This window comes from Ricinus communis, chromosome 7 (assembly GCF_019578655.1).
Source record: "Ricinus communis isolate WT05 ecotype wild-type chromosome 7, ASM1957865v1, whole genome shotgun sequence".
Taxonomy (NCBI): Eukaryota; Viridiplantae; Streptophyta; class Magnoliopsida; order Malpighiales; family Euphorbiaceae; genus Ricinus; species Ricinus communis.
This window is the reverse complement of record NC_063262.1, coordinates 2,841,819-2,982,405: the sequence shown is the minus strand read 5'-3', so window position 1 is coordinate 2,982,405 and position 140,587 is coordinate 2,841,819. Positions and strand designations below refer to the sequence as shown.

General features: G+C 32.4%; 16 protein-coding genes and 1 non-coding gene across 24 annotated transcripts; 12 read left to right on the top strand and 5 right to left on the bottom strand.

Annotated features, from left to right (window-relative positions):
* Positions 1-7,983: 7,983 nt before the first annotated feature.
* LOC8262893 lies at positions 7,984-9,314 on the top strand. Its single transcript, XM_015722029.3, has 2 exons — positions 7,984-8,618; positions 8,847-9,314. Exons 1-2 carry the CDS (start codon positions 8,123-8,125, stop codon positions 8,936-8,938), a joined length of 588 nt encoding a protein of 195 aa, XP_015577515.1. The 5' UTR covers positions 7,984-8,122; the 3' UTR covers positions 8,939-9,314.
* A 22,321-nt stretch (positions 9,315-31,635) lies between these two features.
* Positions 31,636-34,587, top strand: LOC107261610 (heat shock factor protein HSF24). The gene is made up of 2 exons (XM_015722026.3): positions 31,636-32,266; positions 33,624-34,587. The coding sequence occupies exons 1-2, from the start codon at positions 32,063-32,065 to the stop codon at positions 34,275-34,277; spliced, it is 858 nt and encodes a 285-aa protein (XP_015577512.1). The 5' UTR covers positions 31,636-32,062; the 3' UTR covers positions 34,278-34,587.
* Positions 34,588-34,628: 41 nt separating this feature from the next.
* On the top strand, positions 34,629-34,702 carry TRNAV-AAC. Its single transcript has one exon. It is a non-coding gene; the product is annotated as a tRNA-Val (tRNA).
* Positions 34,703-36,753: 2,051 nt separating this feature from the next.
* On the top strand, positions 36,754-38,582 carry LOC8262890 (red chlorophyll catabolite reductase, chloroplastic). Its single transcript, XM_002523530.4, has 2 exons — positions 36,754-37,119; positions 37,844-38,582. The coding sequence occupies exons 1-2, from the start codon at positions 36,790-36,792 to the stop codon at positions 38,453-38,455; spliced, it is 942 nt and encodes a 313-aa protein (XP_002523576.1). The 5' UTR covers positions 36,754-36,789; the 3' UTR covers positions 38,456-38,582.
* A 3,631-nt stretch (positions 38,583-42,213) lies between these two features.
* On the top strand, positions 42,214-46,115 carry LOC8262889 (abscisic acid 8'-hydroxylase 4). The gene is made up of 9 exons (XM_002523529.4): positions 42,214-42,456; positions 42,549-42,870; positions 43,596-43,748; positions 43,884-44,132; positions 44,216-44,305; positions 44,403-44,481; positions 44,865-44,971; positions 45,116-45,234; positions 45,703-46,115. The coding sequence occupies exons 1-9, from the start codon at positions 42,275-42,277 to the stop codon at positions 45,812-45,814; spliced, it is 1,413 nt and encodes a 470-aa protein (XP_002523575.1). The 5' UTR covers positions 42,214-42,274; the 3' UTR covers positions 45,815-46,115.
* Positions 46,116-49,524: 3,409 nt separating this feature from the next.
* On the top strand, positions 49,525-52,482 carry LOC8262887 (caltractin). The gene is made up of 7 exons (XM_002523527.3): positions 49,525-49,677; positions 50,248-50,371; positions 50,442-50,478; positions 50,566-50,593; positions 51,508-51,660; positions 51,734-51,836; positions 52,260-52,482. Exons 1-7 carry the CDS (start codon positions 49,675-49,677, stop codon positions 52,322-52,324), a joined length of 513 nt encoding a protein of 170 aa, XP_002523573.1. The 5' UTR covers positions 49,525-49,674; the 3' UTR covers positions 52,325-52,482.
* A 2,815-nt stretch (positions 52,483-55,297) lies between these two features.
* LOC112535544 (ethylene-responsive transcription factor ERF109) lies at positions 55,298-56,431 on the top strand. The gene has a single exon (XM_025158149.2). It carries the CDS (start codon positions 55,479-55,481, stop codon positions 56,013-56,015), a length of 537 nt encoding a protein of 178 aa, XP_025013917.2. The 5' UTR covers positions 55,298-55,478; the 3' UTR covers positions 56,016-56,431.
* A 3,107-nt stretch (positions 56,432-59,538) lies between these two features.
* LOC8262885 lies at positions 59,539-68,994 on the bottom strand. Its single transcript, XM_048376426.1, has 8 exons — positions 68,831-68,994; positions 63,351-68,634; positions 63,003-63,262; positions 62,779-62,923; positions 62,308-62,506; positions 61,885-62,220; positions 61,086-61,783; positions 59,539-60,667 (listed from the first exon to the last, which is right to left on the bottom strand). Exons 2-8 carry the CDS (start codon positions 68,427-68,429, stop codon positions 60,014-60,016), a joined length of 7,371 nt encoding a protein of 2,456 aa, XP_048232383.1. The 5' UTR covers positions 68,430-68,634; positions 68,831-68,994; the 3' UTR covers positions 59,539-60,013.
* A 6,258-nt stretch (positions 68,995-75,252) lies between these two features.
* LOC8262884 (ATP-dependent RNA helicase eIF4A) lies at positions 75,253-80,169 on the top strand. 3 transcript variants are annotated; one of them, XM_015722041.3, is made up of 7 exons: positions 75,257-75,408; positions 75,526-75,589; positions 75,688-75,825; positions 78,122-78,352; positions 79,260-79,299; positions 79,373-79,470; positions 79,757-80,169. In XM_015722041.3, the coding sequence occupies exons 1-7, from the start codon at positions 75,359-75,361 to the stop codon at positions 79,772-79,774; spliced, it is 639 nt and encodes a 212-aa protein (XP_015577527.1). In that variant the 5' UTR covers positions 75,257-75,358; the 3' UTR covers positions 79,775-80,169. The 3 variants fall into 3 exon arrangements, with proteins under 3 accessions (XP_048232813.1, XP_015577527.1, XP_002523570.1); XM_002523524.4 differs by having other exon boundaries at positions 75,258-75,408; positions 75,526-75,574; XM_048376856.1 differs by lacking the exons at positions 79,260-79,299; positions 79,373-79,470; positions 79,757-80,169 and adding an exon at positions 78,825-79,159 and having other exon boundaries at positions 75,253-75,408.
* A 1,916-nt stretch (positions 80,170-82,085) lies between these two features.
* On the top strand, positions 82,086-85,384 carry LOC8262883 (protein DETOXIFICATION 48). Of its 2 annotated transcripts, none has more exons than XM_002523523.4 (2): positions 82,086-83,613; positions 83,763-85,384. In XM_002523523.4, exons 1-2 carry the CDS (start codon positions 83,467-83,469, stop codon positions 85,176-85,178), a joined length of 1,563 nt encoding a protein of 520 aa, XP_002523569.1. In that variant the 5' UTR covers positions 82,086-83,466; the 3' UTR covers positions 85,179-85,384. The 2 variants fall into 2 exon arrangements, with proteins under 2 accessions (XP_002523569.1, XP_048232812.1); XM_048376855.1 differs by having other exon boundaries at positions 83,476-83,613; positions 83,818-85,384.
* A 1,496-nt stretch (positions 85,385-86,880) lies between these two features.
* Positions 86,881-87,800, top strand: LOC8262882 (calmodulin-like protein 30). Its single transcript, XM_025158145.2, is given in 2 exon segments — positions 86,881-87,141; positions 87,143-87,800. Coding segments are annotated over 2 exon segments (573 nt in total). The 5' UTR covers positions 86,881-87,042; the 3' UTR covers positions 87,617-87,800.
* Positions 87,801-88,340: 540 nt separating this feature from the next.
* Positions 88,341-95,054, bottom strand: LOC8262881 (cell number regulator 1). The gene is made up of 3 exons (XM_015722015.3): positions 94,665-95,054; positions 94,299-94,508; positions 88,341-88,576 (listed from the first exon to the last, which is right to left on the bottom strand). Exons 1-3 carry the CDS (start codon positions 94,888-94,890, stop codon positions 88,500-88,502), a joined length of 513 nt encoding a protein of 170 aa, XP_015577501.1. The 5' UTR covers positions 94,891-95,054; the 3' UTR covers positions 88,341-88,499.
* An 8,242-nt stretch (positions 95,055-103,296) lies between these two features.
* On the top strand, positions 103,297-104,579 carry LOC8262879. 2 transcript variants are annotated; one of them, XM_048376435.1, is made up of 3 exons: positions 103,297-103,685; positions 103,773-104,055; positions 104,207-104,579. In XM_048376435.1, exons 1-3 carry the CDS (start codon positions 103,552-103,554, stop codon positions 104,258-104,260), a joined length of 471 nt encoding a protein of 156 aa, XP_048232392.1. In that variant the 5' UTR covers positions 103,297-103,551; the 3' UTR covers positions 104,261-104,579. The 2 variants fall into 2 exon arrangements, with proteins under 2 accessions (XP_048232392.1, XP_002523565.1); XM_002523519.4 differs by having other exon boundaries at positions 103,297-104,055.
* A 4,167-nt stretch (positions 104,580-108,746) lies between these two features.
* On the bottom strand, positions 108,747-113,761 carry LOC8262877. The gene is made up of 2 exons (XM_015721996.2): positions 112,833-113,761; positions 108,747-109,500 (listed from the first exon to the last, which is right to left on the bottom strand). Exons 1-2 carry the CDS (start codon positions 113,269-113,271, stop codon positions 109,364-109,366), a joined length of 576 nt encoding a protein of 191 aa, XP_015577482.1. The 5' UTR covers positions 113,272-113,761; the 3' UTR covers positions 108,747-109,363.
* A 132-nt stretch (positions 113,762-113,893) lies between these two features.
* On the bottom strand, positions 113,894-119,472 carry LOC8262876 (B3 domain-containing protein Os01g0234100). Of its 3 annotated transcripts, none has more exons than XM_015722039.2 (7): positions 119,198-119,472; positions 118,883-118,948; positions 118,345-118,376; positions 118,074-118,236; positions 117,781-117,987; positions 115,011-115,101; positions 113,894-114,908 (listed from the first exon to the last, which is right to left on the bottom strand). In XM_015722039.2, exons 1-7 carry the CDS (start codon positions 119,360-119,362, stop codon positions 114,145-114,147), a joined length of 1,488 nt encoding a protein of 495 aa, XP_015577525.1. In that variant the 5' UTR covers positions 119,363-119,472; the 3' UTR covers positions 113,894-114,144. The 3 variants fall into 3 exon arrangements, with proteins under 3 accessions (XP_015577525.1, XP_048232532.1, XP_015577526.1); XM_048376575.1 differs by having other exon boundaries at positions 119,282-119,472; XM_015722040.2 differs by having other exon boundaries at positions 113,894-114,899; positions 119,198-119,471.
* Positions 119,473-120,190: 718 nt separating this feature from the next.
* LOC8262875 (uncharacterized membrane protein At3g27390) lies at positions 120,191-128,727 on the top strand. Of its 2 annotated transcripts, none has more exons than XM_002523515.4 (10): positions 120,191-120,460; positions 125,308-125,404; positions 125,521-125,629; positions 125,813-126,008; positions 126,120-126,253; positions 126,577-126,865; positions 126,943-127,049; positions 127,176-127,341; positions 127,599-128,047; positions 128,428-128,727. In XM_002523515.4, the coding sequence occupies exons 2-10, from the start codon at positions 125,314-125,316 to the stop codon at positions 128,582-128,584; spliced, it is 1,698 nt and encodes a 565-aa protein (XP_002523561.3). In that variant the 5' UTR covers positions 120,191-120,460; positions 125,308-125,313; the 3' UTR covers positions 128,585-128,727. The 2 variants fall into 2 exon arrangements, with proteins under 2 accessions (XP_002523561.3, XP_048232531.1); XM_048376574.1 differs by lacking the exon at positions 120,191-120,460 and adding an exon at positions 120,602-120,612.
* A 4,112-nt stretch (positions 128,728-132,839) lies between these two features.
* On the bottom strand, positions 132,840-134,611 carry LOC8262874 (cyclin-dependent kinase inhibitor 7). The gene is made up of 4 exons (XM_002523514.4): positions 134,043-134,611; positions 133,842-133,894; positions 133,466-133,660; positions 132,840-133,302 (listed from the first exon to the last, which is right to left on the bottom strand). Exons 1-4 carry the CDS (start codon positions 134,382-134,384, stop codon positions 133,233-133,235), a joined length of 660 nt encoding a protein of 219 aa, XP_002523560.1. The 5' UTR covers positions 134,385-134,611; the 3' UTR covers positions 132,840-133,232.
* Positions 134,612-140,587: the final 5,976 nt, after the last annotated feature.

Sequence of the window (140,587 nt, the reverse complement as noted above, 5' to 3'; positions counted from 1 at the left end):
TGTTCTGATCTTCTTGGCTTTGGATATGTCAGGTGCTAATATATACATGTACTGGATGCATTATGGAGGAAACTAGAACAGCCTGAGAAAGAAATGCTCTTATAATCTTCCAATTATGCTAATTCCACGAAAGCAAAAGATTTAGAGTCTTGTTTGGTTCGGTTGATCAATGCGGCTGATTCGGTTAATCAGTGCGACTGGTGGCTGATAGTTAATAAATTAAATTATTTAAAAAAAATTATTAGCGGTTGCTATTAGTATATTAAATGACTATTGAGGATATAATTTATCATTAAATATATTATTATTCGATGATCCAAGTTAATAAAATAATTTATAATAATTAAAATATTATAATTAATTTTATTTAGCTCAATTGTATTTATTATTAAAAATTTATAAAGTTTATTTTAAAGTAGAAATTTAAATTTAAATTTAAATTCTACAAATAAATTTTTAATTTCAAATACTATAATTATAAATTTTATAATTATTTAATTATTAAAAATAATTTCAAAATAATATTATCTATATTATAAAATATAAAAATATAATTATATGAGATCAACTTATAGTAAACTATTATTAATAAGTTTTAATAAAGATAACAGTGTCTAAATAAATAAAAAAATCAAATCAGATATCAGCTGATAATAAAAAGCTCTGAGATGGTGCTTGGTTCAGAGATAATAGTTGTTTTTCACTGAACAATTATATTAAAGCATTTGGTAAAGACTTAAAAAAAGCAGCTGATAGTTGATTTAGTGCCAGCTGATGATTGTATCAGCTCTATTTTAAAATTTTTTCTTATCAGCTGGTAGCTGATTTAATTTTTTATTTATTTGAACACTATTATCCTTATTAAAACTTATTAACAATAACTTATTTTAAACTGATTTTATATAATTAAAATTTTATAATTTTAAATAAATAATATTATTTTAAAATTATTCTTAATAATTAATAATTATAATATTTAAAAATAATAGTATTTGGTATTAAAAAAATTTATTAGTAGAATTTAAATTTAAATTTTTACTTTTAAAATAATTTTTTAAAATATTTTTAATAATAAATGTAATTAAGCTAAAAAAAATAATTATAAATTTTTTAATTATTATAAGTTATTTCTATTAATTTGTATCATTAAATAAAATATAATAAAATAAATTATATCTTCAATAGTCATCTAAGATACTAATAACAACTGCTAATAAAATTTTATCAAACGGTTTAATTTATTAGCCACCAGCTACCAATTATCAATCATCAGCTATCAACTGCATTGACCAGTTGAACCAAATACACTCTTAAAATAGAGCTGATACAATCAGTAACTGATTAGAACTAAATTAACTAATAATTAATAATTTTTTTAATTTTTATTAAACGCTTTAACATAAATTTTTAACAAAAATTAGTTATCAGTTAAATGAACCAATCTCCGTTTTAGGAAAGCCCCTTTTTCAGACTGGTTACCAGAGCCAGTATTCGTACAGGGCTAATGGGTACAGAACATCGGCATTGTCTATCAACTTTCTTTACTCAAAACAGAATTAAAAATGAGAATGATGTTTCAACCCGAAAGCAACAGTACTTGGCAGGCAGGGTCAGACAAGGCATCACAGGATAAACCATCAATTTATATCTTTGCTATAAGAAAATAATGCAACATGTTAAGATGGTGGAGCTACGTACTTTACCTATTTTCTTTTCTTCGAAAAAAAAGAAGGATTTGAATGATTTTGTGAAGCACTAGAAATCATGCAATAGAAATCATGAAATCTATGACATACTCACTCCACCAATAAGGCATTGCAAGCTATCCCCAATTAACAAGTGCTTTAATTGCTGTAAATCATGTACAGCACTGACATGATGTTCCAATACGTATGTTAGCAAATTTGTCTAATTGATGTCATCTTTATTGACTTATTTGAGTACCAGTATGCCACAGAGGAAACCATTACAGTCCTCAAAATCCCAAGCTCAAGCTAAAGAAAATAAAAATATATAGGGTGGAACTTCTTGTATAAATTGAAACATGCAGTGCACTTATCCATTTTTTGCCTTTAGTAATGTTAATGATTTATATGGCATGCATGGGATTAACGTTTGATGATGACAATTATATATGTATGATTCATAGATTTATGAAAATACCTGTACAAAGAGAAATCTTATGATCTGCAGCTAATGATATTACTGCACCTAGCAAATTGATTAAGAAGCCTTTATTTATTTATATTTTTGGTTAATATATTGCTGTTCGTTTCACTAGTTGGGTTCTGCCGACTAATATTGAAGATTGAAAGCAAAAAAAAAAAAAAAAGAAATAGTCAAATTTAAATTATTGTCTAAATTGAGAATATATTTATGAAAAAACTAAATTAATTATTACTATTTTTGTGGGTGTTTGAGATTTCTAATTGGAGCAGTATTTGAATATTCCATTCTCATTTATATATTATATGAAAATAAATAGTTTATAAATTTAGATATATAGTTATTTTAATAATATTTTAAAAATTCATATTTTTTGAACATATTATATAATTATTACTTTTTCCTATATCTTAATAATTTCTATAAGTTTAAATGAATTAATTAAATTATAAAATTTGAATATAGTATAATTAACTAAGTATTTTATTAGAAAGCATCTGATGGAAATATTAAATTAGGAGATTTTTATATTATAAAATTAAACAAATTATTTCAATTGAAATGGGAATGAAATTATTCAACTGAAATACGCTAAAACAATCAAAATGTTAAGCAAAACACATTCTAAAACTTAATTTGAAATAAAAACATTTTGAACGATAAGATCTACTGAGTAGGTTATGCATACGTTTTCATCTCAAAAATCAAACCATATTGAAATAGAATTTATGAATTTGATCAATATAAAGTTGTGAAATCAAGTAACATTGAAATTGTTGAATGCGCCAAAGTTCAAAGTTGAAACCATAAAGTCCCATCTTTCTCCAGAACAAGAAAAGGACAAATATGTCAAAAAAGCAACTGGGTCTTCGGTTGAACCCCGAGTCTCAAGTTTCAAACTATAGGCTGATTCCATCCCTCTCCAGCTCTTAATACATAGCTTTCTGCCGGCAATCGCGCATTAAGAAAGTCTACTTCTTCCCCTTCAGCTTTAATATGTCAGCAATTCTTTCTCTTTATTGTTTGTTTGAGGAGGGAGCAATCAAGTTGCCCTTAAATAATGCATTTCCTTCAGGGAAAGGCAGCCGCCAAGCGTATCTTGTAGTAGCAGAATTTGATAAACTAACCTATGAAGTCATGAGCAAACCCATGACACAGTCACCAGTTTATCTTTTTTTCTCTTTTTAATTTTTTCTAATGAGCAAGCAAACAACAATAATGGAGGCCCTTAGTGAGCATCCACATAGTATATGCGCAGCTTGGCAGATGAGGTTTATGACACCCACATGTTTTCTTTTCTTTATTTTAACAACAAATGACACCCAACTTCGTGTATTGAAAGTGATCCCATAGTATAATGACTGGTAGCCTGCCAACCATAAGTTTTGGGGATTATCTTTTTCTTACTGTATGGACAGATTGGTATGAAGACCAAATTTTTCATACACTGCTGGAGTTATATTTCTTAAACCTTATAATTCACCTACTTTTTTGTTATGAAATATCCCCATCATCCAGCAATCCAAATGAATGACGATCCAAAAATAATAAAAAATTATATGAAAATAATATCCAAATTTTGCTTGATAATATACATATTTCAATTATTTAAATCACCCCTTACCCAGACTGACCCAATCCTAATATTTTTGAATCATTTGGAATTATGGGCGAGTTTAGGCCGCAATTTTGAGGTCGGGTCAAAAAGTTGCCCCCTAAACCGTTTCACTAATTTTGTGCTTGGAGTTTGGGATCAAATCCGTGGCTTGAGTTTACATCGAATGCTGAAATATATTCGATTAAATATTATTTTAAGAAGTAAAATAATATTAGATATTTAAATTTTAATGATTTATAAAAATTAAAAATAATATTTATTTTATCAATTTATTGATACAATTTGATCAGATTTAAATTTTGAATCTAATTAATTCTAAAATAATAAGTTAAATTTTAATCTTTTAAGATCAAATAAGATAAATTTTAACTTTCTATAGACTAAATAAATCAAGTTTTAATTTTTTTAATAAATAGGCCTATAATTTATCATTTTTAGATCAATTAAATCTAAATTTTAAAATTTTTCAAATATGCCTTTGTATAAGTAAATTAATAAAATAAATATTATTTTTAAATTTAATATGTTTTACCTTTGCACACAAGTTCAAGGAGATATATGCTGAGAATTTTTAAATTGTGTATATTTGACCATTGAATATAAATTTAAGAAATTATTTACTGAAAAAATTTAAATTTAATATATTTAACTTTTGAATATAAATTCAGGAACAAACTGACCATTTGTCCGAGTAAATTCTTCTAAATTGACCTCACTTATAGGTCTTAGAAAGGCAAATGCTACACAAAAGCCCTTCTATAATTTGGTAAAAAGATGATTGAGTTTCAATGCTTCAATTTATTTCAAATTGGCCATTTACTTGTTTTTCACAAAAATTCAATTCGACGCAATCAATAATACAATAAGTAGCCCTATTAGTATTACGATCCACACGAAATGAATGTATTAAAATTTTTACTTTTCTAAAAAAACTTTAATTATTAACATTACATATTATATTAATCATTCAAAAGATGATATAAATAATAATGGTAATAGTAATAAATCATATCTATTTATCTATCACTCTCTATCAACTTATTCAAATTTTCTCACCCTCAATGACAATTCTCTTAAATAGAACTCAAAGTACTTGCTACAACGACAATCTCAAGAATGGAAACATGGTAAAACTCGGTACGGCGACAACAAAATCAAGTGTGGCAATGGTGAAACGCAGGGATGAAGTGAAGGTTGCGAAAGAAATTATGACGAAAAGGCATACAAGGAATTAAGGAAGGTAAAGAAGATCGCCAGTGGATTGAGAAAGAGGATTACGAAAAAAGAGAAGGGATGTTTGAAGGAAGAGAAAGTAAAATTAAATTTTTGGACTAACAACAGTAAAACACATGCACTGTAAAAATGTTATTAGCATGAAAATTATCGATTAGAAAAGGGCTAGAAAATATATATTTTTATGAAAATAATTAAATTATTTAAAATTTATAAGGATATAAAATTAATCTAATTTACGGGTAGCAAAATATCGTCTCAAGAATTTAAAAATAGTTATATATATAAAATTTGAAATTGAAACTATAATTAAGTTATTTTGTGATTAGCTATTTTTTTTTTTTAAATGAGTGAAATAAGTCATAACTAAATATAGAGCTTGTGGAAGGGTTAATAGAATACAATTGAAGTTCATAGTACAACAAAACAAAATATAGAAATCCAAGTAATTGAAATATTATGTATATTTGTTCTAAGAAAAATAATATTTATATATATATATATATATAATATTTGAATTGCAAGTATGAAGTATATCATAGACAAAATAAAATTCCAATTAATTTATAGTAAGGAAAGTTACTAGAAACTCTAATAGTCTTGTCGATTTGACCATTAGATAAATCAAAATCTCTACCAAATCCACCAGTTTGGAATGTTCTAATTCGAATGCATTCCAACAAATTGCCTATGAAAGTTGCATGTCTGCTGCCTCAATGAAAATAGAATACGAGGAAACTTCTTCATGTTTCGACTTCTCTTTGGGTTGACCATCCATCCCCTACACACGGGAGCTGCGGAATTTGGTTGTTGATTTAAATCTTAATAACAAAAATACACGTGAAAAATTTCACTGCTTTTAATTTAGAAAATTAATTAACTGATCCTTTATTTTTTGTTGGGAAGAACTAATTATCTAATTATTCTATTCTGTATAACATAACTTTATTCATTGGTCTTCTCAAAAAAAAAAAAAGATTCTAATAAAATGATAATGTTTATAAAAACGTTAAGTGGGTCTTAAGACAATAAATATAATTCGTACAAAATAGAATATAATAAATTGTAATTTTACAAGCAAAAACTAATAAACAATTGCAACAAAGCTGAGGAAAACATGAAGTTGTACTATATTCAGAATAAATTTAATTTTGATAATTTCAACATTAATTTGACAACTGAACAGACAATTATAGCAATCAAAGTAAATAATTAACAAGGCAAGAATCAAATTAACTGAAACTATATTTATTTATATATACATTTGGGAGTCTTTAGCGATCTTTGTAGTAAACGGTAATGCTCTCAACTCTCATGAGATAATTAGCTGCAGATATTTCTTGCCCTAAATTTTCTCAACTAACAAAACCAAATTAAACCTATGATTACTGCTGAAGATACCGTCGTCAGAAAAGCCATTAAGAAGCTTGATAATAAAATTGTCCGGTTTCGACGGATGGAGGGAGCTCCGACTAAACCAAAAGAAGCATGTGGATTCTGTTTAACGTTGCCCTTAAGACAAATCAGAGTTGAATTCTGCATTCTGGTACACAGATTTGCTTGGGTCACTGGTGGCGCTCTTAAGGATTACAGTACAGATAGAGTTTTTACACAAGGGCTTGTGTTTGTGTTTGTGCCTTAGAAGCAAAAGTAGAGTATGTTTGTCTAATTACAACAATGCTTGAGTTCCTTGGTTCTTTGGTTTCTGAGATTTCCAACATAATAGAATATCAAATCACTAAATCATTATTTTTTAGTTGGACAATAAATAATAAATGACATATATTTTATAATTTTGTAATTATTTATTGGACACTAGAAGTATATTTTCATATATAACTTTATGATATAAATATTTTATCGTTAAGATAATAATAAGATCTTTAAATCATAATAAACTTATCTACATATTATGAATCATAAAATTTATACCGGTTATTTTAATAATTAATAATAAATAAACTTAATATATTATTAAAAAATCAAAATTCACATATATTGTAATATTATATAATTTAATATAAATAATTGTATACTAATAATTTTATTTTATTTAATTAAAGTCAATTGCAACAAATATTTTTTAGTATGAATTTTTACTTTTTTCTATTTTAAAATTACAAAATTAAATATTTTAATTTTAGTATTTTATTGTATATATTTAAAATACATTTACTCATTATCATAATCTCAGATAAATATAATGAAATAAAAGTTTAAAAATCTAGTTACCAAAAATTTTAAAATGTAAAAGAAACTATTTAATTTATTATTTAAATTTTATTAAAATTTATATATAAGTGATGTTAATCGTTTTAATGCCCAATAATAGAATTATTAACTTACAAAATATAAATACTATATATGATTTATATCATATATTAATATAAAAATATATAATTATATAAAACTCTTATAACATATATACTTCTAAAAAAAAATAGAAATACTTATATATAATTCAAATATATACTTTTGCTGCTAGAGATTACAAAATATAGAATAATCAATTAAAAATTAATAAACAGCTTTTTTCTTTGGGTGAAAGTAAAATTCCTATTGTTGGCTAATATATTCTAATAAATGACTTAATTATATTTTATTTTGATATATATTTTAATTTATCAATAATTAAAATTATAATAAAATTGACTTTAAAAATTAAATTAAATTAATAAATAACTAAATTAATTAAAAGAATAATTTAGTGTTTATCAATCCTCTCTTTCAAACTTATATATGATTTGGTTAAAAAGAACTTGAAAGAGATAAGCAAAATAAATTTAAATCTTGTAAGAAATTGAAAAAAAAAAAAAAAAAAAAGAAGAAGAAAAGAAAACTGCAACTACAAACTTGTAAAGAAAGGAAAGGACAGCTCATCATGACATAGACCAACCAAAACCAAGTCTTCAATATTGACCCCACCACCCACCACCTCACCGCCTTATATTCCTCATTTCCTTTCTTCTCTATTTCTATATCTTTTAACATTTTCTTTCAGCCATTGCGCTCTCTACCCCACTCACCGGCGAGGTCCTCCGACCTCTGCCGCCGCACTCTCCGGCCACAGCCGCCACCACCACCTCCGTGGCTGTGTTGGCGCACATGAGGCCTATATCCATGTCCCTCCTATCCCAATCCCACCCGGCACCACTCCCCCCAACCCCACAAGAACAAGAACAAGATCAAGAATTGCCGTATCAACCGCCTCCGCCTCCACCACCGCGAGCAGCACAACACAAGTTGCTTGCACCATCATTACCGCTGTATAAACAGCATTCTTGGTCACCGGATATTTACAGGGATGAAGCGTGGTTAAGGAGGAAAGGTAACAGCAAGAAAAAGAAAAGCAAGAGTGTCACTGACGAAGATGTTGATGAACTTAAAGCTTGTATTGAGTTAGGTTTTGGGTTTGACTCTCCTGAAATGGATCAACGCTTGTCTGATACTTTGCCAGCTTTGGGACTTTATCATGCTGTTAATAAGCACTATTATGATCATACCTTCTCTAAGCCTGTCATGGCGGCGTCGTCTTCGTCCACGGCCTCCGACTGTGACTCGCCATCTCCTTTGGGCAGCCCCCATGCCATCTTCGGCCCAGGTATATAATCTTTCCTGTTGCCTTAAACATTGTAACTTTATAAGCTCGTGAACACATATTCTTTTTACTTTTATATAATAAACTTCAAATTAATTTCATCGATATTGAAAATCTTTTAAAGAAAATGCCATGCCGCTAAGCTAAATACTGATGAATCTTGAGTTAGTTTAAGTTATTTTTTTTTATGCTGATGTATTTATTTCTTGGGAAATTTCGGTGGTGCTGCAGGCGACAATCCACAAACGGTGAAGACAAGGCTAAGGCAGTGGGCACAGGTGGTTGCTTGTTCGGTGCGGCAATGTTCTTCAAGTTCAAGCTAGCGAGAGTAATCAATTATGATGATGTTATTAATTCCAGCAGTGATGATGGTCAGGGTTAAATCTGAACCCAAACTAGAGTTATATTATATCAAACTTAACCAAACATCAACATCAAGATTTCAATCAACTTGTTTTGTTTGATATGATAATGATTCCCACTCCCACCAACTTTTGTATTATGTTTCGGTTACATTTACATATATTGTGTAAAAGGAGGAGAGGAGGTGAAGAAAAGAGAGGAGGAAGAAGAAAGGCAATGCCAAGAAAAAACCCCACCATTGAAAGCCAGCTACTACTGTTACTGGGCTTGACTATTTCTTTGTTTGTTTTTTTTTCTTTAACTTGCTGTTTAAATTACTTGTTTTTATTTTGTTTATTTATAATGAGTTGAGTTAGCTAGTTAATTAATTAGGTTATATAATAATATATATATATATATATATATATAAATATAAAGTATGAACTCGAATGTAAAAAGATTAATTATCAGAATGTTTTGCCTCTCTGGATTGATTGAGGAATTGCAAAGCTTTGATTTCACTTTAGAAAAGCTAAATTAAGGAAAGAGATATAGCATAAATCAAGCTACTTTCTTTTCAAAAAACTTTCTTTCCATCTTTTTCTTTTATATATGGGAATGGGGATCGGTTCAACTTGATGGATACATCTTGTTTTGCAGCCATTTTCTTTTGCTAAAGGTAAGGTATTTCATATTTGGGAAGAAAAGAGAAAAAGAAAAAGAAGAGAAGTCTACTTGTTATGTTCTAGTTCTATCTTGCAATAGAAATTAGGATTTTGGATGAGTTTACATATAGAATGTTCTTTTTCTTTTTCTCCTTTTTTTGCTTGTGATTTTATTCCTTAGAAATTCAAGATGGATTTCCTTTGCCCCTATCTGCTTCATCATATTGTATTTTCTTATTGCAAAAACAACCACAGGTCTCTACAAACCATTGGGTAATTCTTTGCACTTCTTCTCCTTACTATCATTGACACCATGAAACTAAAACTAAAACTGCATCTGATGCCTCAAAATGGCAGTGAAGTTTTCAATTTTCTGGCGCTAAAATGTGCAAAATGTAATGTGGTGGCCTTACCTTCGAGAAAATAATGAAAAGTGCAATTTCTCAGGCTAAACAAGCAAGTTGATAAGCAATGGCAACTGGCTTCATTTCAATAATCACCACTAAATTTGGTCTCCTTCTTTTCCTAATGCTATAATATCACAAAACCAAAATGCTAATAAATAGCTTTTTTGCTTAGCTCTGTTACCATGAAGTAATTCATTTCACTTGAAATAAAAATATGAGAAAAAATAAATAAAAATAAATAAATAATATAGTTAAAAGAAATATAATTTCTGTCATAGTTAAATAATATAGCTATAATTAATTTTACAAGTTTATATAATTTTAAATTAATTCTTATTGTATTTAAGATATCATAAAATTTAAATTTATAAATAATTTTTATAAATTTCACAGAGATTTTAAATAAATCGATTCATCACTTCACAAATTCATCTCCAAAACACATGTAATGAAACGGACCCCAGCTTGTCTCTTCTTTATTATATATCTATTATATATATATTTTGGGTACTGCTAACTATGACTGGGCTACAGTTACTTCATATATGACCAAATATGGACCCATTTGAATTTCCTTCACAAATGGGCCAGATTATGACCTTTAAAGCTAAATCATTGAGCCCACTAACCAGGGTTTACTGTTCAGCACTATGTTCCACATCCTAAATACTGATTACATTTTACTTTATTTTTTGTTATATGGTAGGCCAATTATTATGAAAATTGATTGGATATTCAAGATCTTGGGTTTTCTCATCTAGATTTTGTTGGATATATGCTCTTTTTATGAATAATCAAGTCAATGGGCTCAATCTTCATCTGCGTTTTAAATTTTTTGGTCATATTCTTTTCTACTGCCTCCTGTTTCTTTATGTATTTGATTATTTTTATCATTTGCGGCTAAAAAACGTTTTTCACATATTCTTGATTTCTTATTTAGATACTAAAATTGGTATTTTAGTCATTTTTCTTTTTGTTGATGGGCTTTATGCTCAAGTAATGCTTTAAATTGTTGGTGAATTAGTCTCAATTGGTTGGTTTTTTCTTTTGCCTTTTTGGAGTTCGCTTGAAAATATGAAACTTCAGTGTGGAGATTTCAGATTTGTAGTGCAACATATCTTCTTTTTCCCATAGGAGGAATTCAATTCCAAAGGTATGGGATCGGTTGATGCTACTGAAAATTGATATTTTGTGATTTTATTCTACTTTTTTTTTTCGAGAAATTATTATCTAGGCTTGATGTATATATTACGATTAATAAAATAATCACACATATGTATAAGTATTTTATATCTTAGTATTAGATGATTGAGACATAATTTATTATATATGTCAATCATTTATCGGTTTATTATATAGGTATGACATATACTACGCCTAATTTTTTATATTGCTGTGAAGCTCCCCTAATTTATATAATATGAAACTAATGTTTACATGTAATTGTTGTGAACGTTGCTTACTTCTTTTTTTGGTAATGTAGAGAGGGCAAAGGCCTCAGACAACAGACAAACTAAATAACAGCATTTCTAAGTCTACCAACACCAAGAGCATCGCCCAATAACAACTGAAGCAAATCTGCAGGCAGACAATCAAGTATATTGACTTCCAAAGTAGAATCATGAGCAAGTTCCGCTGACCAATCTGCACACACATTAGCTTCTCTACAAGCATGAGTGCAAGTGATGCTCCAATGTCTAGCAATAGGAGCTTTAGTCTGCAAAAGTAAACAATGACAATTGCCAATCATATGCACATTCTCAGTAATCTCTGCAACAACCTCAGACGAGTTGGTCTCCAAATCAACATGTCTGAACCCCCTTATCCCAAGCTAAACGAAGACCATCCAACACACCCCAAAATTCAGCTCCAAGAGGAGAGCAAGAACCAAGTTTATGAGTGAACCCAAATAACCAAGATCCTTCCGTATTTCTAATCAAGCCACCAGCAGAAGCTAAACCATTAATCAACTTCACAGAACCATCAATATTCACTTTCACTCTACCCAGAGAGGGCGGTAGTCCTTGGACCATAACTACCGATCTCAAGGGACGCTGCAAAGTTAGAGATTTATAACTATCTTCACTAGCCATGATTTCAAGGCAACGGTGTCTAATACAAGCAATCGGGTCCTCAATAGCATAGGAGTTCTCGTTAAAAAGAAACTGATTCTGCCAAAACCACAAGTACCAGCAGGTGACACCAAATGGAAGTCTCCAAGAAACACCTGCTGCAATCTGAAATTTACGCGCTAATAAATTCCTTAGCAACCAACTATCCTGAGAGGCAGAAAAGAACTCAGATCTGTGCTCATGAGGAACCAATTGGAGGTAAATAGTCAAAGCAGAAATGACGATGAATTTATAAATTATGAATAGATCTCTTTTAGTACGAGACTTTCTAGTTAGCGTTCAAAGGTAAAGCCATGCGAGTATGCTATACAATAAAATATTTCACTCCTAATCCATTTAACTTTCTTTCTGATTTCTTGTCATTAGAATTGTAATAGCATCAATAAAATCGGAAATGGACAAATATTTCCAATTAAAAGAGGCAAACTATATTTTTGAGTAAAGGATCAATTCGGCCTCTGAACTTAGAGATAATGATGTAATGAGTAATTTATCCGGATTTTAACTCTCTAATTAATTTTTACCTACCAATGTATCAAAATTAGCCAATTTATACCAATCAATGTTTTTAATTCATAAAAATATTCATTTTAGCCCTCGGAACCTATAAAGAAATCTTAATTGAGTTAGAACAAAATTATTTAATTTACATAATCTTATTTTAGTGTTTAATAAAACTAATAATTACCAACTAAGACAATTAATAAGTAATAATAATAAATTGTTTTATATTCATAATAATTAAATAGAATTTTACAAATTTTATAAATTATAAATAATAGAAATATTTCAAATGAGATTTTTTCACCATAAATTGGATAATTTTAAAAATAATAAGTCTTATATAGTTTCTTAGTCTAAGACTAAAAGATTACAAAATTATTTTCATTAGAAAATAATATTAGATATTTCAAAAATTTACTATAATTTATAAAAGCATAATCTTATATGATTTTAATAATATTATTTAATTATTTATATTAAATATTAGAATTAAGTAATTTTATTATATAATTCCATAAATCTTTTTATATAGATAATAATAAATATGAAATTTTTTAAATATGGATGATTTTCAAAATTAAACTTAACGAGTATATATAATATCAAGAAAAATCAAAATTATAGTATATTTCTATTTTGTTATCTACTAAATCATTAATATGTATTTTTAGTCTATTATTAATTTAACTTATATATATATATGTATAATACAATTTTTAAAAATAAAAAATACAGTTTTAAGTTTTGTTATATTACAATTAAAATAATAGTAATACCCGATATAATATATAAATAGATACTGACTCTAATCTAAAAATAAATTTAAAAAAAAAAAATCAATCGAGTTTCATTGCAACGCCTACATTCAACAAACGTCAACTATGAATTGCCTAACCCGCCCATCCTTTTATAATTCTTTTCTATTTTATTTTTGTCTTTTATCAGCGATTCTAGAAAAGTAAGCTAACCAAACTTAGATTGCAAAAAAATAAACAAAAGTGATGTCAAATATGATTTGCGTCTCTTATTATTATATATAATATGATAATAATAGAAAAATGCTTCTGATTATTCTTTTTACATCATGCATGAATTATACATGTAAATGATGCTATCAAAAATAATAATAATATAATAAAATCCCACAAAAGCAATAGCAGCCATTTTATCCACATCAAAAGAAAAACGATAGGAAAGTATCTAATCCACCCACAAGCTTTTGGCTAAGTCTGTGTTTGTAAAAACAAAAATTAAAAATAAGTGAAGAGAAAGAAAAGAGAGGAAATTAATTTGGTTTTTTTAAATTTGAATTTCCTTTTTTACACCTAAAACCTATTAAGTTATTAAGAGTAAAATGGTATTGTAAAACATTTTCCCCTATTATTTTCTTTTCTAAAAAAGGAGAAAATATGAGAAATATTAAAAAAAAAATTATGAGTTTATAAATTAGAATTAATTGAATAATATAAATGAAGAATGTCTAACTTTTGTTTTTTAATGAAAAAGCTAAGGCTGAATAGATAAATAAGAAAAAAATTGGACAAGAAAAGTAGCTGGGGGCCCAGATTTTATTTATGTGTGGACTGTTGAAGACAAATCACATTTAGAGTTGAATTTTGAAGGCAATTGAGGCAATATTTAGAACCCACAGAAAAAGAAAATAATAATCCCAGCAAATTGAGCCAAAAACCACTTATAGAGTCAATAAATCCATATGGCATGCAACAGAAAGGAAGGAAAACTTGCTAAAAAACAGAATCAATAATTTTTAATTTTCTTTGTGAGCAATATATCTTGATTCCTAATCATATGATAATACGAAACTTCTGGTAAACTTGCAAGAAAATAAAGATATTATTTTTCCTGGAGAAGGCTGAAGTTTAGAAAATTATGGGGTTTGAATTTTCTTGGCAGCTTGTGGAATAGTGTAATTGATGGGGTTGGTGGTGTCTTTTTGAAGATTGAATTCACTTCCCATTTGGAGTTCATGTTTTTCCTTTCCACTTATCCAAGGCCTCCTCTCTTTTTCTTTTTCTTTTTCTAATTTCTTCTTCTTCTTCAATTATTATTACTACTTTTTACTATTATGTTTCAAAATTTGGTGGAAAGCTTATAACTGAAAATGACTTCCATTAGCTTTTTTTTTTTTTTCTTTTCTACATTATCTAAGCACTCTTCTTTTTGACATAAAAAAGCAAATAATTTGTATTTATATATGCTCTTGAAATGCAAAATGAAAAATGAAGAATTTCCGGAATTAACATAGCTAATGCACAAGAAAAAAAATATATTTTAAATTTATAATTTATTCTTTTAAAAAATAAACACTATTATCATTCCAACTAGATTTTAAGATAGCCTTTCAATCGCCATATAATTGAGACAACAAAATCACATAAAAAAAGTTTGAGCAATTTCACCAATTTAGCTTGATAATTTGCTTTAGATTTTGTCTGGCAATTATTGGATAAAACTAGACTTCGATTAACAAAACACAAAATAATTATTAGATAATCTTTATACCTTAGCGGTCCATGTTTCACGTGCACTGTCCCATGAGGTACCCACAAGTAATCCACTTAATTAAAATTATTATCCTCTTTTCTTCAAATATAATTAAATAATAGTAAGAGCGGTTCCTTTTAAAAAGTAAAAATTTTAAATTCAAATTTTTATTTTCATTCTAGATAAAATCTTATCTTTATAGTGATGTATTCCCTATTGAACCTATTAAACTTGTTATGAATAAAAAGAAAATATAATTAAATAGTTGAAAATTTAAGAAAAAAGAGATACACAAAAAAAATTCTAGCCACTTATTCTTTTTTTCTCATTTTTTTTATTTTTTCATAAAGGTTTCATTTTTTAACTATCGTTCATCATTTTTAAATAAGCGGTGGTTTTTTTTTTTATTAATTAGTTTTAGTAAGTAAATTTATTACTTTTTGATGAGTTTTATGATTTTCTATTATGAAAGTTTTGAATTCTCTTTCTGTATGAATTTTATGATCATTTATTACAAGAATGTTGAGTTTTCTCTCTATAGGAGTGGTGAAAAAAAAAAAGAAATCAAATTTGACATTTGAACAATCAAGTTCGTTAAAAGACATCCATAAAGCCGATATGTGACTCGGTATCATTGAGTGTAGCATCTTCTCACAGAATTACAATTTACCGTTCTATCAACATGATTGATGATTATCATAAATAGATTTTTTTACCAATATTTCTTAATATTTGATATTTCTTATATCAATATATAATTATTAGTTCTCATTAATGGGATATTCATATTTCTTCAAAAAAAATTAACTAGTTGAAACTTCTGGATATAATTTTTCTTTTTATCCATTTTTAATTAATTTCTTCAGTTTCGTAAAAGTTTGTATTGTTTTTATCTATTTTTTTTTATTTTAAGAAAATATGAAAAATAATTATGTGATAAATTTATTATATGCTCAACGTATTAATTTGGTTGTTGATTATGGTGGATTTCACATAGATGCCGTCATAGCTTAAAAAGATATTATATCTTTTATATTTGTTAAAGGTTGTTAAAATGTAGATTAAGATTGAATTTAGTCAAAATTAAAATCTTAAAAAGGGTAAACCTTCTAATATTATCAAATCCACAATTCATATTCTGTGAACATGACAATGTAAATTGTATTAATAAAACACATACACAAATATATTGTTCTCTATTTCCCATTCAAAACAATAGACTTTATGTATTTTTTATTCTATGTGATGACATATCAATTTGATAGACACCGTCTCTTAACATATTAATCTATTTATGAAATATGGTCAAATCTAGTAAACTCAATTCTCGACTTTTAATAGATATATTTTATAAGAATTTCTCACAGAACATCAATAATGATAGAATAATCCGTTAAATTCTACTGAGAACTCATTTTTGAGGTATTATCACTCTCATGATTTCATAGCCTCACAATTTTATTCTTTATTATAAAAAATAAAAAAAAAAACCCTCAAAGAAGTGATATTTACCCTGAAAAATTTAGATGCTCTTAACTCTTAATCAACGTGAAACTGTGATATCATTATTATGGATAACTGATATTTGGCCAGCTGCTTTGACTAGATATCTCCAACGAAGAAATTATATGTAAAACTAGTAGTTGAAGTTTGAATTGATCAAATTAATAATTTAACTAATCCTAGATCAGGAGTTTTTGATTTAACCTTTTAGTCCTTCCTCTATGTTCTCTAGTGAGCCACAAATTTCCCCACATTTAATAAAATCTAATGATTCAAAGCTTCCAAACAAGAGAATGCACAAAAGTTTTGCATGATCAGTCAAGAGTTTGACAGAATAGAATGTTAAAGAAAAAAAAAAACAAAAGTAAATTCTGCATTAAAAAGTCATTTAATTTCCATAGCTCATTACAGTTTGTTTTTCTTTTTCTTTTTCCTTCACGCCATCGCCTAAGAAAGAAGAATAATATTCACATCAAAGAAAAATGAGAGTCGTGTGCGGTCTTCTAACAGATATTTCTGTTGAAAACAATTTCTGTTTCATGGTTACTACGTCACATGTGAAAATTATAGAGAAGTGGTCCATAAATTCGAAATAATGGGTTTCTAAGCGGTAGTTGATGACTTTATATTTGCATATAGTTTGGTGTTTTGTATTCTGTAATGTAAACTTTCTTTTCAAGATTTGGTGTTCTATGGAAAATCATATGTAACTTAAAAGGAAAATCCCTCTATTTTTAGTGTTTGAATCATTCACTGTGACTTACAGAATATAGGTTGAGACTATCGGGTGTAATTTCCTTGGAAAAATATCAAGGTCCTTCAAGCAGGTCATTGCATGTGAAAATGGAAGAAGAAAGAAGAAGTAGAGTTGGTTTCAGGAACCTACTTCTGGGATAGGTAGTCTCCACCTAGAATCAAATGGAAATCTTGGTGTGGATGCTCTATTACTAGTACACATATATTAGAAAGAAAAGGAAATTAGAGTAGGTACAACAGCATTTCAAAATTCTGGAACCTTGCCTATATATATATATATATATTATATATGAATGTTGCTTTAATCTTAAAGTGGACTGTTAAACAAGTAATTTAGATGATGTTAATTGCTACTTTAACTTCCAATTTTGGGAACTTTGGCTTGTCAATGTGACAACATATATAGATCATCGTAGGGTTCACTGCAGCTTTCACCATATATTCTTCTATGAGTACTTGTCTCTTGTCCTTTTTATCTTTGTTTCCTTAATGCATTTTAAGTCATAATGTGTACAATTACTTATTTTCTTCAACCCCTAATAATAAAGAATTGTTTAATTAAATTTATAGGGTGTAATTTGATTCAACACAAATATCCTAGCTGATTAAGGTCAAAAAGATGAAAGAGAAAAAAAGCTGAAATAGAATTCTGTTATAACTTGTCATTCACTGCACAAGATTTTTACACAGATTTATACAAAGCTAATGACCTATATAAAATAGACACGTGTCCCTTGCTAATGATAAGCTTAACCAGCTTGGCTAACACTATTTACATGTCTATCAGTCTCCCTCAAACTTAGAGTAAAAGGATCTTCAACTCAGTTTGTTTTTAACTGAATGAAATATAGAACTAGAGATAGCCTTTGTAAAAATATCTGCTAATTGTGCAGAAGCAGGAACATGTCGAACATCATTTTGCTTAATTGCAACTTTATCTCGAATAAAATACATATCAATTTCTATGTGTTTAGAACGAGTATGAAGCACTGGATTATCAGACAAAATAACAGTATTGAGATTGTCACACCAAATTAGAGAAGGAGAAGGGACAAGAATATGCAACTCAAATAATAAAGACTTGAACCAGGTTACTTCAGCCACTACATTGGCGAGACTTCTATATTTAGCTTCAGTGCTCAAGTGAGAGATGATGCATTGCTTCTTAGATGTACCAAGAAACAAGATTGGAACCAAGGAAAATACAATAACCAGAAGTGGAACGTTTGTCATCCGGATCAGATGCCCAATCAGCATCACAATAGCTGACTAAAGATAAATCTGCAGATCTTCTCATGTGCAGCCCATGATGAATTGTCACTCGAAGATACCTTAAGATGCGCTTGATAGCTTACTAGTGTTGCTCAGAAAGTTGATGCATAAATTAACAAACCTTGTTCACACTAAATGAAATCTCAAGTTGAGTAATAGTGGCATATTGTAGAGCACCAACAATGCTCCTGTAGAGCTGAACATTTGAGAAAGGGGTACCACCATAAGCACTCAACTTTAAACCACTAGTCATTGGAGTGGGCATACTCTTTGAATCATGCATCTTGGTCTTATGAAGTAAATCAGAGATATATTTAGCTTCGGATAGAAGAATACCAGCAATAGTTAGTGCAACCTCAATTCATAGAAAGTAGTTAAGATCACCAAGATCTTTCAAATAAAAAGCATTATTGAGTTGCTGAACAAGCTCATTGAGAATGGAAGAACTACTGCCATTAAGAATAATATCATCAACATAAACTAGAATATAAGTAGCATGATCCTTAGTAATTCTGAGAACAAAGATTGATCAAACTTAGTAGACTGAAAACCAAGATGAAGCAAGGCAGAATGAAGCTTTTCAAACTAGGCTCTTGGTGCCTGCTTGAGCCCGTATAACGCTTTATGAAGTTTGCAAACAAAACTAGGATGTTGAGCATCAATGAAGCCTTGAGGCTATAACATGTACACTTCCTTATTGAGAAATCCATTGAGAAATACATTGTTAACATCAAGCTACTTGATGGTCCAGTTGCAATGCAAAGCAAGTGTAAGAATCACTTTAATTGTGGCTAGCTTCACAACTAGACTAAACATTTCAAAAAAATCAAAGCCAACCTATTGATGAAAGCCCTTGGCAACAAGACGGGTTTTGTACTTAGTGATAATACCATCTAGATTCTCCTTGACACGAAACACTCATTTACAGCCTATAGGTTGTTTGTTAAGAGGAAGTGGAACTAGAGACCAGGTGTTATTTCTCATAAGAGCATGATACTCTTCAAATATAGTAGTGTCACGACCCCACCCGTGGGCCCGTGACCGGCACTAGGGAATGGGTAGGCTTAAGGCCACCGAAACCCGTAGTAAGCCTGACACTCACTGATTTAAACAAATCTCAACTCAAATTTATATTATTAAAACCATAAATTATCTTAATAGTTACACTTTACAAAATTACTTGGTCTACCGAAAATACTAGGCGAGACCAAGCTCGGAAAATTTACAACGATACATATACTAATTACTACTCACGGAGAATCTAAGATTTACCATTTTACATACCAAATCAAATACTTCACCCGATGATGAAGGAGTCGTCAATAAGAGTCATGAGAGAACTAACACGAATCCGAAAACAATAAATGGAGACCGGTCTAGAGTGAGTTAAAATCATACATCTAAAACAGTTTCAAATATCTCAATGTCACATTCATTTAATTTTAAAATAATTAATAAATCACGCGAACCATACGTGTCATGTTAAAACATATGTGTCATGCCATGCTTAAACAAAATTTATTCCACATGCAACGGGATGATTACTTCGATTAGAACTCTAATCCCAACTCTAAAATCTCGATTATTTCAACACTTATGTCTCAACTAACCTCAACTCTATCATCTCAAACCTCTCATTCCAATAGGATCGGGCGCCCCAGAGAGCAAAGCTCGACCGGGGACCTTACCTCCGGTCCAGGTCACTTAACTCTCGGCCCTTAGCCTTTTGGCTCTCTTATCCAATAAGACTGGCGCCCCGAGAGCAAAGCTCGACCAGGGACCTTACCTCCAGTCTGGTCACTTAAGTATCCAAATAAGAAATCTAATAGCCATTCGACTCTCTTAATCTAATAAGATCGGGCGCCCCCGAGAGCAAAGCTCGACCAGGACCTTACCTCCACCGTCACTTAAATATCCAAATAAGCTTGGCTACCGAGAGCAATGCTCGACCGGGGACCTTTACTCCCATGAACTACACTCTACTAAGCCCAGAGAGCGATGCTCGACCAGGGCAGTCCTAATCTTTCTTTCTCAAAATTTTTACCTCTTTACCTTTTTCTTATCTCTCTCATATTATATTGGACACTCATCCAACTCCTATGTTCTACTGCCGTCCCATCCTGAGTCATCATGCAATATTAAAATTGGTAATAAAGGAAAAACATATTTAAATAGTAACTAAAAGCATCATGCAAATGATAATAATAATAATTGAATGAAAAATTGAAATTGCAAATAAATATTCTCGAGCAAATCAAATTTTATGCATGACACGTGCGTAAACGATATATGACTTTAACTCACAGAATTAGGGCGACCTCCTAGCTCGACTTTAGGTGTCTCGGTAGGAGCGAGCCGAACAGATGATCATCTAATCACGGAAAACAATTTATCAAAACGATGAAACAATTACAATAGATCCTAGGTCTAGATTCCTAGGACTGCCTAAGAATCTCGACTCGGAACTACCGAAAATTCAAGAACCTCCCCTACAACACGAACATTACCCCCGTAAAACGGGTCCAGACCCTGCCAGAAAAACACTCCAAATACTTACAATTAAAACAACGGAGTCGGGTCCCCAAACTTCACTATTTCCGACTCCGCCACACAAAGACAAAACACAAGGCAGTAACCGAGGACAATTATTTTGACCCACAAATACCATCAAATACACAATATAAACCAAAAGACACAATTAAACTAAGAATTTCTAAAAATGACGGGCTAAAGAAAATTACCAAGACGCCGGCCGCTTGACTCGCCTCACGGAGTCCGATCGACGATCCGAACACACCATCGGACTCACAATGACGCTGATGACGATCCCCGCTTTCGATTTTCCGATCCGACACCCGACCATCCGGAGAAATTTGCGGACGATCTCGACCGTCGATTCACAAACGAAGCCCGATCGCCACGAAACCGGTGCCATCGCGAAGCTTGAGCCGAGGAGAGTCGGGATACATCCTCCGATCGTCCTCCTCCGCCGGATCTCGCCGGAAAAGTTGAAAACGCCGGCTGCCACCATTTTCTCTCTCCACCGGATCTTCCGTTTTCGGCCACCACCGGGCGCCGCTACCAAAAGAAAGCTCTCGAGAGAGCCGATCGCCACCCAACTCGGCCGCCAACAACGCCGAACACGCTCGGAAGCCGCCGCCACACGCGATTCCCGCCGGAGCCGCTGCCGCCATCGCCAACAAGACGCCGCCTCCGGCCAACGCTCCACGCCGACGGCCGGCCGACGCCTGCAACTTCCCCTTCTCTCTCTTCCCGACGCTCGCACTCTCTCTCTCTCTCCTCCTTTCTTCTTCCCCGACTTCTTTTTCTTTCAATATCGACATTAGGCCCCCGAACTTTTCCTTATTACAATTTGGTCCCTCAACTTCCTTAATTACTTACAATTTTATCCTGCGAATTTAAATTTGACCCCCAAACTTCTTTTTAGCCTATCAATTAAGCCCTTAACTATTTAATTTGGGCCAAATTAGAATTCTGAAAATACACAATTACAAAAATACCCCCGACCATATTTATTTCACGAAAATACCAAACTCACAAATTTCCATTAAAACCCCATAAAAATAAAATTATACTTTCAATCCTTATTCCAAAATAAATTTCCAATTTAGTCCTAACACACAATTAAATTAAATAATCAATTTTTCCAAAATTCTTTTATAAACACATCCTTTACAATTCTACCATAATTTTCCAATATATAATTTTACTTATATAAATATGCATTTGGAAAATTTGAATAACCAAAATATAATCATTTTAAATTAAACCCAATAATAATGAGGCTAAAATTAACTTAAATAAAAACTCATTATTAAATATATAAAAATTCCGGGTGTTACATTCTCCCCCCCTTAAAAAAAAATTCGACCTCGAATTTTAAAAAGAAAAGGGCTACACTCTAAGACTGAAACTAATTAGGAACCTCTCATCTCCAACCCGTATTTCTGGAACTTTTCCTACAGAAACTAACTAAACCACAAGACTCATCGACAAAACCCTTAAACAAAACTGGCGAACCTGAAAATCCGCGATCCTCACTTACTACTCCTCGGAAACCAAATCTTCACTTGCTTCCACACACTAAGGGTCCAACACGAGCAAAGATCGAAAATACACTTCCTCAGCTCAAACTTACAAACAACTGGATTTAACCTCAGAGAACATTACTAATACTTGGCGGCAAGTCCAACTTACATGCCACCTCACCAACTGCCGACAAAACCAAGGGTCTCCCACACAAGAAGGGCCAATTCGATCCCGCCAAAAATCCACTCACCAAGTTTCCTTCCTAATGACGCGCCCCCTCGCACGCATGTGAAAAATCCTTAACATCTACATCACATCATCCTCGACATAACATCCATCTGATCGCATCAACCGACACAACCATGCCATCCTGACACAAGATTCCTCCTTGACTGAAATCCAAAAGCGTCCTTTATTATCTAACATGGGGCCTACAGCTCCACAAACTTACTCTCACGGCAACTCAGCTCGTCATCCAGAGAATTCTCAAGCTAACACTATTTACTTTGAAAAATTTACTTATTTATTTACTTTATAATCATCACTGATAAAAACTTTATTATCTTGAAAAATACTTTTACAAAATCGTAAAATCTCTAGCCATTTTTCTTTATATAAAATTCTACAATATCGCGCGCCAGGGTGATGATGCCCCCTATCACCAAGGGTTGCAATGCACAATGTATGATGCATGTCCTAAAATGAATTTATGCATGCCTAACAGTGAAATGCCATAATGCATTCTTACGGAACTGGGCGCAATATTGTATTTTAAAACACTTGTTCTACTTAGAAAAATAAATAATGTTCGCTTAAGTTTCTCTGGATTCCGAGCGTCCGAAAATATCACGCCACCTTTCTTAAGCTTCTTACAATCACCAAAACTCAACCATAGAGCTCCGACATCTACTCGACTTCCCGGTGCACTACTTTCGGCTACTCAATAAGACGATGCCCGATGCGATGACGAGGCAGCTCATGACATGACTGCAACCACGCTCTATACTAAAACAGATCATGCGGTGCCCACTATCGGAAACAACAAGACAAACTTGATCCTAACTCCAGCATTGTGGAAAAATCTTAACTTAGGTCGAAGGAAATCTAAACCTAAGCTCGATACCAACTTTGTCACGACCCCACCTTGGGCCCGTGACCCATGACTAGGGAATGGGTAGGCTTAAGGCCACCGAAACCCGTAGTAAGCCCCGACACTCACCGGATTTAAACAAATCTCAACTCAAATTTATATTATTAAAACCATAAATTATCTTAATAGTTACACTTTACAAAATTACTTGGTCTACCGGAAAATACTAGGCGAGACCCAAGCTCGGAAAATTTACAACCGATACATATACTAATTACTACTCATGGAGAATCTAAGATTTACCATTTTACATACCAAATCAAATACTTCACCCGATGATGAAGGAGTCAGTTACCGAATAAGAGTCGCGAGAGAACTAACAAATACGAATCGAAAAATAATAAATGGAGACTCGGTCTAGAGTGAGTTAAAATCATACATCTAAAACAGTTTCAAATATCTCAATGTCACATTCATTTAATTTTAAAATAATTAATAAATCACGCGAACCATACGTGTCATGTTAAAACATATGTGTCATGCCATGCTTAAACAAAATTTATTCCACATGCAACGGGATGATTCACTTGAGAACTCTAATCCCAACTCTAAAATCTCGATTATTTCAACACTTATGTCTCAACTAACCTCAACTCTATCATCTCAAACCTCTCATTCCAATAGGATCGGGCGCCCCAGAGAGCAAAGCTCGACCAGGACCTTACCTCCGACCGGCCACTTAACTCTCGGCCTTAGCCTTTTGGCTCTCTTATCCAATAAGATCGGGCGCCCCGAGAGCAAAGCTCGACCAGGGACCTTACCTCCGGTCACTTAAGTATCCAAATAAGAAATCTAATAGCCATTCGACTCTCTTAATCTAATAAGACTGGCGCCCGAGAGCAAAGCTCGACTGAGGACCTTACCTCCGGTCACTTAAATATCCAAATAAGCCGAGAGCAATGCTCGACCAGGACCTTACTCCCAAGCAACCACACTCTACTAAGCCCAGAGAGCGATGCTCGACCGTAAGGTAGTCCTAATCTTTCTTTCTCAAAATTTTTACCTCTTTACCTTTTTCTTATCTCTCTCATATTATATTGGACACTCATCCAACTCCTATGTTCTACCCCATCCCGAGTCATCATGCAATATTAAAATTGGTAATAAAGGAAAAACATATTTAAATAGTAACTAAAAGCATCATGCAAATGATAATAATAATAATTGAATGAAAATTGAAATTGCAAATAAATATTCTCAGAGCAAATCAAATTTTATGCATGACACGTGCGTAAACGATATATGACTTTAACTCACAGAATTAGGGCGACCTCCTAGCTCGACTTTAGGTGTCTCTAGAGAGCGAGCCGAATGCATGATCATCTAATCACGGAAAACAATTTATCAAAACGATGAAACAATTACAATAGATCCTAGGTCTAGATTCCTAGGATCGACTGTCTAAGAATCTCGACTCGGAACTACCGAAAATTCGGCGAACCTCCCCTACAACACGAACATTACCCCCCGTGAAAACGGGTCCAGACCTGCCGGAAAAACACTCCAAATACTTACAATTAAAACAACGGGAGTCGGGTCCCCAAACTTCACTATTTCCGACTCGCCACACAAAGACAAAACACAAGGCAGGCAACTGACAGACAATTATTTTTGACCCACAAATACCATCAAATACACAATATAAACCAAAAGACACAATTAAACTAAGAATTTCTAAAAAATGACGGGCTAAAGAAAATTACCAAGACGCTCGACGGCCGCCGGAGTCCGATCGACGATCCGAACACACCATCGGACTCACAACGACGCGCTGATGACGATCCCCGCTTTCGATTTTCCGATCTGACACCCGACCATCCGGAGAAATTTGCGGACGATCTCGACCGTCGATTCACAAACGAAGCCCGATCGCCACGAAACCGGTGCCATCGCGAAGCTTGAGCTGAGGAGAGTCGGGATACATCCTCCGATCGTCCCTCCTCCGCCGGATCTCGCCGGAAAAGCTGAAAAACGCCGGCTGCCACCATTTTCTCTCTCCACCGGATCTTCCGTTTTCGGCCACCACTGGCGTCGCCGCTGCTACCAAAAGAAAGCTCTCGTCGAGAGGAGCCGATCGCCACCCAACTCGGCCGCCAACAACGCCGGAAACACGCCTGGAAGCTGCTGCCACACGCGCGATTCCCGCCGCCGCTGGAGCTGCTGCTGCCATCGCCGCTGCGCTCGCCAGCGCACGCCGCTCCGTCGGCCAACGCTCCACGCCTTCGACGGTCGCCGCCGACGCCTGCAACTTCCCCTTCTCTCTCTTCCCGACGCCGCACTCTCTCTCTCTCTCCTCCTTTCTTCTTCCCCGACTTCTTTTTCTTTCAATATCGACATTAGGCCCCCGAACTTTTCCTTATTACAATTTGGTCCCTCAACTTCCTTAATTACTTACAATTTCATCCTGCAGAATTTAAATTTGACCCCCAAACTTCTTTTTAGCCTATCAATTAAGCCCTTAACTATTTAATTTGGGCCAAATTAGAATTACTGAAAATACACAATTACAAAAATACCCCTGACCGACATATTTATTTACGAAAATACCAAACTCACAAATTTCCATTAAAACCCCATAAAAATAAAATTATACTTTCAATCCTTATTCCAAAATAAATTTCCAATTTAGTCCTAACACACAATTAAATTAAATAATCAATTTTTCCAAAATTCTTTTATAAACACATCCTTTACAATTCTACCATAATTTTCCAATATATAATTTTACTTATATAAATATGCATTTGGAAAAATTTGAATAACCAAAATATAATCATTTTAAATTAAACCCAATAATAATGAGGCTAAAATTAACTTAAATAAAAACTCATTATTAAATATATAAAAATTCCGGGTGTTACAAGTAGCTTACCAATGAGGCTGTTTGAGAGCAGAAGTAGCAGTAGATGGAGTAGAGATGCCAGCTAGATAAGCTTTAGGTTTAAGAATGCCAACTTTGGACCTTGTAGTAATGCCATGAGCATTGGTAGTTGATGCAGGAGCGATAGGAACAGAAACTGGTATGATTTGGTCACCTGCAAGATCAGACACTGCTAGAGAATCACCAACAAAATTAGAAGCATTAGGGAGTGGGAGCAATATCACAATTCTCATTAGAAATGGAAACATGAGTATCTATATTACATATTGGTGAACTAGAAGAGAAAGGAATAGTAAGAGGAATAAGAGAAGAAAGAAGAAGAGGAGAAGCAGAAATAGAAGAATTTATAACAGGTAAGGTAGAACAAGAAAGAGAAGAGGAGGTAGCAAACAGATAAGTGTTTTCATCAAACAATATATTTTTGGAGTTGTACGGTCTACCATAAAAGGCTAAGCACTTGTAACCCTTGTGATTAAGACTATAATACAAGAAAGTACACTGTTGACTTCAAAATTGAAGTTTGTGTTTATTGTAAGGTTTAAGATTAACAAGCACAACCAAAAACCTTAAGAAATGAATAGTCATGGTTAATATTGGACAAAAGCTTAATTGGGGTTTTGCCTTGAATGTGAGAAGCAGGAACCCTATTAGTAAGAAAAATAATTGTTCTAAAGGCTTCATCCCATAATTTTTGAGACATATGAGCATGTGAAAGTAAGGAAAGCCCATATTCCATAATAGTCTTATGTTTTCTTTCAACTAAACCATTCTGAGCTTAGGTATATGAGGACATGAAATTTTATGAATTATACCATACTCCCCTCCCCAGTCACTTTGAAAGGCTTTAATTGTACAACTTAACTGAAGTTCTACCATTGTTTTGAACTGACAAAAAGTAGAGAATGCATCAGACTTGTTTCACAACATGTAGATCCAAGTGTACTTGATAAGCATCTATAAAGGATATATAATAGAAATATCCATTGGTAGACTGTACAGGAGCTGGTCCCCAGAGATCATAGTGAATCAATTTCAAAGATTTGGTATAAACAGTAGTAGAAGAGACAAATGGAAGTTTACGAATTTTACCAAAACAACAAGAGGGACAAAAGAATGAATTTTTATTACTATTAGCAGAAATATTACAAGAAGTAAGAACATTATCAACAATAGAACTTGATGGATGACCCAGCCTGCGATGCCATAAGGCAAATACATCATTAGTTTTATTATGACTAGAAGCAAAAGTATTTATAATAGAAGCATTAGGTTGATTAACAAGATTTAAAGAAGTAAAAAAAGGAATTGCAGTTGAGTTAGAGGTTGGAGCCGGCTGAAACAACAAAGTGGAAGAATCAAAGGCGTAGAAACCATCTTTCATTGTTCCTTGAAGAAGCATAGTTTTAGTGACTTTGTCCTTCACAAAACATGAGTCAGAGTGAAACTCAATGGAAGGAACATGAAGCAACTATTTTAAGATAAGAGAGCAAGAGGTGAAAGGAGTAGAAAAACTAGTAGTACCAATATGCTTTATAGACAAACATGTACCATCACCAATGTGGAGTTGATTTTGACCTGTGAAGGTTGTGCTCTACATCAAATTAGTAGCATCATAAGTGACATGACTCGAAGTGCCAGAGTTGGGATACCAGTTTCAATCAGCAGCAGTTCCAGCATGTGACAAAGAATTAGGCAGCAAAGCAGCAGGAATGGAAGATGTATTGTAGACCAAGTTAGCCGAAGGAGATCGAGACAAATTATAAAAATGTGAAGGACCACCAAAGCTCCTATCAAGTCTATAGTAACATTTTTCAACAAGATGGTTATATCTTCCATAAAGCTGACATTGTGGTTTACTAGATGAATTACCAGATTAAGAGAAATGACCTCTATTTTGACCATCACAAAAACCTCTATTACCAAAAAAGAAACCAGGATCTCTGCCAGTAGAAAAACATCTAGAATAGGAATTATCAAAAGAACCTCGACTACGAAAAGGAAGACCGGAAGTTGTTATATAAGCAGATGGAGAAGAATCAAGTAACTTGTGATGTTTTTCAATTTTAGTTTCTTGTGCCATTAGTAAAGCCTCAACTTTCTCAATAGCATAGGAATCAGTATGAGTATTTAACAAAATGATAACTTGGATCATATTCAAAAGGTGAACAATTAAGTATAGAATCAACATGTTCTTGCTCACAAACATTATGACCAACAGAAATCAGAGCATTTATCACAGATATTGCTTTTGAAAGATATTCATCAATATTCAAGGATCCTTTTTGTAAGCTTTGAAGCTCAGATTTATACTGACCAATTTTTGCCCTAGTTTGCAAGGCTAAATACTTAAGTAGCTTGTTCCAAACCTATGAAGAAGTGTCACACCTAACTAATCTTGGAAGAACAGAGTTTGAAATAGATGAAAGAAACCAAGATAAAAGAAGTTGATCTTGTTGTTCCCAGGCTAGGAACTCAAACGAGATTTTCTCTAATCGAGCATCTTTTTCTGAATCAAACTCCATAAGAACAAAATTTGTTTGAAAAATATACTATTGCAAACCATGACCACAAATGGCAGATATAATTTGTTGCTTTCAAATAAGAAATTTTTTATTGTCTAGCTTTATTGAAAGAGAATGAGAGAAGTTAACTGGTGAAAATTTTATTTTATTATCTATAGTGGTAGCGCTAACAGTCGGAGAACGAGTTGGAACACCAAAATTATTGTGCTATGATACCATAATGTGATTCAACATAAAAATCCTAGCTGATTAAAGTGAAGAAGATGAAAGAGTTGAAATAGAATTATATTATAACTCATTATTCACTGCACAAAGCTTTTTATACAAGGCTAATGACCTATATAAAATAGACAGGTGTCCCTTACTAATAATAAGCTTAACTAGCTTAGTTAACACTATTTACATGTCTAATAGGGTGTAATTTAAATAGTATTAAAATTGTGTCCAAGACTATAACGTCTTTAGTTGGAATTCTAATTAGAATGAACTAAAAAAAAAAGTATTGAGTTAAATCGAAATAAATAGAGAATAAAGTAGGGATTGAAAAAGAATTTGAATCACTATTGCCGGGCACAATGAAATAAAGTTTCGAAATGCTAACTCCTAAATTAATAGTTAGCCTATAAATCAAGTATAATGAATACATCATTAAATTGATTGCACTAACCTTAGCAGATTGAACTATGAAAAATGCTCTCTTTTTTTTTAAATAATTAATTGTTGGTTATAGCTTTTCAATAATGGAATAAAATTATTGATAAAATTTATCGTCAATGATTGGTGAATATTTTAAGATATCAAAATAATTCATTGTTTATATATTCCTGACCGTTTCTATATCAATATCTTGAATCCATTCGTACAAAATTGTTCTTATATTCGTCAGGAGGGCACCCATAAACCCTGTCAATTTGCATAGGCCAATCAAACCAAACCTATTAATTAAATATTTTTTCTTTTTTCTTTTCTTTCTTTGATATATAATTCCAAGCCTGGAGTAGCAATTTGTGAAGGTACAGTAGGGAAGGGAATCAAAGTTTACTTTGACTACGTAATTTCTATATTTCTTTATAATATTATATTGTGCATTTTGTCAAGTCGTATGACCCACGAAGTGGCCTGTGGAAAAATAGGCATTTTTGGATCACAATCAGCCACCCATATAAAATAAACAAATGCTACTATAAAATTAAATGTTAATCTAGTTAAGTGGTTTTATGCAATTCATATGGAAGCAGATTAAACTGCAAAATAGAAACACTATTTTTAACTCGTTTATAAATTTGTAATAATAATTGGTTTAAACTCATTTATTAAGCTCATTTAGAAAAATTTAGCTTAAACTAAAAAAATTTAAATTTATCATTTTCATTATCTTAATTTATTTATAAATTTGTAAGTTAGTTCGTAGATTAAGATATTATATTTTATCATAAAATAAAATATACACATTCTACTTATAATATTTCTAAAATTATTTACCACCATCACTGTCCCATTTTCATATTCATCGCCGCCTCTACCACCACTATTACTTCTACTTGTTTCCACTATGTTCACAATCACTAATAAAATAAATTTAGCCATAGATAGTAAATTGAAATATATATATATTTATTCACCACCCATCTTGCATCATCCCTCCTACAGCCCTCCTGTTGTTGCCTTCGAGCCAAACCCATCTGCTATTGGCCCATTGTTCCCCTGCCAAAAACCTTGGCTTTGATTAAAAAAAAACAGAGAAAGAGACAATGAGCAGCCAAGCGGTCTCTATAGTTTGTATATTTGAGATATGGCATAAAGGAGTTATAAGTTATTTTAAAAAATTAAAAAATTTTGTTTTTTTTTATTTTTACTATTAAAATTTCCGTCACTCAGATATTTTTAGTGTGGGTGATCCAAAAACTTGACTCTGGTAAGAATTTAATTTAATTTAGCTATTCCGTGGAAATTATGGGCATAATTATTGAAAAGACAAAGAAAATGAGCCTATTTGGTGTAGCGACAGAGGGGTATTTGATAATTTGGCCTCAGAAATATACGAGGAAGAAAGAAGCTTCTCCTATCTTTATAGGAAACGACCGAGAAAACGCCACCACCCCACCAATTTTATTCCATTACAACTCAAGAAAATTTAGAACAAATCTCTCTCTTTCTCATTATTTTCCTCAAGAAGATCAAGAAAGTAAAAAAAGCGTGTTTCTTTTGTCTCTTTCTTTCTCTCTCTTATTATCTTAGTGGATTGTTTCTTAATAATAAAAGTTTTCTTTTTTTTTAATTATTTCTAATGTGCTGTTTCTCAAAATTTCTAGAACCCACATCACTTTCTTGGGCTCTCCATCCATTTCTTTCTTTATAAAGTCTCGTACACGAAACCATATGAAAAAAAAATATATATTATTTCTGTGTAGGAATTGTATGAGAGGAAAAAGTTATGGTTTTGGAATTCTGTATTAATCCAGCTGAAACCATAGATTTCATTTTAGCAGAGAACAACATCCATGGAATCCGATAACCAGAAAAAACTCTGCAACAGTCTTGTTAGTTCTATGTTCTTTCTTTCTGGGTTCTATTGTTGGGGTTGGGAATTCTTGACAGCTCTCCTGCTTTTTAGTTGCTCTTTCTAAAACAAACATAGATATTAGCTGATATACAGATTTAGATTAGTTTCCATTTATTTGATTACTTGTGTTTTTATTTTTTTAATTTCCTGGTTTCCTGTGGGTTGGGGTTGGTGAGAGGGGTAAAACGGGAAGAAATGTCGCAAAGGTCAGTTCCGGCGCCATTTTTGACGAAAACTTTCCAGTTGGTGGATGATCCGAGCACTGATGACGTGATTTCTTGGAGTGAAAGTGGCACAACTTTTATTGTTTGGAAGACTGCTGACTTTGCTAAAGATTTGCTTCCTAATTACTTCAAGCACAACAATTTCTCTAGCTTTGTTCGCCAACTTAATACCTATGTAAGTTATTTTACTACCTCCTTTCTTTTCTTTCTTTTTGCTTGCCATTTCATATGCTGTTCTTTTCTTTTCCTTTTTTCCTCTGATTTGTTATGCCTCTGTCATTCATCATGTTCAAATTTATCCAAATATAAATTTATAACCTTTTAATTTTAAATTTTATAAAACAGATTCAATCATTCAATTATAAACTAAATATCATTATCATGGTAGTAATTAGTAACTAATTTAATCACGTAACCAGATAATCAACCAAAACATATCTAGTTAATTTAGCTGAGTGTAGATTCTATTAAAGTTAGAAGTTTTAGAAAGTGTAGTCTGATCGGACTTTACTTGAGCATTGGAGCAGAATAAGAAAATAAATATTTAGTAAAGAAGACCATTCTTAGAAGGATTCAGTTTTGTCCATTTTGATCTCCTTGGATTTTAATTTTCCGGTGACCAAACAATCTCCTCAGGGTAGGATTTCTTCAATTTTCAATTTCCGGGTCGTTACTAGATCGTATGTCCCGGTATTGGGGACGAGAACGGGATGGAGTGATTGGTTACTTGAAAAAGTGATTGCTCGGTCGATTTTACCCATGAGTAGACAGTGGAACTGGTCCTAGAGGTGAGGGATATGATGGTCTTTCTCAACGTAGTGAGATCTACATGTATCCATGTCAGTGGATACAGCTTATGTGTGGGTCCTGTGAATCATTCCATTAGTTTTGTGACAATATTGAGGTCAAGATTATGTAATAGTCGTTAATTACATAAAACCTCTTCCATTTTAATTAATTACATAAAACTCCCCTTCTTTAGGAACTGCGAATAGATAATTTATAATCACGAGTCTTAGAAGATTTTCTTTTTTTGTTACTTTCTGAAAATTATGATATTTGCATTAATTACCCAGTACCAATTAGTAATATTGAATTCTTTTTTTTTTAAATTGAACGAACCAAGTGGTAAATAAGTTATTGCTTTCCTAATTATATAGTTAAAAGAAATTAATAGATCCAATCAGTAATACTTAAAATAATACAACATTACTTTATAATTTCAACAAAGAGAGAAAGATTCAGATATGAACAAACAGTCAAACATGAGGTACCTCATTCAACAAAAGAAGCTATTTACTCCATAAAATTCCAAATGCGTACAAACTCAGTTAGTCCAATTCCATTTCTTAAAATAATATCGTTTTGCTTAGCTACGCCTGCAATTTCCCCGTTTAACACCTAACACCAGAAACTCGTGCGCCACGTGTATCTGCCCGTTCAAACATTAATATTTTATACATTATCTTATTTTACTTTTCAAAATTAACCACTGATTTAATGACTTATTATTATTTTTAAATGTTTTACAGGGATTTAAAAAGATTGTGCCCGATAAATGGGAATTCGCGAACGAGAATTTCCGGCGAGGAAACAAACACCACCTCTCCGAAATCCGTCGCCGGAAAACTAAATCTCCAACTTCGGCCTCCGGTAAGCCCTCCCAAGGAGTAATACCACCGGCCGCCTCGCCATCAAACTCTGGCGAGGATTTAGGCTCTACCTCCACGTCATCTCCGGACTCCAAGAATCTGGGATCGGTGGAGACGGCGGCTGCGGCGGCGGGGACATCACAAGCCGCCGATTTGTCAGACGAGAACGAGAAATTGAAGAAAGATAACGAGATTTTAAGCTCTGAGTTGGCGCAAGCTAAAAAAAAATGTGATGAGCTTATTGCTTTCTTGACTGAGTATGTGAAAGTAGGGCCAGATCAAATCAATAGCATCATGCGGCAAGGGAGTTGTTGTGGATCATCCATTGTTGATGGATTGGTTAGTGGGGCCAGTAGGATAGATGACGACGATGACGATAATGGTGATGAAAAAGGGGTAGAAGAGGAGGCTGAAAATGGAATTAAATTGTTTGGGGTTTTGCTGAAAGGGAATAAGAAAAAGAGGGGCCGTAGCGAAAACAATCATATTGGATTTGTCAGGCCCCATGCTAAGGAAATCAAGATCTGCAATTAATGGCGTTGTATGGTAAAGGATTGGATGAGCCTTGCATATGCATGTGATATACAAGAGTGTAGAAGAAAGGGTAAAATGGTCATCGTGTTAGTTCTTTTATGTTCTGTAGTTGTTGTAGGCAAAGAATAATAATAATAGTAAAGAGTTGCAGGTATTGATTAGTGTTATTATTAGACTGCTGTGATGAGGGGTGAACGACCCAAGACAACCCTAAGGTTATATTTCGCCCTCTTTTCTATTTTTCAAGTACAAGGACACTTAAAGTCGCACTATATGTGAGAGTGTTAATAATGTATTTTTGTTTTTATTATTGTCTTTGCGAAGTTTATTTCAATAAGCTTTACACGTGATGGTGTCGTGGTGTAGTTGGTTATCACGTCAGTCTAACACACTGAAGGTCTCCGGTTCGATTCCGGGCGACGCCATTTTTTAAATATGTTTTGTTTTGCAGTTCAAAAAATATTTTGATCCTTGGACAGCGAGGTGGCTAATCCTGATGAACTCGACAGTTGCGGAAGTCCTTGTAATAATGTTAGAAAGCAGATGTTGATGGCCAACTATTTGCTTAGCACTAAGTCTATATCCACTTATTTCAACCATAATTTTCTTATTCCCTTACCGCAAAGTTCAGCAGGAGGGATCATAGAGCACAAGCCAATGCTCATAGCAAAACCACCAATACTGTTATTCAAAGTGTCGGATAAATTGGACAGTGGTCCAAATTTATTTATATGGGATGCATGTGTTGACGAAGATAGTGTCTGATAATGAATAGCAATAAATTTTTTACTTCTTATTTAAACAGTCGTTAAATTGGCACGAGAGCACGTAATTCGTAAATTATTCTTAGTTCACTCACACTACTTAAATAATTGACATAAAAATTCTATTAAATTCCATTTAGTGAAGTTGGACCATTAAGTAAATAAACTTATGTAAGAATATTTGGATGTATAATTTAATTGTCTAAACTGCTTGTCTTGTATAGAGATCGTAAGTCGAGTTTTCGAGTAATAGTATTTTTAAGTTTCAGATCATTTGAATTTGATCTTTTTGGATTCAGGTAATCTTAGGCTTAGATGATGTCAGATTTTGCTGACTTCGGGTTCTGTTAGTCCGAGTTCGAATATTTCGAGCTCTATTTTTTTATTTAAATCATTAAAAATATGTTAAATTTTATGATTAGTTTATTTTTTTATTTTTTTATTTCATGAATTTGATCGAATAAAATTTTATATACTTAATTTTTTTAGCATTTTCTAATTAAAAATCCGAAGTTCAAATTTCATATTAAGGTAGACCATTTTTTACCTTATATTTGCATGTTGTCTCTTTGTTGAATTATCGTTTTTGTTATCTGTGATTTTAAAAAAAAATTAAATAACAAATAAAAAATATAAGTTTATTAATTTAAAATATAATTAACCTAATTATTTTCTTTTTTATACAAAAATATTGTAAATTAAAAAATAAATTCAAAATGATGCCGATATCGAAATTTTTTAATCACTTATTTATTTATTAATTAAGTTTCTTTACTTTTATAATAAAATCTATTAATTTAATTTTCTACTCAAAGTATAATTTTATTTCGGTCTCAAATATTTTTCTCACAAATATAACATAAAATAATTTCATCATTCTTTTTAAAGAAAAACTTAAATAAAAATTAAAATAAATTATAAGATTGTTAACTTCAATTAAATTTTTAATGTTTTCATTTTTTAATATTATATATGTACATTCAAGATCATTATTTTATATAATAATTAAAAAATTATAAAGCAATAAATTTTAATGATTAAAAAAATTTAAAGATGATGTTACAAAAGATATTTTTTAAAAATAAAATATATTTAAAAAATCAATATCAAAATTAGTTATATATGATAATTAAATGTTATCAAAATGCTATTTTTATTTTAATAAAAAATTATATTTTGAGTCATTTCAGAGTTTGAATCGAGTTGTGCCAGTTGTAAATTTAAATATTATTGAATTTCGGATTATGTCAAGTCTCAGTTTGGATAATTTTGAATTTGAATTGTTTTATTATTGGATCACTTCGATTTCAAATCACTTTGATTTTGAATTATTTTGACTCTGAGTCATTTCGAATTTGAATAATTTTAGTTTCAGATCATTTCGAATTCGAATTTTTTATTTTATATTAAATTTCGAGTTTCAGTTGAATCGGATATTTCGGGATTTGAATAAGATTCTACTATCTATATAGTTCTGGACTTATTATTGTCGGAATAGCAATTCCTTTTACAAGAATGAGAAATTAAACTTTCATTTTTTAATTCTAAATTTATTTTCTTTAAGAAATAATAAAAGAAAAAGGATTGCATAGTTAGTTATATGAGCTATGAAGAGATTTTTGAATTTAAAGCCCACCTTTATTTAAAAGCTAAGCGTGGGCCTTTTTAGCAAGGAAGATAAACTAAAACGATGGAAATAAATATCAGCATGAGTGAGATTGTCCTGTACCATTATTGTTCAGATATAAATGGCTATCAGCTTTTGTCATGTCTCACACTTTCCGTTCACTGCAAAACCTTCTCTTCCATTAAAATCATCAAGATCACCCTTCTTTGCTGCTTCATCTTCATCATCCATAATGGAGTTGCACAATCAAGGACGTTCAAGATTCTTAGAATTCCCATTTGTCTCTGTCCCGCAGAGAGAACTAATGGTTGATTTACTATCCGCAGTAGAAAACCGCCTTGGGTCGCAGCTACTTCCTTGTACTCTCCCGCCTGACGTACAGTACTGCCGGAACCAAAGTGGGAACGCACAAGCTGCTTTTCATATTAGATCCGCTAATCAAAACTCCCCTGTAAGTTCTTTCCTTATGAGGTTTCTTTCTTTTAATTTCTCTTTTACTGTTGATATACTAATACTATCAGGTTAAAAACTTTGATTAGTTAGTTAATTTCTTAAATTGGTTATTGTGGATGTGGTATTTCTTTTGTTAAAATATAGTGCGACACTCATTGTTAATTCTGCATAGGGGGATGGTCTTTAATTTATTTAGGAGGCATGTTGCTATGAGCAAACGCCTTTACCGCTTGATTCACTGGCTTGGTTTTTATGTGTTGATATTTTGTTTTCTTGGTTCACAGGAAAGTTCCAAAAATTCCCGTCTTTTGCAGCTTTCCTACTTCTCTTGGCTAATACGCATGATGCATATTTGCCTTAGTTGCTGCAAATTGTATTCACATATCCTAACTGTTAGAGATATTTGTGCCAAATTCTAGTGCTCAAGTAGCACCACGGGGGTGTAAAAAATGAAGTCACGCCTTCACTGAATACTGAAACGCTAGTGCCAAAATAACTTTAGTGAGTCCTAGCTACCCCAGTGCAGCAATTTCTGTTTGATTGGGCGTTATGAATTGCTGTCATTACTAGATTTAAATGAAATGGGGAAAAAAAAGAAGAAGCTGATATGACATTATGAGTGATATAAACTGCAACGATGACTTCAATTTTACCAATTATAAAGACAAAGGGGAACTCTTCTTATTTAATGCACTTTGTTGTATTGATATGATGTTTATCAGGTGGATTTCATACTGGGGAGTTGGCTACATTGCAAATTACCAACTGGTGCAGCATTGAACATCACAAGCCTTTCAGCCTACTTGAACCTTTCAACTGATGCACCAAACTTCCTGATTGAGCTCATCCAGAGTAGTCCAACGTCATTAGTCTTAATTATTGATTTGCCTCCACGAAAGGACCTTGTCCTTTATCCGGACTACCTCCAAACTTTCTATGAGAACTCTCAGTTGGAGGCGCACAGGCAGACGCTTCAGAAACTCAAAGAGGTTCAACCTTATGTCACTTCATCTCTTTATCTTCGTAGCTTCCTCTCGCCAACAGCCATTATGATTCTTGTAGAAACTGAGGCAGGTGAATCAGGTCGAATGGAGGAGATTATAAAAGATCAAGTCGGTCCAGTTGCAAAAGCAGTTTTTGGGGTTTGGTTGGATAAATGTGCTTGTGGAGGGAGAGAGGTGGAAGAGGAGGAGAAAGCTTATTTGAAGAAGAGGGATGAGCTTGTTAAGAAGAAAATCATTGAGATTGATTTAGCTTCCAACTTTCCAAGGATGTTCGGGCCAGAACTAGCAGATAGAATATTGGGAGCTATACAAAAAATTTATAATGTATAAATTTCAGTCACCTAAACTTACCTGTAATTATTGAGTAGGTGATATCAAAACTTTGTTGACACATGATGGTTCCTGCCCTGAACAAATAGGAAAGATAAATGAAATAAGTGAGGATTTCAGATGTCTATCTTTACAAGATTTCTTTATGTTCCGTAATCTGCAAAGCAGCAGATAATGGTGAGGAGTTCAATACTTCAGTTGACAGTAAGTTTAAGGATAAGGGTAGGTAATGTTTGTCATCTTCCTCATTCTTTTGATGTTTGTGGCCTGAGCTTTAGTTAGCCAGTTACTTGTTGAGTTTGGGTAGGTAATGCACTGACAAATTATTTTTAAGCACAACTCTAGAAAGAAAAAAAAAAAAAAAAACCATCTGTTAAAAAGTATTGGCATATTAACTGGAATATTTACAGTAAGCATAAAAGCCTCAATTCCGAAATCATATTCATGTGAACCCTACCTGTGCTGTGTCGTGCCAAGCCTATATCCATTAGAACAAGTATGAAAAAACAGCAAATACTGTGAAGCAGGCCTTTCTGAGACGGTTAAGAGATTGACAAAGTGTTGAAGGTGCTGTATGGTTTTTACTTTGTAAATTTTCTCTTTAAAAAGATGATATAAGTGCGATTGTTTTCAAGTTATTTTTCGATTGTTTTAGATAAAAAAAATTAAAACTGTAGTTTTTATATTTTAATACAGTAAAAATAAAAAGTAAAAAAATAAAAAAAATGAATATTTTTGCTAATATTAATTATGTTAAGACATCATCGTAGACAGGTAGTATTAATTGACTGTATTTAGTTATATTTTATTAAATATTGAGTAGTAATATAGGATTTACGTGTAGTATAATCATTTTGATGTTTCCTTTTCTAGAAAAATAGAATCAAATCAAATCAATTTCGAACGGTTTAGATTCCTTTGCTTGGAAGAGTTGTATGAAGTTTGTGGTGGACAAACATTGCCTCATGTGAAGTAATTCATTTCCTGAAGGATTAAGATACGGGGGGAAGATCTTTTCTAAATCTCTCATTTCCTTTTTCCTCCTAATTTGCATCTCTCTGCTTAAACAATTCCCCCCCCACTAATCTATGGAAACAGAGGCCTGCTAATGATTTCAAATTTAAGTAATTAGACTGGTTTTTATTTTATTTTTTATAAGAAATTGGATAATTGAAAATTACAAATTAATATGCTAATTTGTTTAATAAGTTAATATATAAAATTATATTAGATATTTTCTTTCAAGAAAAACTATATTAAATATTTCTAATATTTAATTATCTATTGATTTGAAATATAATTACTAATCTTAAATATAAACTTAAATAGAGTTTCTTACATAATTTTTTAGACACTAAATCCTATATATGTCTTATTGATGCACAGTTGTTCTTCGTTGTCTTATTTATTAATTAATTCAATATAATTACTGGTGAGTTGAAATTTCAGCTTAAAAAACATTTATTCTACAAATATTTTGAATTAAAAATAATAATGTTAACTATAAATACTAATTATTAATTTACTTAATTGGAAAATTATAATAAAATAATATGCAAAATATCTTTAATAAACATGAGAACTTATTTGTCTTTTTCCTTTTTTCTTTTTGTATTTTTATATATGCATTGGGTTGGTGGCATTTAGATATGTAATTAAGACGAGTTAAACTATTATTAATGCAAATCTAAGTTTGAAAATTGAATCAAACTTCATTGGGTTTTATTTTCCAATTTCTAGCTCGACTTTAATTGCTATATTGGCACTCTACTTTTCTTCATTTAAATATTTATCAAAAAATTGATATAACAATATATTATAGAAAATTATAAATTTAGTGTTTTAATTTTTAAATTTTTTATTTTTGTGTCAAAATTATTATTTTTTATCAATTAAGTAACTTGTTAAAATTGTTCAGTGTTTATAACCGATTTTATAGATTAAAGTGTTTATGTGACTTATTTTTTAATAGTAAATTAATTTAAATATCATCGTTTTGAAATAATCGTGAATTCCTTTCTATTTCTTTCAGCACTATTTCTATAAGAAATAATTATTTCTCAAGAAATTAAAAAAATAATATAATAAAATATCTTTTCTCATTCATCCACACAAGAGATTAAAGAAATTACATATTATTCTTTTATTATTTCACTTTCTTATATTTATCTCGAAAGAAACCAAAATTAAAATTTATCTTTTTATCTTAAAATAATAAAAGGAGAGAAAATGATATTCATATTTTTTAAAATAAAATAACATTTAAAATAAAAAATGATGAATAAATTTAATTTTTAGAAATATAAATAAAGATTATAAATAAAAAATAATTAAAGTATATTTATTTTTTAGTGCTAAAAAAATACATAAAGAATATAAAAAGATTAAAAAATAAAAAATAAGAAATTATAAATAATGAACAATCATAATAAAATAAATTAGGATACTTAAGTCATTTTATGTATAAATAAGTTAAATTATTATTTTTATTTAAAATTAAAAAATGGCACCATAATATACATAAATGAGCAAATTTAGATATTTAAAAGAATAGCTCAAGTATTGAAATAGAATTATTTAAAAAAAAATTAAAAACACTGGATTTACAATTACTTTTGTATTTATTATGTTAAAATTTGATAAAATTAAAATAATAAAATAATAATTTAACTAAATTCACAAGTCTATTTTATCAAATATGAAATTGAAAAATTATCAAATTTATTTAAGCAGGTCAAGTTTGGAATCAGTTCAATTAAAATTGAGCAAACCTCAAACATTTATTTTTCTACCAGATTTTTAAAGAGCTAATTCAATTTACTCGGTTTCTTATGATGCAACCATTTTCGTTAGGCAAGCCAATGGCCCCCTAGACCACTAAGAACTCGACACGTAACGAATTACAGATCAATCTGGCGCTGACACTGACCGGACAAATATCACAATATCTAAAGGCCTGATTCCTCTACAGCTTTACACGTGAATGACAGAGTGAGTACAATCCACGTGGAAGGTGTGCCTTATTATTCTCGAATGTTCCACGTCACCATCGGCGACTGGGAGTCCAATTTCTATACTTTAAATCACGATACTCATAGACTTAAAAGTATGCAGTTTTGGAATTAATTCAACATCTCCTTTTGAAATACTATGAAACTTGAACCAATATTTAAAGCAAAACGTTATTTTGAGTAATGCAAGTAACTATTATGGTTTTGCAATTAGTCACACTACACGTGCAATGATATTATAATTAATAAACCATTTTTTGTGGATAATTTTAATTTGATATTTATCTCTACTAAAATCTATAACTAATTAATTAGTATTACTGAATTATTTATTGTAATACATATACACAATTTCTTAACCTTTTTTAGGCAATAGAGATTGGTATGTGTAGAATGAGGTGGCGCTCTAGACTTGAAGAACATATTAGCTTCTCTCCCATTTGTAAGTTTTTTAAGGCCACGACTTCCGTTTTAAGGACACCTGGTCCTCACAGTATTTTCTGCTAACTACCAGAATTCATTTCTATGACGCAACTTTCAAATTCTGTTTGATTAATTAAGACCGATTAAGCCATATAAAAACATTACTAATTGTTGTACCATCTGCAATAAATCTAAGTGACAGCAAAAGAGACTATACAAAATGATTAGTAGTACTGTATGTATTAATTTTGCGTACGTAGATAGCTTACCACCACAAAAGGTATCAACATCCTTGCTTTCCACCCTTCTATATATACCTCTTCTCGTTGAGCTAACACTTAGTAACATCAGAAAGATTAAAAAGAAAAAATTAAAAGAGAGAGAGATGGGTATGGTTCTTGTGTATAGTTTTTGCCTTGCCCTTCTCTTGATTACTATACTTAAAAGGTGGCAACCTAAGCAAAAACCAAACTTGCCGCCAGGTTCAATGGGCTTGCCATATATTGGAGATACTCTTCAACTCTACTCCCAAAACCCAAATATTTTCTTTGCTTCTAGGCAAAAAAGGTTTTCTTTTTTTTTTCTTCGGTTTCTTGATCCTATACGTCTTGTTATGTTGCTGTTACCTCCTCATGTTCTGGGGTTTTTTCTATTTTCAGGTACGGAGAGATATTCAAAACTCGCATTCTCGGTTGCCCTTGTGTTATGGTGGCTAGTCCTGAGGCTATCAGGTTTGTGTTGGTGACACAAGCAAGTCTGTTCAAGCCAACGTACCCACCGAGCAAAGAAAACTTGATTGGCCCATCAGCAATTTTTTTTCACCAAGGGAGTTATCACTCTCAGATGAGAAAATTAGTACAAGTTTCGTTGTCTCTTGATGTGATCAGAAACCTGGTCCCCCATATTGAAGCTATTGCTGTATCTGCCTTGGGATCATGTTCTAGTGCCAATGTTGTCAATACTTTCCATGAGATGAAGAAGGTAAATTTAGTTTATATCATTACCCCTGATCATGTTTAAGAAATTAAACTCTTTTCAGCTTGAGCACTTGAGAAATTAATCGCGCAGCTAAATCAAAAAAAATATTTCATAACTCGATCATTGTTACCACAGGAAATCTTTAAGTAAAATCTGTCTGTCTGTTTATCTCTCTCTCTCTCTCTCTCTCTCTCTCTCTATATATATATATATATATATATATATATAATAAAAACAAATCACATATTAATTAGTACTATCATATCACTTCAATTAGTTAAACCTAACGTACCCATAAAGCATGTTTACTGTTCAACTTTCTTACAACGTGCAGTAGTACACATTCTAATTCAAAGTGGGAAAAAAATGACGAGAACATAATATTCCTGAAAACAGCTAGCTAGCGATCGCAAGGTTACGTCATTATTGTACAACATATAACGTTCATATTAACATATACTTTTTCTCGGCAATCAAATAACGTTCAGATTATAATTAAAATTAAAATTGAATAATTAATGTAAAATTAATTAATATTTTATTATCAAATCGAAATTTAATTATTTATGTATTTACCTTTAGTTTTCATTTGAAATTACACTGTCCGATAAAGAAAATGGTATAAAGAAAATACATCGATGTTCTATTTTCTTCCAATTATTCTCCAAGTGTTATATAGTCGTTGTTGCTGATCATTAGTTCCCAAACCAATTTTTGTATCAATGCAGTTCGCTTTTGATGCTGCTGTTTTGTCCATCTTTGGTAACTGCTTGGACAATTCATATAGAGAAAAGCTGAAAAGGAATTACTACATACTGGACAAAGGTTACAATTCATTCCCAACAAATCTACCTGGAACTTCGTACAGTAAATCTGTCATGGTAAGCATCAGAAGTATTAATTAAATAATGTCACCATCAATCTTCGAATTTTTCTATTTAATTAATGACTAATTTAAATATCTAAATTAATCAGTTATTCGTTTCTTTTCTTATGTGGCAATTCTTGATTTTCAGGCAAGAAAAAGGCTGAGCAGAATTCTAGGCCAGATGATAAGGGAGAGGAAGGAAAAGGGATTAGTGCAAAAGGATCTGTTGGGTTATCTACTAAACTTCAAAGATGAGAAGGGTCAATTTCTATCTGATGAAAAAATTACTGATAACATCATCGGTGTACTATTTGCTGCTCAGGATACTACAGCGAGTATCTTAACATGGATTTTAAAATATATTCATGATGACCCAAAACTCTTAGAAGCAATTAAGGTTTCATCCTTTCTATGTTGCTTCTGTAATCCATTCTTGATAACTAAAGATTATTGACTAATGAAAATCATTTACTTTTTCAGATAGAGCAGACAGCAATTTTTGAATCAAATGGTAGAGGAGAAAAACCATTGACATGGTCTCAAACTAGAAATATGCCCATTACAAATCGGGTATGATTCACAAATTTGAAAGAAGCCTATATATATATATAATTTATTTGAGTCTTTGAAAGGTTACTTAAGTATGACAGCCAAATTTAACTTTCAGGTTATAATGGAGAGCCTGAGGATGGCAAGTGTCATATCTTTCACATTTAGGGAAGCTGTCGAAGACGTGGAATATAAAGGTATTAATACTAAACCACATTTCGCAGAGAATAAGAGTGTTCTAAGTTGAATTTATGACTATTACCTCTTTCATCTTATGCAAATTAAGCCAATTGAATTAGTCCATTTAGATTTCTATATTCCATTCCCACACATTTTCTGAAATTAAATATTTTATATCATGATCAAACTAGTAGTACAAGAAAAGGGAGCATAAGATTTACTGTCCTATTCTTAAATCACTCCAATTCATATTCTTGTTTCCGAGAACCCCATTATCATGAACTCTTGCCAATTCCCCATTTAATAGGACCCCTATTAAGTGATTGACATCGGGAAAATGACTTCTTTGTAATTCTCTCGACATGCTACTGATTATTACTATACGTATAATGCTTGTCAGGATACTTGATTCCGAAAGGATGGAAGGTACTTCCTCTGTTCCGAAACATTCATCACAATCCAAATTTCTTCAGAGATCCACATGTATTTAATCCTTCAAGATTTGAGGTACAGATGGAAGTGCTTAAGTAACCTTAAATGCTTTTTCTTTTGTAATAATCTTGTTTTCTTCTATACAATGTATATGTGAGCAGGCTTAGTTATTCCTTTTTTTTCTTTTGGTTAACTTTTCCTATATCCTATGGCGTGAAGGTTGGACCAAAACCGAATACTTTCATGCCCTTTGGAAATGGTGTTCATGCATGTCCAGGAAATGAAGTTGCCAAGCTAGAGATGATTATTCTTATCCATCACCTGGTCACTAAGTTCAGGTATATGTTTCTGCAAATTCTTGCTCTAATACTGGGTCAATGTATGGAGTAGAACAATCTAACATAGAACATGTACTGTAATCAACTTGAATATTCTGATATCAAAAGACTAAAATAAGCCAATGCATTAATTAGTTACGCGGACACGTACATATATTCTTATGTACGTTTCATTAATTGAAGCCAGCAAATATTCTGTCGTGATTACATAATTAGACCAACAACAAATGTGACCCAAAAGTAAATCCAGACTAAAATTTACTGGACACGATTACGCATCATTTGATATCTAGAGTTAATGACACTTGTTATGTAAAACAAAGAAGGGAGATTCCGACAAAGAAACTCTTTCGCTGTTGCAAGGTACTAATTAAGAATCTTGAAATGGAAGAAGAAAACATTATTGCATCTTTCTTGTATTAATTACTTCATGTTTTATTAATTGCTGTTAGATGATTGTTGTTGCAGGTGGGAAATAATAGGACCTGTAAGTGGGGTTGAATACGATCCATTTCCAGTGCCTGAGAAAGGACTCCCTGCTAAATTTTGGGAAGAATCTAGAAACCACAGCTGGCCATGATAACAACATATATCTTCTCCTCTCAGAACATTTTGATGCTCAACTGGGGTTGGCAAGATGCTTCAGTGTTTTTTTATTTATTTATTTATATACTTTGTTATTGGTTGGCTTTTTTTCCCCTCCAGTTGCGTCATTTACCTACAAACAGTATATATAATGTGACTTTTGAAAGGGAAAGATGTGAGCTTTTGGTGAGGGGTTATGTTTGATGTGTTTGTCCATCTTTTAATTAATTGTGTACCTTTCTCTTCGATCTTTCAATTTCTACAGTCGGACGCTATATCTAATATGTTACCTTTCATGTCGTTTTCTTGATTTCACAATCAGCAAATTTATATGCACTCATAACCAACCAATTGCCTGTCATTTAAAGTTGGAAAAAGAATGATCATTATGTCCTTAAATCCTCCATCTTCTCCCATCACATTATAAAAGTCAATTCTTGATTGTCCATAGCCATGAATGAAGCTGACCTGCCATTGGCCAGTAGATTAATACAATGTCTTCTTTTTGGCGATACAACTCTTTATATTTCACAAGTGAAGATTATATTTTCTAACTCATTCTTTCGTCAATGTTGAGATTCTTAACTGAATTTTTTTGTCAGAGTTTTTTTTGTCATCCAATGCAAAATGACACATCCTACTTTCTTATTTGTTGTAGTTGCAGTGTATATATTAAATTTACATAAAAAAAATTTATAATTATTAAGTTTCACAATAAATTAAGGATTAAAGTGCAAGCTAAAATTGTAAATAAAATGACATATATCTATTTAGCGATGTAATTATTCATGGGTGTGGATATGTAAAGGAGCACTTTATATTTAAACTCATTACATATTAGATTTTATAATTAGTATCAAATAATTTTTATATTAAATTTAAAGTCTAATAGCTTAAATAATTAAAGTTTTAATGAAAATTTACTATTTTTGTTAATTCATTATAAATTGTATATTTAGCTATAACCTAACCAATTGAGTATCATTTTGACTAAATTAAATTATTTGTCAAAATTAAGCTATGTAAAAATGACACGGATAGCAATTAGAAAAAAATGCAAATTGATAAGTATTAATGTCATTTTATTCATACATGTTATTAAATTTTAAAATCTCATTTCCCTAATAGCGTTTAGGCTTCCATCCATATAACTTAATTTTGACCAGCAATTCAGTGTAAGTCAAAATTGTATTTAATTAGCTAAATCATAGACAATTTCTAAAGAATTTGCCAAAATAGTAAAATTTTGCAATTTTTTAGACTATTAGATCTAATTTAAAAGTAAAAATAAATATGTTAGTCATAACTATTTTTCTACCTAAATTTTAAATAGTATGGAAATTACAACTGCAATTTGCATCTTATATATCAATAATTTGGAATAGTCACTGTCATTTCATTTTGGTTGTAAATTCTACAATGTTTAACAAAAATAAATTCTAAAATCCTAATGTACTTACGAGGTACAATACCTTTACAAAATTATAACCGTTGATTATATAATTTAATATTTAATAATTAATTAATAAAATTTGATACCTGTTTAGCAGGTCATCTAAATAATATATGTTACGGATCACCGCTGTATACACGCCATTTCTATTTATGTTTACCGACAAATCAACTTTTTTGAAAATAGAAGGACCTGATTAAGATTAAATAGAACCAGAAATCATACAATTGACTTGCTGAATAAGAGAAATAACAGAAAAAGAAAAAGAGGAGCTTTTCAACAAATTGTCTGAAATAAAATCAAATCCTAAAGGGCAAGGCTTAGGCCGCTTTGTTTCTAGTTCTTGGAGTCCATGAGAGGATAAGTGTGGAGGAGATGTTGTATATCAAGGGCCAAAAGTCCAGAGTAAGATGACGGAACAGGTGTTGTGCAGCATAGGTTGACGGCGTTCTTGCAATCTGACTCAATGGTGAAGGCATGCATGCATAAGTCTTGTGCAAATTTTATTTCAAACTTGATAGCATAAAGTTCAGTTATCTCCAGATCTGAAACATGCAGAGCAAGAGTTCCAGAGGCAATGACCGAGCCATTACCATCTCGAGCAAGAGTGCATCCATAGACAATGACCAATCTCATATTGGATATGATTGAGAATCAAAAAATTCATACAGATTGGGACAATACTAACTATTTACACATCTATTCAAAGATTTTCGCTCCCTTTTCCAACAAGTCTGGAACTCAACATACAGCATTTAGTAAAAAAAGGTAAACCTAGTACTTACCGGCGATAACTTTCTTTACAAACGTATGCGAGAGGTTGGCATGCAATTAGAGGTGAGCATCAGAAAGTTCAGTTCAAAAATTGTTAACCAAATTTCATAGAAAGGGAAACAGAATCAAACCAAATTAGTGTCCTTGCTTTGGGTTCACGCTTTTGGTTCGCCCTCGCCAAGTTTTTCATTGATCTATGCCTTCAGGTTGCACCCAACCTCTGCATATGGAACTTGTTTCCCTTTTTCGTCATTTCTCTCTCTCTCTCCTCAATCTCAAATCTCTGAAACTATTCCTCTTAAATTGATTCAAAGCCCATTCCCAAAGAAAACCCAGAAATCTAATTACTTGAAACTTTTCTAAACCCTTTTACACAATTTAATACATATAACCCTTGAAGCAGTAGCAAGAACAAAAGATTAGAGTAAGAGATAACAAGGGCATTTTTTCCAGTTAGTAATGGAACTACTCCCTGCACAGCCTGGTTTATCTCTTCAAATTAGCCCACAAAACAGTGAACCCACACCAACAAGGAGAAAAACAGAAGAGATAGATTTGGAATTTTGGAAGAGAGCTTTAGAAGCAAGACCCAATATTTCTTAAAAAATTGAAATCAATGAGTCCCACCCATAACTAAATTATAATAAATTAATACTTATTAAATTAGTAAATTAATTATCTCTTATTTTATAGTGGCACAGGGCCACTGTAGTATTTTAGTGAAACTCTAAATTTTAAGACTTTTTCAACGAAATTAAAGATTTTTTTTGAAAATTTTCATCTTTTTTAATTTTCATATTTCAGTATTATGTACGTTATTGTATGATATATTATATTAACATATACAAATTTATTCATACTAGTTTTCTCCATACATATTGTAAATTTAACTCATTATTTTATAAATTTATGGATTATATTACTAAATATTAAAATTTAAGAACATAGAGAATTATATATTAACTTAAAAATAAAAAATATTAATAATAATTTTTAATTTTTACTCATTAAGATATTTATTTCTTCATTTTCTCACTATACTAAGTCGTTTTTGTTTGATTATTTAAATTTAAGTTTTTTCTATCTTAGTGAACTCTTTAAAATTATAAATTCATTTATAATGAAAAGAATAATAAAAATATTTATACTTTTCATTTTTTTATAAAAGATACAGTGTTAATTTCTTACTTTTACTATATTAAAATATCAAAAATATAATTTTTTAGTTTTTTATTTTTTTATACAATTGTGATTTCTTTTAATTAAAATAATAAAAAATAAATAACAGATAATTATACTGTATTTTCTAAAGAAATTGAAAAGTAATTTTTTTAAAAAATTACACCCATATATGATTTTTTTTTTTGGTTGATTTTAGTTTCCGTGAAAAGCTCCCTCTAATTACACACCAATTTACATGACAAAGTGGGCCGATGGTCTTTAAGAACTGAGACCCTTTGAGGCCCAATTTCCACATAGGCAATCAATTAATTGAAAAGAAGATTCTCCAAAATTCTGTAATAATAATAAATTAATAATTCAAGAAACAGCTTTTCTTTTGCTTATTCAATATCAAGATTTTCTCCATTGCGCGTTAAATTAAATATTTTCTCATCCACTGAGATTCCATGGTTCGTTCCCTACACTAAATCTTAATTTCATTTTATCCTTTTTTGGTTTCATTTCTGTACAATTTTTGTTAATTTCTTAAAAGAGTTTGAATCTTTAAGATGATTGAGCACTGGTGTATTTAATTTAAAATCAATTTTGAAATTGCTGCTACCCATTTTGCTATTATAGTCGTTGCCTTAATATCGAATCCTTGTGTGTTTGGATGGGTTCTGATTGGAGTAAACTTTGAGATCAATAATTATAATACTGCTTAAAATTCTTGTAATTGCTGCGATGTGCTTGTGTATATGCCTTGCATGGATTTGGCTATTTTGGGGATTGTCCTTTTTGAAAAAAAATATGAATTTTAATAGGAGTTCTTTTTTCTTTTTAGCTTGATGTTTAATTCCCTGACCATTTGGAAGCCCTTTGCGTAGGAAATAATTGAATGTTGATTGCATTGTTGGTTTGTGGCTATGCTTAACAGCTATGTTGTTTGCTTCATCAGAAATGTCAATACAAGCTTGATAATTTCTTTGGAACTTAATTGATTTGCTTTTTGGGTGTTAAAATGCATAATACCTCAACAGGCAAGCCTTTATAGAGGAGCGTCTAGGAAGGACATTAAACCTAGAGGACGGCATCATGGGTTAAGTCAACAGAAGAAGCAAGAAATTAAGGAAGCATTTGAGTTGTTTGATACTGATGGATCAGGTTATTAATACTTTGGTTGCTATTTGTCTTTATTGTCTAGTAAACTTATCTGCTAGGCTCTGTTGTTCAGGTACTATTGATGCCAAAGAGCTGAATGTTGCCATGAGGTAAGAATGTCTCATCCACTTATGCTAGGATCTCCTAAGTATTTTGAGCCCTGGAAATTTTGAAACTAAATACATCTTGTATAACAGGGCACTTGGTTTCGAAATGACAGAAGAGGTACCTTCTATATCCTAGTAACTGAAGATGTTGAATTATTTATTTCTCTGACTGTTTTATGATACTTCGTTCCATAGGATAAGCAAATGGGTGTACTTCTAGCTTGCTGCCCTTTAATACATTTGCATACTTTGGAATTTTGATTTTGCTTAGTATAGTTTATGTTCTTGCATTATGTTGGCTTCGGTCTCAAAGTTTACGCTGATGGAGATATTTGCTTGATATAAGTTTCACTTGGTATCTTTTTCAAGTAATTGTGGTTGAGGATAGCAGAGCCTTAACTTTCAAGTTATTTGGCAAGGATGTCTGCGTTGTGCCAATAATTTCCAGAAGTGTTGTAATACCATTTCTCATTAGTTATCTCTGTCTTTATTAATTGTCCATCAGTTATTATGGTTAACAAAGCCAAAAAATATCAAGTACATCACTATTACTCTTAATTCGTGGTGAAGTTGAATTTACATGAATTAATATTCAAGTCTGAAACTCCTCCCACACAACAGTTAGTCCTATTACCAGTTTCTCAAATTTTGTCCCTTCCCACCCCCCATCATGACTGCATGTGTAAAACACAAGCATAGTGAAGTGTATATTTGAATTGAAAAAATATTGCCAGGTATTCTCATTTATGTTCTTCGCCCCAGGCCCCATCTCCTTACGCTTATTCTATTTCATTGGCGTAGCTTTATATCTCAAAAAATCACAAACGACTTTCTGTTATTTCTTTTCTGTTTCTTAGGCCCTTGGTGTTAGTTGAATTGGATTCCTTATCGATAACTTTGGTCAATTGATTGTAACTACTAATAGAAACAAGAAAAACTCATACCTGATTAACATTCTTCTTGTCATCTCAAAATTTTGTAAATGGAACTTGATCGTGCAGCTTATATATTGCTGAAAATGTGCCATTGCAGCAAATTACTCAAATGATTGCAGATGTGGACAAGGATGGAAGTGGTGCAATTGATTTTGATGAATTTGTGCACATGATGACAGCCAAGATAGGAGAAAGGGATACTAAAGAGGAGCTCATGAAAGCATTCCGCATCATTGACCAAGATAACAATGTGATTTTTTGTTTATTTGTCCTTTCTATAGTTTAGTTTTTCTGGTTACTTATGTTTGTACATCTTGATTCAGGGAAAGATATCTGTCGATGACATTAAGAGAATAGTAAAGGATCTGGGTGAGAACTTCACTGACAGAGAGATCAGGGAGATGGTTGAGGAAGCTGACCGAGATCGTAAGTTTACTTTCATTTTGGGTGCAGTTTGCAGAAATCTAGATGGTGTCTGGGTTAAGCTGCTTTTTTTATGATTATGCTAACCATTATTGCCTTAGTATTTTAATTTGAGAAATAAATTGATCACTGCCTTAAGTGTATTTGGTGAGTTGTTCATGCGCCATTCTGTTAGGTGCAACACTTAAAACAGTCCCTATTCTGTTATTTCTAAGAATTCTGATTTCACTGTTGGTATCTATCTGTTTTCTTACATGCAAAGAGGCATGAATATTGGAGTGGTGCCAGGAGCAGATTCTTTTTACCATTTTCATTGCTCATTTAAATTTAGTGACACCACTACATATTTTAATCAGGATTTGCATTTGTCTGTTTGAAATAATTTTTCTTGTATACAATTGGTTTGATGGTCTGTGAAATGAACAGATGATGGAGAAGTGGGTGTTGAGGAGTTTATGAGGATGATGAAGAGGACAACATATGGATACTAGAGTGAAGTTCTACACATGTTGACAGTCCATCCTATGCTGCGGATTGGGTATGCTTGTAGCTGTAGTATATTTATAGAAATCTGTATTAATACATTAGTAAAGTACCAAGGTTGTCTGAACATTTATTTAAATTGACTTATTGGATTTGTGTTTTTGGAGTCATAAGTTTTTATTTATAATATACATGTAATATAAAAGTAACATTCTTTTCTATTTTAGAATACATAATTAAGAATAATAATAATAATATAAATTGTTATATAATTCACTAATAGATTGTTTTGCATTGAGATTAGAAAAACTTTTTTCAATTTTTATTTTTATTTTATTTTAGTTTTTATATTTTAAGAATTATTTTTACAGAAAGTAAGTCAATTGATACTTTTTCTAAACGCAAGTTTAAGAGAAATAGTTTATAAAAATTTAAACAATCAAAAATTGTAAACCTACTTTTTTTCATACGCAACAATAATCTAAATACAACTTAATAAATTAAAATAGTTAGTAATATTATAAGTTCTATAAATAACACGTTTTTTTTTCCATTTTAAATTTATTCTATGATTTTTAAATTATTAATTAAATGATAATTAAAACTATGTCTTTTTATATTTATAGATATTTTTTAAAAAAAATTATAGTACAAAAATCAACAAAATGCCAAAAGAAATATTAGTCACAACATTATATTTTAAAAAAATTAAACATTACAACAAATCAACTTAATGGGTCAAAACTTAAATTATTGAGTTTAGAAGCTTGTTATTTCTTTGCATATTTTATATAAATCTTTTAAAAGAAAACAGCAGAGGCGCCACTATTGAAGATTAGTTACTATAAACTGTCAACCGTTGGATGGCTATTCATTGTAACAATATTTTTATATGCATTGATGTTTAACTTTGCTCACCTATGATTATGAAATTAATTGCTTATTTTACTTAACTAATTAATTCTCGGGCCTTCAAAGAGTTTTTTTGCAAAAAGAGATATGTTAATCCACAATTTAGGTTATAATAGAATATTTAATTTAAAACAAAAGAATAAATAATTTAGTTTGTACTAAAACTTTACTAAATTTTTAATCTTATTTTCTTTTTAACACCCCATACTTTTTATGATGTGGGATCTAAGAGATAAATTGATGTGGAGTTCTAACTAAAGATTAATTGGATTTTCAATTGGTACTATAATCCAAAAGCAAATAAATCATATGCTTGATAACCGATTCATCAAGTGACTGGAGTAGTTCATGCTCACGTTTAATTTAATTGATCTCAAGTTTTGATGGTACTGCAAATTGGAAGGCAAAACCTATGGATAAGCTCTTGAATTTTTTGTTAAAGCATAATTAAACTTTTAAACTTTAAAATAGATCAATTATGCCTTGGAAAACATAATAATTATATTCCTAGGACTAGCTTTTTTCTGATCAACAGTTGATGGTATTGATTTATTCATGTTAAAAAGAAAAAGAAATTTTAATAATTTTTATCTGATGAATTCAGAGCTAATATTTTCTCGTATATATAAAAAAAAAATAAAAAAAAAAAACAGAAAAGTGGTTTCTTTTAGCACTTGGGTCTCATTCCACGATATAGTAAAAATAACAGAATTAGTTTTAATGTAGGAGTGTATTTTATTTATTTATTTTTTCTTTTTTGGGGATAGATCAATTGCCGACAAGCCGTTTCTTTTAAAGGCTTCAAATTTCCAAATGACAGTATACTTCTGTGAAGAAACGAATCGCACCTGGCCCAAGCAGTACTCTCTCTTCTCTTCTGCTCCTTCCACTTTCGTCTTGCGGATAAATCCAGACATGATAGGTACCTTTCCTTGGCGCGTCACAACAGAATGAGAACCGAGCACACGAGCAGCCCTAATTTAACAGCAGAACGCAAAGTCGGTTCTTATTATGATATTTCCTGCTCCTGCGAATGCGTTACACCCAATTGTCCGAGGGATAATGAGAAAAAGTCAAGACCCAAAAGTAGTGGCTCATCACTGACGTCTTCACTGGCCGGACCCCATAATGTAAACATTTTTAGTCACTTTCGGTTGTTGACATCAATTTTTTTTTTTTTTCTTCTTCCTCGATATTTGTCAAATTCATTTGTTTTTCTGTTTAATTTTTTTGTTTGTTGTTTGCAATTTTAAATGCAGTTTGGACCCTTTGGACCCTATATATCTCATTCATATTACTTAACTCCCTATTCATACTTAAGAGCCGAACTACGGCTTAGCATATGGCGACACAGATCTTTTGTTGTTTCATAGATGGAGCTCAAATAAAACATTAATAAAGATATAAATGAATTAAGATTTACCATAAAGATATTAGAGAAATTAAAAACAATAAGATTATGTAAAAGCTGATAATACTTCAGTCCATTTTATTTTCTTTTATATATATATATATAATGCTTCAAAATAATAATAAATTTGAGTTAATTTTATATTTTTTATTTATATTTTTAAAATTTAATTTATTAAATAAGTTATATAGATCGAAACCTTATAATATAGTTAATAAACGGTTTATTCGATTTATTACTTTGACACAATTAATTAATCGAATTTTGTTCAAATTTATTTTTGTATTATATATATCTATCGTCGTATGATATAATTAGACACGATACGACATCAAATTGCTAGCTTTATAATTGATTTTGATTCCTGCAAACTTAATTAAGAAGTTTATAATTAATCACTTTTCCAAGTATAGCATGAACTATATAACCTTTTTTTATTATGTATGAAACACTCAATTCCAGCATTTTTGCAAATCTAATTCGAGTCAGCTATCATGCTAAAAGTTCCAACACATTTAACAACAAAATATAACTAAATGCATCTACTTTGTTAATCCAAACTTTCACCCATCTTTGTGTTACACTTACATCCTATTCCTTCTTCTTCTTCTTTTACACATTTTTGCTACCCAAGCATCTGTACTTTTGGAAATTTTCATTTTGACCTTATTTTTAATTTTTAAACATTCTTAGTAAATTGTAAATTAATTATATGGAGAAAATTATACACGTGCTAAATTGTGACGCGATCTACAGAGAGAAATAAGCGTCCCACTGGCACCTCAAATTACCTATAAATACTGGGCCAAACTTCCCTCAGCCAGCTCGCTGCTTTCTGCATGAATATGGAGCTACCCAATCGTTTGAGCAAAGAACAAGAAGACTCCATCATCATCTCCACTCTTCAACACGTTTTATCTGGTGCCACGTCATCAACTGATGAAATCAGCAGCTTCATTCCTATTCTCCAAGGTTCTGGGACCTGTCCTGTTTGCAACATGGACTCTGTTGATTGTCTTGGCTGCAATTTCTTCGGCACTGTCCAAGAAGATGTAGAAGAAGAAGAAGCAGAGGCAGTAGCAGAAGTAGAAGAGACAGCAGGTACAAGTGAGAGGAAGAATAAGATTAAAAAGAAGAAGAAGAACAAGTTCAGGGGAGTAAGACTGAGGCCATGGGGGAAATGGGCAGCGGAGATACGCGATCCATGGCGTGCAGCTCGTAAGTGGCTTGGTACTTTCAACACCAAAGAGGAGGCAGCGAGAGCGTATGATAGAGCTGCAATTAAGTTCCGTGGACATAAAGCTAAAACCAACTTCCCGCTATCCAACTATGTCCAAATGCAGACTAAAGAGAGTGAAAATAAGGAAATGAGCTAGACCAGAATGTAGAGGAGAAAGAACAGTGAAGCAGAGAGCAGTGAGGTAGCAGAAGAAAAAAAACTAACCTTCCTCGGTACAAATTGTTTTTCCCGTAAACCAAACTCCTCTGAACTTCACAGAATCTGTGCCATCTTGGAGACTATGGCTGGGCACCATTTTGCAGGAATAAGAACAGTAATCTGGTTAATGATCGAGTGTGCTGTAAGCCAGCTTTATCTAAGCTGCAAGGATCTAGGAATTCAACCTCTGCTTTTTGTCTGTAATACAAACTATTTGTATTTAATCATGTTAGTCGTTGTCTTCCTTGGGATCATGAGGCCCTCATTAACCAAGCTAGGGAGACACTATTCTTCAGAACAAAGAAATAAATTTACGTAGTTTTTCCATTTTTTAAATTCTAGAGACTTATAGGATTAAGATAGGATAATTAATTGTCTAAGTTGTATGTCAGTCATACCCTAAACATTGATATTTAATTCTAAATTTAGTATATTATTTATATTGTTAAAATTAATTTGCGTAAATAAAATGTGTGCATTAATTAATCAATTACTAAAGTAATATCATTTTAAAAGAACATCAATAATCTATAGAAAAAATTTATATCTTTTTTATGAGATTTCACGTGGCAAAATTCTATGAAGCCGTGTCATATTGTTTTCTAATAAAGAAAATGACATATGACACATTAATAAAAATGTTAACTATAAATTTTTATAAAAGAATCAAATGTAATCTTAAATGTTAATAATAAATATGATATTTATGACTTATTTAAATATAAGATTATTATATAGTATAATAGTTATTATAGCTACTACAAATTAATAATAAATCTTATTATCTTTCTATAAAATATATGCTTATATTTATACATATAAAAATAAAAAAATTAATAAAATAGTAAAAGAATAGGAATTTAAATTTGAATCATAGAAATAGTTAAAAGAAATTTGTGACATGTTGAAAAACTTATTAGTCCAATATAATAAATAAATTAAAACTTTAACTTATATATGTATATATTTAGTGTGTGTATGTGTGATATCAAAAAATAATGATAAAAAATAGTAAGAATTTTATCATTCTTATTTATGGAAAACAATTTGCTTGGATGAATAGAAACTTATTAGTTCAATGAAATAGATAAAATAATTAAAACTGATAAGTATATATATTTTTCGCGTTTATTTACTTTAGTATATAAAAATGTAAAAAAATTCATAAGAATGCATTATATGATTTTTATAAATAAAACTATTGAATTTAATATTTGCATGTAAGATTTTTTTTAGTTATGTAATAATTTAATTGACGATTTAGAAATTAAATTATTTTTACATATTCTAAGTAAAATTTATAATAATTCAACCTTTTAAAATACTCACTCAATCTCTAAATTTATTTATTATTTTTTATAAAAATATCCAAATTAGTGATATATAAAACATTTGGACTTAATGAAATTTGTTGTTTCTGTTGTTGATTTTCGTGTGATTTATAATTTATATTTAGTTTATGTTAAGTTATTTTATATTTATAAAAAAAGAGCACAAAAAATAATCATCTAAGAAGAAAATTTTTAAATATGAATATACAATAACATAAAAAATAGAAAAAATAGAAAAAAAATTGGGGTAAAAATACAAAAGATATAAACAATTTAAAGTGAAATAAAAATGAAAAAAAAAAAAGTTGTAGGGACGTTTTTGCAAGAATTGTTTTTTTTTTTTTTTAAAACAAGTATTGTAGGGCCGTTGTTTTATATTAATGTACCTATGATATATGTTTTTAAATAATTATTTACAATTTCGAATCTGAATTATCGGATGTTTCTTACTAATCCTGTGTTCTGTACTAAATCTGCAAGTGGATTTCACCATTGACTCTTTCCTTGATTTTCGAACATATGTCGAATTGCCACCTGACTTTTCTGTCCAACCAGCTTCCTGACACGGCATCCCAAGTCAACTGCGGATACGAAATAGATCAGTGAATAGCCATGAAGTCGATGGCCGCCATTGTTTCCAGCTGAGTGAGGACGACAATGAGAGTATCTTTCAGATATATAATATAATACAATGCACATTATGCTATGGCAAAACAGGATTAATTGCATAAATGCATGTAGCAATAAAATCAAAATCGAGTTTCAGTTTAGTGGTACTGCTACAGTGTGTTTTACAAATACCTTAGTAATGGGTTTCTCGAATTCCAGCTTTCAAGTGCAGATGGTTTTAGAAAATAATGTATAACAATATCATGTAGCTGTAAATTAATGATTTGATATTTCTATTATGACTCTCTCAAAAATTAGATTATTTTTCATAAAACAAGATGAGAATTATGAACAGACAGACTTGTATACGAATCATCACTGTCACCTTTTCTCTTTTGTTTCTTTTTCCAGAATTAGTAAAGCAATCAGTGATGATATCCTGTTTTATATCTTTCATGCTAACAGAAGAGAAAATGACATAGCAAAGACTAATTGAAAATGGAGCATCCAAACACGCCGAGTCTCATGTTTTATGTCTTTCGTTATTTTTAACTAGGTTTAGTGTATATACCACAACTAATAAAAGAGTGACACGTATGTATGAGTGTTTTACATTTTGATATTGAATAATTAAAATATACTTCATCATTTAAAACTAATAAATATATGTCAATAATCTATCAACTTAGTATATAAATAGAACATACACTAAACTTAGGTTAGAACTTTTTCCATTTATAACTAATTAATATATCTGACACATAATAAAGTAATAAGCTCTTATATCTTCTTCACTACATTGCATGATTTATTATATATTAAATAATTTGATTAATTTTAAATTATATACCAAAAATAGATAGAAATTTTCATTAATTTTAAATTGGTTATACTGAGTTATTTCTTCAAAATAGTTATACTAGGCGTAGGAAGAAGAAAAGAGGGAAGGATTTTTATGTTAGGTAAACTTAATTTGTGGGTAATAGTGAATAAAAAAAGTATAAAAAGTTAATTTAGAACTTTTTATTTTATTTTATATATATATATTTATTGTTTTTGAAGATGAGACAATTTTTTTAAGAAAAAAGTAGAATAATGACCTTTTATAATAGGCTTGTTTAACTTATACCAATATAAGACAAAAGAAAAAGGCAGAAAGCTTAGTTCATATTTAAAACACAAAAGAAAAAAATGACAACTCTTCAACGAAACGAACCAAAAAAGCTATAATAATGATGACTTAGGACAAGTTCTGGAAGAAGATAAGAAATCTTGCGTGTTGTCAATTATTGGTAAATGTTGTGTTAGACGTGAACCTAGAATGATCGAAAAATGTGAAAATTCTGCAGTTGACTAGTACATTAACTCTAACTGCACACTCCTTATCCTTACTCGTTGAGAATGTGAGTGTTTAACTAATACTTGCTTTGCAATGTCTTGAAAATCAACTTAAGGAATGACATCTTCCAGCAACATTTCAAATACCCTATACTTTAGTGGATTGCTAAGAATAGGAAGAAATAAAAGACAATGGGAGACCTTGAGCCAACAATCTCAAAGCCTGTATTTATCATTATCATTAACAGCATCAATAACGCATTGTTCGTTGCTCGTTTTAATACATCAATCCCAAGAAATTACAATTAGGTTTTGTGCAGCCAGTAAAGCGAACCCAAAAAAAATAATGATAAATCACGACCTAGCTAATACACAAAACTTGCAATAGCAGAGCAGGCAACCCAACCAACCAGTAGAATTTAGAACTCTTATGATCTTAAGACCCATACGCAGGATCCACCAACAGATAGTCAACCAGTACTGTAAACTTCATCTGGAAAACTGGCTTTATCAATTCATATACCACTAAAACTCCACTCTCAGCCAACTTCCTTGCTAAATATTCTGTCAAAAGAAAACCAAAATTTTCACTGAAAAGATGTTTCAGTCCTGATACTTTCAATGTCTAAATCCAAGCACCTCAATTTTCTATTTTTCTTCATGATGTTGTTGACGTCCCACTTGTAGTCTGTTTAGCTACATAAATCTGCTTCAGTTTTGAAGGAGGAAAGCTCTTTTCTGCACCCAAAGATTGATTCTTTCCTTGGTATCCCATCCTGCGATGGGACCACTCGCCTCCAGAACTATTTTTCTGAGATACTACACCTCTTTGATAATTATACCCAGAGGAAGTACTGTAATGGTGAGCAGACATACTCTTATGATGGGAAGGCTGTGTCTTGAAAGCAGAACTTGTACTCTGGCCACTGTTGGTGCTCCCACTGCTATTCTGCAAGCCATCTGTCTTACCAGCATCCACAATGTTGCTAGCAGATGAGCTCTTAGCGACAACATTCTGTGTAGAAGTGCTAGCAGTGGTGGAGCTTGATGAGTCTACCAACCCAAATTCATCTGGTAATTGGGTCACAGTTGCACTATTGGCCACAGGGAAATTATGGTTCTTGTCAGAAGGTGCGGTTGTTCGAGACTCCGAGAACCTGTTAGGTAATGGCTGGTCCAATGGCCCATGGTTGAACTGAGAAGAAAGTGCCCCTTCTGCCTGTTGCTGCAATGGCATTGACACAGAAACTGATTGAAGAGGCGATGCTGGAACATGTGACCATCTAGCCTGGACTGACATGTCAGGAGTAGACTGCATATAACAATTTCAATCAAACCACAATGTTAGCAGAAACAATTCCTATGTTCCATAGGCATCTACAGCAGCTTTGATGAAATATAAACAAATACATATATATGTACATATTGCAGCCTTTGAGGAATTGCAATCCCTTGATCCAAATTTAAGAACATTTTAATACCAAAGCCTCACCACATTCATGCGCAGACAAAACCCTAAAAGATAAACAAGATAGGTTGTTGCTAGATTTTTCTGGAAGGGAATTCCGCCGCTACACGTGTTTAGTTAGCTGAGGTTACTAGCATTTCTAGCATTATAATGTCTGTAATAGCATGTGCATGTCATCTCATATAAATATAATTTTTTCCCTCCTCTAAAAACACTAATTGTTATTTTGGCAGCTAATCAAACCACAGATCCCAACTTTTACCTGGAAAGGAGAAACATCAAACATGGCCAGTGGAGAACCCATAGGCAAGAGCGGTGACCCTGGAGCAAGATGTTGCATAGGGGCCGGCATGTTGTTGGGATTGCGCTGTGCAGAAACCATATTCAGACTACTCATATCCCCTTCACCAACACCCATGGCAGAAGATGCGGGATTATGCTTCCAATCAGGTTGCTTTCCCGACGGGATATAGGTGGTACCCATAAAACTCAAGCCTACTTGTCCAAACTGACCAACTGGTGCAAAATGATTATAGACAACCATGTGCGGTGGACCTTGAACCCCAGGGATGCTTCCAGGAGGGCTGATAAAAGGGCCAGTGAAACCTGCTGGAGGGCCATAGAATGAGTCTACACCAGAATGGTGCTGCCATGTTCCCAGTGGACCGGATACTGAAGTATTACTCTTTTGAGACTGTGATTGGGCAGATGCAGACTCATCATGCGGCCCAAAAGCAAAAATAGGTCCCCCCAACATCGGGTTCATCTCATAGAAAGGAAAATGTGAATGTGTACCCCCAGGGACATGAGAAAGCATCTGGCTAGAAGAATTTTGTGGACTCGGCAAAGGAGGCCACAAAGATATTGGTGGTGTCTCAACAGAGAGATCAGCAGGAAGAGCAACACTAAGAGATTCTTCAGCTCTTGATTGCCTTGATAACTGTTGATCGCCAGATACACCTGCAAATCACAAGGTTACAACACAGTATAGCACCACACAGAAATTCCTATTAGAAACAGAAGTGCAATGTTAACCAAAGGTCACAGGGAAAAATAGGCACCTGTAGTTAAACTATCAATGTCTGCACCACTGAAGTCTTTGGAATCTGAAGCAGAGACGGGACCTGAACCCAGCCCAGTCCCAACAATCTCATCATTACTTATGGCTGCAACAGCAATTGCAGAAGCAGCTGCTTCAGCTTCAGATTCACAATCTACCAATTGGGCACAAGATTCATTGGAATGCTTCTCCTTTTCAAAAAAAATGGAGCAGTCATTTTCAGATGCAGAGAGATTGTGAGAAATTTGGATGTCTGACCGACAGGGACCTGGGGGCCCAATTCCATGGGAAACAGCACGGCTGCTCGGAGGGAGAATAGTTGGAGATGTTACTGCACCTGAAGATAAAAGGAACAAAATACTTCAATCAAAAGCCAAACAAATTCCTAGTACATCAAGGAGTTCGCAGTACAGTAAATGCTCACCAAATTGAATCTTTTCCCCTGCAAGCAATGAATTGATTGGACTAGTAGCAGAAGAAAATGACTTGTCTTTAGTCAAGATGGATGATGATGGCAAGCTGGACTCGCTAACTGATTTAGAAGGATCTCCAACAGAAGAATGTGTATCAAATTGTGCAGGCTTCATAGCCTCATCAAGTTGAGTCTGTGTTAACGCCATAACCTACCGGCAGATTATTTGTCAATATTTTGAAGCTTTTAACCAAATTATTAGTTCAATGTGAAATGAGGCACAAGCACATGATATGAAAGAAACCGAGTGAATGAGCTTAGAATATGTCGAACAAATATTAATCAGCAAAAGTTAGACCACATTTTATTTAACAAAAAATATAATCAGCTTCATATTAACACAGTAAGAGAACAGAGAAAATGTTGTAGGAAAATATTAAAGCCACTGCAGTAGCCGAAATATTAGAAAGAGCACTTGTATACCTGTTGATTGATCCGTGAATTGCCCCAAGACCCCAGAGATGTTTTAGCATTATCCAGAACTTTATTCTTGCCATCAAACATCAGACCAGTTGCAAGGTTCTTTCCACTTCCTGATACAACAGGTAAGGATCCCGTTTGGAAGGACCTGTAAGAGAGAAATAGGAGAATTACACATCTATGAATCTAGTTTCCTTTCAAAGAAATTCTTTGAAAGAGGTTTTTACTTGATTGTTTGGGATCTCATATCAGCTGGGGTATCAGTTTTCAAAGCAGGCGTGCCAATTGGAGGCAATGGTTGTGACACCATGGGGGCATTAAACCCTGCAGAAACTTCAACCTTTGCTAAGCCATGTCCATCAGTGCCAACAAAATCTGTGTGAATGCCATTTAGTGCTTCTGCACCAACTGCTGCAGAAATTTTATTTGAGGCAACAGAAACAGACCCAACAGCGTTTTGCAGGCTAGGACGAACTTTCCGCGGCATCTGGCATCACGAAAAAAAATGCAGTTAGGTGATATGTTATTTACAATGACATAAAGGAAAACTTATTCAAACTGCAGGGCAACAGAACCTTTGTGACCCGAGACTTTGCCTTGATTTCTTTCTCTCTCTGTTCTCTGCGATCATTCAGCATTTGCCTCTTCGACCTCACCTCAATAAAATCATCATCATCACTAGGAGCTTCTATGCCAGGTTGCTCAAAAACGCGCACAATTCCACTTTGCAAAGGTGCATCAACGTCCTCTCCTGAGTGTTTTCGCAAAGATTCTTTTCCAGCTCCCTTTTCAGCCTTAGTTCCTGAATCTACCTCCCGTGAAGCAACTGGCTGCAAATTCATTTCTGATTCAAATGCCTGTTTTGGTTGTCTATTAGGCAAAACCATCCCCCTTGAGATGCTTCTTGATCCAATACCCCTACCACTGTTATTAGACTTGTCATCAATCCCATGTTGACTAGACAAAACAAGCCCAGCAGATTGCCTCTTTTCATAACTTTCCCGTACCCGAAATTCAGTTCGCTGGCGTCGAGGTCTCTGCAATCCAGTAGGATCTTGGCGAGAATTTTCAGAAGCATGCATTGACGACTTTGAGCCAGAATTTTTCACTGCAAAGACATATCTTCTACCTCTCCCTCCTGATATTAAACCCCGAGCCTTGGAGGAACCTATATCTTTTTCTTTAGAAACTAACTGGGATAATGTTGCCTCTGATTGAGTTCGGCCTTCCACTTCCTTGGTAGGTTTGAAATTTTTCATGAATGAATCGTCTGCTCGGAAACCTGGTTCAGGCCTAGAGTTCCTATCACTAATGTTAGAAATCTCCCCTTGGCCCTGCTTCACATTGTTAGCAGCATTTTCTCTCAGTGGCAATGAATTTCCCTCTTTTGACAGTAGATGATGAGAGATATCTAAGTTCCTTGGAAGAAGACCTGGTTGATTATCCACTGATAGAGACAAGGCTTCACTTTTCATAAGATTCAAAGCAGCAGTATCCTGACCAGGTTGGATAGCCAGTGAACCTCCCGTATTTTGGTTCAAAGGAAAATTAGTTGCAACATTAGGCTGAACAAAGGACATCGATTGCGAAGCCAATGGCAATATCCCCTGTGAAATAGGAGATGTATACCTCAGCTGACCAAATTGGAAGAGAGGAGGTTGTGATGGGTGCATGTGAGGGAGGGATGGGCCAACTGGTGCATGCAGATGAAGGGGCATCTGTATAGAACCAATCTGTATTGCTGGAACTGGTGATGGTATAAGAGAAGGACCAGAGAATAACCCAAACTGAAGTTTAACTGGTACCTCAGGCTGACCAAGAACAGAGGGTACACTGGACATGACATTCTGACCTGATGAAAATGAGACTTCAGAATGAGTAAGCAAGCCAGAACTACTAGAAGCATCCGCATGATCAACGAGTTCAGATGCTGCAGATGTTTGAGGAACATGTTTAGGTTGAATTACCAAATCTTGCAGATCCTTCTCAGTTTCCTGGAAGATCCTGGAAGATTTATCAATGCTCGGTTGAGTAGAACCATCCACACCTTGATGGGTTTGTCCATCGTTGAGCATCCCGTTAAAGGAACTTTGTTCATCTACAGAAACTTGTTGAATCACAAACTTAGTATCTTCATTCCTGGAGCATCTTTCAAACTCATCACTTGGCATCCCAACTTCTACACCTTCATTGAAGCAAAGGACCAAGTTGTCCATGTCAGGTGAACTTTTCTCCTCTAGATGCAGATCTTCAAAATTTTGCACCAAGTCAACATTCTCATCTTCTCCATCATGCACTTCATCTTCTTCCTGGTAACCATCTTCATCCTCGTCATATTCTTCTTGTTCCTGCAACTGTTGATCATTTTCAACAGTCCATTCATCATCATCACCATCACCAGTGGAGACAACACTTGAACCACTCGCCATATTCTCTTTATCAGCCTCAATAGATAAGGTTGCAGATTCATTCAGTTGTTCCAACAATGTTATGTCTTTGCCTTCATTACCTGATAACACCGGAGAATCTCCAGATTCATCCAAGTCATCATGGGAGAGATGAACTGGAGAGTCAGGGGGGCTTGAAACAGAGAGTGACGACTGTGAGTCACATCTTGCCGTGCTCCTATCCAATAAGTGCGTTTCATTCTCAGCATGGTCCTGCCGAGTATCAATCCTCTCAGCACGTCCCACATTCTCTTGGTGGCTGCTCTCGTACCTTGTCTGCAAGGAAGATTCATTTCTAGCACCATGATTGTAATGCATCTCACTTTCTGGAAAAGTTGAGGGACCAGGACGTTCATTCTCAGGTCTGTAAGGGTTTCTGAGAATTGAATTCATAGTTGGAGGAGGTAGAACACGAGGCTGCCTCATTGGATACCGTGACCTCCCAAAGGAATAAATTCCATCTGCTTCAGGATTTTGATACACTCGTTCATGATATGAAGGAAAGGGATTGCCACGAGAGCGACTGTGCATCCATCCTGTATCACCAAATCTCTCGGTTATGTTATCATGAAATTCAGACTCCATCTCAGCATTTCTACCATAATGATCACCATCCCCTGAAATGTTCCATCTCTGGCCCTTAATCTGACTAAAATCATCCATATGAGTATCAGGAATTCCTCTGTGATAACTTCTAGAAGGGATGAATCCAGGTCCCCCATAAAAATCTTTTCTAGAAAATGTTCTTCCTCCGATAGATGCATCCCGCCTAGGACTATGATGACCATTCTCCAGCTCTTGGGGAAGAAAGGTCGAGTTATTTCCATTTTCAAACATATCTCTCTTCCATGAATTCACAACCTTTCCTCTGTCCAAAAAGGCAGAAGAAACGTCCCTAGGGAAATGAGACCTAGCCCCCATCTCCAATGGTCTATTCATTCCTGAGGAATCAGAAGATGCTGACGTTGTGATCCTCTCTACCATCTTTTCACTATCTTCCCAGTCGCCCACATCCGGCATCTTGGCAACATCCTTTTCTGATACCATCTCTGAAACTTTCTCATCTGTAACACCATAAGAATTAGTATTACCAGTCTTTGATGATTCAGCATGCCTTTTTGCAATCCTTTCTTCCAACTCCAAAAGCTTCTGCTTAGCAGCCTGTTTCCTCCTCTCCTCCTCCATAAGGATTCTGCGTTTCTCCTCCTCTCTAGCTATCCTCTGTTCTTCAGCTCTACGAATGGACTCTAGTCTCTCCTGTTCAGCTCTCCGGATGGCTTCCAGTCTCTCCTCTTCCAACTTTCTCTGCCGTTCTTCTTGTTCCCTGACCACCCGCATTCTCTCCTCTTCTTCTCTCCGAGCTAGCTCCATAGCTCTGTCATGTTCTTCATTTGCTCGCTGTCGCTCTTGTTCCTGCATCTTCTGCACCTTTTCAAGTTCAGCCTCAAATGATTCCCTAACTGGGTCATGAAAATCAGTCTGTTTAAGCACATCCTTCTTCTTCTTAACCAGCGCAGGAAAACCCCCTGAGAAGGGATCTCGCCCATCAAAAGGACTAGCCCCAAAGTCCTTCCCAAAAGGGTCCTCTAAGTAAGGTTTTTCACTCTTGGAGAATGGACGCTTCTCCCTACCAAAATTCAGTATGGGATCATTGATTGGGAGCCCTTTAGCACCCAAAGAAAATGATGATTTTAATACTGAGCTATTCTGGTATGCTTCGCCTCTGTTTCTGTTGTATTGTTCACCGCCATAACGATCTCGAGTATTGCCTTCAGACCCTCGATTGCCAAAAGAATCCATCTTATTATTCCAAGGCTGCCTCCCTCCCTGTCCATACCCCACATCCCTCCTTCCAGCATCCTCCCGGGCAGTGTCTCGGAAAGGTGATGTTATGTGCTTACTCTCCTTGGTTGCTTCTCTGTTCAGAGATGGCCTTGTGCCAATACCGTTTCTTCCATTTCCATACTCTTGGGCACCAAATCCATCTTTTGAAAGAGGTGAAGAGGCTCTCCACGAATTTCCTTCCTGTCCCTCTCTAGTAGACATTCTCACATCTCTCACACAACTATCAACCTTAGTGACTTCACTGGAAGAAATCTTTCCAGTTTCATTGTCACGCTGTCCCCTCCTGTCAAAAAAAGTATTTCCCAGCTTCTGTGGCAAAATACTTGGCTTTGGAAAATCAAAATCTGTCTCCCAGTAAGCCTCACTCTTGGAAAACCCATGATCTCTTCCTCGGTCCACCAAACCATGCCCTGTGTCACGCTCATCATCTGCCCAATCTGACCTGGGATTCAACCGAACTAACGGCAGTGGCCCTAGAAAGTAGTCTTCCTGTTTCCGATCTTTCTCATACAGGACAGAACCACCCACACCACGAGAATCAGCAGCATTTTCTTGCAACCCAGAGCTATTATTATTCCTTGACTGTGATTGTGGACGCATATCAATAGACGAGCCCAATTTTGAACCATTCTTCAACTCATCAGCCATCTCCTGACTCAACACCTGCTTCTGTTTCTGACTCAAACCATCCTTCTGTTTCTTCTCAGGCCCAGAAGTGGCTGGCAAAGTAGCCTGCAATAAAGGAAAATCCTCACCCCTCAAAACTGCAGCTTTTTCTGCTACTGAGTAACCCTGGGAAGGCACAGAAACTGCAGGCATCACTGACCGCGCAGAAGGCGGAGTATACACACTACCATTACCACCCCCCTTACTAACTCCATTAATACCGCCAACCAATCCCTGACCAACACCATGATTATTGCTAGTGTCATCAACTGTATGATCACCTTCTTTCTCCTGTGTGGCAATAGCAGCAGGCTTAGTCCAGCCCATACCCGAAGAACTAGGACGAGTTCCATTCCCAATACCACCACCAGCAGGCCCACCACCTGATCCCAATGAATCAAACCTCTCATGCTCTTTCCGCAGTGAAGGCAAATTCAAGGGGGGTGGAACAGAAAGCTTCGGTCCAGCAGCCTTTTGCGAGCTACGGGGCCGCGAAAGCACAACCATTCCTCCTCCTCCACCTCCACCTCCACCTCCACCTCCACCTCCACCTCCACCTCCAGGGCGTGCACGACTTGACAATCCATATGAATGATGCTGATTATTATGGTGATGATGATGATACTGCTGCTGCTGACCATATGATTTATTCAAATTAACAGACACAAACTTGCTCCCGACTCCGGGATTGGCCATTTCAGGGTCAATACACCCAGATTATCAACAGCGGCCTCCGATCCCCGCCAATGCATCAATTGAATGCAATAAAACCCTAACCCTAGCCCTAACTTTATTGTCAATTCCCTTCTCAAAACTTGAAAATTATTCCTTTAATAGATCTAAATATAAATGAAGATCACAGCGAATCAAAACCCTAGATTAGCAGAAACTCCCTCTAATCCTGATCAAGCCAAGAAAAAAAAAAAAACAAAAGTAAATAGAAGTAAAATATCTCAAATTAACATCATTAGAAACTCATAATATAAACAAAAAGCAATGTTAAAAGTGTAATATTGATTTTAGTTGAAGTTTGATCGAGAAGTGTGTTAGATGTGGAGAGATCAAAATGAGGAGGTGCATATGATAAGAAAGCTTACCTCCGGAGGCGTGAAATAGAGACGGCGATTGTAACGTGCGCCGCGGAGAAAGGAGTACGAGAGCGATATAGAGAGAGAAGTGTTTTTTAGAGAGAGAAAGCCCTACTACTGAAACCAGCGATAGAGCGGAGCTTAAAGCACGGGACCAAAAATATAAGGTTTATGTCCTTATTTATTTATTTATTTATTTTGTCTTTTTTCTTTTTTTCCCTGTGTTTCGTGTTGATTTTTGTTTTCTTTTCTATTAATTTCTTGTCCTTTTGTGTTTTTGCCGACTTGAGTTAAAATTTATTCACTTATGCCCTTCTTTTCTCCCTCGGTTTGTTTGACGCGTGATTTCAAATTAATCATATTTTTGCTATATATCTGTATTTGTTTTCAATCTACCGATTATTGATTTTGATAATTTGAGACATAAAGTTGAGGTTTTAAATATTCTTTTATCTTTCTATATATGTGAAGGGATTATTGTTAATTAATAATATGATATTTTCTTTTCAGTTTTTAATACAACTGCGATTCCTTAATTATAATAAATTTAAGTCTAAATAAGCAATTAGTTATGCAAAAAAAGAAATGTAAGTATATGATTATTTATTGAAATTATGTTGTGCTCTGTCGTGCAAGAGATACAATAAATTTAAGTTCTAACAATGTGTTTCCCTTTATGAATTAATTATAAGTATATATATGTCCGAATCAAAATTCTAATATTGTTTTTTTATAAACTAATTTTATTGAGATTTATTTTTAGAAATTTTAAATCTAAAGTGTGATTACTACATTAGCTAAGACTCCTTTTGTTGATGAGATTTTAAATTTTATGATTTGTAAGTTTTAGGACTATAAATTTTACTATTTTAAAATTTTGTTAGTTATTTTTGAGATTTTTAAATTTATAATTATTTTTATATTATATATATTTATCTTTTTAGATTTTACAATTAAATCTTCTAATATTTATTTTATATTATAAATTTATCTTTTAGATATTACAATACAATTTTCTAGTATTTATTTAACTAAAATTAGTTATGTGTAAATAATATTCACCATTTGATTTGAAAGCAAACTCTCTAAATTAATATAAAAATAAAATATTTATATATGAATAAATATATCTCATTATTAAATAGCCAAGATCTTTCCAACAAAATTTAGATTTTATTAAAATATAGATGATTGTAGCTTTTATTTACAAAACATTTAGACTCTATATATATATATATATTAATTTATGAGATTTAAATTTCTTTTGATATGTGTGCTTAATTTTTAACACATAGAATTTTTATTTTAATATGTGTATTTATTTTGACGTATAAAATTCAAATTTATGTGAAATTTTATAATTTTATTTATTAATTTATTAGTTAATAAATTACGTTCATAATTAAACATTGATTCTAATCATAAAGATTAACATATTAATAATAAATTAATTTTCTAATTAGATAATGATTATTTTTCTAATTAGATAATAATTATTCGAAAGAACAGTATATTAATTTTATATTAACTAATAAATTAATTTTTCTAATTAGATAATGATTCTAATTATAGAAAATAATATTTTTAGATATTATATTCATTAATAAATTAATTTTTAATTGTATAATAATTTCTAATTCTAAAAAAATAAAAATATCAATTATATTAATAGTAATAATTTCATATAATATTAGAATTAATTAATATATTTTTAAAATAATTTTTTATTATTACTGTAATAAAAATTTAAAAATGAATTAAAAATATTAAAAATAGTTAATTTGCTATTATTTTTAAAATATTATAAATTAATATTAATATTAAAAATTTATTAAATTATATCTATAAATTTAATTTTTATAATTAAAATAATAATAATAATAATAATAATAATAATAGTTATATAATATACAGAAAAATAACTAATTTAAAATTTTAATTTTAATAAAAATTATTTTATATTTAAATTTTAAAATTTAAATTTTTATCTCAAACTGTTTAACGGTTATGATTTTTTGTTATATCTTTATTTTTTTAATCAAAATAACGCCTTATGAGAATATTATATATAAACAATTTTCTTTATCTATAAAATTTGAAAATATACACCAAAAAGTTTTTATTTCCTTTTCTATAAGATTATGTTTGTCATTTGAAATATTACACCACAAACAATAAAAGCTTTATACAATCCAACCGATAATAATATTATTTTTATAAAATTACAAAGTCTGCAGGACAGTATTACATAAATATGTTATTTTATTTATCTTATTATAACTAGAAAAGATGACTTGTGTTTAAAATATTATTTAATTATAAATATGTTAAACTAAAATATAAATCTATTAAATTAAAATACATATCTATTAAGTTGAAACATTTATGTAGATACAAATACTATTGCTGACTAAATACAAAATTTCATTCAATAAAATACAATATATAATCGTTACATTAATAGCATGTTAAATAAAGCTCGGTCAATCTCATGTTTCTACTTTAAGTTGGCATGGATCATTTGTGAATAAAAAAAAATAAAAATAAAAATAAAAGTGGGGTAAATATCAAAATGGAAAGAGAATTGGATATATTTTTTATGAAAAGCAATAATTTGGAATGGAATAATCAAAATTAGACTTGGACTCTTTTATTGTCTTCTTTAAGTGCGTCGTCTAGCACTCTTGATTATTTATTTATTTATTTATTTTTTATTTTTGGGAGGCAGTATTCAACATAGAAGGATAAGCACACCAGATGAGTATAGTGTTAATATCATTCTTGTATTTGATTCGATAATCATACAAAATAAATCGTATTAGTTGCGGACTGTCACGCTAACACATTGAATATATGGTTTAACGTACTAAGAATATATAAAGTCAGATTTATAAATCTAGTATTCATTTAATATTTAAGTTATTCATTTACTAGTATTATTAATGATGGAATAGTTAAAAATGATATTTAATGATGACAAGCATGTAATGTGTGATATTAGTAAATAATTATCGTCACTAATTTATATACATTTTATATTTTTGAAATCTAATTTTTTTTTATATATATACTTAATTTTTGATACATAGAATTTTTATATTAACTCTTGATATATTTTTACTAATTTATTGATTAAAAAGTTACACTCCTATTAAACATTCATTCTAATTTCAAAAAATAATATATTAATGATGATTAATTTTCTAGTTAGATAATAATTATTCTAGTTCATTATAGTTTGATTTTTCTTGTAGTGCTAAGAATATTTTTCATTATTTTCAAGAGCAGAATAATGGGTTTAGATGATAAGTCTTTATTCCTTTGGGTAATAGAAGTTTATATTCTATTGCTTTATGCTTCTCGGTTTATCTTAAAAAATAAAACAGAAAGACAAATGAATTGTCCTTATCTTATTTATCTCTTTTGATGATAGTATTTTTAAGCATATCCATTCATTAGGAGTTTAACTCGTGCATCCAAGATGGTTCAAAGGCTGTGAAGGATTAGATAGTTTGTCTAGCTATCAAGGTTCTCTTCCTCCTCCCTCAAGTTGGAAAAACTATTCTTATAGTGTTTGGACCCATCCAAATCTGATTAAATATAATTTTCAATACACAGCTGATGATTAGTAAATCTCCTTGTAGTGTCGCCTATGGCCGCCTTGTGCTTATTATTTTTATCTTCTTAGTTACAGGGTTCTATTATGTTTTTTGTATGAACTAAGCCTTAAAAGACTTCTAGGACTTATATAGACTGATCTTTAGGGACCATGAATCAATTCCTCTCATGAATATATGTTTATATATATTCTCCCAGTGCATCTACGTAGGCTATGTTTTCTTCTATGTTGGTGCCTCTAAGTAAGGAATGTCCTGTGATTTTGGATGCTTGATGTTCTTTTATTGGGTTGTATATCAAAGATCTCTAGTTTGCCTCCAACTCCTTAAGTGGCTTCCGTATCTGCTTCTTCCAAAAGTCCTAGAAGCAAGGGATTAACTTTGCATTTTTAGCGGCATCATTATATTCGCCTTTATTGGCAGTGAAGTTGTCCAGTCTCTGATTTATGGTAAAAATGGCGTTGGAGAAGTTTTGCTTTTAGCTTTGGGGGATGATCTTCCCCCTCCTTTATTTACATCTCAATGCATGGTTTAATAATTGTCAATCTTCCACATTGGAGTTAATCCAAAGTGCAGAAGCATGACAACAATTATATTCTCTTTGGAATTGCTCGTTGGAGGATCCTCTCCCACAGGGGTGTTCTTAAAGCACTAGCAGCGTGCTTTTCCATTTATTTGTTAGGGTTACGTAATTGTATCTTGGGACAGTTTGCCTAATTGTTCTATTTTGCGTTTGTTGTTATGCTTTGCTTAGTCCAATTTGGCTGGGCTTATTTTTTTTCTTTGTTTCTTGTTTGGGTCTTGCCCTCTCAATGCAATGAAGTTTTAGTTGATAAAAAGAAAGCCTTAAAAGACTTATAATTCTTTTGTGTTTTTTTTCTTAGTGGATGTGATATCTCCCATCGATTAATGATTCAAGGATCATTATAAGATGTGATATATTATGCACTTTTATCTTTAAAATTAATACAATTTATTCATTACGCAAACTTTTGTTTGTTTATTTATTAGCGAAATATAAAACCATAAAAAAACAATTTAAATATTAATATAACACATTATCTTACAACTTTATTCTTTATTTTTAAAAAATTTATATAGCAATTTCCTCTGTCATTAAGAGAAAAAAAGAAGAAGAAGAAGAAGAAGCTAATAATAGTAAAGCCAATAGGTCCAATATAATATAAAAAGAAATCCAATCAGGCCTATGAAACTAACATTTTAAAGTCTTAAGGTCCAAAAGATAAGTAAACCTAATGGGCAGAAAAAAAGAACTTGATATTTGGCTTCTATGAAAACATACTTAAAAGCTCGAATTTCAATTAGTCCACTAGCCTCTAAAGGAAGATTTTTCTTTTAACACCAGTGTCACTCACTAGTGCCACCAATATCATTGTTGCTCCATATAAGGCAAGTGAAACAGGCTTATTAGATTGCCATTGTACTATTAGAACTAAAGTTAGATCACCCATTTATTATATTATTGCTTGATTGATAAAAACTAGAAAGATCTTATAGTCCAACCCATTGATTGTATTAGATCTTTAATATTGTAGCAAAGTACATATATCACATGTGAACTTTAGCCAGGTAATAACACAAATACAAGTCAAGTGCAATGTTAGTTTATATTAGCAATTTAGCCAGCTTCTTCTTTCTACCCCCCTACCAATCATTGTCTATTGACAGCGTTGCACAGAACCTTCATTAGTATGGGTTTTGAACTTTGCAGGATTGGACTGAGATTTAGTAATAACAGCTACAACAATGTCATTTTATGATTATAATATCATGAAAATACAAGCAAAAAGAACACAACACAGAAACATATAGACTCATCTATTGAAATTAGCCAACAACGTATACATACACAGTGCTAAAAGTACAGATGCAAAAAGCATTACGGGCAAGCTTCTATTAGCAAAAAGCCACAAGAAAACCACTCCTAGCCCTTGTTTGGTATAATTATCCTACTTTCCCAAAAGTATACTTTATGGAAAATTGAATTCTAAGGAAGTTATTTATATATATTTTATTTTTAATAAATATTTAAAATTTAGTTTTGATGTATCAAATTATTAGCACAAGTTAAAAATATGAATAAAAAAAAAAATGTGAAATAATTTCTTTCATCATTTTCGTCGTGATTTTTGAATTTTTAAAAGGCAAATGATATTGGTGAAGTAAAAAAGAGGTTAGTATCTAGGATTAAGAGAGTAGTATTCAATTTTGACCGAGATTTTAATTTGACAATAATTATAATTAATTAGAAAAATCAGACCATTTAAATAAAAATTTAAAGGATAGACCAAATTTGCAAAAAGAGACAAATGTTTTGATTTGTAATGTCATTAGACCTTTACAATATACTATACTTTTAGTCTCTAATAAAAATGGTATGGTCACTTTTAATCAACTTTATACGTTGGTAAGCTCGCCTCACCCGGTTTAAAGAATTAGTTGGAATTTAAGAAATGCTCGTTGATATGTCTTACTAGTTTTATTTAGTCGAATAGAACTGAAAAGCAGAAGTTTTCGATTAATCCTTTGGCAAATTTCCTCAAATTCAACTGTGATGCTTCTTATATAAAAAGTTCTAAGAAAACATCTTAAGCTTTGTTTATCAGATATGCCAATGGTCATGTTTTTATTGTCCATCATTCTTCTACTAAAGCATCATCTATAACAGCAAGCAAAATGCTACGGCTTCCCTAAAAATAATTTCTAAATCCGATTCTTCGGAGTAGTAATTTATTTTCATGAAAGTGCATTAATGAGCCAAAACTTATCATAGGGTATTTATTTGTAAATATCCCTAGATAAACGACGCCGCTTAGAAGGAATAATACCACGAAGGAAGTCTTTTGTTTTTGGCACTGATGTGTTTGACAGGGCTAAAGTCATCGAAAAAAATGGCATAATGGACGCAATCGAAGCCGCTTCTCCTCCTCAGTCCCCTTCCAATCCCAGGTAACGACATCTCCTTCTGCTCCTTCTTCTTCTTCTTTTTTGTGAGTTCTTCAGTTAAAATAATTTCTATTGAATTTTAAATAACAATCATTAATTTTTTTTTATCGGCTGTTGTAGTCAACCGCGACATTTCTATGTCGCCGTCGATAGACTCCACTTCAAAATGGTTCTCTCTTTCTCTGTATCTCTCTCTCTCTCTCTCTAATCCTCGAAAATAGAGAATTTCAATACCTTTAAATTTATGGTATGAAATAATGAATGCGCGTTATAATATGACAGGAGACGTTAGTGGAGTTATTAGGAGTCGCCGGCCGCCGCTCCGGGCTGCCGATGGTAGTGTGTTGTAGCTCACGTGACGAGCTCGATGCTGTCTGCTCTGTCGTCTCCAATCTCCCCTACATTTCTTTCGCTTCTCTGGTACTTATTGTAAATTCTTTTTTAGGGTTTATTTGATTATAAAAAGTCTAATTATAAAGCTTCTTTCTCAATTTTTAGGCCAAAGGGCCAAGGTTAAATGAATCTGTCGACTTTTTGTTATGGTTAGTTTAACTCTGAACTTTGAATTGCAGTCAATTAACCTTAAACTTGAATTTTAAAGACTTTTCAATTCTATAAATTTCTTTTACCGAAAATCACATTTAACAGATCATAAATTAATCAAAATTAGTTTTATTTAAGGTTCTTTTTTAATTTAAATTAAATGAATTTTAAATAACAAATTATACATCCGAATGACTAATATCCACATTCTTTAAGATTTTGTAATAGTAATATGTATCTTTTATGTTCTTTTAATATTTTCTCATAAGCAACTTATTAAATATTATCATATAACAAAATGTAGATATAGATATAAATTAAATGTTTTATTTTTAATTTCGTAATTTTTGTCATTTTATGAAAAAAGAAAATTATATTTAATTGCTCATGAAAAATATTAAAAGAGTATGAAATATGTAATTTTGTTGTAATCTCGTCGGCGTCATTTTCGTTATTCTTATTATTTTTATTTTCAATATTTTATTTAGTTTCACAAGCAAGTTAGATATGTTTTCTACTTTATTAAAAGGCCTGAATAGTAAGAATATTTTATTGTTCATTTAACTTCTAGTTAATTAAATATAATATTTTTCATTACTTGGTATGTTAAATATGAGATTTTAATTATAAATGAAGTTATATAATTTAAAGTTTTCAAAGTTCAACTTTCAAGGGCTTAATTATCGTAATTAAAAGTCATAATGAAAAGATGAGAGGTTGAATTGACTGCAATTGGAGGTCAGGGGATAATGTAAGATTTGATGAATGGGTGGGGATATTTGCACTCCAAGGATTTATGATTACGCTGCATATTTTATTATGTTGTTACTTAAATTAATAAAATCATCTTACTTATCTGTCCATATATTTTAGCATCTAAACTATTACAATTTTTTTTCCTTTTTCATTTGTAAGATATTCATATTCATTTTATATGCAAGAATAATAATTAGGATGAGATCCTTCTTCTTTTTTTTCAAATTAATTGTTTTTACCATAAATATATATATGCATACTTAAAGTGGAATAAAATAATTATTTAACTAAGAAATAATTAATATGTTTTATTAGTATTTACGTTAGTTTCATTCAAATAAAGACAATTATAATAAGAATTCATAAGATCTTCTTCTTTTTTTTTTAAAACACTCTGTGAATTTTAGATGTAAACATAGAGCAATTTTGATTGCAGAATTCTCAATATATCACCAAAGAAAGAAAAATTTATAGAAAATTCTGAGTAGCAATAATAATATAGTAGAACTTTAGAAGGCAACACTGTAAAAAGAAAATTAAAACACAAATCTAGATTATTATGATAATTGATTTAAGATGACAAATTATATGCTGGGTCAATACTATTTTATTTTACTTTTTTCTTTTCTTAATATTGATCTCCTGCTGTTAATCTTTCAAATAGCTTTATGCACATGTTAGCATTTGCATTCTTATGGCTAAAGAAAACGTACTAAAAAACTGACATATATGGTGATATTAAAAAAGTGTGAATTTAGATGTCTTTTGTTCATTGATGTTTTCATTCCTAAATATTAAAAGGAAAAAGAAAGGTCAGTTTTGTCAATTTAAGATGCAAGGTAATTAATATGGAGTGCAATAATAAACTCTTGGAGGGCAAAGATCCCCACCCTTGATGAATAAGCTAAAGAATTGATGATTAAAATGTCCCATAACAGTTTAAGAATTTGATTATATTTTCCATAACTGTAATATTATTGATTTCATAGTAATGCAATCTCTCAAAATTCTTACGGTCAAATGAATGATCTTGTGTTTAGCCTGCATTAATATGCAGCTGTGGATCCACTGTCTTAAATCTCATTTCAAGTGTTTGTTTAATTTTGTTGATATATTACATGTTCTACCATTTCCAAGATCAAATGTTCTGCTCCTTTTGTTTTTCCTGTCTTTTTGAAATAGTCAGCTTTTGTTAAAAGCATGTTAGTATTTATATATTTAGCGCTTTGAGTATCATGGGCTTTGATGCTTGCATTGTAGGTCTTTGTGTTTAAGGTAATTACTTTGCCTACATTGGGGCAATAAGGCATCAATGTTTGGTTAAATTAACACTAGGGATTTTATATTACTTCCTTATCTTGTTACTTTGTATTTGAATAATTAATAATGCTCCGTCCATACATTATAATGATGGCAGTACAGTGATTTAGCTGAAGCAGAACGAACTTCAGTTCTGGAGAAATTTAGGCAAGTAACAATGAGGTGGAACCAGAATATCACTGCTCAGTCGGGCAATAAAGATGAAATTGAGAAAGAGGACAAGTCTCATATGATAGTTGTAACAGACACGTGCCTTCCACTTCTTGCTTCTGGGGAGTCACCAATTTCTGCTCGTGTTCTGATTAATTATGAGTTACCAACGAAGAAGGTGAAGTCGCTAATTTTCTCTGCCAATGATTATGGTTAATTGGTTTATTTTATTCTCTCTCTCTCTCTCTCTCTCTATAGAGGCCGCATTGAGCGCTTGTCAGGTTATAGTTTAAGCTGTTTCCAACTTAGTGTTGCTTTGTACTATATCCTTTTAATCTGGGCCCAAGCTATAAAAGCGGCAAATAAAAATTGGGCCAATATCAAGATTGAATTCATATTATAGACTAGATTACTTGCAATTTTTCTTTTCCTGGATCTTCATATTTCTATGGATTCCATTTTACGAGTTCAGCATTTTAGTTTTAGTGGATGTCAGATTATCTTCTTGGTTCAAGGGGACCATCATTTATAAAGTTCAATTTTCTTGTGCAATGGTAGCCTTAAATAGAAGTCTTAAATGATATCCTTGAAGGCTGTTTCTGTAAATCAAGAAAAATTAACAAGTCTATCTACAATTTAATCATCTGTAGATTGGAACATGCATATCTGATTGGGAGCAATCTGAGTGAACTGACACATGTAAACGCTGTATCGGTGATCCTATTTGGAGTTGACAGGGATCCCAACAATCATTGACCAAAGTGCTCCCAATTCCCTTCAGGAAGAATTTGATATGTGGTCCATTCAGTGGGGAAATGGGCTAACCACTAAACCAAGGGATTTGTTTCCCTATAGATGTGGTACATCCAGTCTTATCTTGCAGCTCTAGGCATGCCTGTTCCCGTATTCCATTGGGATGGTGATCTTAGTTGCATGCTGCATTCAACTTTATCATGGCTATTATAATGCGTTTTTTTTTTTTTTTTTTGACTTTCACGTGGATGCATGTGTTTTTCTTCATTATTAGTGCTTATAACTGAGGGATTCATTTTAGATTCTCTTGTCATTAATTGGTATGCTTGCAGGAAACATATGCGCGACGCATGTCTAGTTGTTTGGCAGCAGGTTTTCTCTCGATCTATGTTATTTTGTGATTTCTATGGGTTTTGCAATTCATTATAATTACATATAATTGCAGATGGGATTGTAATCAATATGGTTGTTGGGGGAGAAGTGGTGACTCTTAAAAATATTGAGGAGAGCAGCAGCCTTGTCATAGCTGAAATGCCTATAAATGTATGTTGTTTGCTTGTTCCCTGTTTATGAATTGAAAATTATTGTGGCATAGCATTATTTTAAAGGCCTTAGGTTGCAGTTGTAGATGTGGAGCTAGGCTTCTACGTTTTTTCACTCATAAGGAAAAAAAGTTGCGAGTATGATTACATTGATTATTTTGTTTGTCTCATCATTTGAGTATTTCAAACACTTCTACGGTTGGGCTTCTCTTTGTCTAATGATTACTGAACTTCCGAATGCATAATTTTCTGGATTTGTGATTAACATGAATGTGTTCACATTCCAGATATCTGAGATTTTATGAAGACAGATATTTCTGCTATGACTACAGAGCAAAATAAGGATAAACTTCTTATGCTATTTCCAACAGTTGAAGACTCCACAAGTGATTTGGATAATCTGTGAGTAGTTGCGACAACGTTGAGATTTTTATCAGCCCAAGTTTGCATTATTCCAAAATATTATATGTAGAATTGTTTTATCCCTTTGTCTTCCTTAGGAAAAGATATGTAACTTATATGGTAATTGGAGTGAGGAATAGGAAAAATAGGCTGTGATTTCCCTCAAATTGGTTTTCAAATTAGTTATAAACTTGGTTGTCATTTAAGAAGATTCATCTCTAGGCAGGACTAACTAGGAGGTGTACTTCGTTCCTTGGCAGACAAACGCAATGAAAATATCTTTATTTGATTTGTTCAATAATGAAATTCAACCATCACAATATTGTCATTTATCACTAGAAAATCAAAAGTGATACTTAGAAAGTAGTGAAAATAAGTAGTTGCTTAACCCTCCTTTTTTTGTTTTTATCCTGTACTCTTCTGGCATTACCAAAAAGAAATTTGTATGATATCTTGGCATATAAAGTTGGAAAGATGAGGTTGGTGATTTCAAATTGTTTGATTCGTTTAAAGTGGACTGTTAATTAGTAACAAGTTGGAGTCATGCTCCTCGAAATCTAAAAGTCTGTAATTGTTGGATTAGAATTGTGTTTCATTTCTCTTATAGAACTCGAACGTTGCATTCTTAATTGTTTACTGTGAGTCAAAAGTTCTGTCATTTTCTTGAGAAGAATCTTGTGCTCGGTGTTTCACAAAGAACATTATTATCTCTTATCAGAACGCAAAGTTTTAATAATATATTTGGGGAAAGTGGATAAGTCACGTCCATATTGATGCATTAGGAATTATTCTGTGGAAGTCCCTAGTGGCTTTTGTTTAATCAGGTTGATCGGACCCACTAACACGTTATGCATTACTGTCTAATGTTCAATGTTTATTGTAGAGAAGGACAGTTCCTTCCTAGGTCTAGGACCGCAAATAATTCAGCCAAGTCGGTAAGCCTGGCTTTAAGAAGTACATAAAACGGCCCTCCCTCCCCTTTGCCTGAGCCCAAGTGCATAGACTAGGGCCGATCAGAAGTGAAGCATGAAATTACACAAGTAGTCAATCGGAGGCTGTAAAGCGCAAAATCTGGTTCTTTGAAGAACTACTTGGACAAAGCATGTGTTTTTCTTTAGACATTTATTTTTTTCTTCTGCCATAGAATGAGAGGGGATGGTTTGCTAGGTCTTCTCCGGGTTGACTGGAGGAGGTTCAAACATTACTTTACTAGAAGGAAACTTTATCACTTAGTAGTATCGCGGGTGAAGGTGATTTTACTAATGATTACAAAAAGATCTTCATCGTAGGCCACTTGGTGAATGAATAGTAGAATAACCGAATTTGGAAAAGATACAATATAATATAATCTTGGTTGTCTAGCATAACAAAATTTGACAAAAGATAAACAAGGCTGGCTGACAGTAAGCACATCACTGTCGCATTCTTTTATGTTGAGCATTAAATTTTGCATGTAAATCAACATCCGGACGGTCCCCAAATTGAAAGAAAAGAAAATTTAAAAACCAAAAAGAAAAAGAAAAATAGAGAAGATTTTTTTTGGGAATTGGACAATCAATGATTGAGACTAGTGGGTCACTACCATTTAGTAGAAGTTTCAGCTGGAGCATCTAATCACGTGAAATCACCACTCACAACAATGCCAGCCCATTTAGGGCAATGAGAAAAAACTTTCCCAAAGTTTAATAGGAAATATTTCATTCTTTAATGGAGAATTTTAGTAGAGGAAGGCCATGTCTAATAGAAGGGAAGAAAGGGAACAGAATTGACTCTCGATTGTCGTGTACATTGTTTACTAATTTATTATTAATCTTTCTTTGTTGCATAAATTAATTAGCTCATGTCCCTACTACACCATGCTCTTCTATCTTCTAATTAGGAAAAGATATAAAAGATTTTGTATAGTGTGTATGGTGGCATTTGTCGCGGTCCCTCATTACTCAAGATGGAGGACACTGGTGTTTTTAGGCGACCATGGTAGTCTAATAATTTGTATTTCTTTTCTTTTTTAGAAAAGGTTAGTTGGTAATCCTTATCCAACCTAATTTCCAGTTGATGATGACCACCCACAGGAATCATTACAAAAAGAAATGGCTGTTGAGAAGGCAATTTTTTTTGTTTCTTTTTATCAAAAACCGTCGAGCTATCTCTACTATAAACAGTAAGTACTTGCGGTGGATAATTGCTGGAAACAGAATGCTGTCATGAACTAACAAAGATTATTAAGGGTCATGCACTATTGAAACAACATTTACCTTACTCGAGTTTGGCTCATTTTCTTTCGAACTTCACACCTGAATTTATCTTTCTACTGCTGTCAGAAATGGACATTTATGTGTACGTTTAGTGGCCCCTTCAGAGTACTCCAAAAGGAAATCTTGACAGCCCATTTTGCTGTTATATGCACTGTAAATTTGAAAGTTAGCTTAGACGTAGTTGGCCTAGCTTGCAAGGAGATTGCATTTGGCAATCAACTGCAAAAGAATATCCCCGTTCTTCTGGCAGTTGGCAAATATATTGTGGTGGGCTAGTCAAAGCCGTGCGTGTGCAGCTGTTTAAAGCACCAAAACCATAAAATCCATCCCTGCTAGCTTTTGTAAATGAGAATTGCCCTCACTAGTACTACTACCTTTCTATCTTATATCGTACAATAAGACTCCCCATGAATCATCCAAGGCATCCTTCTTTTCTTCGCCAGCAAAAGAACTGCACATTGCAGAGCTGTGTGTGTTCGTCCATTGCATGTTGCATGGCTTTCTAAAGGCACGTGGCTAGGACAGCACCCACGTACTAGCCAATGATATAGGTTAATAGGAGGGTTATCAGATGAGATCCTGTTAATCCTGACCCAAACCCAAACCCAAATTCAAACCCGAACCCGAAGAATGGCAGAGGGACCCACCTGCTGAGATTCTTTTATTCTGGAGTTGGGCAAATTGAGGAGGGGCCATGAATAGAGAGAAACAATGGTTGTTTTCGGCATTACAAGATGACCTATAGATGATGCATGTGTTGACAGCTTTCCATGTTTGGCATTTGGAGGGGCTGCCAGCAACCCTTTACATTAATATTAAGTGAACGGTGCTGCTGCTTTCAATCTTCCTTCATTGATATATAGCAAGAAAAATTATCAGAATTGGAAAAAAATTAAAGTGTGAAGGGTGTTTAAGTTTTTTAGAGTCCCGACGAACCCTTTGATAGAAAAAGACAACCACCCGCATGGTCGCCCCTTCTTATCCTCCTCACACAAGTCCATTCCTTACCACCAAACCCTAACTAACCTCAGTAATACAAAGATAAAATAACAAAGAGAAAGCAAAGTGGAATTGTGGGGAGAGAAACTAAACTAGACTGAGCTCTCTCTCTCTCTGCGCGCGCTTGTGTTTATATATATGACTATAAGTGCTATAGTATAAGACTCAGGTATAAAAAGAAAAGAATGTCTCCGATAATCCAACTTGAATCTTCAAAGAGATATTAATAACACAATACTTTCACTACCTTTCTTTTTCTTTTGTTTTGTTTTGCTTCTTCTTTTCCCGTTCTCAACTATAAATTGTAGTACTGAAGCTGAATATAAATCTCGATTTTCTAAATGAATGATCAAAGAATTTCAGCTTCTGTTCCTCTGTTATGCAATTATCACTCTCAAAAATCAAAACGAGAAAGTACTAAGAATGTGTTGTCAGAGAAACAAGATTCTCTCTACTGCCATCAAGCGTGGCGGCCTTCCCTTTCTCAGGTTAGTTTCAGTGACGCTTATGTTTCTTGTACTTTCTTTTGTATGGTATTTGCACTTATTTTCAATGCTTAGGAAAATTCCACAAGAATAAAAGAATATGTATATAATTTCTGTTTTTGTTTTTTCTTTCTCATTTATCCTCCTTTCAGGCTGTTGATGAGATCAAACAGCTTTACACCATCGCCTTTCCTATGATTATTACAGGGCTTCTCATCTATGGCAAGTCTGTTATATCAATGTTTTTCATGGGGAAGTTAGGGAAAGAAACATTAGCAGGAGGGTCTCTCTCAATAGGTATCGCTAACATCTCCGGTTACTCTGTCATCTCCGGTCTTGCTATGGGTATGGAAGCTATCTCGTCGCAAGCCTGTGGAGCCAAACGATGGCCTCTCATGGGAGAAACCCTTCAACGAACGATTGCAATTCTCACCTTAGCATGCATACCCATCTCTCTTTTATGGCTAAACATTGAGCCTATCCTTATATTTTGCGGCCAAGACCCAGCAATCTCATCCATTGCATCTACCTACTTAGCATTCTCTCTTCCGGATCTTGTCCTCCAATCCTTTATTAACCCTCTGAAAATCTACTTAAGAGCTCAAAACATAACCCTTCCTCTTATGCTCAGTGCAGCTTTTGCATTAGCTTTACATGCCCCTATCAACCACATCCTTGTCTATCTCCTAGGCCTTGGTATTCAAGGCATTGCTTTGGCTGTGACTATAACAGACTTCACTCTTCTTTCTGCTCTTTCGCTTTACCTCTGCTTCTCGGATATCTGTCGCGAATCATGGCAAGGCTGGTCATTTCAATGCTTTAATGAATGGAAGCCAATTCTTGGCCTAGCCATCCCTAGTTGCATATCTGTATGCTTAGAATGGTGGTGGTATGAGCTCATGATAGTCTTGTCAGGGCTGCTAATAAATGCTTCTGACGCGGTTGCTGCAATGGGAATTCTAATACAAGCAACTTCACTTCTGTATATCTTTCCTTCATCGCTTAGCCTAGCCGTGTCAACTCGGATTGGCAATGAGTTAGGTGCAAATCAACCTAACAAAGCCAAAACATCATCCATCGTTGCATTATCTTGTGCCATCTTCATGAGCTTTCTTGCAATGTTGTTCATGACATCAATGAGGCATGTCTGGGGACAAATTTTTACGACAGATCATGCTATATTGTCATTGACAGCCACAGCAATGCCTGTGGTGGGGCTTTGTGAGTTGGGGAACTGCCCACAAACCACCGGCTGTGGGGTGTTGAGAGGCAGTGCTAGGCCAAGCCTTGGAGCCAACATAAATTTAGGTTCTTTTTATGGTATAGGATTGCCCATAGCAATATCAATGGGCTTTATGATGGGATTGGGCCTATTGGGCCTATGGTTGGGCTTATTGGCAGCCCAGATAGTTTGTGCAGTTATCATGGTGGTGGTGCTGATGAGGACAGATTGGAAAGTGGAAACAAATAGAGCAAGAGAGCTTACTGGTATTGACGGGGAAGGTGGTGAAGCAGAGAGTAAAATAAAAACACTTGAAGGATTAATTTCAAGAACCATTGTTTATTAGAAAAAATCAACTCCAAAATTGTTTAATGCTTCTCTTTCACTCTTTTCCTTTCCTTTCCTTTCCTTTCTTTCTTCTTTAATTTATAAAGGATTACATATTTTAATTTTGTATTTAGTGGTTTTGTATTAGGCTCACATTTGGGCCCTTTGTTTGGTTGAATGTCACAATTACAGACTAAATATTTTCTAATTTGGTTGTTGCTTTTATATTGCCTCCTTCTATGATGGAAATATTGCTTTTTCCTTCCCATTTTCTTTGGCATCTATCTAATTAACTTAACCAGCTATTGCATCAAATATTTCGTTTAAGTTACAAAAACCCTTGTGGCATAAATTTATATTGAGATTCCTCTTCCTATTTTCAGCCAATATTTTATATTATCTCCAAACTTTTTAATTTTGCAACACTTTACTTTTTCCATAGACCAGTTTTCAAGTTTTTACTGGTCATTGAATTTTCAGAGAAACTTCTTAATTTATGAAAAATTAAAAGGTAAAGTTTCAATTGTTGCTTGATTTGGTTCACTGATTAATAAATACTTTGAAAAATGTCTAGTTATAGAAGCATATTGTAGATTTCTTCCATTCAGTAGGTGTCATATACAGCATGAGTTCATCCATTAATTCAAGGTTGAAGAGTGAAGAATGAAGCAAAGCCAATATCTGGAAGAAAATGACAATGAATTCTAACTACTATCAATACATTGAATCTTGTTCATTTTTAATAAGGTTTCACACCTTGAAAATTATTTTCTGTACATGGCCACAATTTCTTAGTTGCCAAACAATATTTTCTTCTCTAGAGAGAAAATTAAATTGAACAGTATTAAAACACTTGTTGCAAGCAATGTGCAATAAGGATGATCACTTTTAGGAATAAATCTTCTGAATATTTAGAAGACATCTTTTGAAAACCAATGATATCGTCTTCTTGTTCATTTCACTTAGACGTTTGCTTGGAGGAAATTGAGCAACACAATTAGAAAACCTATGGTAACAAGCGCATTAGATTATGAGGTGCAGAAATTCTTAACTTACTTTTCTATCAGTGTCATCTTTTTTAAAGGAAAAGGAGAATTTTAATATTGATAAATGAATTTTTTTTTAAAAGCATTTCTAAGAATTTTTTTATATCTATATTTAATATATACCAAAATAAATAGAAAAGTAATATGTATATGTAAGTGTTTTATATTTTGATATTAAATGATTAGCATGTATTTATTATTTAAAGCTAGTATGTATAAATTATCTATTAGTATAGTATATTTGTAAGGACATACACCGAGTCTAGGTAAAATCTTTTATCCTTCTAGTATCCAACAGTTATAAAAGTAGAAAAATGATTATAAATATAAAATACACTCATTCTTTTATATAAATACCTAGATTACTTATGGCGCATCCAGAGATTATAATTGTTACCCATATCTTCTAGTACATGTGAAACATTAATCTCACAGAAAGCAGAGTGAGATGGGCATTTGTACAACTTAGGTAGATAAGATATGTAGTATCTTTGCTTTTAGAAATGCTTTACTCCTGTTATACCTTTTAAGTTCTTTTCTCCATCAATTTATTATATGGAGTTGCCCAACTTGAGTGTCAAAGTGGGCATGGCATCAAAATGACACAATAACGTTATTGATACAGTTTGCTTCTTTGAATCTCAAAATGACAACCACTTCTTTAGTTTGATTATATTCTTCCGCGTTAAAGAATATAAAGTAAAGAAGAAAAAGAAGAAAAAGAAGAAGAAGAAGAAAAATAAAAAAGCAACCAAAGTTTTAGTTAAATATACAACCAAAAAATAGGTTCTTGAATCATCCAAGTCAGTTTAATTATCTTTCTTCCAATCCAAGAAAATGTCATCAAAAAATAAATACAGTTTTCCTTGTTTTCATGGTCTTTCCAGAAAAGCCTCATCAGTAAGACCAGCTCAATCAAAGATCTATAAGAGAAGAACAAACCTCTAGTTTGTCGTCACCCAAATCATTCCAACCCAATGGAGAAGAAATGAAGTGGGTTTTCTCCAAATATGACAGCAACAGAGATGGCAGGATTTCCCGTCAAGAATACAAGTCAGCCTTGAAAGCATTGGGGAAAGGAGCGGATGATGCTGAAATGGCTAAGGCATTTGAAGCTACTGATACAAATGGAGACGGGTTTATAGATTTTAAGGAATTCAGGGACATGATGAATAACTTGGAAGAGGGAGTGAAGAGTAATGACATTCGAAGTGCATTTAGAGCTTTTCATAGGGATAGTAGTGGGAAAATAAGTGCAGAAGAATTAATGGAGGTTTTGAAGATGATGGGAGAGAGGTGTAGCTTGGAATCCTGTCGAAAAATGATACGAGGAGTGGATAGTGATGGAGACGGTTTGATTGACATTAATGAATTTATGAACATGATGACTCGTACCATGAAGTCTTCATAAAGGTAGGAATTATGGGTTCAATCTTTGAGACTCTGATAATTGTCATGTAAGAGCAAGCTATTTAATCTAATTTCATGTTAATCACTCATCATTATCAACAAACAAAAATATAATTGTGAGGCTTTCATAACGTAGAAAGCCACCCCTGGCAATATTTTTTAATACGAATTTGTGTTTTGCATTATCTTTCAGAATTCATCTTTAGATGATTATCATATATGTTGTGTTTGGATATATGACTAGTAATTGGAGGATTTGATGATTAATACAGCAAAGTAACATTTGTTTAATTACGTAACTATGTCATTACAAAATTTTTTAAATGGTTCAGTTCGGGTTTGATGATAACAGTAAAAGCAACCCATCTCAACCAAGTCGTATTCTAGTTAACCCTCTTTGATTTACCTTTAATTCTTGTAACTCAAGAACAATATCATATTTTAGTATCTCATATAAATGTGGAGTAATTATACCAAAGGTTATTGTACTTTATATTTACTTTCAATTTCATTTTAATTTAATTTTTGTTTCGATTTAGTTTTTTCTACTAATAAGAGATTAAGACATTGTATTTCTATATTGCCAATCATTGACAGAGGCATCTAAATTAAATTAAAATTTAAGTAAAATAATTATAATTAAAAAAATAAATTGAGACTAAGTCTGGAATTCAGGGATCCTTAATAGAATTATCCCCTATGATTAAATGCAAAGGAGAAAAAGATTTAAGGAGAGGAAATTAATTCAGATTAGAAAGTAAGAAACTATATAAATTCATCAAGATTCAAGATGCGCAGAAGTGTGCACAATTCAAATAATGAAAGAAAAAAAAAAAAAAAAAGAGAAATGCTTCTTGTCCACATTGGTGGTGGTTGTAACATAGTCATCGGCTCATGCCACCACCTACAACAGGAGCAACTGTGATTCCCCTGCTTCGTCTATCCATGTTTGCCTGCCAACCTTCACATTCAGCACTGATTTTGTTATTGCACAACATGTACATGTCTCGTGAGTAGAACAACTAAATGAGCAATTCGCAACTGAAATCCCAGTGGACTAATTCATCCATGGAACAAAGACAGGACATTACAACTTGGTGCCATTTTAAACCCACAAGACTTGTGAACGTTATGTTTAAACTTGTTCTAGAGTCAATTTCAGTTAGTTTGTTGCTGGTCTTTAGGAGATAGTTATTTAGAAGGAGATAGTTATTTAGAAGTATATTTTTATGCAAAATAAACCATGCGATGAGGGATTGATTTAGTCATCCATAATACACGCTGTTAGGAGTTTCTTAGTTGCTGAATTTGTGTAACAAACTCCACTCTCAAGTTGTATAAGTAGGAGGTGGAGTTGAGTTTTTTTAAATATATTTATTTTTTAGATGTACTGTTGTTCCTCATATTGAATGCAGAAAGAATTTGCTTCAAACACTTATAACTTGTGCCTTTAATATTTTTTTAGTTTTTTTGTGAGTTCTTGAGTAATAGAAACGTTGGTTTATTCAACAGCTGGTATCAGAGCAAGGCAATCGAATTCACAAAATATGTCTCACCTTGAGATAGAAAACTCTAGATTGAGAGACAAGGAATCAACCACACACCCACCGAACAACAATTCTCCAACAGATAATGACAAGGATGGATCTGTGTCATTGAAGTATCCAATGCTGACTAGGAGTAATTATGCAGCATGGGCCATCAAGATGGAGGTGTTCATGATGGCTCAGGGAGTATGGGAGGCTGCGGAGGCTACAGGACCTGTTGAAACCAGGAAGGACAAGATGGCTCTTGCGGCCATTTATCAAGGCATAAGTGAAGATACTCTACTTCAGTTAAGCGCCAAGAAGACTGCCAAGGAAGCATGGAACATGCTAAAGACCATGAACCTTGGAGCCGAGAGGGTGAAGGAAGTCAGAACTCAATCATTATGGAGAGAGTTTGAAGCCATGAAGATGAGTGATGGAGACAATATTGATGATTTTACTGGAAAGCTTCAGATTGTTGTCAACAAGCTAAGAGGGCTAGGCAACACTATGGAAGAAGAACTGGTGGTGTAGAAGTTGCTGAGATCAACTTCATCAAAGTACTTACAAATTGCATCCATAATTGAGGAGTTTGGTGATCTAAAAACCAAGACCACATATGAGGTTATTGGATCACTCAAAGCTTATGAGGAGAGGATGCAAAGACATGGAGTAAAGGGAGATGAAACTGTTCTTCTCACCAGAGCAGAATGGAAGGCAAGAGAAGACAGTAAGTCTCAAAAGAAGAACTCCAGGGATCAAGGAAACAACAGCCGTGGAAGAGGCAGAGGAAGTGGTGGTTCTCAAAGGAAGGAGGAAGAACCTCAACAGAAAAGGAAGTTTGACAAGTCAAAGATCAAATGCTATGGCTGCAAGAAGATGGGTCATTTTGCCTCTGAGTGCTCATTCAAGGAGAAAGATGAGCAAACAAACTTGACAGAGAAAGATGATGAGCCTGCACTGCTAATGATTGAGACTTGTGAATTGATAAAATCACAAGCCTCACAGAATAAAGTAACTGAGCAGACTACAAGTGGAGGAGCCAACAAGGAGTCAAGTTGGTACTTTGACACTGGAGCAAGCAACCACATGACAGGTGACATAAGTTGTTTTACAGACATTGATCAATCCATTAGTGGTAAGGTCAGGTTTGGAGATGGCTCAGTTACTGATATACATGGGCTAGGGTCAGTGTTGTTCCAATGCAAAAATGGAGAGCACTTAACTTTGTCCAATGTGTACTATATACCAAAATTAAAGAGCAACATCATAAGCCTTGGGCAACTTGATGAAGCTGGCAGCAGAGTTATCATAGAGGAAGGTGCTTTGAGGGTCTATGATAGCAAAAACAGACTCATAATCAAGGTGAAAAGGCAGCATAACAAGCTCTTCATTGCAAACCTGGAGACAGCTCAAAAAATCTGTTTAGTGGCAAGCTTGACAGATAAGGCTTGGCTATGGCATGCCAGGTATGGTCATCTGAACTTTCAAGCTTTGAGAAGGCTAACAAGTCGAAAGATGGTGGAGGGAATGCCAGAAATTGCTCAAGTAACTAAGTCTGTGATGTCTGTATGATAGGGAAGCAATACATAACTGCATTCCCAGAGAAAGCAGTGTTCAAGGCAACACAAAAACTTGAATTGGTCCATGGAGACTTGTGTGGACCAATTACACCAGCTACACTAGGAGGTAACAAGTACTTCCTACTTCTTGTTGATGATTATTCATGTTTTATGTGGGTAACACTATTGAAAGACAAGAGTGATGCTTTTGAGGCTTTTAAGAAATTTAAAAGTCTAGTGGAGAATGAAGTTGCAGGAAAGCTAAAGTGTTTTAGGACAGATCGATGGGGAGAGTTCACTTCTCTTGAATTCAAGAAATTCTGTGATGATGAAGGAGTGAAGAGACACCTCACAATACCATATTCTCCTTAACAAAACGGAGTTGTTGAGAGGAGAAACCAGACTATCATGGAGATGGTAAGAAGCATCATGAAAACCAAGCAGGTGCCAGCTAAGTTCTGGGGTGAGGCAGTGAAAACTTCAGTGTACACTCTGAATAGAGCTCCAACAAAGAGTGTAGAAAAAATGACACCCTATCAAGCATGGCGTTGGAAGGCTCCAAATGTACAACATTTGCGTGTATTTGGGTGTCTTGCCCATGCCAAAGTGGTGTCACCTCATCTTACTAAGCTGGAAGACAGAAGCATCAAGACTGTTCTGCTTGGTTATGAGGATGGGTCCAAGGCTTACAGATTGCTGGATCTAATCAAAGAAAGAGTCATAGTGAGCAGGGATGTTGTATTTGAGGAAGAGAAAAGTTTGTCATAGTTGGATGATCAAGGAGCAGAAAAGACAAATTTTGGTGGGACTTTCACAGTCCAAGTAAGCCAAGAAGAACATAGAGGGAGAGATGCATATCAAATGCCAAGTTTCCATGAGGAAAATGAAGCTGTAACTCCTCCTCAAACTGCTCAAGTTTCTCCTCAAAGCACACCAAGGACAAGCTCTAGTTCAAGCTCGAGTGAAGGGCACCAGAACTTCAGATCTCTGCAGGAATTCTATGATGCAACTAGGGAAATAAATGAAGAAGCAGGATTGTGCTTCTTGTCTATTGAAGAACCCTCTACCTATACAGAAGCCGCTAAGAACAAGAACTGGAGAGAAGCTATGGCATTGGAGATTGGTTTCATACAAAAAAATAGGACCTGGGAGCTATATGACTTGCCAAAGAATTACAAGGCCATTGGTTTGAAGTGGGTCTTCAAGTTGAAGAAAGATCTAAAAGGGAAGATAATCAAGCATAAGGCCAGATTAGTAGCAAAGGGATATGTGCAGAAATATGGAGTTGACTACAAGGAAGTGTTTGCTCCAGTAGCAAGGTTGGAAACAGTAAGGGCTCTGCTTGCATATTCTGCACAAAGAAAGTGGGATGTCCATCATATGGATGTAAGAACGGCTTTTTTAAATGGAGAGCTAAAGGAAAAAGTGTATGTAGCACAACCAGAGGGGTTTGTAGATGAAGGCAATCCAAGCAAAGTGCTGAAGCTGCATAAAGCCCTGTATGGGTTAAAATAGGCACCAAGAGCTTGGAATGAGAAGCTGGATGAGTGTCTAAAGTCTCTGAGTTTCAAAAGATGTCTAATTGAGTATGCTCTGTACATGAAGAAGACAGGAGAAGATGTCACAATTGTGGGAGTGTATGTGGATGATCTCATCCTCACTGGCTCAAGTGCAGAATTCATCAAGAAATTCAAACAAGAAATGATGCAGAAATTTGAGATAAGTGATCTGGGGCTCCTGAGTTACTACTTAGGGATAGAGGTGAAGCAAAATGGAGAAGCTATAACATTGTGCCAGTCAGCCTATGCAAGAAAAATTCTTGAGAAAATAGGAATGACAGATTGCAACACTTGTCATATTCCTATGGAGCCAAGGTGCAAACTGAGCAAGTATGATGGAGAGCCATCAGTGGATGCAACCACGTACATGAGTATTATTGGAATCTTGAGATATCTGGTAAATACTCGCCCAGATCTTGCTTATTCAGTTGGAGTTGTAAGCAGATACATGGAGGCTCCAACCACTGCACACATGAGTGTTGTCAAGCAGATTCTGAGGTATGTAAGAGGAACACTTGATGTGGGCTGTGTGTACAGGAAAGACCAAGCAAATGAAGATTTGGTTGGTTACAGTGACAGTGACCTTGCAGGGGACACTGATGACAGGAAGAGCACAACCGGTGTGATGTTCCTCCTTGGAGAAAGTCCTATCACTTGGGTGTCACAGAAGCAGAGAATTGTGGCACTCTCATCATGTTAAGCTGAGTACATTGCAGCAACAGGGAGTGCTTGTCAATGGATTTGGCTCACAAGGCTGATGGAAAGTCTAAGAGGAGAAGACAAGTGAAGCCAATACTGAAAGTTGACAACAAGTCTGCAATTGCCTTGGCTAAGAATCCAGTTCACCATAAAAGGAGTAAACACATTGATACAAGGTATCATTTCATTCGTGAATGTGTTGAGAATGGTGATGTTAAGCTAGAGTATACTAAGACAGAAACTCAACTAGCTGATATCCTGACAAAGCCACTTGGAAGACAGAGATTCCTTGAGCTGAAGGATAAGATTGGTGTGAGCATCATCAAAGGTAAACAAGTTTAAAGGAGTGAATGTGAACGTTATGTTTAAACTTGTTCTAGAGTCAATTTCAGTTAGTTTGTTGCTGGTCTTTAGGAGATAGTTATTTAGAAGTCTATTTTTATGCAAAATAAACTATGTGATGAGGGATTGATTTAGTCATCCATAATACACGCTGTTAGGAGTTTCTTAGTTGCTGAATTTGTGTAACAAACTCCACTCCCAAGTTGTATAAGTAGGAGGTGGAGTTGAGTTTTTTTAAATATATTCATTTTTTAGATGTATTGTTGTTCCTCATATTGAATGCAGAAAGAATTTGCTTCAAACACTTATACCTTGTGCCTTTAATATTTTTTTAATTTTTTTGTGAGTTCTTGAGTAATAGAAATGTTGGTTTATCCACCAGGACTAACTTAGGCTAACAAAAAGGAGCAGAAATGCTCATTATTCAGGGCTTTCTTTACTTTTTGCCAGAAAGTCAGCTGCCCAATTCCTAGATCTATTGACACAATGACACTAACAGAAATACTAGAATTCAGACCTTCAACTAACTGTAAGGAATCATCAAGAATTGGGTTGACAGGGAGTTTGCTTTAACTATGTTGACCAGTTTCTTTGCCAAGTTTCTAGAACCTAGACAGTCTGCCTTGGACCGAACTAGACAGATACAATATGTACAAGAATAGGCATATGATACCGCTCGCCTAACAGCTTGTTTCTGTGGCTTTTTGACAAAAATTATTGTTCTATTACCAAAGAGTTCATATTCATGCATTAAGCTCAACAAGAGACCATCAAATCATGAAACCTTTTCAAGTACTTCTGTGTTAGTGTTTTGAAAACTTGATGCTCTCAGGGCCCACTCACCGTCCGCTTCCTAGGAGGTAATTTCATTAACAGAAAGACATATGCCAATATTGACATCGAGACATCTCTTGATTCAATCCATTAAGCCTAGGCTAATAGAAAGAAATCGATATGCATATATATGAATGGATAAAAAAGAGAGGTTTGCTTACCAATCCCCATATCAAAACCACGATTCTTGAGCTCTCTATACTCTTGACAAAGTGCACATGGCTGACAAAGGAAGTGAACCAAGCAATCCGCACAAGGTGCCTCTTCCAAGTCGTATTGTCCTCGTAATCTTGGTCTATAGAAGCAGGAGTACAGGCATGGTAAGCCTGTAAAACCTAGTAGAGCATAAACCGCACCACTTGCTGCACAAGCTACACCATAAAAGAACACCGAATCAAAATATATAAGCTCTCGTGATATCATCTTATTGAATTATAAAGAACTTTCTGTTTATTTCAGGAAGAAAAGAGAAAAGGAATGTACATTAAAACCTTGTTATATACACAATTAAATACGTAAATGCTTACTTATTGAACCCTTGTTGACTATCTCAGCAATCTGTCCAAAGGTAATGCAAGGACACATGCAGGTAACGAAACAATTTGCTGGGTCATCGCAACAGTGGCAAAGGCCGGTGGACCACCGTGTTCCGGTGGGATTAGCGGAGGAGATATATGGAGGTTGGGTGGTGTGGATGTTCATGGCATAGCCTTGAGATGGATACTTTGCCCTGCCTTGATATGGAGGATACATTTCTTTCTTTCTTTCCAGTTGTTGGCTTGAACAATGTGAAGGGAACTAGTTACAAGAAATCTTGTAGTTGAAAAAGAAACAAATCTTGGAAAAGCTTAATAGCTTAGTTTCAATTGTCCTCCATGTTATTGCTTCAAATGTATGTCCAAGATTGAGCTGGCAATTCCATTAGCTAGCTTTGACCATATATAGGCTATTAAATTTTGTTCAAGTTTTAAGCTCAAATTCTCTCATGTTAATTCTCTTGTCATTTTAAGTTAATTAAATTTTTTTTTTAAAAAAATCCCATTAGAATATTCTTGAAAAATATCAGAACTCCTAAGTTGAGGTTGGGTGAAGTACCTTACATTAATCTTCACTCCTTTAAATTAACTGAATTCGAAATTAGAATAAACAACATAAAACTTTTCCTTATTGTGATCAGAAAATACATTTAAATGGTTGTTTAAGCTTAATGATTTGGTTTTCAAAGCTAATTAATATGTTGGCACTTGATTGTGAGCTGGTTGAGATATTTGAATAAAACAGTTGTAATAAAAATTGGGATTTGATGTTAAGCTCATAAATTAAGAGAAACCCGACATCGCCCACGTGAAGTTGAGACATGAAGTTGGATACGATGAGATTGTGTAGTAGTTTTATACAACTGCAAATGTGGAAAAGAAAGAGACGATAGAACCTACTTGCTTTTACTTACATTTATATTTTACTTAAATTACAAGGTTTGGCTTGTACTTGAGAGCTATAAAATTAGGTCGATTTTGTTTTTCAAAGAAAAAGATTTCATTTATAAGAAGCAGTAATAATATTATCAGAAATTGGAATTAAAAAAAAAAACTTTAAAAGAATTTTCATAATGCACTAATCATATCTACTGTAAAAAGAAAAAAGAATCTATTATTTTGACAAACACAACATCTTAATAGCATTTGGTATTCAATTTGCAAGTTTATTTGCTTTGGGGTGGGTCCAAGTAATTAAGAGAAATATGGTATATATATATATATTGGACATAGGATATATGATAATATATATATCTTGGAATAGCTAAATTAAAGAATCTCTGGAATCAAGGACTGATCAAACTATTTATCCGTTTCTTGGTTGGTTTAATACTTGGCCACGATATTCCACTATCACTGGTCTATTAATTCTGGCAAAAGCTTAATGTTTCAGGAATAAAGTTGCCAGAAAAGATAGTATGGTTGCACTGACAGAAGATGCCCGTAAAAGAGAAAAGGAAAAGGCTGCCCATGTCAAATTCAAAATACGTAGATTCTATCCTCCACTAATAAAAACCCACTTGAACATTACCCCACGCCATGATCCTTGGCTCCTTTACTAGATTTCTGCACAAATTTGCATTTACTACTGTTACCTGCACCCCAGCGAATTCCACATCAGGAAGCAAGAAAGCTAGAGATGGCGATTATGTGCTGTGTTCAGGTGCAACCTAGCCATGACATGTCCGTCAATGAATTCAAGGCGTGGCTCCGGCAATTCGACATCGACCACGACGGCCGTCTCAGCCGGGAAGACCTAAAAGAGGCACTTCAGAGCATGAGTATTTGGTTCGCTTGGTGGAAGTCTAGGCAAGCAATGAAAGAAGTTGATACTGATCGAAATGGCCTTATAGACAATCCCAAAGAAATAGAAAAGCTTATCAAGTATGCTCAACAACGTTTGCACATGAAAATTCATGAAAATTAGCCGTAAATTATGTTCAAGAATTTAAGGTTATACCCTGTCCTACGCATGGTTTCTGCAAGTTCTAAATAATTTTTGTGATCTTATTATATATGGAATTTGCTTCAGTTTCATCTCTTATATACATATATATTTTTATTTTTCTCTTCAAATATTGGGGTGTATATGACAAGATGTATACTATTATCTTGGTCCTTTGTAACTTTGTAATCAAATTGTCAAAGACTTTGCCTTGTGTCGAAAATAATAACATATTTTTGATTGTATGTGTGCTTCGAGAAAATTGTACAAATATATGCCATGCCGCATTCCCCAGAAAGACATACCCAGAAAATATCATTTCTATTGAACTAATACGAATATCCAATGAGCTATAAAAACCTAATCCACAATCGACTTCAAGAGCTTGAACTAATGCATATTCTAACAAAATTTACTAGTAAGGACCTGTTAGATTACTACTAAATATTGCATTAAATGAGATTTAAGTAATTTATTTATCTAAATTAACATTAGAGTATAATTAAATATAATATTTTTCACTAACCTATGAAAGCAACACGCAAAATCTGGATAAAAGTTCAGGCCAACATTTCTCAAAAGCCATACCCAACAAATTCAGGTTTATTATGGATTACAGGGCCTCTCCACGTCAGGCCCAAATTCCATTCCCTTCTAGCTTTAGACTTACAAATTTTATATTTAGTTTAATTTTAATTATAAATTTTAATATATTTATTTAAATCATTCAATTTTTATTTTTATTACTATTTTATTTTATTTTCAATAAAGAGGTGATATGTTCTATTTCTCTCTCTTAATTATTTTTATATTAGCTATTACATATTAATTTTTTATTACAAAATTACTAAATTAAAATAAATAGAATTAATTAATTTCTTATAAATAAAATAAAATAAAGTCATAGTGCAGCGGCCATTTAATTGCATCACCAATAAGGACTTGGTATGTAACGTTTTTTTTCTTTTAATTACTCTTTTTTACAGTCTATTTTTTTTACATGTCACTTTTCTTTGACAAGTGATTGAATTAAAAGATAATTAAAATCAAATAATTAAGATAAATTAAATTAATTTTCTATGATCAACTAAAATTAAATCGAAAATTCAATCATCATTTATATGATTATTTTGATTTTATTTTGTAAAATATGGATGCTTTATTAGTGTTGTTAATTATAGATTTACCGTGAATTTAGTTAGTTATGTTGTAGATGATGTTGCATAATGTAGATTTTTCTTTTTGATTAACATAAAAAATCTATTAAATAAATTTCAACAAAAAATTCCTTAAATAATTGTAAGGTTAGTGGCTTGTTTTGGTTGGCATAAGCAAATAATAGAACAGGGCTTAAAGGATAAATGCATTAGGTGAAATTTTTTCTGGTGAATATAAAGGGATGGCTACCTTCTCCACAATAAATAAATAAGTAAATATTTATTATTTTATTTATTTAAATTAAAAGTAAAGTAATATTTTTTATTATATAAAACAAAAGAAATTAACATATTTTTAAATTATTGAACCAAGCTAAACAAAAAAACCAAATATTATATGAAATCTTATTCTTCTAGTAATTTATTAATTATATTTACATTTAAATCATTATTAAAATAAACAAGAACTTATTTATTTAATCAACAAATAATTATTTATTATTCACATGTAAATTTATAATAAACTAACAAAGTAATATTTTCATGGCAATATATTTTTTTAAGCAATTGATCATTGTCTAGTTAGAAAATGAATTATGTATTATTTAAAGTGAATTTATAATAAATCAATAAAAATAGGATTTAGTGAAATATTCCTTAATAAACTGAGAGTTGGGTAGTTAAATTAGTTAAAGGAGATAAGTGATATATTACAGTCTATGCAATTTTCCGGATCCGTTATTCTAATTCCTCACCTTCCTCTCATTCTCCACTCTATTTTTACTCCAAACAAAGCCTTAGTTGGATTTCGATTTATAATTATTTTAAACAATTTGATTTTCGATTTTATCGAACCGACCGTGCTCAAACAGTGGAAGAGATTTTGATTGATTGATTGATTAAAAAAGGGTTTGACCGGTCCTCATACGCAGCCATATAATGGTTTTGAGGGTATATACCACGTGGCATTACCCCATTTGACTGCAAAAGTTCTTACCATGTGAGTGACAGCCCATGTCCTTTAGCTACAAGTTAAAAGTTTATGAATATCAAACTCTTCTTTTTATTCTTTCCCCACTCTCGCATCTTCCTTCAATAAACTCCTCTTACAATAATAATAATAATATTATTTATTAACCATCTTATCAAAATATTTATTCTTACCTGAAAATTATTATATAATTACTATGTACATAATGCACCAAGCTTACTGAATCATATTTCAATTTCTATTGTGATAACCAAATTCTTTATTTATAGATCCCATAAAAAAATATTCGAGATCTCATTCTTCGTATTCCTCCATAAAATTCATCTACCAAGATGGTGAGTCATGATCTAAAATCATGCCAAAGCATAGCCAATAAATATTCATGTATTACCTCTTGTTAGTCCTGAGAGACGAGACACAGGAGGCATGAACCTTTTTTCTTTTTTTACAGAATTGATAATATTTTTTAAAATAATTACCAGCCAAAAAAAGTAATTACTTTTAAAATGACAGTTGGAATAATATTATCTCCTATTTATTTAAAACACAAATATCTCGACATCAGAATTAAACTCCATAATTAATCCAAGATTACATTTACTTTGCCAACTAATTACTCGTACTTAATTAGACACCCCATATCTATTATTATCTTATTATATTGCTACACATTATATATGCCCTTGGAAACCTGTAATCTATATTTTCTTTTAACAATTTAAATATATAAAAAGAGAAAAATAGGAATAAATGAAAAATATCCATATAATAACTAACTTAAAATTTATATTTGAGTAAGTTTTATTTTAGCTACTCAAAGGTGGAATGCTGTCTTTCATAATAATATAATAAATTAGAAATTCGTGCAGTGACAGCCCTAATTCATCTAAAGAAAGAATTCTTCAAGTCATATCATGAAGATATAGGACATGAGACAGAAATTCAAATCCATTTATCCTTTTTATCTTATGACCAAAAAAAGAAAAAAAAAAAAAAAGGAAAAGTTTGTAGTAAAGTAAATACAAGTGACTCTGTTTTCTCTCTTCTCACACTTGGCTTGTTTCTGCATTTTGCTGAGTGCATGTGTAGTGTAAGGTCCCTTATTTCATAAAGAAAGAACTTGCAAGAGAAAAACGACAAAGTTTTTGCAGGCTTAATGTAAAGTCTGCAAATGATCTTGCAAAAATGAACCCTGAATTTGCTGAAACTTTTCTCAATTGGTCCCAAGAATTATTAAAAATCGAATAAAACTCAATTATGTTTTCACAAGAAAATTACCCTTTTTTTTTCTGTAATTTTCATGCTTGAATATACAGTTGAATGATTAGGGTGTTTCTATTTAAAACGAAACAAGAAACTTTCTACTCTCTACTTCCTCTCAAGAAGAAGAAGAAGAAGAAGAAAGAAGAAGGAAGAAGAGGTCTACTACTTACTGCACGTGCCCACGTGATATATCTCTTGCAGAAAAGCAACTAGTTGGAAGAAGACATAAATGCCTCATTATTGCCCCTTCCTTCAATTACATTACAATGTGTACACTTCCTTACTCAAGTACCATATCTCTTCTTTAATCTTAAAAAACAAAAGATTGAGAAAAAAAAAAAAAAAACCTAAGAACTGGGAACTGCATTGTCAATGCCATGTCAATAAATCACCTAAAAAAATAATGGATTATTTAAAAGAAACAAAAGAAAACTCATTTAAATTTGTTGTACAATAGAGAAATGACAACAAATTGCAGTGTGGGTTTGTGTCATAATATAATATCTTTATGTAAAATGTAGGAGTTTGCTTGTTTATGGATAGTGGCCCTAATGTAAATTGTAATAGCCTAAGAAGCCTTCCACAAACAAACAACTTATTAAATAAGGTTAATTAGTTTAAAACAAACAACACCAAATCCAACTGTATATTACTGATTATTTATTTATTTATTTTTTCTTTTAAAAAAAAAAGATAAAATTAAAAAATTAAAAGAGTGAAGGGAGGATCACGTGGTCCCATTTAAGGATGGGTATCTGCCAGCTCATAAATTACTTTACAATACAAGTCAAAGGGATGGTCAAAATAGCCCAATGCATGCCACCCCAACCCTTCTGGACACTGCCAAACTGTCACACTATGCTTCTTCCTCTTACTCTTTAATAATAAGAATTAGTATTTTTCTATCTAACAAAGAAAACAAACAAAAGGATATTATAATTAGCTAAAAACAGTAAAAGCAATTTACTTATAAAAAAAGCCTAATGTCCCAATATCCCCATTTTTAAATAATACCACTGCCACTCACTCCTATTGCTTTCTTATGCCTGCAATGGAAACTGTTTTATCATCACTTCTTTCTCTGCCCTCTTCCCCTATTTCTTCATTACCATTTACTCCCATTGCTTGCCTCCACTTAATTTTAGCATCCTATTTTTTTTTTTTTAATTTTGATTTTTCTACTGTTTTCACTTTTCTTTAATTTTATAATTTTGAGGGTTTCTAAATTTCCCATTCCATCAAATACAGACTTTTCTTTTTTGTTACATTTTGATGCTGGAGCCAACTCAATCGAAAAAACTTAATCAATTCAATTTTGGTCATTAAACTTAATATTAATATTCAAACCCAATTAGAATTAATATGTATTAAGTTAGAGTGAAAACTTTAATTTTTATAATGGTTATGATCTTAATTTTTAATAGAATATAATAATTAATTAGTAACTATTACTTGTTTAATCTTTCATTTTAGTACAACATATCATACTTTTTAAGAATCTCAGTCATTAATTAACTTGACATCAATATTAATTTATTTTTGAGATTTTAAAAGTAATATACCTAAAATAAAAAAGAATTTGACCATTGTTAATAATTTATTTGCTAAGAAATAAAAAAAAATGTATATGATAAATTAATAGAAAATAGAATATTTTAAACTCATAATTAATATGAACTTTTCATATTTTTATCAAAATAATAGCAAATAAAGTGTATTATTCTCATAAATTGATATCTTAAAATATACAGAAGAAGACTAAGTATCAATTTAAATATACTCTTAAATGCCGAAATTTTATATTTTAATTTTTAAAAATGTTTTTGACTAAGTTTCTTAGGCAATAGGACTATATCAAGTTAAGACTTAAAAACTTGTTTTATTTTGATACCAAGTGCTTTCTTTGATTTTAACAATTAGTACTAAGTTTAAGGACTATATTGAAACTCTTTTTTTTTTCTTAATTCAGTCCTTTCACTAAATTAACGGACAATAAAGTCTAATAGCATAAAAATTGATGCAATTAAAACTCAAGAAGAACAAAAATATTAATAAATTTATAACTCTGAGGATTGGAGTTATTTACTCTTTATGTTAACCTTTCAAGAAAACATGCATTTATACATTAGTCTGATTCTGTAGTTCCAAGAACCTTCCTTTGAGTGTCATGATTATTCCCACCATTTTTAAAGAGGCCAAAGGCCAAACTGGCCTGAAGCTTAAGGCTAGGATCAATTACCCCTTAACCTTTATCTGCAGTCAATTAAATTAAACTTTTTTGTTTCAATTGTGGAAACTTTGAAGATTCTAGATTATATGAAGTTATTGAAAAATAGATTTTCATAACTGAAAAAATATCATAGATTAATCAAAATTTATAATTATCTAAAACAATTAATTTTTTTTGAATTTATTTATAATAAGACGCTTTCTGAAAAATAGAAAATATATATTAAACTTGCTTCTGAAAATTATTGGAAAATAACACAGTGATGATGATGGCAATAAATATTACATATTTTATATTATTTTAATATTTTACAAAAAATTTAAATATAATTGTATTTATTTATATTTGGTAGATGGTAAAATATCTAATATTAATAGAAACATTAAGTTTTTTTCATGAAATTATTAAAATAATATAAAAAGAACATACGGTATATATATGTCATTGTTATTATTATTTTATTAATTTCTACAAGAAAGTCGAATATTGGAAACTAAGAATATTTATAATTCAAACCTAATTTCTTTCATTTAATATTCATTTAACTTTGAAAAAAATTAAAATTTTACGTAAAATATTCATTTTCACTAATTCTCACTATGTTAAAGGTGATCATCAATAAAATTTGTATAATTACAAGTATTTAAAGGCCAAGTTGGAAAGTTAGCTCAAATAAACTCAAAATGGAAGTACCTTGTGAAAAATAAAATAAAATTGACTCAGATAAAAAAAAAAAAGAGAGATCCATTAGACGAGGTTTAGCTTTTTATTTTGTTTCCCTAATGATATTTTATGATAAACTTGTTTTTCTTGTTTTTCTCAACAGAATATAGAAGCATAAGTGAGTTTCTTGGTAACTTCACCTACACATGTATCGGCAAAAACTGTAAAAAAATAATAAGAAGAAGTAAGTTAAGAGACTGTGACTTGAAGAAAATGAGCTAGCATCATTGAATACCAATTAACATATCATGACAAAAACATCACTATCATGGTCATGCCATGCATTGCATATATGAAAGAAATGAATTCAAAAGAATCACTCGCTCTTAATTCTATCTCTGCTCTACTCTAGCTGCCTTTCTTCTTCCTCTTCTTCTTCTTCATCTTCTTCTTCTTCTTTTTGAATATAAATATGAACACTACTTGGTGTGTTGAAACAGTGCATGAGGGTCCCTTTCTCAAATTTATAATTGTTTAGTATTAGGGTTTTCTTTCTTTTGTATTATTTCTTTCTCATTTTTGTTTGTTTGTTTGTTCCTTTCTTTGTCTCCATGGTGTTTTGAAATCCCATGGCATGTTTAGACATGTACAACTCAGAGCATCAAGGTCAATACTGCCCTCCAATTAGTCCGAGAATCTCTTTCTCTAATGATTTTGCTGATTCCCAACAAATTATCAAGCAAGAAAGGAGCTCATCCTCAAGGTCAGAAGCTCCAGTTTCTACTGACTTTGAATTCTCAGTGACTAACTATTCGATGATGAGTGCTGATGAGCTTTTCTTTAAGGGTAGGCTTCTTCCATTTAAAGATAATGGCAATAACAATAAGAGTAACCAAATGCAAAGGACTATTAGAGATGAGCTTCTTGTTGATGACGATGATGGTTACCATGGAGTCTCACATAGACCACCTAAAGGTTCTTCAACAAGATGGAAAGGTCTTCTTGGTCTTAAAAGAAGCCACATTGGGTCCAAGAAAGTTGATAAGAGCAGCTGTGATGGTTCTTTTGGTTTTGATCAAAATAGAAGGCTTGGTTTTGCTCATGAGGAAATGGATGTTGGCAAGAGTTCACAGGTTAGAAAAAATAAAACTAGCTAGTCCTTTTTCTTGAAAAAAATAAAATTATTTTGAAGAATTGAATTCTTGCCACCAAAATTTAATCTTTTTCTGTTTGTTGTTTCTTTGTGAGTTGTTCTTTATTCGGGTTCGTGTTTTCATGTTGCAGGAGCTTTTAAGTGAAGGAGGATCAAGTCATAGAGATGTGGAGATTGGGATATAGAGAGAGGTGAAGCAATTTTTTTTAGGAGAAAAATGGTGATGAAGTTTTCTTCTAATTTTAATGGAGGCTTAGCTTGGAAGAATTTTATTTAATTAGAGATCTTAATTTTGTTTTAGTGGGTATCTTTCAAACTTTGATTGACCTTAATTTCTGTTATGTTTTTGGAGTTCTATAATCTCTTTTATTAATCCTATTTGGATCTCCCACAAGTAGTTGGTGCTATTGGCTGTTTTCCCATTGTACAAATTAAATGTTTGCAGTTGATCATGAAGAACTTAAGTTCTTGTATCTTGTGGAAGCACTGATTGTTAGATCTGTACTCTTTTTTTTTTTTAATTAATTAATCTTTGTTTCTTTATTTCCAAAAAATAAAAAATAAAAACAACTTGGATCTGTTCATGTAATGGATTTAGCTTTAACTTGGATCTGCAAGTTCATGTCGTTATCTTTTGGAAGGTGTAAAATATTCCTTTTTGCCTTACAAGATGTAGAAAAAGAGAGATTCTTCTCTTATATAAGTGAATAACCAAGAAAAGGGTTTTTCTATTTTATTTTATTTTAATTATGAGATTTTGTATTACTTGAAGAACAACTTCCCAAATAAATGCTGCAAAGTTATTTCTTTAATTTTCCCTTTTTGAGTGTATGTTTCAATATATTTGTGGAAATCTCAGTATATATTTTGGTTGACGATGATAATTAATGAAGAAAAAGAATCAATGTAGATTTTTTTTTTTTGAGTTATTTTTCTGATATATTACTGTATAAATATCCGATGACCAAACTATTAATTCAACAACCAAAAATCAGTACTATGTATGATATAATATATAGTTCTTTTAGCTGAGATAATATCTAAATTGGCATCAAGAACATGGGACTAAGGATTCTTCATTGTAAATGATATAATCTCAGTTCATTTATTAAAAAAGAGATGGTTCTAATATCTAAATGATATAATTAGTTTTAATAATATATATATATATATATATATATATATATATATTAGTCATTTCTTATTTCTTTTTTATGTATAATTCGATTCATTCATATATTCTTATGTCTTAAAATGCTGCCATTTTAAAAAACTACTACAAAACGTTTTTTTAGATTAAATTGTCATATACTATAGTTTATGTTAGTTTGTTTTTGAATCACGTATCTATCATATGGGTTCTATTCTAATATCACCTGTAATGATTCAAAATCTAATCAAATAAAATATTGTTTGCTATGATCCTCTCGTCTCGCGATTTTATTCCCTTAATAAATCTAAAATTTTGTTAGAAGGTCATATGTTCTAAAATTTCTTTATATCCAACATATTTTAATTCTAAATTTCCTCTAACTCCTAAATTAAATAACTAAAATACACCTTGTATTATTATTCTAATTCATTATATACATATTATCAATCATGTCATATTCTAATATGTAATTTAATTTATTCATGTATCCGCTGTCACAAAACAACTAGGTTATTAATAAAATCAATAATGATCTTAGCATCACATCTAAAAAATGAAAAAATTCCAACTCATGGTCTGAGCACAAATTACTGCTTCCCTCGTAGTTAAACATTGAAGGACAGATGAATCATGAGTTCCTAGAACAATAAATTCTTGAGGCACAAATTAATCACAATTTATTATTTGAATTGGTGATATCTGACAACTAAGCCCAGTCCGTCTTAATCCAATTCAAGGGAGGGGGCTTTTTTGAAATACGATCAAAGATGGAGGACTCTTTGAATGTTTGTGTTGAAAGTGAATAGAAACTTATAGTATATTTATTAAATTTAAAATAGAGACTGAAATTTGAGTTTCCAAATACAGGGTCTGTTTAGAATCATTGTTGTGTTCAAAAAGTAAATCTGGATATTTTAATTTAATATTGATTTTTTTTTAATTTTTATAAACTGCTTTTTTCAAATTTTTTAAAAAAAATTCATCAATTTACATATATTTTTTTACATAAATAAACTCAAAAAATAATATAAAATAAAAATTGAATCAATGTCAAATACAAATATAGATAGTCGAATCAACTATCTCCTTTACATTTAAAAAATAAAGAATCTATTAGAGTTATATTTTACAAAATTATTCTTTAAAATAAAAAGTATAACATATATGGATAATGACTTAAAAATTATTGGTCATATTTCTCTTTAGTTTCTTATTATGAAATCTCATAAATATTAAATTGTGATTTCTTTAAAACTATTGAAAAATGACTTTAGAGGTGGACTTGAGCATCCCGGCTAGGCTATGCTACTCTCATAGCACCTGACGTTATCAGACCCACCAAAATGTTATTAATAAAAAAAGAAAAAAATACAAGAAACAAGCAAAAGGAAAACAATCAAGAAAATCTAGTGTCCTTAGATCTGAAAATCATGAGCTAAAGAGGTGGAAGTAGAAGTTGGAGGTTGGGAACCACCATGCCTCTCGATCAAGGAGAATCGCTTGTTCGAGTCGGCCTGTCAGCAACACCATTAACTACCCTCGTGGTAAATTTGAGAAGCAACAGAATTGCATGGGAGAGATAGGATCGAGACACCTAGACCAATCCGATAGGATGTACTTAAAAAGGTGGACAACATAAGTTTGAGTCACTTTCTAACTAAATATTGTGCTAATCATATTCCTAAGCTTTATTAATTTCTAAATTGTAGCCTCCAAATTTGCTTCAAAAGCAAAACCATTGCCTAAAGGAAGGGCAAAAGAACCTTTAATAGAACCTCTGCAATTCCGAAACACTCTACTTGCACCTGAAGAACCAGGAGCTCTTCGAGCAGACCCATCCGTATTAAGCTTCAACCAACCCAGGTGAGGAGGTTGCTAAGTAACACACAAAATAGATGGAGTCTTAATAGGAATAAAAGCAACATAAAGCATCTTCAAAGTTAAAAGCTCATATTGAGATTTATATGCGAAGCCGACCTTGAACATTTCACACTCTTTAGTTGCTTTGTTGATAAATCGCAGCAGCGAGACAAAGATAGACTTATACATATTTGCAAAAGCAAGTTGGTTGGTTTCTAGCAATGCCATATAGCCCAGAAAACTAGAGCAATGGATGTAATAAAGAGAGGTTTGATTTGAGAGCTGAAAGAGTGACATCTGGCCGCATTAAAAAGCTCCCAAAGAGTGCAGCCCGACACTGGACTCCGAATTCTAAAACACTCCCCAAGAACTGTCCATAGACTAATGGAATAAGGACATTCTACAAAGACATGCGTGGTGCTTTCATAAGTATGCCAACACAATCTGCAAAGCCGAGCAATGTACATACCCTAAGCTCGCAAACTGTCATCAGTAGAAACCTTGTTGAATACTATTTTCCAGCAGAATAGAGATCTAGAAGGAGGTAAATAAAACTTCAAACTAGCTTCACACCAGTCCTTCGGAGTTTAGGAGTGGCGAAGAAACTCATTGATTTAGAAGTAACTTTCCCATCTGTTGAACCGGAACAAACAAGAACATCTGAAGGAAGGTAGGATGCGCTAACCTGTTCAATTTCCTCTGCTAAAGATGGATAAGAAATGTAGAGAAACTGAGGCAGCCTCCATACCCTATCAATATAGTAATCTGATCGAGAGTAGTCCTGCCAAAAATTTGCATAGATGGAGGGGAAGATTAAGCCGAGAGGCGAAGGTGTTGCCCAACCAATTGTCATGCTAGAAATTCAGCATCCATTGTGCATGGGGATGTAAATCCAGAAAATTTGATTTCAGAGAGCTTCAAAGCGAAAAAATAATAACTCGTGGCTGTTTTGTGCAATCGAGAAAACGAGAGCATAAAATTTCAAAGACAAAGCCTTCGTTCATGATCGGGGATGCAACTAGCTTATAAAGCATAGAAGAGTTTAAGAACATGCAATATCTTTAAACCCAAGCCAGCTTCAAGTTTTGGACGCCGACGACAACAATAAGCCCATGAATTCAGAAGTAGAACCTGTCCAGATATATTGGAGCATGTGGAATGATAGGCGGGCAGGTTCTCGTAGGCGATATCAACAAAGAAGCTCTTGCCAATTCTTTCCACCATAAGATGATCACATGTATTGTTGTTCACGGGAAACGTCCCGCTGAACTAACACCGGACCATAATGGCTAAATTTTCCTTCAGTGATTATTGAAAAACCTGGACCAATGAAAAATAAAATTTGGAAACTCATGTAATTAAAAAATTTGAACGGATGAGACGAGTTATGAACGACCTTGCTAAACAATATGAACAAAAGGAGTACATTATATTTTATTGTTTTAGTCATTTTTATTTACACCCCATGTTTTTTCAATTTTTTTTATGTGATCGATACTTGATATTAAATAAATTTTTAATAAGTAATTTTGGATAATTTATCATCTAACAAAATATTTTGTGATCATAATAAAATTTTAGAATATATATCTAGTAATTTGAAGAGAAACAAAAAATAAAAGAAGAAAATTGATTAATGGGAGCCATAACAGCACACCTATAACAAATGTTTTTCTCTTATTTATAGTTCCAGATTACAAAAGAGAACAAAAGGAACAATAGTAAAAGAACCGATCTAAAGATATGAACTACCAGATACATAATAAACTAAAAAATTATCCCATACAGCTGGCTTAGCTTTCTTTATCCCCCCGTCAAGTTGGAGATTGGTTTGGTAAATCCCAATTTGGAGCAAAGATAGTGATGTTGTGACTGAGGTAAACACTTAGTCAGGATGTCTGCCACTTGTTGTTTAGAAGGAACATGAGTGGGAACAAGAAAACCAGCCTTCAGTTGATTCCGAACGAGATGGCAATCAATGTCTAAATGCTTGGTTCGTTTATGAAAAACAGGATTCGAAGCTATATGAATGGCAGCTTTATTATCACAGTACAGAGGAATGGGAACATTGAGCTTGAGACCAAAATCCTGCAATAAGTAACTGATCCATTGAACCTCATAGGCAGTATTAGACATACTACGGTACTCAGCTTCTGCAGAAGATTTTGAGATGGTGCTTTGCTTCTTGGCCTTCCAAGAAAGGAGAGAGTTCCCAAAAAAGATGTAAAAACCTGTGATGGATCTGCGCGTGTCTGAATAAGCTGCTCAGTCAGCATCACAAAAGGCTATGAGCTGAAGAGAAGTGCCAGCAGGGAGAAATAAACTCTGAAAGAGTGTTCCTTTCAGATATATAAGAAGATGAAGGGCTGCATTCCACTGATTTTATGTTGGTGCTTGCATGAACTGACTCAACTGTTAAATAGAAAATGAGATATCAGGCCTGGATAAATTGAGATATAGTAACCTGCTAATCAATCTTCAAAAGCGATCAGGAGATGCCATTTGAGCGGAATCCGAGCTACTAAATTTAACACCTGAAGGCAAAGGAGTATTGGCCTCCTTAGCATTTGACAAGCTTGCATCTTATAAAGTGTCCAAGATATATTTTCTCTGGTTGATAGATTGAATGGCATCCTCTGAATTGCTAGTGAGTAAAACATCATCAACATACACTATTGTAGCTGTAAAATGTTCATCAGTGTGTCTTATAAATAGACAGTAATCATTAGATGATTGCTTAAAACCAAGCTCCAAGAGAGTAGTGGTGAATTCAATGTTCCATTGTCTCGAAGCCTGTTTAAGCCCATATAAGGACCTATTTAACTTACAGACTTCGGAAGATTTTGCTTTTGAATAACCAAGTGGCGGCTGCAAAAATATTTCTTCATCCACATAACCATGTAAAAAAGCATTGTTTATATCAATTTGGTGCAAAGGCCAATTAAAATGCACAACAATGATTAAGAACAGCCTGACAGTAACCAATTTTGCCACTAGTGAAAAACTGTCGTGGAAGTCTATGCCTTCCAGTTGACTATACCCCTTTGCTACAAGTCTGGCCTTGAATTTGTCAATGCTGCCATCACTTTTTCTTTTGATCTTGTAAACCCATTTTGTATGAATAACTTTCTTACTTGGAGGTAAAGTAGTGAGAACCCAGGTATCATTCCTCTCCAAGGCATGAAGCTCCTCATTCATAGTCTGCAACCACCTTTCATCCTTACAAGCTTGGTAGTAATGTGTTGGTTCATAGTCAGTGTGAATTTGAGCCAGAAAGGATAAGTAAGCAGATGAGAAAATGGGTTGTGTAAAAGCTGAGCCTATAAAAGCAGTGTTAACCGATTTGAGATTTGGTTTTATAGGAATGACAAAGTCTTGGAGCCAGCTTGGAGGTTTACTCACTCTGCCACTTTTTGTTGTGACTTGAGGAGTGGAAATATGGTCAGCATGATCAATATTTCTAGGAACAAAAGAATGAGTAGGTGAAGCTATCTCAATGGAAGAGGGGGAGGACTCAGAAGGAGTAATATCAAGAGAAGACTCAATAGGAAATGAATGTATAGAATTACTAATATCAGATTTTAACTGCTCATTATGATTTTCATCTATGTTGAAGGACAAACATGGTGAATGAGAAGCAGAAAGGGGACTTATTTTGTAAGGAAAATAATTTTCATGAAAGATAACATCTCTATTTATGATTATCCTTTTGTTTTCTAGGTCAAGCAATTTATAAGCTTTTTGTCCAGGTGGATATCCTAAAAAAAACACATTTGATTGATCTAGCAGCAAATTTTGACTTATGAGGTTTTGTACTTACAGCATAGCATAGACAACCAAAGATTCTTAATCTAGAATATGGAGGAGTTTTTCGGAATAGTAGTTCATAAGGTGTTGACCAGTTTAAGACAGCAGAAGGCAATAAATTAATCAAATAAGTTGCTGTTAACACACACTCACCCCAAAAATCTATTGGTAAAGAAGCTTGAAACCTGATGGCCTTAGCAACTTGTAGGATATGTTTATGTTTTCTCTCAACTACCCCATTTTGCTGTGGAGAATAAGGAGCAGTTTTCTGATGAATTATACCATGTTTTTGCAAAAGAGATATAAAATTTAAATTGACAAATTCAGTCCCATTGTCAGTACGAACCATTTTGACAGGTTGAGTGAATTGAGTTTTCACTATGTTCAAAAAGGTTTCAGAAGTGTTAAACACTTATGTTTTATCTTTTAAAAGAAAAGTCCAAGTTGCCCTAGTATAATCATCAACAATAGTCAAGAAGTAATGAGCCCCTGTAAGAGATGCTTGTTTGTAAGGTCCCCAAAGATCCATATGAATTAATTCAAAAGATTTTTCAGTTTTGATCTCATTAGCAGAGAAAGGCAATCTATGTTGTTTAGCTAAAGGACAGATATGACATAATTGATCAGAATCGGTTGCTTTAACATTGAGTTCTGAAATATGAACAAGTTTAGAATATGAAGCATGTCCAAGTCTAGAGTGCCAAATGGCAGAGCTGATAATATGTTTACTAGCTGCATAAACTGCAGGTTTCTTATTTACAGCCAAAACTTCTTGAAGATTCCTACTGTAAGAACAAAAACTAGTAATATAATTTAATTCTGCTTTACTAAAAACAAAACTACTACATTCTAGAAGATAAAGCCCCTTGCTCTCTCTCCCTATGGCAAGAATGTTCTCATTCTGGTCCTGGAAAATTTAACCATTAGGATAAAAAGTTATTTGATGTTTGCTGATTTAGTAAGTTTATTGATAGACATCAAATTATATTTAAAATCAAGAACATGAAGGACTTGTTTTAGATGCATTTTAGAATGCAAGGAAACTGATCCTGTGTTGCTAACAGAAGATGTTTGACCATTTGGTAAATGAATAAGCAAATTGACAGGTATTTTAGTTAAATTATGGAAATGAGAAGCAGATGGTGACATGTGATTAGTGGCTCCAGAATCAATAATATATTTATCAATATCACTACCACATTGCGCTGAAAAAACTTAAGATAAAATATTACCTGCATAATCAATGGCACTAGCAAAATTTGCTTCAATGGTATTCTTGCCCTTCAGCATCTTCTGTATTTCTTGTTGCACCATATTATATATCATATTGCTGAGTTCAGGATTGTTGGAAGTAGAATTGGTACTTTCTTCCTCAAAAGGATTGTCAGCTTCTGGCACACTAATTTGAGCAGCAAATCTGTTTTGAGTTCTGTTCCAATTTCCTTTCTTATTGTTTTACTGATTAAATTTTTCTTTCGTTCAGTTAGGATAGCCAATTAGTTTAAAACATTCTTCTCTTAAATAGTCATTCTTCTTGCAATGAGTGCAGTACTTATTAACATCCTTCTTAATTTTGTTCTCTATATTTTCATATTTCAAATTAGCACCCCTCACAACCATTGCAGCAGCAACTTCTGTATTGTTAGGAGTGCTATTATAAATAATTTTCTGCCTTTCATCCCTTAAGACCATAGAATAGATCTTATTAACACTAGGTAACGGATCTAGCAACAATAAATTACCTCGAACATGTTCAAAAGTATCATTAAGTCCCATGAGGAATTGCATCACTCTACTCCTGTTTATCATAACATTTATTTGTTTCATAACATCACAGTTGCATCCAGTACAATCACAGTGAGGTATAGGCACCATACTACTCATTTCATCCCATAATTTCTTCAATTTGGTATAATAGAGAGACACAGACATATTACCTTGTTTGAGATTGTTAATTTCTAGCTGAATTTGATATTCCAGAGGACCATTACTCTCTCCAAGCCTTTCTTGTATTTCTTCCCATAGATCCTTAGCAAAGCTGCAATAGATGAATCCCTCTGCATGCTCCTTTGAAATAGACTTCAAAATCCAAGCAGCTATTAGACAATCAGTTTTTTTCCACAGTTTATATTCCTTAGCAGTTGATGCCGGTTCTGCATTCTCACCATTGATGTAACCGAGTTTATCTTTAGCTCCAAGAGCTAGTTTCATGGATCTATTCCAAGGTATGTAATTATTTTCATTCAAGAGAATAGAAATAAGATGCATTCCTGATGAATCGTTGTTTTGTGAATGATTTGTTTCTTGGCTACTGTTTGAAGAATCAACAGCAATGGTTATTGTATTTGCAGGAATTGAATCTCCTGTTTCTGCCATTATGTTTTAAGAATTCGAGTGTTTTTTTAGAAAAATCTGGATCGAGCTAACTGCTCTGATACCATGAAGAGAAACAAAAAATGAAAGAAGAAAATTGATTAATAGCACAAAAACAGCAAACCTATAGGAGATGCTTTTCTCTTATTTATAGTTCCAGATTACAAAAGGGAACGAAAGGAACAATAGTAAAAGAACTGATCTAAAGATAGGAACTAACAGATACATAACAAACTAACAAACTATCCCATACAACTGGCTTAGCTTTCTTACAAATAACAAATACGTAACAAACTAACAAACTATTCCATATAGCTTGCTTAGCTTTCTTTATATTTTAATCAAATTTAGAAGATAATATTTGTAAAGTGAAATTTTAATGTCTAAATCTCATCACATCTTTTTTATAGAATTATGTTTTAATGACAATTCAGAGTAAATACATAAAATTTTATAAGTCAAATTAGCATAAAAAAAGATCAAAAACCTAGTATAGAAACATCAATAAGGCTAATGCTGCTGGCATTGATATATCCTCATTAGTGATGACAAAATAAAATCCAGGCCACGGAGAGACACTAAACAATTCTCCTCTCAAAGCTACACAGCAATGATGTCCTAAGCATAAAGTCCAAGAAAGTTATAACATTATCTTCACACTTAAAATCCTACAATGCTACTGCATGGTCTACACACATTAAATCCCAAATTGTTACAGCATGTTAGAACAATGTTTACAATGTTGTCACTATTGTCAAGCAGTTATACCATTTCATCCACACAAATTTTCAAGCCACCAGGTAAGATTATGAATATTTGAAAAAACAAGGCATACGATAGATAAAAATTACATTGATGGCACATCACAAGGATACATCACCATGGAGCAAGAACTTCTTCCTGGAACTTGATCTCATAGCTTTCAGCTTTTAACTTGAGACTTTCAATATCAGCACCAAACTTTTCATTAGCGGCTTTCAATTCCTCAAGCTTTGCTTCAAGATTTCTTATCTCGTCTTCTGTGTTCACTCGCTCAGTTCTTGCTTCTATGTACCTCCTTGTCTTTGTAGCACCTTCTGAATCAAAGGCGAGGCTTACAAGCTGGCTCAACCTAGCACGTAAAAATCCAACCTTCATGCCAAACTGTTCTGAGGCATTCAGAGTCTTGTCCCAAGTATCAAATTCATCGCTTGAGGTGGTAAGATTAGAAGCTCTAATGGCATCAGCAATATTAACAGTTTCAGAAATAATTCCTGCAATCAACTTAAAATTGATACCCTTGATAAGACTTTCATGAAGAAAGGCATTTTGACTGCAGCAGAGCTTGTAGTACTTTCTTCTAATGTCTTCAGATAGTTCAGAATCTAGAACTAAACCATCAACTAGAATGTTGAAATTCTCAAAGCTTTTTACATCTTCAAATTGAACAGCAGGCAATGACAACTTGAAACCTTCTAGAACTTCTGAACCAACTTCTTCACTGTCATTTTCGGATTGCTCAGCTAGTTGCCCAGTCTTGGGAACTGATAATCTTGACCGACTAGACTTCTTATTGTTCTTTTGGACAACAGCCAATGGAAGTGACCTAGGACGTTTCCTCTTTGCACTTGTACAAGCTACCGTTGCCATTTCTGCATTATCTTTAATTGTTTCAATTTTTGGCATCCAAATGCAGTATGGATCCGTTAATAAAGACATACAGGATAGAAAATTTTGCAAGACAAAGACATCAACCAACTTGCCTGCATCATTCTGTTTTATTTGAGGATCCAAAGTTAGCAGGCCTAGAGCCCCATCCACTTCAGCCAGATCATTCGCCCTTATTATGTAAACCTGGAAAATAGATGAAAGCAAATACCTTGTCATGGGGCAAGGACAAGCAATTTATTTAGCTACAACAAAAGGTACAATGCGGAGTTCCACATCTCTCTCTCCATCCCACTACAACCCCACCATTCTTTCTGCCAGATTCAAGCCAAGGGGGATATTAGGACGACCATACTTGAGTAAATAAACGTTTCCCTAACTTTGATAGAATGAAGCAAATAAGGTAAAAGAAGAAGACAAAACAAAACTCAGTTTGCAGTAGCTGTTGCTTTGTTAGCCAGCTGAAGGCCAGGCATGGAAAGAGCCAATGCAATGCTCATTCTCAAACATTTTTTTGGAAACTGGATCATGACATGCTCTTTCGCAAACCAACATTTGCAAATAAATCCGCCGACCATACTAACCTTACATTTTAAAACTGTAGCCAATATAATTCTAAATTCTACAGCATAAAATGCACATGCACCATCGCTTCTACGTTTCATGCTTGTTCATAAGAAGGTCAATTAGCATGCATGCCCAGGCCTTACAGATAACTTTTGGTCAAATTTCCAAATTTTTTCTAAATTTGGAACTTAAGTACTTGGAACTGGGTTTAACAAGAAGGAACTCCCTAAATAGCAAGGAAAACTTTTTGTTTGTTGACATTGCTTTGAGATTTATTTGATAGATAAACAGCAGATGATGTAACGTGCCCTGTAAAGGGATCAGGTGTTTGAGCATGATTACGGTGATCTTTTTCCAGGCAAGGTAGTGAAATATATTTTATTATGGGATGTTTTTAACTGGGGACATTAGATTTAAACAACGTTAAGGGTTAATGGTTCAGTTAATGTTTAACAGCCCTCAACGCTACCTCTCTAGAATGTGTTGCATTTCATGTAAGCAAATTCTGGTATGCAAACAAAATGGATCAGATTTTCCCTACATGGAAATGGAGTGAAAGGGTAAGTTTGGATGCAAGAGAATTACCAATCTGGTACTTCTTGTAGCAGAGACCACTTGTCTCAGCATAGTTTATTGAGCAAGCATACAGAAGCCTAGCAGCAACTCTTAGAACAGTAAAATTCAAATGGTTCAAATTACTCGAGTAAAAAATCAGAGCGTTGTAATGGAAAGAGCCAAAATTAACTGTGCAAGATGGCAAGCAATAAAACCCAAGTAACCAGGTTCCACCACATGAAAATAAAATACTGTTATATATGGGAAATTGTATCATCAATATAGCCCGAAATACCAGAGCTTGTAGATTTTTAAGAGCAACATCTTGGTAACAATTATTCATCCTAATTCATTGGGCTTAAGGAACATAAATACATACTTGGTAATACAGACTCAATAATATCATAAATGAGACTGATTCTAGCAAATAAATCATGAATTTGAGAAGGCCTGAATTCAGTCTCTTTGAGGATACCTTATTCTTTTAGCCATATTTCTGTCTATATTCAGGGTCACTAACCTAAAGGAGGCAGCTTGTTATTACACTTCAACAAAGTACTAATAGCCTCAATCCCTAACTAGTCAACTCATTTTCTAGATGATTTCCACTCAATGTATTTTACAAAATTTAGAATATCTCCAAACTATGCAAATTGAATAATTATCTCTCGACTCAGGTTTAAGGGAATAAGGTTTAATAATTGCTCTGCCTAGGGCTACAAATGAGTTGAGCTCGCAAGATGAAAGATTGTTTGTTTAGGTTAATGACCTGCACTGGACCTTATTTTTAAGCTTTTTAAAATGAGCTAAATTCAAGCTTGTTATACTTAAATAAAGCTAAGTCTGAGCTCCGCATATAGTCACTAAAGAGGTCAAGTTCAAGCTTAGCTTGTTCCTAAATAAACGAGCTAAGCAAAGGAGCCTGACAAAACCAGTCAAGTTGGGCAATATATTATCTGGATTCAACTATATACTCCCTTTTTCTCCAATCTCAGACATGTAATACATGCCATTCTAGGATCAATCCACCTTATAGCTAATTGCGATCATCGTTCACACAGAATTTTGACCTCTACTAAACTCAACTTCTGATTAATGGTTTCTCTCTTGGATGATCTTGAACGACATCTACTTTACATTATCCAAGATATCTCTAACCCAGACACTTGATTAATTTGGTTCAGAAAACTTCATATATATATTTTTCCCATGACTTCTAATGTTACGTTCTCTCCGGAAAGCAGAACTTTGTATAGAACATTATCCTTGACACTTTATCTATGACTATAAGTGATATGCTATTGACTCTACAACCAAACACTTGCCAATTGCTGGTAGCAGATCAACTGAAAGCATGCACAGACTTAATTTTATCCCAATCATAGTCTGTGGACCTTTCTGAAGATCATGCGCTATTACTACCTGATCTCAATTTGACATAATTGAGTTACTTCACGAATTCAGAATTATATTCACATGAAAGAAATGGACATTATTCCCATTCTTTTGTACACATTCATTATCAATCACTCCAGTAAGTTCCATAATAATGGCCAAAGATGTCAGCTTGCTCCAAAACTTAAAATTTACAATGCTGATGCACATAGGAGTCATTTAGACATGACGTAGAAATTTGTATGTTCCCTATAACTATTTTATCGTTATATCTGCACAGAAAATGAAAAATGCCTATGCTTGCAAAACAGTCAACAGGGACATAACAAAGGCAAGTCAAATCATCACCTTAAATTTGCAAGGTCCAATTAACTGAAAGACCAGCACATCTCCCTCAAGCAATTGGTGTGCAACGGCAAACTGCCTCCAACCAGCACTCAATCCTGTCTTATACCCAATGTATTTCATGCCCATTACTTTCCCGCACTCATCTTCCAAAAAGACGACCGTGTCCTCACGTGGTAAGTGTGCTCTGCAGAATGGTCCAGGAAGTCCCTATAAGAGTAACAATAAAAAGAATTATAATCAAATATCAAATGGATATACATTTAACTCAGATTCATGGAATTTCAGTGTCTTACCATCCAAAAACAACTACCAACATGTGATCTGACCAAAGATTTCACAAAGCTAGGGTATGTTGATTCTAGATTTGATTGAACTTCCTCTGCACGAATCATGGCAGCTGACTTAACTTCTCCGGGATTTGTTAATCTATCAATTGCAGGCTTACTTTTCCCACAGCTTCAGAATAACAGAAACAGAATAAACATAAATAAAGTCAAATCTTAAAACCCAAAAATTATCATAAAAAATTGAACATCAGATGGGCATTTCAGATTCTGAACTCACCATATACACTTCCCTGCATGACCCGTTATTGCCTGTTCCAAAAAAAAAAAATCATTAAAATGGCAGTAGTATACAACTTAAGCAGCAACACCATTGAAGTACTACCCTTATTTAACAAATAACTAGTGGCGAACGGAACCACATATGATCATATAACAACATTATCCATTTATCCCTAATTTCTTGTATAAATAAAGCTTATAGCTCACATACCAGCTCAAGCAGACAAAATGATCTGAAAGAGACTAACAAAAGGGAATCATGGCATACCTAAGAGCTACAGAGTTAGTTGTTAAATAAGATTGATGAGAAAATGTTTATGACACAAAGCAAGGTCAGTTAAGTAGTTAACATGTCATCAAAAATTAGTGAAGTAAGTAGTACTATGGTGTCTCAGTCTGCATTATGCTTTGAAATAAGCATGTAAGGAGCTTAATAATAGCTTGACAGGCATTGCATTCATCAAGATTTTTAGATATAAGAATACATATCTCGCATTTAAATTAACAAGACCTAAATAAGCATAATAAAGTCTTACATGCTTAGTTTTGGAATCCGAGTACCTTCTCTTGACCTTAACACGCTTTTCACTTCTCTCCATTCCCTGAAATCGAAGCCAGAATCAAAATTACAAGCTAATTAAGTTTTTTGACGCACACAACAATCGGAAATAAAAACGTCATGCATTCCAAGCTTGGCCGGCATGAACATAATTAACCACTATCTCAAATTGAACAGAAACAAAAACAAATAGATCTGAACTCTCATTTCGCTATTCTTTCTCCTAACATGCAGAAAATGTAATGGAAACGGAAACAGACAGACAGAGAGAAAAAGAAAGAAAAAACCAGACCGCAGAAAAGGAAGCAAGAGGACGAGGCGGACTTGAAGGAGATGAGAAAGATAATTGAGCTAAGGTTACGTCTTCTTCACGTACAGATTTCAGATTCTCTTCTTCAAATGATGTCGTTCTGTTCAGATTTCCCTCTTCTGCTTCCATCTTTACTGTTTCTTCCATACCAATTTTTTTTTCTCCAAGCTAACCTGAAACCCCAAACAAACCTGGAAAAGAAAACCCTGGAGAAAAACAACAATAAGCTTGGTAAGAGAGAGAAAATGAGCGAGTCTTTCAGGCTTACTATATACTTACTACAGTAACCACTTCTAATTTTTAACGGCGTGTAATTTAAAATTACCGTTTAAACTGTTAAAACAAAGAAAGGAAAAATGAATCACGATCTTGTGTCGCGGTGGCCTTGCGTTTCCCTTTTTTGAACTACAGTGAGGCACGTGGTTTTCACGTGTTCCGCAGCATTTTTAGCGCCTTACTTTCTAATCTCTTAGCGTTCGGCTTTTCTGAATACGACTTGGACTGTAATCGGATTCGTTGGTCTTATCAGACTTTTTGTTTTTGAATTTATTAATTGTTAGGTTCTGGATTGTCTCCATCACCATTTCAAGTCAGGTGGGCTTCATAACATAATGTAAGAATAGTTAGTACATATAATTTTTCTTTTTATTATTATTATTATCACTGCTATATATGGGGTACAATATATGGGTTGTAAGAAAAATCAAAGAAAAAGGACACTAGGGTGGCTCTAAGGATTGTGTTGTGGGTGTCTGTAGTTTACATGTCATGTTTCAATTCAATATATATTATATATATGGGGAATGGTTGCTGGATTCAATGGTTTTCTAATATTTGACCATGACCTTTCAAATTTTACCAGGTGATTTGTCACCGCCAGCCACCAACCTGACATACTCTAATTTGTCAAGGTTATTTCTCCATTTAATATCACAACATAATTCAGGATTTATTCTTCCATCGCTGAACAAATAAATGAACGGAAGAAAATGTCTTAGAGCTTTGGCGATATGTGCAAGTTAATTTAATTTATTCAGCGTATATGAGACTATGCAGTTGTTTACCTGCGCCTTCTCATACTTGCTCCCGGTGAAACTCTTACATTATGATTTGCAATTGTTTGGGCTGTTGATTTTGATCATCTTAATGTTGAATTAATAAAAGAATATATATTCTCCTCCATGGATTTTCAAGTGGTGGCAGCACTTGCTCTCTTTGTTGTTGGTGGATTAAGCACTTGTACAGGTCAGTTGATAATTTGATTTACCTTATTTTTACCATTTCAGAAATCAGCTTCATGGCCCGGGAAGCTATCTTTTTAGTAATTTGTTGTCTATTAACTTTTCCTTAATTATACTTCTGCTTTCCAGTACCAGCTACAACTGGAACTCCCCCAGGTTCTTTTGACCCTTTTCCTTTTTCATCTGTGTATTATTATAATACCCTGACTGTTTATTCAACTGTAACTATTTTAAAATATTGAGAGACAAAATATTATTATGAAAGTTTGTTCTTTTAACAGTTAAAATATCCATTTTAACACTCAAAAAGCATCATTACCACCATGCCAATTAAGATTTTATAACTGGTGAAACTTCAACTATAACTTTCATTTTTAAAGAAATATCTATTCATCATTGAGCTGAAATTATTACTATTTTTTCTCAACGGAAAGAAAGAAAAAAAAAAAAAAAGAGATTTCTGTAAGAGGCTAAAAGCCCAGGACTCATTAGTTTTAGAGTCAAGGGTGACATGATCTAGATTTAAGACTAAATTCAAAAAGACAATAGAAGTTCAAAAAGCCCAAGTAAGCCCATTTCAGCCAGCCTATGACGATCAGCAGCACTCTTTTTCCTTCAAACTCGAAGCCTATGACTCTGCGCATACACACACAGCACTGGGAAAATAGCCAAATTCTAGCTACAATTGACTTCCCTCCTCACCCCATCAATGCAACTATTATTTAAAAATATATATTCTTTTTACTCATTGGAGTCCTAATGAAATCATGCTATATAACATATAAAAATATAATCATTTTCTTACCATGAATAGAAAAAAGAGAAAATTTTATTATTAATCTGTTTTTTCAAAAGATTTCAGATACTTTACAAATACCTAATATATATTATATTTTAGTAAACATATATTGTTTGATGTTAAATATTAAAATGAATTTTGTTTCATTTAAAAAAATTTATATACTTAAAATATATTATTATTTAGTAAATATATATTTTTTGTCGTTCATATTTCTTTTAAGTTTGTATTTTATTTTATTTGAAAAGGGTTGAAATACCTAAAATATACTTAATGTATATTATTTTTTATTAAATATATACATTTTGCTTTTATTTACATAAAAAATATACCACACATATATTTTTTATTTTTAACATATATTGAATATATACTTTTTTTACCTTGTAGCAATTTATCTAATATTTTATATATAATAATCTCAACACATCTCCAAATCTTTGAGTCAAAAAGTTACCTTTTTTTTTAGGTTTATTTATTTATTTTATTCATCATTAATATCACAAAATCAAACAAAATGCAACATATTTCATAAAAATTAATATGTTTTAGATTCATTATCAGTTAAAAGTATATTGAACATATTTATATATTTTAAAATGTATCTAATTATATATTTTCATCTAAAATATCAAACCAGGTGGTTTTATAAATAAAATTTCGTTTTTAAGTATTATTGTTTTCAACAATTTTTACAGATATTTTTATAATTATTTTATATTTTTGTGATATTTATGAAAGAAACTCTAAAGAAAATCAAAATTTAAAATCTACTCGGATTATGCAAATTCAAACCAGTCCTAACTAAAATGATATGAATTTGAAATCCATAGATATATAAAAATTTATGAGACTTAAAATTTCTTTGACATGTGTGCTTAATTTTTTACACATAAAATTTTTGTTTTGTCATATGTATTTATTTATTTTGACATGTGTATTTATTTTTGACACATTAAATTCTAGCTTATGTGCAATTTTATAGTTTTTTCCATCAATTTATTGATTAATAAGTTTCATTCCTAATTAGATACCGATCCTAATTCTAAAAATTAACATATTAATTATATTTTAATATTGTATTAACTAATAAATAATTTTATAATCGGATAATGATACTAATTCTTTTTAAAAAATAAAATATTAATTATATTATAATTTTATATTAATTAATAAATTAATTTTTTAGTTAGATAACACTTCTAATTCTAGAAAATAATATCTTAACTTATATTTTTAACATTACATTTAATTATAAATTAATATTTTAATTATATAATAAATTCTTACTTTTAGAAAATAGTAATATTAATTATTTTGACAGTATTAATTTATATAATATTAAAGCTAATTAATAAATATTTTTAAAATAGTTTTCATATTATTAAACTAATAAAAATTTAAAATTTTAAAATTAAAAAATAGTTAAAAATAGTTAGTGTGCTATAATTTTTTAAAATATTATAAATTAATATTAAATATTAAAATTTTTAATAAATTATATTTATCAATTTAAATTTATAATAATCATGTATTGGATAAATAAACGACTAATATATTTATAATAGCTTTGTTAGTTAGCTCAGATTTTCTTTTTATAATCATATGATAATATTTTTGCCCTTGGTATTCATTCTTCTAGAAACAACAGAGACAGTGCCGTGGATTTTATGGTGTTTGTTCAAGTCAAAGACTAAAGCTACCATTTTAATTTCGGGAGATACTTTATTTTAAAAAACAAAATAAAATGAAATAATTATATACGATGTCTATTTATTAAATATGTTTTTATCTAAAAAGCATTATTATAAAATATAATTTCAAACGTCTCTTATTCTATTTAACAATTTTATTTCTTTTGTCGGCATATAAATGGAATGGATTCTAAGAAACTAATTGTAATAAATTATATAAAATTTATCAATTTCAACAGCCGTCCATCTTAATGTCTCCCTCAAAGTCTTTGGAAATAATTTTCACTATTTAGTTAAACTTTTAAAAAATTAAAAATTAATTTTGTTTAGAAAAGGTTTATAATTATTTTTAGAAAGAAGAGTTAAAATTATTTATATAAGTAGCAATAGGAGTCCTAGACAGAGGTTGTTAATTGTTATCAATAAAAAAGAACATTACATCACTTGATGAGTAATTGAGTATTTGTTACAATATTAGTTTTAATATCTATCTCAGTCAATGCTTTGAGCAACATACTTCTTTTATTAAAAAATTTCTATTTTGATGTAACCCTGAAAGAATTCTCTTTTTTTTTATACTTATCTGTTCCTGTTCTATACCTCATAACAAAAATTTATCCACACAAAGATGAGAAATCAAAACTTTTAAAAAAATGACTTGAATTTAAATTTGATTTTAAAATGTAATTATATCTTTATAAATGATTTTATTATCTATATAAATATAAATATGTTAAGATATATGTATCATATATAAATTTATTTGTTAATCCTGGAAAAAATCATAACAAAGTACCTAAATATTTATTCAGCCTACACGGGCAAATTAATGCAGATAGTTCTTCTTTTTGTTTTTTGAAGCAAAATTGATACAAATAGTTATAAATGGACATGTTTTATTTATTTTATTAGTGGTCTACTTAATGAGACGTCTAAGATTAATTATTTTTTATTCTCACTATAAATAGAATTATAAATGAACCAAATAATGAGCTACTAATAAGAACATCCTCAAAGTTTGTTAAGTAATACTCAGTTAATAAACAAGCCGAACTCAAATTAGATAAAATTCAACTCATCCCTATTTGTAATAAGTTTGTTAATAGTTTGATTTTTGAATATATATTTATATATTTTTCTTCTACTACTTAAATTTATGTATTAGAATAAATAATAAATCTTAATATACATATGTTATGATTTTTGTAACAAGTATTTGATTAATATATTAAAAAATAATTTAATTTTTAAGTCATAATCTTAAACTCATTTAGATTTAATTAAATTTATTTAGCTTAGTGAAACATGAAAGAAACAAAAAAAAAATTGACTCAACAGCTTGATAATAAACACATAAATTAATCTAGCTAAAATTTATCCAGACTCGGATTCAACTATAAACTTTAAATCATAATTAATGATAAGGTATTGCCAATATATAGATTGAATAAATTTATTTATAATTCAATATCATTGTAATAGAAGATTAAAAAATTTTAACAAATAATATTAATATTTATTTATTTATTCTTTTTTTTTTTTTTAAAGGAAAAGGTCTTCCATTTCTGTCAAATGACCCGGCCACCTCTGGCTCTTTTTTTTTGCTCGTAAGTAAATAAGGGTTTGTCGGATGATGAGTATATAAATCAATAAAGACTTAAAAGATAAAGTGGTAAAAGAAATTTTATATAAATAGAATACTGCTAAAAATAATAGCGAGGTATTGTCTTAATCATAATACTATATTCTGCTATATTATTTGAACACTCATTATTTGGTTTCTCAGAAAAAAAAAACAAAAACAAATACTCATTATTTGACCAGCCTAAGCTTATTCCCTACGTCTGCGCCATCAAACTGTCAAAAATTCAAAGGCCAAATAGATTTTCCTTTTGCTGTATCTTTTGTTTGACAGATAAGCCTGATACACTTTTAATCCTCACATGTTTAATCTGATACGATCCATGATTTTCAACTTCTGATTCAAGAAACTGGTTCAATGGCACATGTCATTCATTGCTTCATTTCATATGATCCTACGCACCTACAAAATTGCAAATAGACTCTCTCTCTCTCTCTCTCTCTCGTTCTTTCTTGATTTCGGTTGTTTTTCTTTTTGTTTATTGCCATTTGGCAACGACATCATTGTGATGTGATTATTGTTGGGCTCAATTTTCTTTTGTTCTTTTTTTTGTCATCTTCTTACACTGCACCTCTCTCTTTTTCCTTCTATGTTTTACTTTCATCATACTTTTTGCAAGTTGTGTCCTGTTGGATTGGGGTGTCTAATCTATTATTTGACAGATAGTATTTTATTATCAATAAGAAGGTTGCTTTTCTGTTTCTATGGTATTCTAGCTAGCTATGGCTTCTTCGGACAATCTTCATGGCTGCTTGAGGATCTTTTATGTGGTCTTTGCCTTCTTTTCTGCTTTCATTCTTGGTGCCCTTAAAGGTACAAATTCTTTGTTTCATTCGATTATATTTGTATTTATTTGGCTTTGACTTTTATTTAAGTGTTTATGCCAATTTCAATGATGGGTTTTTGGAACTGCCATTAAAATGTTGCAGCTTTGTTAGTGGGTCCTATTGCTGCTTCAATACTTATAGGAGGGAATGTTGGGGTGATTCTGGTTATGTTTCCTCCACATGTTGCCTGGACAGTTTACACCCTTATAAAGTAATAACTCCAACAGAGACTTTCCCTTTTCAATATCTCCAAGTACTAGGCAATGATCTTTATTTTTTTCCTTTATCGTTTTTTCTTTTTTCGGATCTTATGTGCTATTCCTTTCTGTTTAATTTTTTTCCAGCCATTCTATTTTCTTTTTTTTAATGTATTGCAATATTTTGGTGTTCGCAGGACTAATAGATTTGATGCACTACTTAAAGCTGCCCTCTTGGTTGTTTTGCCTGTTTTATTTGGTATTTGGTTGGCTTTAAGCATAGCTACTAGTGCTCTTGTGGGAGTTGGGTATGGATTCTTTGCTCCTTGGGTATCCACCTTTGAGGCCTTTAGACATAATAGTGAATCTAAGAAGTTCTACCACTGTATTGTGGTAAGTTTTCTACTATTTCTGCCAATTGATTTTCTGGTTTAGTTTAGTCTCCAGATGTTTGCTTAGCTTGTTGGTTTTCTTTATGTTTAAACTTGCTATTTCGAACATTAGGATGGAACATGGGGAACCATTAAAGGAAGCTGCACTGTAGTTACAGATTTTGCTGATATATGCTATCATTCTTACCCTCTCTACTTGAAGGAGTTGCGTGATTCCCCTTCTTCAAATGAGCATCAACCTCTTAGGTAACAGTATTATTTAAGTTCTCAAAAAAAATAATAACAGTATTCTTTTCACTAGTAATGTCAGTTAGTCACGGTTATATTGCTCTTCTAATTACTTAAACCATATATTCTATCATGTTCAAGTATTTTATTTGTGCTGCCAAGGACTAAGAGGGAAAAACCATTAATATTTCATTTTAAATGCCATTCTTCAGTGCTAAAAGGAGATTAGAAGCAATTATAGTTAGTCTCACCATTCTATTATCTGAGTCTGAAGTTAAACCAAGCGTTCAGTTCATTCAGTTTACTAAGCAAGCAGTCACTCCTTTTCTGTTGTCTGGTAGGTTCATTCATGTGCCTGGATTCATCATGGCTGGGCTGGTGGGGCTAATAGTGGACATTCCCCTTTTCACTGCAATTGCTATAGTAAAGAGTCCATATATGTTGTTCAAGGGTTGGTTGCGACTGATACATGATCTGATTAGCCGAGAGGGTCCATTTCTTGAAACAGCTTGCATTCCTATTGCTGGCTTGACAATCCTTCTGTGGCCTCTTATTGTTGTTGGGAGCATACTTGTGACCATTTTCTCGAGCATTTTCATTGGATTGTACGCATCAGTTATAGTATATCAGGTGGGATTCATATTTCATTACAATGTATTTGCTGCTTCTTATCTGTGAACTTACCTTCAGCAATCTTATGGATGCAGGAAAGATCTTTCCGGAAAGCTATAGCTTATGCGATTGCAATGGTCGCAGAATTTGATGAGTATACAAATGATGGGCTCTATCTTAGGGAGGGGACCTTTCTGCCAAAGTAATCTTTTTCTCTTTTTTATGTTGAACTATGTGGATCTTTGACCCTTGAAAACCAACAGTCTAGTTTTTTGTCATTTTGCAATTTTGATCTTTTAACTATCAAAATCACTTTGCTCACAGCCAGGCCCCGCTATCGAAAGAAAAAGGCGTCAAACTCTTCAGAGCTTTCAGTAGGAGGAAATCATGGGAAGCTTGGTCCTGTTACTGCAGAACCTTCTGCAATGCTTGTGCCAAGCTTGGCTCCTTCAAGGTCTGTTAGGGAGGCAATACAAGAAGTGGAAATGGTTCAGGTATTTTTAGTGCTGTTATTTATGTGAATTTCAGTGTTTGAACTGATTTTTTCGCATGAGCTTCTCTTGTAATTTAGTTTAGTTGCTCTTAAAATGTAACTACATTTGCGGGGTATTATCAATAGTGGTAATGACTATAACCAGTTATAAAAGTTGATTTGCGTGGACGCATATTTATATGTTGCTCAATTGCCAAAAATCAGTGCTACTTTTTTAGTGTTCTGAACAAGGCAGTGATGTTTCTGAAACTACTACAGATATGGGGAGCTATTATGAGGTCATGTGAAACAAAGGGAAGGGAACTTTTGGATGCTGGTGCATTAACACCAGCTGATCTCAATGACTATCTCAAGGCCAAGAATGCCAATGAAGGAGCTATCCTTGGTGTTGGCTTGCCATGCTATTCATTGTTGCAGACTCTGTTTTACTCCATCAAAGCCGGTTCAAATGGTTTTGTGCTGGTTGATGGTGTCGAAATCACATATTTGAACAGACCTAATGACAAATTATTTGACTGGTTTTTTCAACCTTGGTTGGTGGTTAAAGAACAAATCAGGGTCATCAAATTGGAAGAAGGGGAAGAAAGATTCTTGCAAAAGGTTGTTCTGTTCGGAAATGATACGCAACGGATAGAAGCTTGGGATAATGGCAGTTTAGTACCTCAAGAGGCTCTAAGAGCTGCTCAAATCCAGGGCATCAGTAGAAGGTATGAACTCTTTCTGCAATCCCATTTCTTCTGAACTTTTTGCAATTTTCACTTCAATCTCCATTCAACAATTGGAAGTACCAAGAAATATTAATGAAGATTACAATTTAAGCATGATTTTTAATTTTAGATTGCTTCCAGCAACGGTGGGAAATACTTTTTTTCTTTTAATGTTTTATCTCACAGAACGATTCTCTTCGGAGTCAAACAGATTGTAACTGCAAAACACATTCATTAGAGTGTCTATTGGTTCTACTATATAACAATACAATATAATTGATTAGACCATGCAATTTGCTGTCAAATTTCCTTCATTTCTGTTATGTGTACTGCTACCTTAGAAATTCTGACCTGATATTCATTAACAAATGTCCTGGCAGGATGATAGGAATGGTTAGAAGCGTAACGAAGTTTCCGACATACAGAAGGAGGTTTCGACAAGTTGTGAAGGCACTAATATGTTATTGTACAGACAAAGAGGGTGTTGTGAGATCCAACTCCATGCGATCAATCGCTTGCGTTGAAGACATGGTGTGAATTTAAGCATCGTTAATTACTTTCAGATTGTATGTAAGCTCATAGTTAAGTGAATTTATTCTCTAGGTTATCAGCCCATTGTTAATTCCTAATGGAAAGATGATCAATTAATTAAAAGACTACCAAGCTCCATGCATACCGAATTAGTTTTTCTTAATGTTCTCCATTTACAAGGCCCTCCTCCGCTGCAACCATGGAGGCTATGGCCGGCGGCTTGAATCAATCAATCAATTGGGTTTTCAGCACTTCGTCATTCCTGTGGTTTAACTTGTAACACGAGTAATCTGAAAAGCGGAAACTAATAATACAGAATGCAAACCTTGCAAGGCTTGAATTGCAATGACCCATCAGCGGTGGTCTTATCTAAAATTTCAAGTCCAGATTCTCTCTCCGACAAGTCAAAAAATTCTTTACCATGCCTGCTCTGTTTCTGCGAGTAAAGGAAAGTGTGAGGTCAACATCCCACAGAAAGGGGGACCCACAGGAACATGAGTGTTTGTTGGGGGCAGCAGATCCAAGAGATGGCGCAACCTAACATATGACGTTACCCAACCCTCTCTTTCGGATGCTTTCTGCCTACGTCCAACTCTGATGATGATCATATACCGACGAATATATCAGTTTTTCTTTTTATTTTTGGGAGGTACGACGTTGGCCATGTCCATGCTCAATGCCATCGCCGGCAATGTCATCATTCACCAAAAGAAATTCGCATTGCCCATTACAAATTGTTTCCACATTATTTATTATATTCATCTTTCTGCTTTATACATAACTAATTTTATAATTCACGTCGCACATGAATTGTTATAATTACACTCATGATAATAACTTATTTTATTATATGTCTGTTTATTCTATTAAATGCATTTGATTGTTAAATTTTTTATATTAAATTCTAAATTATCAATGACCTTTAGAATTGATAATAATATTTTCAATTATTTTAAACTATTCTAGATACATCTATAAAAATATTTTTAATTCTATAAATATAACTCTACACGACTTTCAAATTTACAAATAAATTTCAATAAAATTTTATAAATTTAATTAAATCAAATTTACATGTCAGAATTAATTATAAATATTAAGAATATGTTAATCAGTTTACACTATATATATAAAATAAACCCATTTATTGTTATTATTATTATTATTATTATTATTATTATGGTGATGATGCAAATATTGTTATCCCCTGTAACTTTCAGGAAGATATTGTATGTTGCATGCGAGGATGCGTCCGCCTATTCAGTGATCATGTGAAGTGTGTATATTGAGAGAAATGACTGAAAATGGGTGTGAGGATTTTATGTCTTCAGTCCTGTAGCTAGTGTCTCTCTATTTTTCACTGATATGTCTACTTCTTAAATAAAGAAGATCACCCTCCTAAAGACGTTGCGACAACCTCTACATTAAGGTCAAACCATCAAAGATGGACAGCCGCCTAGTACAATTTGTACCCATATACTAGATTAGAATATCACATGATGATAATTACTTTAGTTAAAGGTTTACACTTAACATATGATGTTTATTAAAATAAGTAATACTTGACTATTTAATGGCATTAAAACATATATATGTTGCCCACTAGGAGCTGTAAAAGTCTTTATATGGAAGAGAATTAGAGGGGAAAAGATGATCAAATTGAAAAGAAAAAAAAAAAAGAGAGTTATAAATGCACTATACATATAAACTCATTGACCCCAACATCCCTCAAGACTTGGATCCAAGTGCCGTTCAAGTGGTAGTTTGGTTGGTTTTTACTATGGATCCTTTCAAGATATAGGGGATGGACAACCTTGTCTCCCCAATCCATCTACCAATTATTGTCAGCTTTACCATTTTTATGATTTTCGTGTGTTTTACTACATCCTTAAAAGAATATAGGAGCTGTGCATTGTCTCCATATCTCTTAATATTGTAAGATTTATCATTTTTATGATTAAAGGGGAAATGTTATTTCTTATTTTATAGCACATTGATATTATATGAATAATAAAAAAGAAGTTCAGCTCAAAAAAGATGTGTTCAAGATATATTGGCTTTCCTCTTTTATGATTTTAAGAAAACTCAAAACCTTTATATTTTGCCAAGAAACAATCCGCCTTTCACCATTTGGAGGGAAGGGCAGAAAGAAGAATTTTCATGGCTGGTGCTAAATATATTATATATCCTTAAATATTATATCATAGGAATTAATGGATTCCTCTTTACAAAATTCTTGCATATATGTTTGATATATATTCCACATATATACCAAACCGATAAATAATTGATATATATATATATATATATATATAAAAATTCTGAGACCTAAAATTTCTTTAATATATGTGCTTAATTTTTGATATGTTGAATTTTTATTTTGACATGTTACCTATTTTTAACGCATAGAATTCAAGCTTATGTATAATTTTATAATTTTTTTATTAATTTATTAATTAATAAGCTACATTCTTAATTAAATATTGATTCTAATTCTAAAAATAGTATATTTATTATATTTTTAATATTATGTTAACTAATAAATTAGTTTTTTAATTAGATAATAATTCTAATTATAGAAAATAACATCTTAAATTATATTTTTAATATTATTTTTAATAATAAATTTTAATCCTAAAAATAGTAACATCAATTACAGTGTTAAGTTTTATAATACTAAAATTAGTTAATAAATATTTTTAAAATAACTTTTATATTATTATACTAATAAAATTTTAAAATTTTAAGAATTTAAGGATATTTAAAGTAGTTGGTTTGCTATTATTTTTTAAAATATTATAAATTAATATTAAATATTAAATTTTTTGTTAAATTATATATATCAAATTAATTTTATAATTGAAATAATAATAATGATCGTGCAATACACGGATAAATGACTAGTTACTTTTAAATAATGAAATATATGTCAGTCATCCAATACTAAAGTGTAAAATACTCATACATACGTGTCATTCTCCTCTATGTTGTGATGTATATACCAAATCTAGGGTAAGAATCTCTCGCATTCTTTTATTTCTTCAAATGCTTATTTTGCGAGACTATATCTTAGTACCGATAATCTTAAAAATATTTTTAAAAAATAATAATTTTATGTTTTTCTCAAAAATAACTAGCGGATTTGATTTTTTTTTTAATTTTCAATTACTGTAAAAAAAAATAGATATGAATTCAAAATTTAAAAGCTCTATAATCTCAAATTATTATGTTGTTTTACTTCCCCTATAAATCATATATTTATTTTCGAAAGATAAAATTTGAAAACATAAGATTACTAGCACTCAAAAATTGAAATGCACTATCATCTCAGATCTGACATCACACCCGAAAAGAACAGTTATTCTGTCTCTTGTTTTTTTTTTTTTTAAAAAAGAAGAAAACATTATAGAGAGCAAGTGCAATGTAAATATCCTGTGAAAATAAATTATGCATTCCATGTGCATGTGATAGAAAAAGGAAAGGAAAAAAGTATAGTAATTTCCAGAAGGGGTATGAACAGGTTTCTGTAATTCTCACATCTGGGGAAAAAAGAAGTATTTTCCTTTTACCATTATGACAAGTAGTGAAAAAGTGCAATGTGACTGTACATCATAAAAAAGTAAATTATACATCTTCCATACATATGAATGCAAGTTCAGTAAAAACCACAGTGAAATTTTTAGAAAAATATAAAAGAAAAAATAAAAAGAAGAGAAAAGCAAAATGTAAATGTAAAATTGGGATCGGTTAAAGCATAAAAACACTGTTGAAAGCAATTTCACATGGGGATAAGATCATCTTTCCATTTCGCAACACGTGTCCGTTCCTTGCACGGCATGGACATGGAGCGTGATCTTGCTTCTTCTACCCCCAGCATAAATTCCAACCTTACCCGTCTCTTTTCTCTTTCTTCCTGATATTTTCTTCTTTTCTTTTCTTTTCTTTCTTCAGTAGCTATATGATTCTATTTTTATTAATTACGAAAAATTCCACTCCTTAATAAATGAAGATATATCCAAAAAAATCCAAAACAGAGAAAAATACAAACGAAGAGCTAAAAAGATTCGTGTTTTTTCGTCTTGAAGAGAAAAGCAAAGCCTAATGCTGATAAAATGGAAACTCTGATATAGTACCAGAGAAGAATCAGACTAGAAAAACAAGAAAATTTATCACAGAGAACAAAGAGACAGAAAGTTTTTCATTAACTTACACAAATATAAATATTTTTTTAAAAAAAAAATCGTAGAAAGACATAAGTAGATTTTCATCATTCAAAAACTCTGGTGTTTGCTTTCTTGGTCAAATGAACTTGTTGCAATTTCTGCATTTCTTCTTTTTGCAGAAAGAAATGCTTAACTTCACTTCTCCGTGTAATAGGTGAACTCTTACATAATTTAGAGAAAAGAAAAATAAAAAAATTCTAACTGATAAAAGAGGAGAGAGAGAGAGAGAGAGAGAGAGAGAGAGAGAGAGAGAGAGCTATACATTAAACAAGGAAGAGGAAAAAAAATGAAAAGAGAAAAAGACCTAACTTACACTAGAAATTTAAATCATAGTAGCAGTAACAGTAGTACCTAAAACTAATAAAACTATCAGTGATGACCTAAGGAATGAAGATTGCAGACATTATCACAGATTTTGTTCTCTTCTTCAATTATGGCTTTAATCTCACCCACTCGTACCGTCCTTTCAATGGTTCATCCTTCACGACATCGTAGTTATACCTGCAAGAATTCAATTTCATTCCATTACTTTTAAGATTCTTGGTTATCGTGCTCCATTTTCTCAGGAAACAAACAGGAGAAATGTGCATGCATGAGAATTTTAATTTTATCTTTATTTTTTAAAAAAAAATTAAAGAAAAAGAAAAAGAAGGTAATTGCTTACTTGTCTGCAAATCGTTTTTGAATATTCCTTTCAGCTTCTGCAAAGAATTCATCGAGCTCAGTCTCCGTTGGCATCTTCTCCACCGTTAATGATGGTTTACGGCGTGAATTTGCCTCCATTGCTGATGGTCTTGCCGTAGAATCCAGTTCGTCTGATAATTCTTCTCCAACCTCACTCGATGGCGTGCTTTCTCTTCTGTGCATAACAAATAAAACAAATAAATACTTACATATAGAGAGGAGGAGTGAGAATTGTGAAAACGGAAGAATTAAATAGATCGCATAATAATAACAATCATAATAATTTAATATTTGAATTTCGAATTTGAAGAGACGTGTGACTAAATATTTCGTGGATTTAGAAAGAAAACTAAAACCTTTCTCTACAGCTATAGTACACAGACGTTTCAACTTCTGCGCTCCTCTCATCCTGCAACAAAAGGCGGTAAAATAAATAAATAAGTTTCAAAATTCAGAGAAGCCAAATACAAATTGAAATAAAGCCAAAGCAATTAAAGCTAATCAAACCGAAAATTTCATAAAGGCGCAATTGAATAATTTCAATATTCAAAATTCACCTGCAGATCTGCGAATTTAATATTTCCATGATCATCTTGACTTGATCCATTACTCGAGCAACAAGAAGCACAGGCGTGATCCGAGTCGTCTAAGCTAGGGCTAGAACATCTATCATGAACAACACCGCTAGCAGTCCGGTGACCGGAATTCAGTTCTCTAGAAATTGAATTATTCTCAGGAGTAGCAACAGTAATTCGTCTTCTAGTACTTCTCCTTAATTCTATATTCATAACAGGTCTCTGATTATCATTCACTTTCCTTTTTCTTGAACCACTAGCAGCAGCAGCCAAGGCTAAAGCTTGCGCTCTAGTTCGCACTCCAACCTTAGCCATTTCCATCATCGTAAACTCCGCTCCCACGTCGCAATTGAGCTTGTGATTGATTGATGATGATACTAGAGAATTTTAACGGCGAGGATTTGCTTTTCTAATAAGGAGAATGGAAAAGAGAGAGAGAGAGAGAGAGAGAGAGAGACAGAGAGAGAGAGACTAAAAGGACAAATGAATTGCTAAAATGGTGTTATTTTGGTGGTGGCGGTGTTGGTGGTCCATCCAGTATGACTGTGAGTGTGGGTTCCGTTAATAGTGACGGGGTAACGGGATATATTGACGGCGCCGTTATATAGATCGCCGAATTCTAAGGCGATTAAGCGTGTAATGAGCGTATTTAAACAGCGGAGAGTAATGATTGTTTGTTGCTATTGCGAAAGGGGTTAAAAAAATAATCCGTACGGTGGAAGTTAGCCAAAAAAAAAAAAGAAAAAAAAACGGTTTCACTGAATTACGAAACAAACTTTGGCAGAGAAAGCGTGCGGTTGGTGTTACTTACTAGTAACAATTCTCCGTTTGGCTTCAAGTGTAATTATTGCGTTTAGAATAATCTATGTTATTTACTTTTTGATCCCTTTGTATTTTTATTGGTGTATTAGTGTGTACTACGCGGCCGATTTTAAATAAAATTTTAAACCATTTTTATTGGATGAAAATCAATTCCTATTTAATATTTCTGCGATCGGTAGTAAAACATTTTTAAAAGATAAACTGTCTTAGAAGAACTAATAAAAATCATTATTTCTTTTTATCGTGAAATATTTTGTTGAAAAAAAGAAATTTCCATACAAATGGCATTGCAACATGCTTGAATTTGTAATTTTGTTATCAACTTTTAGTTTGGATGTAACCAATTAGAATTCATTGGGGTTGTTCATTTATAATAGAGGGTGCCTTCAATGATATGATAGGATAGGAGCGTAGATAATAAAAGGATAATAAGTTATCGAAAAAAAAAACAATCAAAACTAAAATTGTTTTATTACTTTAATAAGTTTTTTATTTTGTTTGCATTTGATTTTATGAATTTATATTCTTGAAAGTATATGCTATGTATGTTTTGAACGAGAAGCACATCAATTATAACTTTTAAAAAAGAAAAGAAAAAAGAATAATATGCATTAAGATGTAAACAAGCTTTTTGTACATATGCTATTCCTTAACAAAATACTCATTCATTTTTATTGACAAGAGTAAAGCCAACTCACGGACAATGGGGTTCAATTTAATATAATAATAATAATAAAAAAAGAAGCTTATGGACAATGCGGTAATTGCATCTTTAAATTATGAAATAATGAACTTATATTTGTCTTTCTACAAATTAATAAATTGTCATGTTTATCTTGTGAATACTTACATAATAATAATAAATTTTGGCTTTCTCCCCTACTTGTTGAGAATTAACTAAGCTATGCTGAGTAGAGGTGCTGTTCTTGTAAGGAAGGTCGCATGAGTCACAGCTACTGGACTTGTAGCTATGGCTACAAATAGTGAACCTAACAAGTTACAGCCTCCTTCTTGAACTATATAAACTTGGCAATCTTTTCTATTTTATTTCTCATTCAATTGTAATTTGTAACCCTTCATAAGTAATATAACCAAAACCTTGTACTTGTTCTCTTAATTCTTTTATTTATTCCGAATGCACATAAATGATCCTAACTCGTTCTCAGTGTACAATACCATATATTATAGCCAATCATTGCGATTGTATTGGGTTCATCTTCTCAAACACAAATTACCTATAAGTAACAAAATGAAAGGCTCTCTCAAGTTATTTTTATTTATCAATTGAGTTAATATCTCAAGGCTAAATATAAATCTCTTTTTATTTCTTTTAAAAAAAATTATTTTTTTATAATATATAACTAATAATGTATACGAGCTAACTAGTTGGTTACAGACCAACTTTGTCTTGCTACATGTTATGATATATGAATATGGAAAAATTTTGTGTTGCGTACACTAAATCAAGTAATAAATGATATTATATATAATTTATGAGTATTTATTAATTGAATTCATTATTTAATATTAAAATATACATATACATATATTGCCGTAGTGTAAATATACACAAGATTATACCTATAAAACATAATACAAGAATAAAACAAGCAAGAAAAGCAGCACACTTTTTTATTTATCTTTTTTCCTTTTTTTAAAAAAAAAAGAGAGAGACAAAGTGGACATTTAATTTAAGGGCCATAATTGCACAACGAATAGGCAAGTAAAAGCAATTAATAAAAAAATATGGATATTTTACACACCCAATACACGTAGATAAATAAATAAATAAATAAATAATGTACATTTAGATAATTGCTTAAAGCACTAAGCTACAGCCTATGGGTTACCTTGTTATCACACGTGGGGCTCGATTTATTTCGACGGTCCAAATAGTTAGGGCAATATGGACCACTGCCATAAAAGTTATTTTTATTTTTGCTGTGTGTTATCTTATGATAAATAACTGTTCATTACCAAGGCCCTCCCAAAAATTAACGCACCAACATTGCCCGGATTTCATTTGGTTGTTACATATATACAGCCTTTTTCTTTTTCTTTCACCTTAAGCAAAAGGTCACTAACCCCATAACTTTTTTAATTATTTGTGAACTATCTTAGGCGATCCATCCATCCATTTTTTCCTTTAAATTTTACTAAAAGTATTACTCTTTTTTTTTTTTTAATCTTTATAGATAGATATATATTTGTGGTATTTTTTTTATTTTATTATTTTATCGATGATAACTCTTATCCGATAATACCATTATGATTTTTGAATTATATTAGGCCAATTTTTAATAATTGGATAAAAAATAATATATATTCATATGGAAATTGAAAGATATCACAAGAAAAGAAAATACCTTATATTTCTTAACTATATAATACCAGAATTTGAGTTTCCCCACTTGAATGGTATGTTTTTAATCAAATATAGCATTATGTACATGTGATTGGCTTAGAATGAAACCCATTATACTTATGCATCAAAAAGGACTTCCAGTCAGAAATTTTCAGCCATATTCCTTTCACCTATATGTAGTAGCATGCAGACCACCAAACTTCTTGTTGCATGTACAAAACCTGTCTTTTCTTTCTGCAAGAATTCTGTCAAGCTTTTGCTAAAAAATTTAACCATGATTTGAAGATTTGGTTAAAGTCTTTCTATGGTTTATTTGCATAAATGAGGTTGCTAACAGTTTGTAGTGTGGTACTATAATGATGATGATGATGAGTGGCGTGTAGGTATTTCTAAATCTTCATATAACCTAGAAATGGAGAGAGGAAAAGATTCACTTCTCATGTCCATCACATTTTCCATTAAAATCAAAGAGACCATATCATAATTCAGGTGCCCCATTACAGGTACTCTATCAGAATTTATATTTTTTTTCTTTTTCCTCCTTCCCTTGGAGGGGTCCATGGATTTTATTTCATAGCCAGGCAAAGTACCCAGATGCTTGATGCTGTTCTTTTCTATGGTTACAAAATTTATTAGTTCCATGAAACAAGTTATTTCTCTGTAAGTTAGGTTTAAATCTTAGTTGAGGTTTAGATAAAGAGAAATTTGGAAGTTCAAACCATTAATTGGGGTATGCTTCAAACTTTATTTTTATGTCCTTTCTTTTTGCTAAACGAGAGTTTAACAATATTTTTGTAAATGGAGGTTCAAGTAGGTCGTAAAATATATAATAAATGATAGTTTTTTTCTTATTTAAGTAATGACTTGTATAAATATTGTTGGGTGGTAGATAGACAAAAGAGTCTTCTCCCATTTATATAAATAAAATATAAGTTAAAATTATTACCATTAGATGAAAATAGATGGGTTAATTCAAATTCAGACTATATTGGACAGGAATTCCAAAGTTACATGGGTGGGTAGTACAATTATAGTAAGAGTGATCCAAATGGATAAGCGAAATATAGTAATCAAATAAAAAGATTAATATATATATAATAGGATTTATTAATTCAATTCTAGATGATTCCCAATAATTAACCCAAAACAGGAAGCATATGAAGTGAATGTTGGATGGTTGGTTCAAATTAAAGGGTGTCTAACATTATGACTCCAATTATGACTTTTTAATTTATTAATAACAAAGCTTTTCAAAGATGGAAAATAAATAAATAAAGCAAGATTCCTTTGAAGTAAGATAATAAAAAGGAGATAGACAAGGGCACATGGATATCTTAGCCATTGGTGGGCACAGAAAACTAGAATAAGATTATATTTCACCTCTCCTTCTTCTTTTCTTCCTTGGAAAAACTTGGGGCGGCAGTCACATAAAGAGACTGTCTACTGCTACTGCTGCTCCATCTCCCTCCCTATGCCTAAAGATTCAACTTTAATCTGAAAGTGCTTTTCCATTACTTTAATTTTGTTGAAGTTGTACATTAATAATTGCAAAAGCTGATTTGAATGATTAGGGCGACCTCATCATAAGATTTTCTAGCTACAATGATAATTATATTACAGTACATTAATACATATAAAATAATTATAAAAATTTAATATTTTTATTATTTAAATATATATTATACACATTTTCTCTTGAATTCGAATAAAATTTAATTATAGGCCCTATTAATTAACTAGTGCTGACTAAGCAGATGTGTTTTACTTTAATTTTTGTATTTAAGCCAATGCATAGTATAGCTAATAAGTGGCTTGGTTTTGAATTTTGACATAGTGGTGACTCCTAGCTTGTTGACTTCTTTAATTATGGAGCTATGGCTTTGTACAGTTATTATTGTTTAATACTTTAATTTTGTGGAGAGTGTTCGTGAGAATATATATGCATATCTCTTTCAATTAATATTTATACCACGACATACCACACTATCACCAACATGATGGTGATTGACAATATTTAATTGATGTGTACAAAACCAAAAGATTAGACCAAATTACAATGTTGACCGACTCTCCAAGAAGTGAAGCCATATATATAAACTCTATGATCAGGTCAAAGAGGAAAAAGACTATCAAAATGGTGGTGGATCCAAGAGGGAATTTAATTAAAAGGGGGGGGGACGATGCAAGTTAGGCCATAATTGTTACACTCTTTACAGACCAAATATGTTTTAACCCACAAAGCTTTAGCTAAAACCTAAGCTAAAAGGAATAAAGAAACTTTAAGTTTTGTTATCTCTTTATGATACTATGCACAGTGGGAAAGACCTAAAAATCAAGATTTGCCAAAGAGATAAACGGGGAAAGAAGAAAAAAAAAAAGAAAAGAAAAGAAAGTGCGAAAAAGAAAAGTAGAATGAGGAATCTCAATGTAGAGATAAATAGTTGGAGAAATGAGAAGAGGGAAAAGAAAGCTTTGAATAAGAGTGTGATTGATTTCTTTATGTCTAAGACATGTTTTCTTTGATAGTGCTTAAATGGTCCTTTCAATTCCAAAAGCATTATTATCCTTTTTCTTTCCATAGTCAGGGCCTTTCAGTTTCACCTTTGGTTCAGACATTGTTTGGACCCCTTTCTCTTCTCTTTTCTTTTAAAAAATGTGACTTTTGCGGCTTATGTCATTTTTTATTTCTTTTCAAAGTCATCATAGGACAAAAATTAATAGAATTATTTCTTTTTCTTGATTATTATCCTCTATTACTGTTAGATGAACGATGCCTAATTTATTATTTTATGTTTAAACAATATATATATTTTAAATATTCTTTTACACCAAAAGTAGCTAAGGAAAATTGGAAAGTTTTTGAGGAAAGATTAGAAATTAAAGAAAAGAGGATAAGTTTTTTAGATTTTATGGATGGTGAGTGGTGTCTACTTTCTTACATAAATAAGGCAATCTTAACTTGACCAAACTATAGGTTTTTTTTAACCTTTAAGGAAATGCCACTTGTCATTCATGAAGTGGGGTGTGGGTTGCCCATACGGTTTGGTGATCGTGGGCCATTCGCCCTTTAATTTGGACATGGGAACATTAGATTTTTGGCGGGATCGATTTTGATAAAATTACAAGAAGATTAAGATTTAGGTAACCATTTTATGTCTGCAACTAAATTGGACATGAAAAGGGTTTTGGTTATCTGTTTATTGCCTGTGTTTGCTGTGAATTTGTGTTTTAATTACTCTCTGAATAATCTGCATATATATTACAAGAAACAGTATGTGTTATCATATGATAGCAAAATCAAACGGATCGCGCAAGAAAGAAGGGTTTTTCCTTTTCTATG

Bases quoted from the DNA above. Each gene is read 5' to 3' on its own strand.
- LOC107261610 (XM_015722026.3), top strand. From the start codon at position 32,063: ATGTCGCAAAGGTCAGTTCCGGCGCCATTTTTGACGAAAACTTTCCAG. The intron at 32,267-33,623 runs GTAAGTTATTTT...AATGTTTTACAG, and splicing joins TTCGCCAACTTAATACCTAT to GGATTTAAAAAGATTGTGCC.
- LOC8262875 (XM_002523515.4), top strand. From the start codon at position 125,314: ATGGCTTCTTCGGACAATCTTCATGGCTGCTTGAGGATCTTTTATGTG. The intron at 125,405-125,520 runs GTACAAATTCTT...AAAATGTTGCAG, and splicing joins CATTCTTGGTGCCCTTAAAG to CTTTGTTAGTGGGTCCTATT. The intron at 126,254-126,576 runs GTAACAGTATTA...GTTGTCTGGTAG, and splicing joins AATGAGCATCAACCTCTTAG to GTTCATTCATGTGCCTGGAT.
- LOC8262874 (XM_002523514.4), bottom strand. From the start codon at position 134,384: ATGATGGAAATGGCTAAGGTTGGAGTGCGAACTAGAGCGCAAGCTTTA. The intron at 133,895-134,042 runs GTGAATTTTGAA...CTTTTGTTGCAG, and splicing joins TTAAATTCGCAGATCTGCAG to GATGAGAGGAGCGCAGAAGT. The intron at 133,303-133,465 runs GTAAGCAATTAC...GAATTCTTGCAG, and splicing joins CAAAAACGATTTGCAGACAA to GTATAACTACGATGTCGTGA.
- LOC8262889 (XM_002523529.4), top strand. From the start codon at position 42,275: ATGGGTATGGTTCTTGTGTATAGTTTTTGCCTTGCCCTTCTCTTGATT. The intron at 44,133-44,215 runs GTTTCATCCTTT...TTACTTTTTCAG, and splicing joins AACTCTTAGAAGCAATTAAG to ATAGAGCAGACAGCAATTTT. The intron at 45,235-45,702 runs GTATATGTTTCT...TTGTTGTTGCAG, and splicing joins CACCTGGTCACTAAGTTCAG to GTGGGAAATAATAGGACCTG.
- LOC8262885 (XM_048376426.1), bottom strand. From the start codon at position 68,429: ATGGCCAATCCCGGAGTCGGGAGCAAGTTTGTGTCTGTTAATTTGAAT. The intron at 63,263-63,350 runs GTTCTGTTGCCC...TCGTGATGCCAG, and splicing joins CAAAGTCTCGGGTCACAAAG to ATGCCGCGGAAAGTTCGTCC. The intron at 62,221-62,307 runs GTGAGCATTTAC...TTTTATCTTCAG, and splicing joins AGGGGAAAAGATTCAATTTG to GTGCAGTAACATCTCCAACT.
- LOC8262879 (XM_002523519.4), top strand. From the start codon at position 103,552: ATGGCATGTTTAGACATGTACAACTCAGAGCATCAAGGTCAATACTGC. The intron at 104,056-104,206 runs GTTAGAAAAAAT...TTCATGTTGCAG, and splicing joins ATGTTGGCAAGAGTTCACAG to GAGCTTTTAAGTGAAGGAGG.
- LOC8262881 (XM_015722015.3), bottom strand. From the start codon at position 94,890: ATGTATCCTCCATATCAAGGCAGGGCAAAGTATCCATCTCAAGGCTAT. The intron at 94,509-94,664 runs GTAAGCATTTAC...TTTATGGTGTAG, and splicing joins AGTCAACAAGGGTTCAATAA to CTTGTGCAGCAAGTGGTGCG. The intron at 88,577-94,298 runs GTAAGCAAACCT...CTGAATGTGAAG, and splicing joins TGGTTTTGATATGGGGATTG to GTTGGCAGGCAAACATGGAT.
- LOC8262883 (XM_002523523.4), top strand. From the start codon at position 83,467: ATGAATGATCAAAGAATTTCAGCTTCTGTTCCTCTGTTATGCAATTAT. The intron at 83,614-83,762 runs GTTAGTTTCAGT...TCCTCCTTTCAG, and splicing joins GGCGGCCTTCCCTTTCTCAG to GCTGTTGATGAGATCAAACA.
- LOC8262893 (XM_015722029.3), top strand. From the start codon at position 8,123: ATGAGGCCTATATCCATGTCCCTCCTATCCCAATCCCACCCGGCACCA. The intron at 8,619-8,846 runs GTATATAATCTT...GTGGTGCTGCAG, and splicing joins CCATGCCATCTTCGGCCCAG to GCGACAATCCACAAACGGTG.
- LOC8262884 (XM_015722041.3), top strand. From the start codon at position 75,359: ATGGACGCAATCGAAGCCGCTTCTCCTCCTCAGTCCCCTTCCAATCCC. The intron at 75,409-75,525 runs GTAACGACATCT...CGGCTGTTGTAG, and splicing joins CAGTCCCCTTCCAATCCCAG to TCAACCGCGACATTTCTATG. The intron at 79,300-79,372 runs GTTTTCTCTCGA...ATATAATTGCAG, and splicing joins GTCTAGTTGTTTGGCAGCAG to ATGGGATTGTAATCAATATG.
- LOC8262890 (XM_002523530.4), top strand. From the start codon at position 36,790: ATGGCTATCAGCTTTTGTCATGTCTCACACTTTCCGTTCACTGCAAAA. The intron at 37,120-37,843 runs GTAAGTTCTTTC...GATGTTTATCAG, and splicing joins CCGCTAATCAAAACTCCCCT to GTGGATTTCATACTGGGGAG.
- LOC8262877 (XM_015721996.2), bottom strand. From the start codon at position 113,271: ATGGCAGAAACAGGAGATTCAATTCCTGCAAATACAATAACCATTGCT. The intron at 109,501-112,832 runs GTAATATGTCTG...TCTATTTAACAG, and splicing joins AATTAACAATCTCAAACAAG to TTGAGTCAGTTCATGCAAGC.
- LOC112535544 (XM_025158149.2), top strand. From the start codon at position 55,479: ATGAATATGGAGCTACCCAATCGTTTGAGCAAAGAACAAGAAGACTCC.
- LOC8262887 (XM_002523527.3), top strand. The intron at 50,372-50,441 runs GTTATTAATACT...TCTGTTGTTCAG, and splicing joins GTTTGATACTGATGGATCAG to GTACTATTGATGCCAAAGAG. The intron at 51,837-52,259 runs GTAAGTTTACTT...TGAAATGAACAG, and splicing joins TGAGGAAGCTGACCGAGATC to ATGATGGAGAAGTGGGTGTT.
- LOC8262876 (XM_015722039.2), bottom strand. From the start codon at position 119,362: ATGGAAGAAACAGTAAAGATGGAAGCAGAAGAGGGAAATCTGAACAGA. The intron at 118,377-118,882 runs GTAAGACTTTAT...TTTTTGGAACAG, and splicing joins CGGATTCCAAAACTAAGCAT to GCAATAACGGGTCATGCAGG. The intron at 115,102-117,780 runs GTGATGATTTGA...TCTATTTTCCAG, and splicing joins TTGGACCTTGCAAATTTAAG to GTTTACATAATAAGGGCGAA.